Source organism: Coloeus monedula (genome assembly GCF_965178545.1).
Source record: "Coloeus monedula genome assembly, chromosome: 2".
Lineage (NCBI taxonomy): Eukaryota > Metazoa > Chordata > Aves > Passeriformes > Corvidae > Coloeus > Coloeus monedula.
The window spans coordinates 6,033,327-6,177,505 of NC_138782.1; the positions used below are offsets into that span (position 1 = coordinate 6,033,327).

At 40.7% G+C, this 144,179-nt stretch overlaps 3 protein-coding genes across 12 annotated transcripts; 1 reads left to right on the top strand and 2 right to left on the bottom strand.

Moving 5' to 3' along the window:
* Positions 1–17,448: 17,448 nt before the first annotated feature.
* MKKS (MKKS centrosomal shuttling protein) lies at positions 17,449–26,077 on the bottom strand. Of its 8 annotated transcripts, XM_082303368.1 has the most exons (7): positions 25,522–25,550; positions 24,355–24,584; positions 21,845–22,740; positions 21,313–21,730; positions 20,654–20,829; positions 19,896–20,006; positions 17,449–19,449 (listed from the first exon to the last, which is right to left on the bottom strand). In XM_082303368.1, the coding sequence occupies exons 3-7, from the start codon at positions 22,301–22,303 to the stop codon at positions 19,009–19,011; spliced, it is 1,605 nt and encodes a 534-aa protein (XP_082159494.1). In that variant the 5' UTR covers positions 22,304–22,740; positions 24,355–24,584; positions 25,522–25,550; the 3' UTR covers positions 17,449–19,008. The 8 variants fall into 8 exon arrangements, with proteins under 8 accessions (XP_082159494.1, XP_082159490.1, XP_082159489.1 ...); XM_082303364.1 differs by lacking the exon at positions 25,522–25,550 and adding an exon at positions 26,015–26,077 and having other exon boundaries at positions 21,313–22,740; positions 24,355–24,580; XM_082303363.1 differs by lacking the exon at positions 25,522–25,550 and adding an exon at positions 26,015–26,067 and having other exon boundaries at positions 21,313–22,740.
* On the top strand, positions 26,033–97,724 carry SLX4IP (SLX4 interacting protein). 3 transcript variants are annotated; one of them, XM_082303371.1, is made up of 9 exons: positions 26,033–26,182; positions 26,968–27,121; positions 30,009–30,057; positions 61,557–61,646; positions 64,695–64,818; positions 80,379–80,456; positions 82,355–82,443; positions 94,906–95,018; positions 96,490–97,724. In XM_082303371.1, the coding sequence occupies exons 3-9, from the start codon at positions 30,031–30,033 to the stop codon at positions 97,361–97,363; spliced, it is 1,395 nt and encodes a 464-aa protein (XP_082159497.1). In that variant the 5' UTR covers positions 26,033–26,182; positions 26,968–27,121; positions 30,009–30,030; the 3' UTR covers positions 97,364–97,724. The 3 variants fall into 3 exon arrangements, with proteins under 3 accessions (XP_082159497.1, XP_082159499.1, XP_082159498.1); XM_082303372.1 differs by having other exon boundaries at positions 26,034–26,182; positions 94,909–95,018; XM_082303373.1 differs by lacking the exon at positions 30,009–30,057.
* Positions 97,725–105,742: 8,018 nt separating this feature from the next.
* JAG1 (jagged canonical Notch ligand 1) lies at positions 105,743–141,992 on the bottom strand. The gene is made up of 26 exons (XM_082276665.1): positions 141,463–141,992; positions 140,322–140,627; positions 129,512–129,563; positions 123,823–124,077; positions 122,762–122,822; positions 118,860–118,990; positions 118,435–118,554; positions 117,885–117,998; positions 117,218–117,331; positions 116,354–116,467; positions 115,903–115,949; positions 115,224–115,397; positions 114,587–114,737; positions 113,899–114,063; positions 113,276–113,389; positions 112,537–112,650; positions 112,318–112,431; positions 112,077–112,193; positions 111,542–111,569; positions 111,347–111,432; positions 110,449–110,562; positions 110,115–110,224; positions 109,797–110,033; positions 109,333–109,464; positions 108,728–108,878; positions 105,743–108,356 (listed from the first exon to the last, which is right to left on the bottom strand). The coding sequence occupies exons 1-26, from the start codon at positions 141,532–141,534 to the stop codon at positions 107,899–107,901; spliced, it is 3,651 nt and encodes a 1,216-aa protein (XP_082132791.1). The 5' UTR covers positions 141,535–141,992; the 3' UTR covers positions 105,743–107,898.
* Between the last annotated feature and the right edge of the window lie 2,187 nt (positions 141,993–144,179).

Below are 144,179 nucleotides of genomic sequence, written 5' to 3' on the forward strand. Positions count from 1 at the left end.
TATACCCATTACTTTCCACCATACTATGTTAGAAGTGTAACATGGCAGCAATAAACTAATGGCCAACCAGCAGGGAAAAGAATGCTAGCATCAACACAGCAGCTGCTTAACAGCCTCCTGGTTAACAGCAATAATCCAATAATCCTACACTGCTATCACACATCTTTGACAATTTTGACACAAGCACTGCAAAAAAAGAAAACAAGATCCAAAGGAAAATGCTCAACAGCCTGAGCAAGACAAAGACTTCATAGCTGTCTGTATCAATAAATTGTGACAAAGTTTTTCTACTCCTTCTAAACGTTAGGTTTTGGATTTGGTTTTTGCCTTTCAAATTCACTGCTTTCAGAAAAATGCATTTTATATTTTCAAAGAAACCAACATCCCCTGTATGAGCATGGAAGACGAAATAGAGTATTATGAATGCTGCTTAGTTCAGAATCTAGATATTTGTCTGCAAAAAATAATAGTACTTTGATTGAGAAAAGATTTATGAACAAGCAAATCAAATGGCACGGAAGTTGCCGGGAAATGTGTGCTGCAGCATTTTCTATTACAGCATTTGGAGCTGCCTATGAGCTCTGTACATTTGGGTGATTTTCATTGAAATTCAGCACACTACATTGCAGGCGGGGAAGTCTGCCAAAGATTTTATTTTTAAGATGCAGCAGCTACATGACCCATTTTTGCCTTAAACAACTAGCAACTTCTCCCTCAAAAGAAAGAGGAGACTTAAAATCCTGTGCAGATTTGAGTACTTGTGTTTTGCTTTCTCCCTTGCCACAGAGATGATGTGGAAAAGCAGCAAGGATTGACATTGGACAGCTACTGAGATCTGCGTGTTTTTCTTCCTTGTTCTGTTTTTAATCTCCTCATGTCCAGAAGAAAACGTGAAAGACTACATGCCTGTTATTTGCTGAGGCCCTAAGAAAAACAGAGCTCTTGTCTGAGAGCATCAGGGTAACAACGGCATTTGCCATCCCCTCCAGAACAGCAGGGTCCTCAGCCACCCCCCCACACAATCCAGTTCCTGCTTTGGCTGTGTGTCAGTCAGCTGGTCCTCTCACTGCAGAGATGGCAGAGGTCTCAGGAGCCCGGTATTTATGTAACACTACAGCAGAGGAGAACAGCCTGTTCCTCAGGCTTCCTATGGCTCACACTTCCAGGAAGAATTGGACTCACTGCCCATGTAGAGGAAAAAAGTGGTTTGTCCAATTCCTCAAGCTGGGATGGACATGGCAAGTTTGGAAAGTGTGAAGTGGAAAAAATAAAAAGAATTAAAAACCCCAGAGCAGCTACAGCGCAAATAGATGTGGCAGTGCTGTGTCTCACTACACATCAGTGGGGAAAGAGGACGTGCTCCTTATGCCTCACTAGGACAAAACTCATCATGACTCCCCACTTGAGTCCCCCAGCACACACACAAAATCTACCCACAGCTTTAAAACCAATGTTAGTCATGCCAAACCTTTAAGCTCCCTCCAGTGCCCATTTCATAATAAGGTAGAACAAAAACTGTTTTTGTAGTTACAATGTTTTGCTTGCTTGGAAACTGTCAGATTCATATTTTCAAGCTTCTCTGCACTGCAATCACTACACTTGGTTTTTGTTTTTTTTTTTTTTTTATTTTATTTTTAAACCGAAAACTGGGACTCCAAGTATGTGTAACTGAAGGAAGAAGCCAAGCTCACTGAATTTTTTGCAGGAAGTATAGGTATGCCTATTTCTACTGCTTCAAAACAGAAATCTTAAATGCTGTGTATCCCAAGTTAAATCATTCTATCTGATTATCTAACACTGCATTAGATCTATATTCCAGAATTCCTAGACAAAAAGAATGGAAACCCGCACCATGGTTTACAAGCCATTAACAAGATACAGAATAAAACTGCCATCAGAAGGTGCAACTGCTTGTGGCTCTTCATGCATGCTCTAACAACCCAGAGGACACTCAAGATCAGGAAACAGGCATGACTATATGTGTATTTTAGTAACTAAGGTTACAGAATATCCAAAAGATAGGAATTTGGGAAAGATTTCTTGCTGTATGATAGCTGCATTTACCTTCTGTTGCACATACAATATCCTTACTATAATTCTATTAGTTGCACAACCACACATGTAAAGGAATACCTTGTTTATGATCTAAATATGTCAAAAATATCAGATTTTTTTTAGCAGATTAATAAAGGAGTACTCACTTGAATCTCTGCTGTAGAGATGATTTGTACTCGCGATCAACATTTCCTGATCACTGCTTCTCTTAACTAGAGCTCCAAGCAAAAATCCAAAAAACATTCATGTACATTTTTATACATGCATATATATAAAAACACAATAAAACAAAAATTAGGAAGGCCACTGCAGTGGTTGACTTCCCAGAATGCATTTGGCTGATGTTGTGAGGACTGACAGGACAAGACGAAACACAGCTAAAGTAAAGCAGTCCAACTGAAAAGGAGGGAATCCTCCTAACTGAGAAGAAAGAATCCAAATTAATTCACTTGTTACTTCTTTGAGGTTGATTTGGATCTTTACTATTAGTTTCTATCATTTAAGCAATCAGGCTTTTTAAAAGTTTACCTCCGAGTACAGCAGCTATGACTTTTTATTGCGGCTTGATTCCAAAGTGGAATTTTCATAAAGAATAGAGAAGCATCTCACCCAAACTCACAGATTTCCCAATTTTCTGATACAGATCTCAGAGGCTCAGTGTTCATTCTTTATCCTAACTCTCAAAGCAGTCTAATGTTCGGAGGCCTTCTGGTGGTTCATACTGTACAGTCACAGCCAAAGAGGGTCGTTTACTGCCTCAGATGTTGTTGTGTATAAAATAAAAGTTGCCTGCACACTACTGCCCTTTTCATCAGACTTTTTCAGGACCTTTCTGCTGTGTTTGTCACCACAATGGTTCAGAGGCCTCCCTAGGAACAACAATGTACGTGCACAACGGGCATCTGAGAATCCAGAGAGACTGAACATCACTAGAAGCTGTTCCCTAAAAACATCAAGGGACAAAGATGAGTACAACAGGGCTTGGACTAATAATAGCAAGCCACTACTGGGATGAAGTGAATCAGATCTTCATAGAGATCTAAGAATGTTTTCAGGCTTTCTATACTTCTGAATATCTTTCACAAAGTCAGAACAATGTAAGGAGGGAAAAAAAGAAGGGCGCTGACTTTGGATTCAAGATGGGAACTACCAAAGCCTCAAAATACAGACAAAACACTTTAGTTATTTCAGAGAAGAAACTACAGGATTTAAAAATATGTCTAAATTCACAGGATCACTGACAAAGAGTAGTTTTGAAATTTTTACTTCAAAAGGTTGGATTAATCTGGATAGAAAGCAGAAGCAACATTGGTAACCATTTGTAAGCAATAAAGACTGAAGAATGCTCAACAGCCATTTCTCCAACAAATCACTGGGCCAGAAATCCTGGTAATTTATTCTGTGACTGCCTGTTTTTGTATTCCTGAGGATGCAAGCCAAGGAATTTTGTGTCTTTGTGCACAGCAGTCTGAACAGAGAATTCCCCCTGTGTTTGTAAAATATCTGTATTGAAATGTTTAATATTTTAAGATAAAATAACACAATAAAAGTCAATAGCATAGACTGTGGCAGAGGTTACTTTGGTGTTTTTGGTCTCCAGCAAACAAACCCACCCTTGTTTAGTCTGGCTAAGCCTAGAACTCTTTTGATCAATTCCTTGACCAAGCACATTAGGGAGTCCTGTGAAAGGTAAAAAAATGAAACCAAATCTGTATCCTGCAGTTTTTGATATTCCTTCTAGTTCTGGTCTCCACAAGTTTCTTACTTGAATTTTAAACAGAATTATACCAACACTTTCCATTAGCTTCAAATACACCTATAGAATATATTTCTTAAAAATCCTTGTAACTGGTATATATTAATTTAGGCAGCCACTTAATGCTCTCTATCATATTAAGCAACCTTTAATTTAATGAGCCCATTCACAAATCTAAACACACAAATTACAGAACACCAGATCTTTTCCTCAAAGCCCCCGCAGTAATCCTATTTTCTTCATATCCTTGGGTGATCAAGTAGTGTTTCACTGTATTTTAACCCAGAACACAGTCTGAAGAGGCAGATATCACAAAGCAGTAGTCTCAAATGGATCCAATCAAGTTCTGCAGTGAAGCTGGTTTAATTAACGATTAATTTAATCTTATCTATATTTTCTTTCATGTTGAACATTCATTTGCTCTGTGCTACTAAAACAGCAGCAACAAAAAGGATTTTGGTATTTTGTTTTACTTTTTCTTTTCTTCTCTGTGCAAAACTCCCTTGTTTTCATTAAAAGAACACTTCAGTAGCAAAAATACATCTTTTCCCCAGAATTTTTTCTTTTAGCAAGCAGATTATTGACTATAGCATTGACTTCTGAGAGCTGATTGAATAGCTGACTTTTGTCAATTCTGCCCTCAAGATTCCTATATTCAATTAACAAAGCTGGTTGAACAAGATATTGAGGGAAAACATAAAGACACTTCTTCTTATTCCAATGAAATTCTGCTGACACAATGCACTGAGACAGAAAACACTAAAGACACCCAAGCACTGGATCAGCTACAGTGATAAGACACCCTGGCACCACTGGCAAAGGAGAAGCGCACAAAGAAAACATGCAAGAAATCGGAGAGCCAGAGTGCTTATTTTTTCCAGAGGAAACTATGTGTTTCTGGCTCTGCCAGCTATAAGAGAACTGAGAAAAATCAGTAGGGACAGCCTGTCAGCCAGCAGAGAGGCTGGAGCACACAGGAACCTCAGCAAGGACAAAACAGCCAATACCTTCCCTTTCACAGAAGGCTCAGGATGAGCAGGGGCCTTTGCAGAGCTTCCCTGGCTTGCCCTGCTCAGAGCTCACACCAAGTAACCAAACTCTGTCAGAACCAAGAGCGCTGCCTGGATGTGGATTGACAACAGCACAGTGACACGTGTAGCTCTAGGCCAGGCACAGAATCATTCCTGCAGTTGAGTCACAGCACCAGAGAGCTGTGAGTGGGTGTGAAGCAGTTAGAAAACCACAAGCCTACCACGGGATGACTGTCAGAGATGACTGGTGATTTTTGCTTTGAACCAGTTTGTGACTAGCGCAGATGCCTGAATGCTTTCTTTTAGAAAGATAATGGTTGGAGCCTTTTGGAGATTGTGTCCCTTTGGCTGTGGCAGGTGGCTGTAAAGTCACAGTCACTTTACCTGTGAAATACAGGAGGTCAAAATGACTCAATATGAGATGAGTTCTGATGTGACTTAGAGTCCATGGCCAGCTACTGCCTTTGTGATCAACATGCAAATATAAAAGTGTTGAACCACAGTAACAAGTACCTATATTGAAGTGACCCCAGACATTTTTATTATGGAAACATGCACATGAAAACAGGAAAAATGATGGGTTCCATGAGGTGGGTTGTTGTCCAGACTGGAGAAGGTTCCAAGCAGACCTTATACCAGCATGTCAGTACCTAAAGGGGAACTACAAGAGAGCTGGAGAGGGACTTTTGACAAGGACATAGAGTGATAGGACAGAGGAATGGCTTCAAACTGACAGAGAATAGGTTTAGACTAGATATTAGGAGGAAATTCTTTACTGTGAGGGTGGTGAGACACTGGAACATGTTGCCTAGAATAAGTTGTGGAGGCCCCATCCCTGAAAACATTCAAGACCAGTTGGAAGGGGCCCTGAGCAATCTGATCTAGTGGGTGGCATCTGTGCCTGGCCACAGCAGGGGCTTGGAACTAGATGAGCTTTAAGGCCCCTCCAACCCAAACCATTCCATGATTCTCTTTACTGATTTGCTTGAGCCAGGAGTAGTGAGAGGCTGCATATTATATGGCACTGCTCCAAGGCTGAATTATTATCCTGCATATGACAGAAGCATTGAACACTCACGGAATCACAGAATGGTTTGGGTTGGAAGGGACCTCAAAAATCACCTGATTCCATCCCCCCTGCCATGGGTAGTGACATCTTCCACTAAACCAGGGTGCTCAGAGCCCCATCCAACCTGTCCTTGAACAGTCCCAGGGATGTGGCATGTAACTGTCTTCCGAATGTCATGACATTCTTGATTGTGCAATTCAAATAAGTATCAACAGCAAGCATTAAAGAATAAAGTTTTTCAATTTCTCCAAGTACACAAAGCACACCCCTGGATACTGCTGCTGGAGATCACTCCTGTTAATTTAATGGAATAGCAAGTAATTCCTCACACACTCTACCCCCTGCAAAGGCTAGGACAGATAAAGAGGTGAACCAAGAAAATACATTAGAAAATAATTGCATGAAAACACTTTCAGACATAGTCCTGGACACAGCTGCTTCTATAAGCAAGGTCACTTTAAAATTTTGCCTTTAAAACAGAAGACTTGAGACACGGTCATGGCCAGATATGGAGGGAAAACAGATGCTTTTGGTGGAAGATGCTTTATACACTGCATTTAAAATAAGTTAAACTTGTTAGATACTCATTTTAGATACAAAACTTAAGGTGAAAGAAATAGTGCCTGTCATCCAAAAGCAGTAGGACCTTTGGAAAAAAAGATGGAACTCATACCACACTGTCATTAGGAAAAGAGCTATTTGCATTCATACTGGACAGACCAATGAAGTGGGTTTCTATCTTCTCTGCTTTTAAAACCATGGAAAATACATGCTTTTTGAGTAGATCTTGGAAGAACATCTGGATACACTGTGCATGACTTCATATAGTACTTTCACCCTTTTCAGGCAAAAAACCCTAGACATTTCACAAAATGTTTTTCATCCATCAGGACTTGCTTGAGATGTGATTTGTTGAAACATATGGCATAACAGTACCTCCTAAACAGAGGTATTTATTAAAGAAAACAGTTATAAATATAGAGCCAAATAAACAGCTTTCAGTAAGAAAAGCTGTCCAGCTTTACCTCCTTTGTTTATCCAGGCTAGATCTTCCTTCAAGCACAGCGCACCACACAGATAGCCAACAGCTGAATATTAGTGCAAAATATTAGTGTCATTATGGTTTGCTTAAAACTGACTTCATACTGCTCTGGCTCCTCTTTTTCAAAAACAGTCCTTGGCCAAAACAAACCAGCAAAGCCAAAAAAACCCCACCAAACCAAACCAAAAAACCCCACAACCACTGAGAACACAATTGTTTATTCCAAAGGGGAAAGATGAAGGACAGACTGACTGCTGGCATGGACAATGGCTCAAAGACATCTGTTCAACACCTGACTCACACCCACTACACAATGGACTGAAACATCTACAAATTAGCTACTGAAATCCCCAGTTTATAGCTCAGTATTGTTTTAGTGCATTAAAAGGCTGTGGGTTAAACTGTTGGAGCTCAGCAGTGAAAGCACAGGGACAGACCAGAGCACCAGGGGTTCTGACCTCTTTGGTCTCACTATTCCCACCCACCAGCCAAAACTAAAATATTTAGAGAACTCAAGTTCAACAGCCGTGTTCTGTGCATTTAATATTACCAATATAAGCAATACAGAAGTGTTTCACTGGTGTATTGGGACTGAGGGAGGAACACTGCTAAGGCCTAAGCTGCTCTGAAATGTCCAGTACCAAGAGGACTGTAAAATGCACATTTGCAACCCAACTTTACCAGCATTCCAAATTTTACAAGCACTTCATGCAAATTAAACCAAAGGATTGGGGCTGAGGTCCCAATACAATGAGAGCTGAGGTTCCTTACCACAGCAGCCTGCCTGCAGTTCCGTGACAGCATTGCAGCAAGCCAGAGTAATTGATGACTTGGCTTTATCATAGCAACCAAACTCTTCAAATTCTTTTTTTTTTTTTTACTAAAACGAGATAGGGTTTGGAAGGATTGAACACCTGCCACTTTCTCTGTCCTTCACTTACTGCCCATCTGCAGCTGACAAAAGTGTTAAAGGATACAAATAGAAGAAGGAAGAAAAGCAGAGCAGCAAATCTTTTCTTTGATTTGCATAGTTTCTCCAGGCATAAATTCAGCAAAAGGCACAGATTTCCTCTCTAATGGTTTCCCTAGTCAAGCAATTTGCAAAAGAAGCTAAGTCTAGAAGAATGGAATCTCTCATCCTCGATATCACGGGCATCTCAAAGGTTTCAACCTGGACTTCAGTATTAACTTCACACACAGGTATAGGAGAACTGTGATATAAAGCTGCCAAATCCCAAATGCCCAGATCAAATGAACACTTACTCTTTAATTCATAAGGACGTGGATGTAAAGTAGAAAATTTCAGGCCCTCTGTAGGCAAGACATGAGTTTAGGACTCCTGAGACAACAGATCAAATACCACCTCTTCCCACGTAAGGTGTGACCTAGAGCATCCTAAATTAGGCTTCCTCTTCCAACCCATCAGGAAGCCACATCTCCCTACACTTGCTCTGTTGTGGGGATTATCTGAGGGTCACTGTGCCCCTTTTCTTTTATATGCAGACAGTTCTGACTGAAGAGTATTTTTTGTTTCCTTTTTCTTAATAAAACCCAGAAATAAACATGTATGTCTTCCTCTCATAAGGCTCAGGTTGGAAATTAGGGTGCTCCCATGGGCTGTGGGATGCTGCCACGGAGCACAAGGATTTTATGCATTATCAACCATACTCACTTCCTTCATGCCCATTAAAAAAACCAAACAAATAGGGCTTATTTTACTGTATTACCATGACAGAAAACAAGTCCAAAGTTATGTCTCCAGTGTGGGTTAAAAGATGTTTTAAATTCAGGTTGTGGTCTTTTACTCCTGACACTCCCATTATGAATGATTGAAGGCTGCTCCTGCCACAGAGGTCACTACTCCATCACAGGTGGTTTGTCCAGCCTACGCTGCACTTGGCAGTCGTATTTTTTAATCTGTGTTTTGCATGCTTGTAACAACTCACTGCGTTGGTTTACTCAGAGCAATGGGACCATTTAGACATCAGGAACATAAACCACTTCAAATATTTGCTATTACAGAATAACCCCAGTCTGGAGTGCCTGCACTATGAAGAAAGTGCCCTGGGTAGCTTCACCTGTAAATCTCTTTTTTATTTTTAAGTAATTTGTATTATGACTTACCATTTGATTCTGGGAGCTCTAGAAGAGATGGCATTGAGCCTGGGTGGGCAGAACAGGGACACTGAGAGACCTCAAGAACAGGACATGCACATCTTTCATCTTTCTTTCCCAGCTTTCATACAATAAATCTCTCTGGCTCTCCAGCTCAGCCCTCCGCTCTGTCCCTGACGCAGATAAAAGTGACCTCCATGAGCTCATATTCTTCTGACCAAAACAGAGCCTGAAACTCTCTCACTAAAGTGTGATCCAGGGCCTCAGAGACAGTCCATGTAAACACTTCTGGATCTCATCCTGCCACATCTGTATTTCACGGTGTCTTTTAGTCACTGCTCTTAAAACTCACACAAAAAGGCTCAGCCCTAGATATACTCCTTCACAGATCTGAAATACCAGTTCGGGACTTGTTTGCTTTGTCCCCTTCTTTTTTTCTGAGCCAGATTTTAGTTGCTCCAAATAAAGACAAACCTAAAGAAATTCACATTTAGGCATTACTGAGAAATTGTCCTACGAGTGCCTATTAAAACTGACAATCCAGATGTAGCCTGACACAGAAGTCCTTAAATTGCTGATTGCTAGAAGATAAAGCAGCAGTCCAGGAGAGTTCTTGCTGTTCTTCCCTCAGCACTTAAAAGGTCCACTATAGAGAATGACAATAATTCTATCTTATAAGTGTCCTTACTTTGTGTCTCATCATCACTTATATCTTTTGAGGGCAGAGAAAATGGTCTTTTTGGTCTGTATCTTATTTTGTGCTTCCTGTATTCAAACACTGTCAAGAAACAGACCAAATTTTCAACATGGTGGTGGGGAAATGACACCTTTTCATATCCTGGAGCAAAAAAGAAACAGACATTCCCAGGATCTGGCCCAAATTTTGAATATTCCAATTTTTAAAAAATGCAATAAAATCAGACTCTCAGGTTTTCTTGCCTTACAAGTCACTGTAATCCCACCATTTAATGAAGAGGAGACAAAAAAAAGCTTAACGCAGACAATCACAGTAAAAATAAGCACACTATTTGAAAAGGATGGAATTTCATCAACTCCAGCTCCTCCAAGCTAAGCTAAGTACTCAGCGCTATGACAACAACCTCCTGGCACACTGTTCAAGGCCAAAAGAAACCAGTGAGTGTTTGTGCGGTCTCTGGGAAGGCAGCAGATCCCACACTCACCATCTGGCTGGAGCTCTTTGGAAGCCAGGCACTTCCAGTAGAAAATCTCCAGGTTCTCCATTCGAGGTCGACAGGCAGAGCACAGCCTGCCTCACTCTGACAATAACCAGACCCACACAGACCTTCAAATTCATCACACCAAGAACCTTCTGTTGAGATAATTTCGTCAACTCTATTCATTACCAACATGTCCCTGAGGATTCTGCCAGGAAGAGGCTGAAGCACAGCATTTCTGCTTCTGGGTGTTTCATTATGGCACAAGTTCTCATCTAAGTGATTTGCCCCTAACAGAGATAAACATTGTGTTCAGCTGGACTTCTGCTGATAGCCAGAGCCCTGGGTAGGGCCAATCTTTTGTTCCTGTGACAACTATAGAGAGCATGTCTGGGTAGGAATTCAAATGAATTCTTGATTAAACATTACTGAACACAAGGGACAAGCATATGGGACAGAGTTTGCCCATCTTTACCCAATAAAGTTCAAGCTTGTATATGCAATACACTGCTTTTTTTTTTTTTCCAGGTATTCTTTCTACTACACACACAGTTAAGACCGTAGTATCCTTGCCAAACTACTCTGTGTTTTTTACTACCTGGAAACATCAACCTAATTCTCCATTCAGGGAGCCTTACTACACAATTATGACAAAATTGAGTGTTTTCTTTCCACCCTGTAGAGAAATAATCTCTTGGCCCGTGGCTCCAAATCCACTCTCCTCTGTGTTTCATAGCTGTTCTTTAAACCATATTTGTTACAGCTATGGAATTGATTTTGTGCCTTACAATTACTGCTGCCTTTGCCAGTCACGATGCCCAGTCATCACTTAGGCTGGCAAATATTCTCTATCTGAAGCTATAAATATAGATAAGTATTTTATTTTGAGTCCTTTAATATCACCTGCCTGGCACCTTGCAGCAACTGCTAGGTATGACCAAAGAATCGTGGCAAATAAATCTCTATTTCCCAATATTGCAAGTCATCCTTGTAAGACTGGTATGCACATTCAAGAGACATTCATATTAACTTGTTACAAAGATAACTATCTGCAATGCTTTTCACTATGCAAAGCTTCAAGCAAAATGTCTGTCAGCAAAATGTAAATTCACCTCTGCTTTTTTTCAGAGGTAGAACTATTCCTTTTTCCCCTAAAATGCATTTTGATATCATAAAACATTTTTTTCTTTTCTTCCTCCAATGTAAAAATAACTTTATCTTTGTTTCTCTACAGGCACTAGATTCAGACAGATGTAGCTCTGGATGACTTTATGCCAGTAAGTCATTAGTTTCAAGCAGCTAGAAGTAACCTATAATACAGAAATAATCTTGCTTTCTACTCTAGTGTCTTTAGGGCCAATAGCAAGGTAGGTTTTAGATCCCCTACCAGTGTGCAAATCAAACCAAAACCACATTCTTAAGATTGCACTGAGTACTCACAGAACCTACTATGGCATTTGTGGATGCTTATGTTTCTTTTTGTGTTCAGGAAACTAATTTTGCTACCTTGCCATGAGATTTTTGGCCCACATTTTGCAACACAATACATATAAAGTCATATAAAATGTGCCTGCTTCAATCAGCACTACTTCATAAAAATTAAAACTTTCATTCCGGGCTCCTACATGAATTTAGTATAAATTTAGCAATTGTTATGACCAAAGTATGAACACTGAAACAAACTGCTCCTTCAGACTATTTGCTGTAGTTTGCTTAAAATGAACTTAATTATAATATAACCTTAAAACACTTAGATCAGTTCAGGCATGCAGCTGTATATTTTTCTCAGTTAACAGAGAACCACACTGTTTTAACCATACTCCATGCATAAGGCATGTGTTGTTACTCCTTGCCCACAGCTCTTCACAAACTGGTTCCACCCCAAGCCAGCATACACAGCTCCAAATGGAGACATTCCAGAAACAGTGTTTCTCTGGTATTTACTCCAGCAATCCACAGTTAATCTCAAAAATTCTGTGATGTATTCCATCTATTCCTTAACACACTATATTAAACATAAGCGATAATGCCATGCATGAGTTATTCTTGCAGTGAAGCAAATTCTTCTCTGGCCCCAGCATAAAAACTGGAGTGACATCTGCTGTTTCACAGGCAGCTTTAGTAAGATTTTTCTTTTAGCAGCCATTTTGATTAAACAGATCCTGTTAACACCTAAAACCAGGACACGTGCACTCACACTCCCCTCAGAATTTTTCCCTTCTGTGGAACACTCATAAAGAACTCCTAGAAGGGATTTTACATTCACAAAGACATCACGTGCATACAGCTTTTTAAAAATTTTATTTGATGCTATAATATTTTCAGTACCCAAAGGAAGATTTTGCACAGCAATTTATGTTATTAGAAATCTAAACTAATTTCTCTGCTGCTTTGCTTTGGAGATCAGTTCTTTATTTGGAAAAGCTCACACTATACCAATAAAAAAAAGAGGAGACCAGATTATTCAATACAGGGTTCAAGTATTCCACTTTCTTAGCATTTTGTATTATATTCTTCTAATTAGTTCATTTCAAAGATAAACAGCAAGGCCATCTTCAGCTGTCTTAGCTACTACCCAAATAACCATGTTTCAGCGGAGAACAACTTTCAATTAGGAACGTTCCCAGCTGTAGAACATCAACACATCTGACTGGCCAGACCAAACAATTTATGGAACAAAAAAGAATAATTTATGCACAAATTCATGTTTGCAAGTAAAGTATCATGACAGGACAGTTCAAAACCTGATTCAGCAAAGATATCTGGGTCAAACACAAAGCACGGAAGTCAGTGCAATGCTGATCACAACTACATGACACTTGAGTGATACAGGGACAGGCAGTTTCAGGTCATGCTTTCTAGGATCATGATTTTAAATACCCAAAAAGAACTCAAGTGAAAATTAAAAATCTAATTTTCCTTTCTTCGCCTCTGCTAGTGATCCCAAAGAAGAAATACAGCATACCAGGGTTAAGGCATGTAAAACCAAGTGAAGAATTTGTCCTGCCTTTGTTAGTTACAGGAGAAATATGTCCTTGCTTGCTTAAAAATGAAAGGCAAAAAAACCAGAAAAAAGGTTGGCATAGACAGCCAGCCATGTCACACAACTCCCTGCTTAGCAGGCACAGCGCTGGTGCAAAGAAAATGTAGAAAAACTCACTTTTTGGAGTCATCTCATGGACTGCAGCACACACGATGATGGAGGGGCCGCGGGTCAATCCTCTGTCTCTATCCCACACACATTTGTATCCTCAGACCACTCCTGAGAAGGCCTTTATGGGTGTGGGTAGGTGGTCTTCCCGTCTGAACTCGCTCATGAAGTGTTGCTGGGCCATTTCCCTTCCCAAAGATACTGGGAAGTGATCTCAGAAATGCCCACGTTCTGGAAGCTCCCCAGTCCTTAGGCACACCATCGACCCTTGTTTCTCCACAGGTAGTTCCCTGGGGTCTGTCTCTGAGGGGAGCAGGGCAGCTTGTCACAGGAGGCCTGGATAAGAAGCATCAGCAACCACAGCTTTATATCACCCTCGTCAAAGAGAAGCCGGGTTTTTCTTTGCCCCTGCCCATTATCTGAGGTCAGCTCTCTGGCTAGCTGATCTCTAGGGGTGCCTATCCCTCCTCAAGTACTCATTGAACAAGGAAAAACCCCATTTTCTCAGCATCTCCCCCAGGACTAGGCTTTGCTGACAGCTCTAGTGCTCTTCCTGGGCTCCAGGTTTTTAAACGCAGCCATTTTACCACACCCTTCAGCAGCCTTCGTGAGGGCTCACAAAATGGCTCCCTGTGAGGTACTTCAGGAGCTCTGAGGGGAGCAGGGGCCTCCCGCCCAGCTCCAGCAGCTGCACCACCGGGCACAGCCCAGCCCTCAGCCCCAGGACTGTGGCAGCTCTGCTTAAACACATCTAAAAAAGGGCAAAATGCCACTTGGCAGCGAGGAATTTAGAGGAAAAGTGTGGGAAAAATGGCAGGAGAGGTTTATCTTGACCCAGGAGGTTTTTCATCCTGTTTTCTCCCTCTGTTGAGGTGAGGGGTGAGCAAGCGGCTGGGCAGGCACATAGCAGGAAAAATATTGTTACAAAGATTAATAAATGAGGGGGAAATAGTTTTGCTTATGGCTCTTAAAGTCACAAAGTCTTCCAAGAACTGAAAGTACCACCATCCCTACAATTCCCTGAAAAAACCACTCAGCCATTGCCCAAGTGTACCATCCATCAGCAAAGCCTGCACAGCCCACATGCAAATGGTGACTCAGGATCCTTCCGAGTCATCACCACAGATTAGGGAACTAATTTTTCCCAAAACTCACATTTTTTTTACCAGGGATAACATAACAGTCTACCAATATCATAAAGCCTTAAAGAAAAACTCTAGACTTGATGGTTTATAAAAAGGTTACCATGAGGAATAGCTGTTGACATCACAGTGCTGCCACAACAAATGCTTAGCAGACAGCACGTAATAGTATTAAAATAATAAGCAGCTAGTATTTAATGTGTATTTAATGTGTACCTGAAGAGAGCTGATGTTGTCAGGACAGAAAATAACAAGGACACCAGTAATCAGTTTGCACAAGGCAGACACACACAGCTGGGGCCTTCCAGGCACATGATGAAAGCTTGAATAAAAGCTTTCCATGTGCAAGCAGATTTAAAAGCTCAAGTTTATAGAGATGTTTGCAGTAAGGTATGAAAATAAAATGTGTTTAATGGTTAGGTCAAGAATAATGGAAGTCAGCAGAGTTAAACTACAAAGTTCCCAGCCCAATCCTGGAACCTATTCTGCAATTAATTTTATTGGTGACTGGAATAATGACATGGTGGCTCTACTTACATACACTGCAACTACATTTCTGCTTCTGCATAAAGAATACATTTGTATATGCTTTTGAGCTTACGATGTGCAAGACTAATTTAAACCAGGCTATGCATACAGACAAAAAGTAAACGTATTTCTTAAATGAGAATTTAAGATCACAGTGTTACCAGTCAAACAGTTATTAGTACTGTGCATCTTGTCTCTGCTGGCAAACATAGAAATAACCCATATTTACAAAAATGAATAAAAGCTACTAATATTCTAGAACTAACCATTGTAATATGGCTTCTCGAAAAGCCTGGCTGGCAGATTGTGAGCATGCAGGAGGCAGTCCCTTTGCAATGAAGTCCAACTGGTTCTGCATCTTCAGAACAGCAGTTAATGCAGATCCAGTTAAAGTTCTTCCTACGACATTGACTGACTCAAAGATATTGATTTTCCTGAGATTGAAGAGTGTAATACTTACATGACTCAGTTCACATGGCACTGCTGAAAATGTGAGAAATACCACATTTTGCTAACCAGCACAGCAACATAAGGGCACAAGTAAAATTCAAGAATTGAGGTTTCAGGTAAGGTGAATTATTTTGTACATGCTCTACTGTGCTTGTGATATTCTGGGCACTATTTTCCTTACAAGATTTGACAGCAATCAATATTCTCTTTCCTTACTGGGACAGATTAACACTGTAAACGGCTGGTCAGCCTAAAAAGCCCAAACACTTGAATTAAAAAACAATTCAAGATTATAAACCAACAAACCAGTGTTACACTAACAATATAGTAAGGTTAGGTTTCCCAAACTCACAAATCTAGCCTGTCTGAAAGGATTAGCATCATTTGAACATCTACTCTGAAACACAGAGCACAGACTCTGAAGACACGACACAGTAAGGATTGCTGACATGTCTGACATTGCTCATCTTGAATTCCAACCATATCTGCACAGAGCTTTAAGGTCACATTTCTGTGTGTGTTTGTACTGAAGATGCAAAGCAATAAATCATAATACTGGGTAGCAACAGTGATATACTGCTGCTGGAACTTCAGAGAACAAGAAAATGCATCCAGGTTCAATATAAAAAAACGTGGTGTTTTACCCAGCAAAATAATTTAAGGAGTCTACATGAAATCCTGATCAAAGCTCCCTTAATGAAATTACTCTAATATTTTATCAAGGATTTGAGTTATTTTAAAATATCTTTTTCTTTGTTCCTATGCAGCAAGTAGTTTTTCACTTTACATCTGGATCTTAGAACTCTTCACCCACAAATCTTTGTTCCCATTTTATAGATAGAACAGACAGGAAAAGACTTTAGATACGGCTCAGAGTGACTCTACAAAGTCACAGAAAAGAAGCAGAATCAATGAAAAACAGGTATGCATTCTTAACCAATGCCAAAATAATATTATTTAATGGTGCATCTGCTTGAAACAGGTCACAATAGTAGGAAAAAAGATCCCTTAATTAATCAGCATTTTCAAGTCTTTACTTTGAAGTTTTAAGTATCAAATGGGAACTGAAATAGCAAACAAATACTGAACTGAGGAGCAGCTGTATTACACTGGCATCTTACTTAAGTATGTTGACCTGAGTGATTATAATATCGGCACTCCTTTATTTCTCCTTCTAGGCCTGGAGCACGAACACAGCTGAGAAGGCTGGAAATGAACGTTCATACTTCTTGTGCATTATCAGTAGAATTACTGAAGTTTAAATTAACAGCCTCTGAGCAATCTGTGGAAATCAGACATGACTGAGGTCATGATCAGAAAACACTTGTCTCTTAATACTTATGTAATGCTAATATTTCCCACTGAACAAACTTCAAATATCAAGAGGAACAGGAATAAAACCATAGTGGCCTCTCAGAGGCATTATACTTCGTTTTGTCAACTTTAACACACAGGGAGAAACCCAACCATTTTTGTACCCAAATTTTATCAGAAAACATGAAAGTTCAAAATAGTTACTTTATGTTGCTGTATATGAGAGACAGAATTCTTTTTACTTGGATTTTAAAAAGTATCCGAAGTTGTACTCCTCCTATGTTACCCCTCAAAGATGAGGCAACACTAACCACTAAAGGTTCAAGCATACTGAGTATAACTAAGAACTGTCCACAAACAGCAGAGCAAGCTGCTTATTTATCCTTTTTAATCACAGTAGGAGAAAAAAATTCATCGTTATTAAAATTATCTATATATGAAACAATCTTTTAGTTCAGGTATAAATGAAATTTTAGCTACTTACCAAAAACTAAATTTATTTTTTTCAGTTTTCTAATCTGCAAATTTCTTTGGGGGAGAATTAAAAACCATTGTCAGCTCTAATTCAAGAGCTGTGATCCGACCTTCAGATACCAAGACAAAAGAACGCTCACGACTACTTCTACTTGAATATTGTTTTAATTTTCACTTCACAGCTGTAGTCACTAAACTCAACATTTTTCACACTGCGTAACAAGCTGCTATTATAGGAAGTAAAATAGTATAATTCAGCACTCTGAGCTGGAGAATCACAATTAGATGAAGTATTACCAAGATTCTTCTGTGCCTTAAGATACACACCATCATTTGGCTTCATTATTCCTGATGTTTTCATATAGTTCATGGCATACGGGAGGATCAAGATATAAAAGCAGCCTTTTCAGTAACCAACTTTGAAGAGCCTCCATTCTCAACCCTTGTAACATTCTCCCACAAGTCCCCAAAGGATGCCTTATAGCACTGAAGCAATCATTTCAGGTCATAAAAAGATAAAGAACTTTAAATAACTCTTCATTTTTTCCCAGTGAGAAAATGATTACTTATACTCTTAAAATTAAAAGGACTTTGTACAAAAGGTCTGGAAAGATCTGTTTTTAATTACATATCTCAAAACTGAGTTATACATAACAATTCTACTGCTTATATTAAATAAATATATTAAAACTTAAGAGACCAGGAAAAACATAAGCAGACTAGACTACAACTGACTCGGATGTTTTCTGGAAACACACCATGAACAATTTGTCCCTTGTGACTGAAAACAAAAAGGGAGAAGAAAAGTGGTAGAGAAAATGAGCTTAAGTAAGAAACTCTAACACCCTTTTTGATCTTGCATGCAAGCTGAGAATGAGAAAAAGTTTTGATCATTCGGTCTACAGTCTTATTTAAAGATCAAAACAAGCCTGAGCAGCTTAAAGCCTTACTTCATTAAAAGAAGCCATGCATAGTCAGTTACTTGAATGGTAAGTGGGACATTCTTTCTTGCAGCTTTGCTTAAATGATAGAAACTTCATTATAGACTGTCCTGTATCCCACAGAAGACAATCAAGGTCCATTTGACTTTTTTTTTTTTCCACCTAGACTGTCATTTCTTTTCAAATCTTCTATTAGCTACCTGCTACCTTAAGAGCTCCAGGTTAAAGTTTTTATAACTTGTTAAATAAATTACATATATGAATTAAAATCTTTCAGCCATTTAGAAACAGAAACCGCATGCAGTGTATGGTGACGAAAAATTCAGAACAAAATTAAAAACAAGGGGCTCAAGGCATCTGCCAAGCCGAGCCTTTTTTACCTACAAAATTAAAAGTTTCAGTGACAAAATTCTGCTGCAATACGTCTCTTTGAATGTGTAAAGTTTTTGCTGAGACTATATAAATTCTAATACATAACATGTTTTCTCAGCTAGTGAATTCATTTTTCCCTTTTCTTTGAAGATGCCACAGAGCTAACAAACATCCAAAACTTTCCTTAATGCAGAGGTAACAGGCTGAACATTTGAAAATGCTTGAGAGCACAGTAGATAAACAATGAGAATAGTACTCAATGGCCAACTGTTGAATTTAAAATTTCTGTGTGTTATCCACATTCTAACCAATTCAAGTGTTTTAACACATTATACATTATCCTGCTTTCAACTCAGTGTCTTGCTATACAACACAAATCACGTTAGATCAGAGCTAATTTTGATCTTCAATTATGTATGAAAGATCCAAAATCAGGTTGGCTGTCTCCAGAGCTACCTGCAGGCCGCTGCACTTGGCAGCAAAGCAATCCAGAGTCAGGAGGTCAGCAACCTTTACTGAGGGCTCTTGAGGGCAGCCCTGCACAACAGGAGACCCAGACTGGCCTTGCAAAAACCTCCAGCTGAGGTCCTCTGTGTTACCATTCATCCCACAGCCGCATTTTGAAACTAAATCTGACCACTTTGAGACACAGGGAGAACCTGATGGAACAAACCAACAGTGTCCATAAACCATGTCCGTAAGAATTTCTCCATCATCATGACTCAGAGAGTGAGCTACAGACTCCAGGGAACGGCAAAACCCATCAGCAACCAATTGGTATTGTGTCTGAGAACAATCTAGGTCTTTGAAAGTGCTGTCAGGCAGAGTGGAACTCTAAAAAAGAAACCAGAACCAGGAAAGCAAAGTTAGAACACTGTTTTACAGAAATAATTTTAAGTTTTATGTATCATGCTGCTGCATCTTTCCCTGAAACAGATGGTTCAGTTCTAACTAAAAATGTTTAGGTCATGATTATTCCACAATAGGAGTCAAAGATGTATTATCATCTTTCAATATAAAAACTCTACATATTTTTAACACTTAAAAACATGCAATTACTATAATAGATACCTAAAGATTAACGAGTACAAATATAGTGTTAAAAAGACATAATGAAAATGGAGTGCCTCAAACAGACGCCTTTATTTCATATTAGTAGTTAGCAAAAATGCAACATTAATCTAGAAAGAGACAAGTGTTTTAACTGCTGCAGTGATTCTACATAAATTCTTGTTTCTCAAGTATATTAAGCATCTTTAAAACCCTGATGTCTTACATACCTTATGTCTTATGTATGAAGCCAGGTGAGTCTCTGTACAGCCCCCTCCTAATAATGCCAAAGGTTCCTTCATTGTTAACTGTAACACGTGTTCTGCAGTTTCACAGACACGCTGAAAATCATATGAAATTCTTGTCAGACATACCATGATTAATAGGAATTTTCCCCATTGAAAATTTCCCCAAATTTTCAGTAGTTTCTGGTACAGATTCCATAAACTTGAATTACACGTAGATATAAAGCTGCTGAGTGATTTCCAAAACCATGTTCACTTAATGAGAAATTTTCTTTATTTGTCCACACTATGGAAAAGCAGAAATAAAAAGCTGCATTTTATTCATTTTTTTTCAAAACAGGGCTATATATAAAAAGTCAATCAGTATCAATGACATTTCCAGGCCAACTATTCAATGCAAAACAATGCTTGACTATCATTGTATGCGTTGCTGCTGGCTTTTTGCTAGGCAGTTTTTATTTTTATGTTCTCATAGACCAAGTAATGAGAATGAAAATATTTATCCAGCACTGGCATCAAGAACAGGTAAAAGATGTGTCTGTCCCTAAACAACTTCCTGTATTAAAACAGACACATTAAACGAACATGACCACTTCAAGGATTTTGAAATCCTAGAAATAAATTTCATTTATGTACCAAAAAAATTATGTTTCTAAACTCAATGTATTTAATATTTCTCAGTATTTTATTTTTCCATTAAAAATGTGACTTTCCAAGGAAAGATTTGAAGAAAACTTGCCTACCTTCAGCTCATCCCATGCTGTTTCACTTCTGTTACAGAGTATCAGGCTGCAGATAACTGTGTCCTCCGGAATTAGATGCAGAAAATGCTTTGAAGCAAAACTCTCAAGGCACAAATCTTTCAAGCTGCCATAACAGCCAGGAGACAATGAATGTATGGAAGCTATAGGCTGCGAACCTGTCAATTAAAAAAAACCAAAAAACAGTATGCTGTACCATCATAACAGCTAGCAGATACATTTCATAAAGTATAAACTTTATTCCTCTTGCCTTTTAAAACTATATACATTGTCCAATAGCTATGATTTCACAGAAAATCACAAACAGAAACCAACACATTCAAAGTACAGGACGTGGTGGTAGTTTGAGATAAAATAAAGTAATTGTTTCATTTGCCTTGAATCAGTTTGAAAATAAAGTTACTGGCATTGGATATCCCTCATGCAGCAAGCAGTAATAACACCTATGGCCTGCAGAAGACCAGTCTCACCTCAAAAAATGGTTTTCAGACTAGACAAGAACAACTCCTGCTCAGCTGCTAAGGTAGGATACAGAGTGAAATAAGAGACTCCTTCCTCTGCAATGACACCACCCCAGGTAATGTTCACCTTACAATGAAAGCTCCAGGACAAGGGTTCAGAGCAGAGAACTGGCTTGTTACCTGTCATGCGGCCCAGCGGCTCCATCAGAGACAGCCCAGCCCTGTCCACAGCAATGACACCGTTCTCCTTCAGGTACTGCTTCAAGGATGGATGCATCACTTTCTGGCACATTACAAGGCCCACCTCATCCTTAACCAGCTGCTTCCCCACATTAAGCAACTGATTCAGCTCTGACATTTCCAGAGAAACTCCGTGATGGACTGCTATAGTTCCTTCCTCAACGTTAAAGCCATCTCCTGACATGGACACACTGAAAAGTGCAGTCTTGATCGTGTTTGAACCAGTCCTTTTGACAGCAAGTGGTTTTCCCAATTGAAATTCTGGCGTTTCTATCAGCAGTCCAGGAAGAACTGTAGAATCCACAACTCTTCTACCTTTCACAGGTACTATCATACACTTCCCTAAAACAGCATTAGTCTGAACATGACATGGAATAGTAAATATAAAAGCCTTTAAAACCAATGTGGTGAGATGATCAACTTCTGTTTTATTAAGCATGCAAGCAGGTTTGCTTGTTAAAATGCTACGTACCAAACAAACAAGAGTCTCAACACTGCCAAAATCCACGGACACCCGGCAGCCACAAGCCTCAGATTTCAGATGGTCCATGCACAAACTCAAAAGATGCTTGCTTATTTTAATGACAGTAAAAGGTGCAACATTCAGGCTCCTGAAATTTTCAATGAAGCCACAGCACAGAATGGCAGTGAATAAGCCACAGTCACTGAAACGTGACACATGGTTCTGTACAGAGGCTGTCAGGACACGCAGCACAGGCTGGCTGGTGGAAAGGTGCCCCAGGAGGGCTGAGGATTGGGAAGTGGTACAAACACAACCCCCCACACCATTGTGGAGCTGTTTGAGTCGGCCAGCAGGACCATAGGAAGATTTTAATATTCCACTCAGCAAAGACAGCGACTGACTCACTGCATCTCTAGTTAAAGGTTCACTAATAAATAACGGAGGCTTTTTAGCTTCAAGGCGAGACATTGTCAAGGTAAGATTTTAATTCTAGTCAACAAAACAATTCGTTTTTACTTGGATCTATAATTCACAGCAATTTTAAATTTTAAAAGTAGTGCTTTTAATTCTTTGCAGGTAGGAATTATTATTTTCAGTGTGAAACAGTACATACAGTAACATAACATTCCTTAAATTACTCATCACAGCTCTCTTAAAATGAGGCTTAAATCATGTTGCAAAACATGAGAGTGACAGCGGGAAGCCATTTCATTCATGACGATCTCTTTTAGCTTCTGAATGAGATTGAGCAGACTTTTTTGCAACAAAGTTTACAAGCATGCTTCCTAAATGAACACCTATAAGTGACAGTCCTGCTACAAGCAGAAAGTTCTTTCTACTCCAGGTAGTTTTCTTCATCTTTTCTGGCAACAGTCACAGATGAAAACCTTCAAGGTTAGTTATACCTACAATAAAAACCAGAAAGCTATTAGAATAATCTTATGAAGATATTGTATAGCTTGACCTATTTTAGTTTTCACCAAAAGAAGTCACAGAAGGACAAACACTGCATCACAAAATCATTGCGGCTGGAAAAGACCTTTAAGATCGAGTTCTGTTGTTACCCCAGCACTGCCAAGCCACCACTGAACCATGTCCCCAAGTGCCACATCTAGGCATCCATTAAACACCTCCAGGGATGGTGACTCAGCCACCTCCCTGGGCAGCCTGTGCCAGTGCTTGCCACCCCTTTCTGTAAAGACAGTTTTCCTAATATCCAATCTAACCCTCCCCTGGTGCAATCTGAGGCCACTTCCTCTTGTCCTATCACTTGTTACTTCGGAGGAGAGACCGACCCCCATCTGCCTGCAGGCTCCTTCCAGGTGCTTGTAGAGAGCAATGGGGCTGCCCTGAGCCTTCTTTTCTCCAGGCTGAAGACCCCCAGCTCCCTCAGCCACTCCTCACAGGACCATTGCCTTTCTCTGGACTCATTCAGCACCTCAGTGTCCTCTTTAAAAGGAGATGCCCCTCACCAGTGCCAAGCAGAGGGGACAATCACTGCCCTGGTCCTGCTGGCCACACCATTGCTGACCCAGGTCAGGATCCCCTTGGCCGCCTGGGCACAGCTGGCTCACGTTCAGCTGCTGTCCCCAGCATTCCCAGGAATCTCTCCAGCCACTCTTCTCTGTAGCTTAGCACAGGGTTGTGACCCAAGTGCACGACATGGCACTGGGCCTCGCTGGACCTCGTACAACTGGCCTACATATGCTAAAATGCTTTTTAACTGAGAAAAATCTACTAATATGATTTTACTACAAACACAGTGCACCAATTATACCTGTTTGCTAATAACTTCAATTCTGACCCACTGGTCTATACTGTAACCAGCAGGTCTATAAGTAACAGGCTACCATAAACTTCACTGAATTGCACTGAAGTATCAAAACAACAGCGATATTCACCTGATTTTACTCAAGAACAAAAGAACTCAACTAGTCAGCAGTGCTTGCTAGGCAACAGAAACAACAGCTTTTGATGTCCAAACAACTTTAAGAAATCTGGCTCAAACAAAGGTTTCTCACTTCAAGATGCCAACCAAGAAAGTTTTTCACTTCTTAAAACAGTAAAACTTAAATCAATGTTTATTTACATTTCTATGCAAACTCTACAGTATTTACACTTGTACTTCATTTTGTTTCATTCTCTATTGTAATCACCATCCCTATGAACACAGAATATGTTACAAGTCACAATTATTTCTAGGCAGTTTTGAGCCTGAAGGGATACTGTTATAGAGTCCGATTACTCTCTTGAAGTTACTGGAGTTTGTTTTTAGATATCTTTAAGACATGTAATACCCTCACTTAATTGAGCCCATCAAGTGGGATTTAGCAGTAGTTTCTGAGATTTTATGATGCGCTTTTTGGGTCCACGTAGGTACAAAAAATTAACTCAGTTGCAAAGAAGAACAAAACTCTGAAAGACTAAAGTTAGAATACCAAGGCTGTACCTGTTTGAAAATTCTCAATAAATTCATCTTCTCCCTCAAAGACACAGATACAACTAATTAGGCAACTTACCCAAAAAACAAAGTACTAATGCTACTTTTCTTTATTTTTGCGATCACTTTGCATCATGAATGTCACAATCCCAGGTTCTGGAACAAAATCCTCTGTCTTCACTTGGAAGATAGGACTGGACTTCATGTGTAACCAGCCCCCGTGCACCAGCCCAAGGCCAGCTCCCACAACAATCAGAACTTTGTAGTCCTTCCAGAAGGTTTTAAGACCCATTGCAAACTGGCATCTACCTAGGTAAAGATAATTTATTATTTTGAATATATTCTAGAAATCCTTTTTTTCTTACTCTATAATAATAACACTGAACAGATGAAGCTGAATGTTAATACTTTTAATTGCATTGCAGCAGATGACTAAAACACTAAACAAAAAAGCCTTACTTTGTGAACCTAAAAAAAATTACAAAAATAACCTCAATTCAGACATTTTGAAATGTTAATTGCAGCATTCGCTTCGAGCTTTGGCATGCTAAATCTTAAACACAACAAAGCTTTATCTAATTACAAGCGCTACTGCTCAGATGGTAAATATTTGAAGCCCAAAAGTAGATGCAAAATACACCTTCCCCTCCCCCCCCCCCCAATTAATTAATAAAATTCAATGACAAACTGAACTCCTAAGGGAATATAAAACTTTCAAACTGCAGGCAAAACAAGGTGTGATGCTTCTGACACCACTTTATCTTCGTGCAGCTTTGCCTGAGCACCTTACGGTATTCAGAAGCGGCACCATTACAAAGACAATAAATTAATCCTTATATAATAAGAAACGGGAAAGCACTACTTTCTATGGGATTTCGTCAAGAAGTACCTACTTCAAATAGAAAATGCACGTATACTCAAGCTTTCTAGCAAAATACCTCACTGGTTTGAGCGGCTACGAAGCTACAAGTCGGAGAGGAAATGCTCCTACACCCGCCCAACGCCATGCCCCTGACAGGTGGAACACGCCCCAACAACCACCCCTGCAACGCGCTCCGGAGCCCTCACAACCCGCTCCTTCTCCTCCTTCCCCGGGTCCCAGCGACCTTGAACCGCGGGCGGCTGAGGGGGCAGCGGCTCCCTCGGGCACAGGCCGCGGGCACGGCGCACCTGAGGCTTCTCCCCGCTCTAGGGGGGCCCGAGGAAGCAGCTGCCCAAGAGCCCTCCCGAGGGGACGAAAACTCACCCGCCCACCACGCGTTCAAACGCGGCCCGGCAGGAAGAAGAGGAAGTGAAAGCAGCACGACCCCGGACGTGCCGCCCCTCCCCGCTCGCCATTAGCCGAGCGTCGCGTCACTCGCGGCCCGGTCCCGCCTCGGCCGCTGGCGGCCATTTTGCGTGCGGGCAGCGCGGGGCGGGCGGTGGCGACAGGCGCGGCCATTTTGGGTAGGGCAGAGGAGCGGCGGGAGGCGGGCGCGGCGTGGGAAGAGGTACGGCCGCCTTGTGCCGCCCGGCTCTTGCGGCCGCCCCTCGGGCTCCAGCCCCTCTTTTCTCCTCAGTTAAACCTGTGAGGGGATGCTCGGGGAGAACCGGTGCTCTGGCGGCGGGGCCGGTCGACTCCCACCGAGCCTCCCTCAGGTGCCGCCTCAGCCTCTGTGTCCCGTTCCTCACCCCTGCCTGGCCCGCTTAAAAATATGTATACGCGTATATAATATCTCTGATTCTTCTTCCTTGCTTACCTGCCATTGCAGTCACTCTGCCTTACACTTGCGCCCAGCTCTCTGAGGCTTCCTGTGGGCGGGCAGAAGTGCCCTGGCCAAAACAAGTTCAAATAACTTTGTTCCCTGACCTCCGCTTTTCCTTAGCTGTTCTGCTTTCCTGTATTCGCTTTTCCTGTATTCATTCCTGTAAGTACAAGAAATACTCCTGTGAATACATTAATACTTTAAACGTGTTCACTCTTCTCTCTATTCCTGCAGTCACTGTCAGGAATATCCCGTTTTATATTAATGTGTTAATGAATGGGTTTGTTTTCATTTATAGGTGCAGAGTTTATAACTAGCCAAAAGAGAAGTATTTAATACCTGATCTCCATGCAGAAAGGAGTATAATTATTTTTCATTGTACAGTAATTTTTCATTGTTAATTGCATTCAGCTGTTCCACAAAAGTTTAAAAAGGCACTTACCAGTGCAAAAAGATAATAGTACCTGTCTGTGACAGCCCTCTCATGCTCCTCAGAACATCTCGTTCCTCTAGTTCTAGGCAGTTCTGTGGTAAGTGGGTCATGTTTTTGAAACGGAGTTGTTGAACCTTAAAGGTGAATGGGCAGTTTATGAATGAAGCAGTGTGAATAACAACGAGGAGAATAGGTACTGACTAGGTGGAAGAGTACTTTTCAAGGGTTAAGTGGAGTACTTGGCAACAGTGAGCATAAAAATCCTGAATGGCAAACATGGGAAGATTCTGGTGTGTCTTTTCAGAACCAGAGATGCTTTACTGGATTGAGAGTAGCTGAGCATTGCCCTGCTCATGCCAAGTTTAGGATCCGGTCCCAGAAACTGACAAGTGCTGGACTGGGAAGTTCAGAAAACTCCTCTTTTATGTTGTGATAGCTCATTTTGAACTACAAAAATAGTTAACCTACAGGGTTCCTTAATTAGCATTTGTTTGTTTGTTTCTGCCGTTTTCAGGTGCCCCCCCTGTCCCCAGGTGTGGCAAAGGCATCCAGCAATGAGCAAGTGTGTGAAGTTTGCTGCTGTGTCTCCAAGTGTGTGGCAGGAGTTTTCAGTTCCTCGTTCCTCCTGAGTTCTAAGTTTCCTCACCGCGGGAAGCTACTTTGCTAAGGTAAGATGCTGTTCATAGCTGGTAGAGGACACTTGAGCTTGCTCTCTGGGTGACCATGTTTTCTGGCTTCTCCTGAGTATCCACTGCTCCACTGGGCTCAAATTTAGGAAAGGAAGATATTTTGCCACATTATTTTTCAAGTGCATCTCACTCTACTTACACGCAACGTATGTGTTTAGTTCTAAATCATGTCTTCTTGTACAGGTTGTGTCAACATTTTAGGTCTTGAAATACTACACATCCCATATCAGGACTTTTTTTTTTTTTTAATTATATATATATATGTATAGTCTTGTGAGAGGAGTTTTTCTGCTGTATTTGCTTATCTTTGTATATCCTTATATAGAATTTACTTTAGATGTTTGCAACAGAAAAAGCACTGAAAAAGAACATGAAACAGAATCTTGCTGTCAGACAGTAGCAATTGTAATAGATCTGTGTTTATGGTGGGGTTTTTTGCTGCTTTTTTTTTTTTTTAAACACAGGAAATGGCAAAGTATTTTGGGGCTAGTATTTTTTTTTTTTTTTTTTTTCTTGGACAATTGATGAGTGGTTTTCCTCATCTTCTGATGTCTGAGTAATGAGTATTTTTTCACCTGTGTCACTTCAGTGATTTTCCTGATGGTTCACACACAAAATATTTTCCTTTTTGTTTTCTGAGGATTTGCTTACATTTTGTCTGTCTGCTGTATTTCCTTTGTCTTATCTGTGAGGTCAGTGCAAAGAATGGGGTAGTTGGCAAACTCACAAAGTCAGCTTACTCCCAGGAAGAGCAAACTGAACCAAAGCTAACTTTTCTTGTGCATCTTTCTCCTTTTTATGTTTTTTCTTGTATTATTTTTGTAAATTGTATTTGGAGGGTATTTCTGCCTGCCAGTGGTTCACACGAGTAGTAGCAGATGTGTTGCATAAGTAGTATTCTGGAAGATAAATTGTTACCAGAAAGAGATCAGTGATGCTGGGATAAGTTCAGATTCATCCACCTGCTTTGTTTGTTCTCAAGAGAACATGAGAACATTTGGAGAAGAGGTGATGCTCTGCCATGTTTTGTTGCAATTCTTTTTTATATTATTGCTACTGTAAGGATTAATGAGAAAACATTAGCAGTTCAAGTATTGTTTCTTGGAAGCAATGTTTTGAGGAACCGAGAAGCTCTTGGTTTTGATTTGGTGGCTGCAATTTCTCTTCGGCATCTCTTCTGAACTAGTTCTAGCAGCTGCTCTTTCAACAATGTGTGGGTTTTATATCCTAGTGAGAGTTCTCATGTAGTTTCTCTACTATGTTTACTTCTCTAGAGTAGCACTTACTACATGACTGAACTGAAATAGGATGTCTCAAATGGTCGAGAGCACTGTTCCTTGCATTGTGTTTCTCAAAATTGCTGTCAGTAAAGTTGACAGGGTTTAATCTGATAAAATGGAGAAGTTTCCAGGGCTGTTTGGTGCAAGGGAGAATGACAGTGGCATGGTGCAAGGCATGATGGTATTCCAGTTTCTGTGTGCAGGACTGTTAAGTATTTTAGGATTAAAATCATCTGTGCTATGCTGTGTTGTTGTAAAGTGGGTGTTCATCTTGTTTTGCACTTTTTTGAAGTTAAGTAATGATAACAAGTGCATTTTGAAATATGTAAGTGTAGTGCCTGACAGAGACACATATCCCCAACCTGATTTGTGTCCTGAAATTTTGACAGCTCTGTCGTAGTACTTAACGTGAAGTATGCAATGACAAATGTGTACATATTCCTCAGTTTTTAGTATTTTCCTATACCATCTCCTACAAAATTGACCAGATTTTTCCACTTTAAGAGACTAATCCTTTAGGAAAATTTAGATTACAAAAGGCAGCTCTGTTCTTAGTGTGGTTTCTGTTGCTGTTCATTTATTGCAGACAGCAGCTACTGATGCTCATTTTCCTTCTTCATTTTGAAGCTCAAGCTGTATGGTTTGGGTACTCTACCTCCTGCCACTTTACTGAGACTCTGCTTCACCTGGTTTTCTGACCAGTCCAAATCTCTTTGTTGTCTGTTGGCTCTCTTCCTACCCTGTGTGAAAATAGAATGTATCATAGTTTTTGTATTCCTGTTTCTTGTAGCTATTAATTGGTACCATAGGGCCCATTGCATGTCTTTCCTGAATCCCAGCATTGTGGAGTTAGCTGGAAAGACTTTCATGAGTTTAACCTGATTTTCTCCTTTTTTGACAAGTCAGTTTTGGGCTCCTATTTATGTGGAGGATGATGGGCTTCCCAAGTAGCTTCAGTGCTGTGACTGTAAATGTCAGTTTGGAAAAAAATCTTAGCAATTAATTGAGGGTTTTTTCTTGAGCCCAAGGGAGTGTTTAACTTCTAGCACAAGTTAACACTTTCTGAGCTACTTGGAATGGTCTGAGGCAGGGTCAGAGTCTGTACAGCTCAATGTACTTCACTCAGGATCCCAAAGTAAGCAATTTAGGTCCTGTTTGGGATAAGAAAGAGAAGAGGATGTCCAAAGCTCACTTTACTTTTGTGCAACCACCGTAAAACTGAGGTTATGTTGCTTTATGTGTGTAGTAGTCTCAAATTTTAAATGTGCATAATGTGTGTATGTATGAATGGATACCAGGTGAGCCAAAAACTATAGTTTCTTACTTTAAAGAGTTCTAACTTTGTATTTCCTGTGTTGAATGGAAAGTGCCTGGGCAGTTATGAGGCTCACTAAAAGAAACCAACACAGGTAGCTAAGAAATTCTCCTTTAAATAAGAGTTTTCCTTGTTTTTTTTAAAGCAGAGTGTAGGTTTGAAGAATAGCAGTAATGAAAAAATGAACCACGGATGTAAAAATCCTTCTCGATTGGTGTTGAGATCTGAGTGTTTCTCCAGTGCTGATCACTTTTAATTGGTATTTTTATAGGACCAGCTCACATTGACTTAGCATGGCATCCAACAAATTTGTCATTAAGGTAAGTGGAATGTCATAGCTTAAAAAAAAAAAAAAATCTGTAATACTGCTTAGAATGTGTCTGTTGATACTAAAAGTGCATCCTTCAGCCTTCTGGTCATAGTAGCAGGCTTTATATGAGCTTTTCTCTCCCTCTGGAAGCAAACTTGGGATTGCTGCTGTATCATGGCAGAGTGCATCTGGGGTCAGCTGAGGATTAAAATGCTGTAACTCAAAGTGATTCGTTGTGCAGTTAGAAGTAGAAACATGAATTCTCAGTAAAACACTATTTGCTGCCTGAAGTAAAATTTTGGGTGGATTCTTTTCTTATGGTAATCTTGTAATATTGTTTATGTACCTCCCAGGTCTAAGGGTTCCTGGTTTAAGGTGTAGCAATGTTCTTAAACTATTTATCACTCTTGACATTAAATTTGTCTCTTTTTTAGCCTCTTTTTCCATTTTCAGCAATTAGTTGTTTCATGTCCAATAAAATACCGTTGAAGTACATTTTGCAAACAGTCCCAGACTTTTGGTTATGTGCTGAAGAGCAAAGCTTTTCAAAACATTCTATAATCAACATAGCACTTCATAATTCTTCTACTGTAACTATACCAGCTAATCAATAAATATACCTACTTGTGATTAGCACAAAATATTATTTTCTTGGAAATGATTTTTTCCTAACAGAAGAGATTTTTCCTCTGTGGGTATGCTTGGGGTTTTTTTGGAGGGCAGCTACAAAACCCTTCCTGAGTGATCAGACTGTGGAAGCTGTTGAAGCTTGGTTTTGTTTTTTTGAGAAGACCAAGCACTTAATTTTTGTGTGCTACGTGTTCTTTTCCAAGGAAAACTGCTGTCATTTAGTGGGATGTTTGCTTTAAATTCTTTCTGTTTAACAGGATTGTAAACCTTCAGTTAACAGTATGATGTTTGTATTATTCAGTGCTGCTGAGTTGATAGAGGACTTAAGGAGAAATATCTTTGAGCACATTTTAGCTGATACTGTGAGTCCGTGCACCACTGATGTGGGTAACAACAGGAGCTGAGGCCGAAGGCATTGCTTTTCTCAGCTGAGAACTCTTGATATCATCAATATTCATGTAAGCGCCCAAGAAAACAAGTGGTGTGAGTTGGAATGTCTTTACTCCGTAAAAAGCCTGAAGACACTTGGTTTCTGACCTGCATCATTACAGCTTCATTGTTCAGTATAGATGTGTTACTGGTATTCAGCATGGGCCTTGCACTCACCAAGTTTAGCATCCTTTACTGCCTGAGCAAGGGCTGGGTTCTCATTGAGGATGTGTTTGGTAAGCAGTATCACAGATAAAGCTTTTGAGAATGGCAATAAAATACAACTTTTTCGTTCTTATAGTATATGAGAAATGAGAGTAAGTTTTGCATGTACCAAATGCTGAAAATTAACTTCACCTTGACCTGATTGAAATTCACTTTGTGCACAGATGTGTAACATTTTCTTGTTACATCAGGTAAAGTTTTGTTTCTTTACATTCACTGGATTTGTATTTCATGTAAATATTTTCTAAGACTGTTCAGCTTTCACATAAGTTTTGCAAGGAAGGTCCCTGTGCAGAAGATTCTCCATTAAAAACTATTCTTGCTTGTCTCTGCAGAGGGAGTACAGAAAATACTATATTCTTGATTTTAGATTCCTTGTGTTTAAATTGAAGGGGGCATTTTACCGAGTCTGAAAACGTTCAGGACAGATGTGTTAGAACAAGTCTACAGGAGGGACATGGAGATGGTAGATGGAGCTGCTCTCCTTGAGGAAAGTCTGAGAGAATTGGGATTGTTCAGTCTGGAGAAGAAAAGGCTTCAGGGTGACTGAATTGTGGCCTTCTAGTACCCGAAAGGAGCCTACAAGAAAGATGGAGAGAGACTATTTACAAGGGTATATACCCCTACAGGAGAAGGGGGATGGGTCTAGACTGAAAGAGAGTAGGTTCAGATTAGGTCTTAGGAAGAAATTCTTCCCTCTGAGGGTGGTGACACACTGGAACAGGCAGCCAAGAGAAGTTGTGGATGCCCCATCCCTGGAAGTGTTCAAGTCTGCTCGGAGCCCCATCCAGTCCCTCCTGGTCTACTGGAAGGTGTCCCTGCCCCTGGCAGGGCGTTAGAACTGGAGGAGGGATGGTCTCTAAGGTCCCTTTCAACCCAAACCACTCTGTGGTGCCATGATTCCGTGTTTCAGGTGCCTCGCCTCATCTTACACATTCTCTACTTTTAAGATTTTTTACTTTTTAGATTTTGCAAACTTGTGTTTGTGAATCTTTTCAGTAAAAGAGTGAAAAGTGCAGGTTATCAGTCCATCAAATCTTAGCTGACTGTCAAGTAATTAAGTGGAAACCCCCTCTAATTTGTTTAACTTCCCTTATCAATGTGTGTTTTATCTGCTGGTCTCTGCACGCCAGGTAATGGTCTGTTACTTCCAGTGGAGGGAGCAATTGGTCTGTTTTTGAGAGGCGATCTTAAGCTTAGCTTTATGGGCAGTTAAGAGGGATTGAAATAAACTACTTGATGCAGTAAAATAGCTTTAAACCTTAATACAAAAACTACACTTAGGTCCGAAACACACTTTCTTCACCTACCAAGCAGCTGGACGATACAGTGTTGTGATTTGCAATAGATAATATTTTATGCAAGTTAATTTGATCATCAATTTTCAATTTTATTTTATATTGATACTTCATAAAGCATTGCATGGTAAAATACCCCCAGCATATGAATTTAATTAATCTTTCTCTGTGTGTTGCTAAAATATTTTACTGCTGTTCTGAGAAATAAATCTTAAATTTAATTGGTGAGGCTTAAAGCAAAATCATGAACTCTATATGGATTTCAAAAATAATATCACTAGGGCCTTGTTTAAAACTTTGGACAAAGTAGAAAGAATTTCTCTTCCAGAATTGTGTAAATTGACTTTATTCATGCCAAGCTGCAGAACTAAATATAGTAATTTTTATGGCTGCAATAGAAAAATTTCATTTACTGTTTTCTGCAATTCATTCATTTGCCAAAGACGGAAGAGTAACTTGTTACTACATTTCAATAGCTCAGCTCAAAGGGAAGCTTTTTTTACTTTGTTTCCTACTTTGAGCACTGTTCTGTCTCAGATTTGTAGGCCTTAGATTAAGATAATTGTAGTTTCAGTGTTCCCTCTGGTCATCCAGCTCACTCTATAATTGATTTTTCAGCATTGTTGCTCCTTGTTACCAATTTAAATTATTGCATGCTGGACATATATGTACCTTTTTTTATCCTTCCTACTCATTTTTTGCTTGCTTGAAGTGGCAAGTTCATTTGAAATAGCAAGCACAGCTTTTTGTTTTATATTGGGAACAAAGATGGAAATACTGGATATAATTGGCCAGGAAAATGATGGTGGGATTTTAATATGATCAGTTTGTGTACTTAGGTTTTTTATATTGATGTACCTTAATGTAATCATTAAAATACTGACGTATAACCAAAGGCATCCTAACATCTGTCTTTGGAATCTTAGGAGTGTGCCATGAAAGAAGGTGTGTGTAGCAAGAGCATTGGCTACAGGCTCTAGCAGTAGGTAGAAGGAAATGGAAAGCCATCTTCCTGTCAGACAGTGTCCCAGTATGGACTGGCAGCCCTGGCTGGGTCAGTTTAGGGTCTGCTCACACACCTGTGGATTGTCTTGGGTCTGCAATAACAAGATGAGCATTTATTTTGAAGTTTATTTTGGTATTTCTGATGGGGTTTTTTTTAGCTACCAGTTGAAATGTAATACAGTGACAGTACATCAGCACAGATTTCTCCACCGGTTGTGCCTGTCTGGATGATTTTTAGGTGACATCTCAGTGGGCTTGACAGATTAAAGTTCACATTTCTGTGAAGTGTGTCCATTGAGTTAGCTGATCAGTATTTCTGTAAATATTTGTGGTTAAGTCATAATATTTTTGTGAGAAAGTGATGTGTTTCCTCTTTCTTGGGAATTGTTTGGAGAGAAAAAAACTATGGCGTTGAGTGGATTTTCTTACCTGACTTTTTATTTATCTGATCCCATATAGTGAGTGATAAAGGATAACAGATGTGTTTACTTCTATATTAAGTCCACAGATACATGAGTGCAGTGCTCTCAAGGGGAGAGCAAGGATAAGGAATTCTGTTTGTATTTAGAGTAAATTTTTATATATTGTGAGTGCTCAGAGCTGTAAGACTGAGTCTGCAGCTGCTTTTTTATGTACATAGTTGTGAGCTTGTTAGCATTCTGATTTCTGGTTTGAGAGTTAGGTTTTTTTTAGAGAGTACTTAGTTAAATTAACTAATAAATACAGTCTTTTCTGATGTTCTTTTCCCCTTCACTGTAAAATGAAGACATTTGTATGTGAAATTCCTGTGGTTGGAGTACTCACAAATGTTTCAATAGAAACATGCTAAGATTAGGTTTCTGTGATTTAAATAGAATTTTCTAAAGTATTGTAAATCTAAAACTAAGGTACTGGTGTTCTCCAAACAGATTCAGGGTTGTTGAGTTTTACATGTATTGTGTGTTCTTGTATTTGCTTTTTGGGTCTTTAAAAATTAAGAAATAGTTATGTTAACCATCAAATAGTGGTTTTCTAGAGATGGAGCTTTCCTGAAGTGGTATTGCTTAGAACAACTGGAAATACAGGTGGCTGAAATTGTTATTATCAAGTACCATCACACTTCACTCAGCTGTCATGTTTGTTTCTGTATAAATGGATAAAATAGAATACTTGTCTAAAAGGGCTTAGAAGTCTTAAAGAAGATGATGAAAAAGGGGCAGGAGGGAATGTGATTTAAAGTAGGAAGTGCAAACAATAATAATGGCTGGAGGGACATCTATTTAGTTCTCTTTCTTAATGCTGCATTTAATTCCCAATTTCATGGGACCAGATATGGAATGGCTAAAGTGATGAGTAAATAAGTTCCAGAAGAAACAAAAGAGGAAGTTGGGAGGTAGAAGGGGGAGGAAAATTAAGTGTATAATATAATTCTAAATCCTGGAGTCAGTGGAAGTTTCCTCACTGACCTCAGAGGATTAATTTTCAAGCCCAGGGAAATGATGAGTGGATGAAGAGTTGAGAGATTAAAGTGTTAGCAGAAGGAGAAAGGAATAGGAAGCCAGAGGGATAAACAACAATAGTGGAAACACTGCTTTCACAGGGATCACTTCAAATAAAGAATAAAAGGATGGTTCAACTTGCATTACTTCTTTTGGTAATTCAAATCTGATTAGTTTTTAAAGTACCACTTGTGCCTGAAAAGTAGGTTTTTTGCTAACTGTGAGCACTATATTACTGTGGCAGTGATATGGGATTCTAAATACCCACCATACTAAGTAACATGGTATTTTTTAAATCTAATTAATTCAAAGACTGTAGGTTCCATGATCCTTGCCGTGTGCTTTATTTCTGACCAGCACTACCAGATTTTACACCTCCACTGTTCTGCTTCGTGGAGATCCTGGTGGTGCTGCCTGCTTGACCTCGGAGTCCAGCCCTGAAGGAGGAAAGGATGGGAAACTTAGGAGCAGACTTGAATCTCTCTGAGTCCAGCAAAACATGAGGGCTTAGCAGCGATGCTGCGTGGGGTCACAGAGTGTCTTTAGGTCCTGGGAGAGGCTTCAGCTTAGACTGTAGGTGAAATTCTTCAATTCTTTCCAGTGGGTTCAGATGGAGGTTAGTAGGCTGGGAGGTAAAGGCATCCATGTTTTATGCAGTACCTGGTAAAAACAGTTTCATGATGCAGTGATGCAGTTTTTGCTCTTGATGTTATGATAATGAAAATGTAGTATAATGTTTTTTGGTAATTTTTTATGTGGCCTCTCCTTACTCAGGACAATGTAGATGGATTCTAGTATGTGGGAGCTATCTGAGTAGTTGGTATAAGAGTGTGTTCTGACAGGCCTATGGAGTAAAGGGGAGAAGAGTGACTGACAACATGTTTTTATTCTTTCCCGATGTTTCATCCATGTAGTTCACAACTTCCTTAAAAGGCATCTATTTTTAATAGCAAAATTATTGCTTACTTTCAATTCTCAAATAAAAGCTTCGTTTCTGGACATTTTGTGTTCCAGTTTGGGGACATTTTGTGTTCCCTGCAGCACTTATTCCACCGTGACTTTGCAGTATTTTTCTTGAGTCAGTAGCCAGACTTTTCCTTAAATAATGGTACCACAGCACATGGCCCCGTTTCATTATTGTGCTGCAGTCACTGCTGTGCATGGGCACCGATGACGCTCAACTATTGTGAAAATCCTTTAAACTGCTGATAAAATGATGACTCATGGTCACCTGATGAAAACAGATTCATTACCATGACTCCAGAAAGTTTAGCTCCCATGAAAGTGTTTCACTTCCCACACTAGTTCTTCTAAAAGAGATGATACTGCAGTTATTTTCTAAGAGTTGTCAGCTGCCCAATTAAGCTGCAACAGTGTGGTTGGCAAAAACTTGGAATTCCAGACTTCTTTTAATAATAGTTCAAGGAACTAAAATCTGTATGAGCTGTGAAGCAGTCACCAACATTCTTCACAGTGTTACTTGGAGTGATTTCTAATCAAATTATATATTTTGGATATCATTTACCACTACCGAATTAAGTTCTTTTTACAGTAGATCTGACCCAAACCTCACTGGAGTCAATGGGCTTTGGATCAGAGCCTGTAGGAGTATATTGGTAGCATGCTGTAGCTTAAGTAGGGACACACTTCCTCAGTCCAGTTTATCTTTGTTTTTAATATATTTTGTTCATCTATAATGTCAGTGTGTAAGGAAGTTAGGTTGGAAAAATATGGAAATGTGATACAGCCCAAATAATAAAACATAAATTGATTTTAATTCCAGTATGAAATGAGTAAAATTAAATCTTCTGCATTGCTGACTTGCGATTCCCCAGGGACTGTGAAAGGATGCGTGAATTAAAATAGAATTATGAAAAGACCTGTTACATTACACTTAGATGTATATGATTTTATGTTGTAAGGCAGAAAAAGGTTCTCAACCAGTATTTGAATGTAGGGTAGTGTGGGATGGCTCATTCACTCTAATGTGATTAGGGGTTCAACTGGTGATTTTTGTCTTAATCTAGTTTCCCTCTTTTGACCGGAAGTATTTCTGACACACAATGCTTAAGAAAGTCAACATATTAAATTACTTCAAATGTGTGTGATTGAAACTTGCTACAATAATGACTAATATAAAATAAACAAATGTTGACTAAGTAATTCATGCTTTAAAATTTAACATGCAAACTCCTACATTTTTTTAGTTACGTCTTCACTTCTGCTTTGGTTTTTTTCCTATTTATTTTCCAGCTGACTCATTTTAAATTTAGATTATGAACATCATGTATTTATTTTGTGCCAAAAACTTGTCTAGTTTGAAAAAGAATGGTCTCATCAGAATTGAAAATTAACTTCAGATATTTAAAAAAATGTAGAAATAAGAGAGATTTCTTGAATGTTTTAATATCAGTCATACAAACTTTGTCAACAAATTACATATGGAAACGTCATGGCTTGTTTGTGTTGTGGTGTTTGTTTTTTCTCTGAATACCTCTCCACCATTTTCATTGCCACAAGCAATGTTGTAATGGAGAGGCAAAGTGTTGCAGATATAATAAAGACATTAAGTAATAACGTTAAAAACCCCTTTGAAATACAAGCCCCAATATGGAGGGAAGATTGACAGAACTCTTACTGCAGAAGGCAACTTCTGCACAGTGTGTCTGTATTGGGGCCCTTCTGCTGTTGTGTGGTGGTGTTTTTTGCAGGATCTGTCAACTTCTGCCTTCGTGTGATGTTGCTTGGCAAAATGAAAGAAGGAATAAACACCTTTCTATATCGAATAGGAGTCAGATCGGCTGTGGATGTTCATTTAGTCATACAGAAGTGTGCTGAGTGAAGCTGGGTCTTGCCAAGCCATGGTGTCTGGTCCTTCACATGTGAAGCTCACCCATTGTTTATTTCCCTGCTTCAAGGAATGCGGTACTTTGAATGAGGCCAGCACAAGAGACAACTCGGCCTTCTTACTACCAAACAGTGTTTGTAACTAACTGAAAGCTTTTCACTCGGGAAAGTGGGAAAAAATAGTTTGTGGTCTAGATCATGTGCAGATGTTTTCAACCAAAATCTTCACTTCTGTGATTTGAGTATTTTCCTGTTGGCTGTGTACACTTTGCTAGGGAAGTAGGGTGCATTTATGAAGCCTTAAGGGCAAGTACCATCTTTCTTGGGTTTGTACTTTTTTTGTCTTTGACCTTCATGGAGGGTTCTTTGCTGTTTTTGCTATAGGTGTGTTTTGCAGACAGATCCTTGTGCAGGAAATCCTTAGTATCCACGCTTCAGCAAAATGGAGATTTTTTTCCTTTTTCTGTGTAACTTGCCATGTACTATGAGATAGGATTCAAGTGGAGAATCACTGTAAAAATGTTGCATCAAAGCTGGTTGGAGAACAGTCAGTTGTTGGTCTTGAGGGAGAGTGAGAACAGAGATAAGGAAGAATGACACAGTGGTTTCCACCCAAGAAAATGTGTCATAGCCACAGAACATTTTCTCAGCATTTTCATGTTGTTGATGACTGAGGCTTGTAAAGTTTCTTCAATAATTCTATCCTCATTTTACTCAAAAAAGTTATGCAATAAGTGAGCTAAACTAAGCTCTGTTCTGTGTGCAAGGTCCTCTTTGCAAGTCCTTGCTTAGTTTCCAGGAATTAGTACGATGCCTGGCATATCTGACACCACTGTGCTGGTGAAACAATAGTTTATATAAGGTATAGTTAAATACAGCCTTTCAAGCTTGAGCCAATATTCTCCTGTTGTAAACTCTGAGGATTGTCTTTGTTCATTGAATATCCCAGTGATTTAATAGCACTCATAATGGACCAAATATACACGGCTGTGATTTATCCTGCTTTGTATCATACAGATAAAGGCTGAGAGAATAGCAACGTCTAGATCTGAACAGAAAATATTTGCTGAACTAAAGAGTTGGGAAAGAGCTAACTCTTGGGCCATTAAAGAGGATCTGTTCAATGCCAAGATCCTAGGATGTGACAGTTAGTAGGCTCATGCAGAATATAACTTTCCCTTCTTTATTTTGACATTCCTGTAGCATAAAAATAGGAAGGAGAATCATTTGAGCTGTACCAGAGTGTGCTGCCCTGCCATAATAAGGTAATCTTCAGCAGTGGAAAACAAGCCTCCAAAGAGTTACTCATTCCCTTTGTGGTATTGTCTGCAAGTCTCTGGTTCTCATTTGCCTGGGTGTTAAACTGACACAGTCACAATCCATGGCTCAGGGAATTTACAAACAACTTGGATGATAGGATTAAGCCTGACACATCAAAAGTTGAAAATGAAGCCCATAATTTAAAAAAGCAATCAAACAACAACATATTCTCATCTCAAAGAGTGAGTACTGAATGTTTGTAGCATAACATAAAATAGCTGAATAGCAGAGAGCAGTGATTAAATCATCATTGGCTGCCATGGCTGGAATAAAAGAGCAACATCGGTTTACAGATTTCTTTAGAAAACTGATAGAATTTGTCACTAGTTTTAAATGTTTTAATGTCAATTTATGCGTGTTTCAGTAAATTGAATTGAATATTTAATTTTGCTTCTATTGTTTGGTGGAAATAGGATGGTGTTTAGAGATGACCTCGAAGGACAAAAAACTGTTAAGGAAAATGTGTCTTTGTCTCTATCCCTTCACCCTGATAATTGGCAGGAATTTTGATTTGTAGAATATGTGGAGGATACAACTAGGGGTACTTTTTGATTATGAACTGGAAAGAGATTTAATTACAGATGCTCAGCATATTCTACATAGTTCAGAAAACTTTTTGCTAATTTGAAGCCATTTTCCGTAGGGTTATTAGAGATGGTTCATTTGTTGTTGCTGTTTTGGAGAAGCCTTCATTATTAAGCATGTAGTAACTGTTGGGATGTAATCTGGTTTTGTAAATTCCTATTTGAACTATGATACAGGTTTTGGGAAGGAAAATCCAGTGATGAAGAATGCAATAAAAAAATATTGTAAGTTCAGAAGTGAAATTACCTGGATATTGTTAGAACCTGTCTTTTTTATCTTTTCCAAGCATCAAGGAATCTCACAGTATTTCAAGCTGTACACCTAGAAAGTCACTTAAAGCTCTCTTCTTGGTAACCAGTGCTGTGACAAGGTGAGGTAACTGTTTTTCATGTACCATTATGAGGCAGCATTCACACTCCAAGCCGAGAAAATGAAGATGGCAAAATATAATTTCCAGATTTGTAAGTAGGCCAGGGTATTCGAGCTGTTACAAAGTGTTAGGAATACCAGTGATGATCACAGACTCCTAAAACCCAGTAGAAAGCTTGGTCTTCACTATGGACTACAAGTCTAAAACTAGTTTAGAAGTAGAGAATACTTCAAAAATTTTGTCTACAGAGATACTGGTGGCTTTAAATTGACACAAGTGGTAGTTTCAGAATAGGCGATGTAATGGTACTTAAGAAGGTAAGCTCATTCGCCAGGAGCATCTACTCTGTAGTAATGGCCAAATCCAAATCATCTCTGCTGCTGCTGGCTGTCATCATGTTGGTACTTGGTTTTGAAATACCCTGTCTTTCTCTTTGGATTGCCACACAGATTTGGTGGCTAGGCCCTGATCAACAAGTGGCTTGCTCGTTTCTCTCATTTGACCATCTGCAAGTCAGTTCAGTGACCCTTAAGATGTTTAGATTTGTTCCCTTGTGTTTTCAGTAATGCTTTGGATCTCCTCAAAATGTCCATATGCTATTTGTTTAAATGTTAAAATAGTTAATCAGTTAAAATATAATTCAGTTTAAATGCTGTTTTATCTATTACCTTACTAGTGTGGTGAAAAACGGCAAGGTTTTGTAGTTCTCCTGTGGGCTGTGTGATGGAGGTTCCTGTGTATTCAGGGTGAGGATTCCAGGCTTTTCCACAAAGTGAAAACACTATGAAAATTCCGTTCTGTGAGAGCTCATTCTCACAGCAGCAAAGATCTCCCTTGCTATTATTTTCATGTTTACAGCAGCACTGTATAGAGGCTTAAAAATCGGACAGAACTAGGGAAAGGAGTAAAGTGAAAAGTGGCAGGGTCGTGGAACAGGCTGTGGAAGGTCTGTCCTATGGGGTGGGAGCAACTGTGGCATAAGCTGTCACCTGTACAACTGCTGTTGAATAGCAGGGGAGCCTGTTTAACTGTTAAATTCCAGATAAATGCAGATAATAAGCATAAAAATGCAAAAATTTGCCATTAGCTTCCTAAGGAAGAGACTGCACATGAACAGGTGATGGGATTGGAATGAGTACTCTGCTACCTGAAGAGAAAGGCAATCTGCCACCGAATGCTTGTGTATTCTGGAGTTTCCCTCTGTGACTTCCACAGGAAGGTTTTGCAGTCCGGCATTACACAAAATAAATTCTCAGGCCTTCCTTTGTTGTTTGCAGCTGTCTTCAACCAATCCATTAATGTTTCTGCACTAGAGCAAAAGCTGAATGTTTACAAATAATTCCACACTGAAGAAATGTGTAGTGTAATGCTTTATTTACCAAAAAATACAGATTCCAGCAGCCAGGCTCCAATAGCCGGGCTGACAGGCCAGTAGAGCCATGGAAATCCCGTAAGGCTGCTTGGATCTCCCTCCCTAGGACACTTCAGCCAACAAGGCCCCCTCCTGTGAGACCAGAGTGGAAAGTGGGGATACTGCGCTGCAGTTCTGCCTGGTTACAGAGCCATGCTGCTTCTTCCAGGAAACTCAGAAGGACCCCTTTCAAGGGTCATTTACTGTTTGTTTTTGCAGTGAATTACCCTTCATACATATTTCTTTTCTATTGGCTCCCTGTTCGTTTCTCTAATTTGGGAAGTGTACTTTTAAAGACTTTCGGTGACATGTTTATTTTTCTTAAATGCTTATGGAACAGAAACGCAACCTCATGGGGCGTGTGTGTCCCAAATGGAATTAGAATGATCCCGCAGTGTTAATTCTGTTCATCCATTATGTTCCTGATTTTTTCTCTTCTAACTTTAATCCTGTAATTTTAGAGAAGAAACTGTTTTGAAGAACTTTGCTTCATGTGCACACATTAAATTATCAATAGGGTATAAACGTGTGGGAAACTTAATAGGTTATTCCTCCTTCCCCGTTCAGCTTCCCACATATGCAAATGAACAATAGGACCAGAAATCTGTCTCAAACCTTTGGACAGATGCATTCTTGATACAACCTTGTACTTTCAATCCTTCATTTTTTTTCCCACTGAAATCTTAGGAATTTCAGCCATGGGTAGTGGGGTTCACAGATAGATGCTGGAAGGATGAGGGCCTCTGTTTTCTGTTGCTGGCTGTGGCAGGAAGTCTCAATTAGTGTGAAAAATATTGTGAGTTCTTGCATTAAGTGATTGAAGTAAGTATTTCTATTTATTCTGCATACTTGCCTTTTAAAATTACATGTTTGATTGCTAGACATAGGGAGTGGGAAGGTGGGACAGTTTGATACACTTTACCTACCCACTGGCAGTCCTTAGCTGTGTGTGAATGGTAAAGCTGCTAATTGGTCTCCCTGCAGTACAGGGAGCTTGCATCTTCTTTTCCTTAATGATTTCACAGTGTTCTCTTTCCTCAGTAAGGCTTTGCTTTTTATTAAAAGGAAAAAAAAATTGTTGCAGGAGATTTTTCCAGTGATTCCCAAGTAAATTAGTAACAGCAATTTGTAGCAAAAATCAGCTAAGAATCAGCAGATTAGAGGTTTAAGACATTGATGAGCTAGAGCTGTTATATATGTTATATTTATATAAAAATTAGGGCAATTTAATACATTTTATGTGCTAAAACAATACAAGTGAAATTACCATAGTTACAGAATGTCTCAGCTTTTAGCAATAATGATGTTTATTTTTTTTAATTTCTTGATTTTTTTCCTTTGTAAGCAATGTAAAGGGAAGAAAACTTAATTTTGTGAAATATGAGTCCTCTTTACTTTTAGAAAAGCTTTGTTTCAATTTATTAATTCCTTTTAGAAAAGGAAATAAAAGCTTTGTATGTAGGTATATGTGTGTTGTAATGCTCATTTTCAGAAATGTAAATCTCAGTGCTTCTAATATGTGCAGTCTGGCATTGATTGTAAGTATAATAGGTTATTTCATGCTGCTTCTCTTTATATTCATGGTTATGATACTGAAATGTTAAGACCACACACAGACAACAAGATCTCCAGCCACTTACGCGTGTAAACAGTCTGGCTTTTTACAAAGTGGAAAAATATTTCTTGTGCAGCATTTTAACATGATCAGCATGTTAAGGCTCAATCTGCAACTGTGTCAACATTTCTTTGGCTGTAACCATTAATTCTGTAGCCTCTTGATAATATGTAAAATGTGAGACTGGTTTGTTTACTACTGGGATTTGTCAGCAATTACTGTCTGCATTTTGCTTAGTGCTTTCAAATATATAATAGATCAAACAGTTATTTTGCATCATCACTGTGGTTTTAGTAAAACAGAGGACTTTTTTATTCTTCCCGGCTGGCTTTGGGACCTTCAAAGGGCTATTGGAGCAATAATTTTCATAAATATTGTACTTACGCCTTTTTGATATTGGTAGGCACAGGTACAATACATTAAATAACCTTCTGTAGCTATTGTTTGACACGAATTTAGCTATAGGGACAGGAATGCACATCTCCTTCAGCCTCAGTTATTGTGAGACTTGGCATGGCTTCAAAATAGCTGGGAATTTTTGTTTTCCTTATTTTTGTGTAATTAATGCATGTTTTCAGCATTCTTCTTACTGTCAGGAACTGCAAGTGCAGTGGTCATGTGCAATATTACCTAAGTGCCATATCATTTTCATCACAAAGAACTGAGGATTACAAGTTCTGATAGACAAGTTGTTCATATGGATATGTGTGTATGGAGCTAATAAGAGTAAGATGGCATAAAAGCATTTTAATGGGCAATGTATCTGTTCAAATATTAACTGTTTGGGTTTATATAGTGTCTTTTATCTCTGTTCTCAAAGATAATTTATTAGCATATTTATGAATTTAGTTTCAACGTATTTTTGAGGTTTTGCAAGTAACAAAAAGAACGGTCCCCCAAACTTATCAGACAAATGTGCAGAACTTTGGTAAAGTTTTTTTTGTTTAATTAGAAGTAGGCTGTAAAATCAGTTAGACTTGCCACTGCTCCTAAGAAGGTTGCCATTAATTAATTCTGTGATCTCAGGGGCACTTGATTAAAATACTTCGCTTGAGCTTTGCTTATGACTTTGTACAATTCTGAAGTGCTTGTTTTTTCTATGAGTATTTTATTTATAAGATAAAAATAATGGCACACCAATACATAAGACCGATTAAAGATCTCAAAATGCAGATACTGCAGCAAGGATAAGGGAAATTATTAGGGGAGTTCAGTTTTAGGGATAGTCAGCTGACAGAATGAGTTTTTATGTGAAACTCTTAAAAGGCAAACCTGCATTTTTGAAGTCAGTATTATAAAGTATTTAATAAATGTGTCAGTATTACTTGTGGAGATTAATAAAGCTTTCAGTTTGTAGATCACTATCTTTTTATTTTTAAGACTTAAATGCTCTTTGCTGCTTAAATTCAATTGCCATTTCTTAGCACCACTCAAACCAGATGTTTTGTTAAAATTGGAATGAGTCTTTTGCCCAGTAAAGCCCTAAAATACTGTTCTCCTAAACAGCATATGAACAAAGAGAATCGATGTTTCATCATTCCTGTTCTGCTGTCTGGCCCAGTTTCATTTCCTTTGATGAAAAAATGATAAATACAAATTACAAAGTGAGGCAGCAAATGATCTCTATCAGTTAGTTAAAACTAAATTCTTGATATTTGTTTTGTTTTCCAAGATTTTAAGTATTTAATTTAAATTACAAATTTCATGCAGATAAGTTGGTTTAGTAAAATAATTGGAACAGAACTTTTAACTCATTTACTCCCTGCAAAGGTGTTACTTTGGATATATCTACCAGCTATGTATCCAAGTCTTTTGCATGGTAACAAATCCCAGGCTTTAAGAAGCAGCAGTTTTGTGATGGAGCTTTGTGATGAGCCCTTTGCCCTTGGTTTGGAAATCTCCCCACCAAATTATACAGCTTTGGGAAAATCAGTTTTTAGATTCACTTTTCATTTAGGAAAACCCTCTACTGAGAGTGAATCTCCTGTGATCTTGGTGGCCTCTGCTGCACTGGAGATGAGAAAGGGGGGAGATGGAGCCTGTCCAGTTTGAAAGTAAAGAGAAAGGGTTGGATGATTTATTTAAACAAAATTTAAAAAATAATAATAAAACAAAACAAGAAAAAGAAAACAGCCCTGCAAACAGCAAAAAACTGTTTGAAGATTCTTGTTATTTATGGAGCAGAGCCTGGGAGTAGCTGGCACGGGAATGGGCTACAGGGATATTCAGTAGTTTGTGTGAGGAATAAAGACTGATGGTAGGAGAGCAGTGGAGCAGGAATGAGGAAAAAATGAACGATGGATGTCAGTGCTGGAGCAGGGATGTGCAGGCTGTGTCAAGCTGGGAACTGAGCTAAAAGGTGGAGAGCAGGTTAGGAACAAGACAAGGTATGGAGCAGCAGGAGTAAAACAGGAGTTAATAGCTGCTTGATAATGAGATGAGGATTAGGAGTGGTGATACTCAAACTGATGAAAAATCTCGACTGGCAAGATTAATTGCTTGAAAAACTGTTTTCAGTGGCTTGAAACAGGGAAGAGATCAGGAATATCTAGATGCTGGAAAGCGTAAATTTTGAGGGATGATGGGCACAATTGTCTGTTTTAGGTTTCATGTACCCCTTTGCACCCCAGAAGGAGAACCTAAGGCCCCTGAGGGGACACAGAGTGGCAAAACGTTTTATCCTTCCCCAGTGCTAATCCAAAGAAAGGCTGATGGTTTACTGCAGGTTAATTGTATTGATCCAGTCGGGGGAGAGGTCTGTGGGGCCTCCAGTCCTGCCCATTTCCCTGTGGGAGTCAATGTCACCAGATGGCAGATTTTCCTTAATCACTTTTCCACCTGCCCTTACCAAGGTCATATTCAGAGACTGTTTAACTTCATAAATGTACTTGCTGTCATCAAGGAGCATGTGTGGTGTCCTTGGCCTTTTTGGAAGCCTTTCTGTAGGATATTGTGATTGTGTTTTATTATAGCATTGCTTCACTCTGTTTTTATACAGTTATATAAAATATTTCATGCAAAAAGGGTGTATTTCTCATGACGACTTTTAAACACTTCTCTATTTACCTGAAGTTTTTGAGAAATATTTGGTTGAAAAAATTGAAGTATTTTTGTGGGCTGTTGTTCTTCAGTGTTTCTCTGAAAACCTAATGAAGGGAGGTTGAAGGCCATATTGAAAAACCTTAAAGCCAGCAAGATTTGGAACATCTAGCCCTCCTACCATGTTATAATCATTAATATTAATGAATTAAAATGTTTACACACCCTGATCACTATTCTTCTCTTTGATGTTAATTACATTACAGTAGATCATGAGTTCATTCTTCATATCAGGCAAGTAAGGAAATATTTCCTCTTCATTTGCCTGTGTCCCTTAGCAACACAGTAGGTCTTAGTCATTGTTGAATAACGTGTGGTTTTGCTGCCTTTGCTATATACAAATGCTTGTCTTTCCATCTTTTTAAAAAGCCCTGAGTGGAGCTTTGTTACTAAATTCAAGCAAAAAAAATATAAAGATATAAATACATGGCCATAGGTGAGTATAATGAAGCTTAATAGTGTTCTTGGACATGTTAAAACCAAGTCATCTTTTTTTTTTCTTTTTTGTCTTGCTCTTATTAATGTGAATCAGATGAAATGGATGGTGTGTTCACTTGTCTGTGAACTGTCTGTGTGGTTCTTGATATCCAGGAGCTGTAATCTGTCATGTGCTGTCATCTCTGTTCCTTCATTGCTTTTACCAAAGACAGTTGTGCAGCTAGCATACTATCAATTTTTTAAATTAAAAAATGAGCTGCTGCTTTCCAAAGGGTAATTCCCTCTCAATCTGTAAAGTAGGTATGGTTTTTTGTTGTTTTTTTTTTTTCTTTTTCCCATGTTGAAATTAGTAGAAAAAAAGGTAGGTTTTTAAACTTAATTTATCCAGGTTACTCTTTCCTGTGTGGCTCTTAAAAAAGATGCAGACTTGTAGGAAGTGAAATCTCAGCCACAGCTGTTCTAGCTCTGCAGATATTGTTAAAGTTCCTCACTTGGCATAGCCCTGTCTTTGGTAGGTGATTTTTGCAGCATGTGAGGGTTCATCCTTTGGTTTTGCTCCTGTGGTTTTCACACTTACAATTGTATGACAGGGGTGGGTTTTGTAACCAGTGAAATCACATTATATTAGTAGCATCTGCTGTCATGTATTTTAATATAAAATTCGTGACTTCTGGTAGGCATTGCTTAGGTTCCATCAGCAACGTTACTGCTGCATACAAAGAGGCCTTTCCTCCTGTCAGCCTGGTCTCTTGAACACAGTGGATTTCCAGTGCAGTGGGTACGGGTGAGTATTGTACCTGGAAGGAAAGAAACTTTCTGCCCTGTAATATGATCTGTCAGTTGGAGAAATGCTTCACAGATCTGTTTATCTGCTGCCCGCCAGGGTAAATACCACTGCTGCATTGCCTAGAAGAAAGGGGAAGTCTATTTCCTACAAGTGATCTTGAAATTCATCTCTGAAAGTCTTCAGCAGAATGCACGTGGATTTTTGCTGTTGAAGCTGATTGCAAAGTTTTTAAATGTTAAGAGTTGCATGTCTTCTGGGATTACTGTTAATTTTATTTGACTATTTGAAAAATTTAATCGGGAATGTAAAACTTCTGCTGGATCTACAACCTTTAAAGATACTGATGGATAAGTTTTGTCCTCAAGTACAACAATTTGAGTCTCTAAGTGTGTCTGTAAACTTGTTCTGCATCTGTGCAGAGGTGTTACAATGGCAGAATCTGACTATGTCTTTTAAAAATCTATGCTTTTCCATTGCTTCTACTATCGGTGATATCCTTTGGTTTTATAAGATGGATAATTAATAACGTTTTTTTGAAAATATTTTTTTCTTAAGCATCTGTATCCAGAAGTACATACAGGAATCTTTATTATCTTAAAAGGGACTGTGAAAGCAAGGTAATTAAACATAATGCAGCATTAGAAAGACTGTAGTCTTAAAATCTGGTTCCGTATTATGCCAAATGGATCTTTACTTCTGCTGTTTCCATATGAGTGAAAGTGCTGTTGGCAGATAAGGTTTACAGCCATAGATTCATGCAGAATTTTCTTCTAAAATTCCAACACTTTCTTGTAATATTGAACCATAAGGATATTTAAAGCAGTTACTACTCAATTTCCCATGAATATTGAGTGAGAGCACTTTTTTAAAAGCCCCTGGAAAGCAGACCTTAATACAAATCTTGTAACATCAAAACTTCAGTGGACTCTGGCAGGTTACATTTCTTTCATACTTCTGTGTTTCCTTTGAAAGAAAAGCTTTCCCAGATGGTCATTGCAGGGTACTGAATGAAACCAGTAATTTTATGTAAGCATGTAAGTTCATAGCTATGTCAGAATTCCTTATTTGGCTGCTGGATTCTTTGCAGAGGTTTTTTTCATTTTTATCTTTACACTGTTAAATGAAGGCAAGTTGAGGGTAAGATTATCTGCAGGGTCAGAGAGAAACTTCAAGCATGATGGGCAAAGTATCCTTACTGAGTTGGAACTAGAAATAAACACACAAAGCGAAGGATAGGGCCATACTGATAGTTATAAATTAAGTGTCAAGGTTTCAAATCTGGGAAAGGATCATCAGAATTTATAAAGTTCTATTTAAATAGTCCATTCTCCTCACTTCAGACATCTGTTACTGGTTATTGTTTGAGTGACCACCATGTACATTATACAAAAAGGAATGTGTTTTTTGTAAGATCTCTGCTAATGTGGCAGATAAAATCCCAGTGTTTGATAGCAGTGCCAAAGGGCAAAGAGGTGCTGAACAATATTCCTCATCTTTACCATAACTTTCCTTCCTGGAAAAACAGGCTTTGACAGTGGGAAAATGAAGACTGAGATAAGGAGAGGTGGAAAGAGGCTTGGGAACTGAGAGTGATATAGACCAGAACTTGAGCAAGCTGGGGAAAAAGTCTTCTCTTAGGCTGATGCACCAATAATTTTTTTTGTTGATTACAAATAGGAGTTATATCTCCGTGCTATGGCAATAAATTAAAAGGACTAGCAAGCTAAGGAGCAGTTGTTTTTGTTGGCATGGAGTGTAATCTGGGCCTAGTTTTTACATCTCTAGCAACTGATTATTGCCTCGTGTAAAGTAAAATGCACTGGTTTTATTAATGTGAAATGCTGCATCAGTCTCCAAATTTCATTTTTTCAGAGAAGCAGTATTAGAACTGATGAAAATTATTTGCTTACTCCTCAGGAGAGATGAAGCAGTTGACAATGATGGTTCTCTTGTTTTTATTGATCATGGGCATTAAGTTTCAGTACAGCAAACAGGGAAGTTTTTTACCTTTAAACTGTATTTCTTTCACCCTTGGAGAGCTAAGCAGGTGGATACAGGTTATGGAAAATTAGATGTGCTGCAGACATATTAAGTAATTCCATTTTAATTTTCCGTTTTAACATCTTGCTGGGTAGACATAAACACTGCAATTAAGCAGGATTTAATTCAGCCAGGTGACATCTTAGATGCTCGATAATAGATGGCATAGCTGAATTTATTGAGCTGCTTTCTCCTGTCAGTTTTACTGTAGCCCTTGCCTGTTTAGAAAATGCATTAAGGAGGAATTTTGACCTTGGCAGGTGTGGAGAAAGTCTTGTATTTAAATTCAGGAAAAATGTCATGGAAGAATTAGGAGACCTTTGACAGTTTTTTTGCAATAGGGTTACAGATGGAGCAGGGAGAAAAAGAATCTAGTGAATGTACGAATATGTGTATTTTTGGATAGAAAATGATAAAAATAAGAATTTTGAGGGACTGTTTTACAGAAGGTGGGGCTTTTTTTCCAGCAGTTTGGTTCATTATAGGGGAAATATGGAAGACAAGTGAAGCAGAATTAGCCATTAGCTTACGCATGATTCTCTATATTTGCACACAACAGGACAGGGTGCTAAGATGCATTTGTAGAGTTTTGCTATTTACTAATATGTTAAAGAGCTGACCTTTTTGAAACATGCATTAACGTTGGAATCATAATGTTCTCAGCTGCAAAAGAAACAATAGGTATTAATACACTTTACTAATTTTATTTTGTTGTAGTTAATTTGTACTCTGCACTGGAATAAGTACACAGAAAGCTACCTTTTAGAGTATGTGTGAAGAATGAACTTTGGCAGATGTTGCTCTTGTTAAACTGTCCTAGCTCCATGTATGTGAGAGTGCCTTGTATGATGGGACTAGAAAATTGTCAGTTCAATATCTGACATCTATGTTGGGTGAATTAGCACAAACTCCAGTGGGGCAGAATGAATGGATATCAGGATTAGTGTAATACATTGGGAAAAAGTCAAAACACCCGTTATAAACAGGAGTCAAGCATCACAGCCTTCTGGCATCTTTACAGGAGTGAGTCTAAGAACAGGGAAATCTGGTTGCCATAACCCATTCAGGTTCTCCAGAAGGGATTGACAAGGTGCTTCACCAAAGGCTCTTGAAGTGAGCTGGAAAAGAAGGTCCATGCACAGATTCCCTGGCTGAAGGATGAAGGTGGGTGAAGGCGGTAGTGGCATTGAACAGGGAACTCTGGAGCAGATGCTGTATTTGTAAAGGACCTGAGAAGGGAGCTGAGTTACAAAAGGTTAAAATGCAGTTGTGCAAAAAATCTCAAAGTATTGAGTGACATGATGATTTGAAATGAACTAGAACATGTGATTCCTAATGGCACGTGTGATTGGATTTGCCACAGGATGTTGTAGATGCAAATGTTCAAGCAGTTTTATGAACCAGTTAACAAATTGTGGGAGAACACAATCACGGATGACTTCCAAATACAGATGCAGCTTATGAGATATAAAACCCAGGGTCTCATGTTGACAAAAGTCTAATATATCTGCTGAGGAAAGTATCATTATTTGCTTATGTTTTTAACCTTTTCCTGTAGACTTCTTGTTTCTGTCAGAGCATACGGGTCAGTATATAACCCAATATAACATTTTATATATTTAATGTCTACATTTTGTTGCATAAAATCAACACTATTTATCATTTTCAGTGATTTTAATGTTTTCCACGTGTATTAGGATTGGTGCTAATTATCACTGGAATTTTTCTAAACATAATTGTGGGAAATATTTCCCACATATTCCCAATTAGTAACATAATCCACGGGAAACTTGGAAAAAAAAATAATACAAAGGCTTTGAAATGTAAAACTTTTTAAAAAGGCATTCCCAAATAGCAGTTGAAATCCTAGGTACTGGTAGTGTTTTTTGACTGTACTAAAATTATGTCCTTGTTTCTTTAAGGCAACAGCCTTTTTGATCCCAGTGAAACAGAGAAATGGTTTTTTGAGAATAAATCAATGCTTCTTGCCATTCCACCCCTCTCCATCTGTAAAATAGAGCTTCTCTGAAATCTTGAGAGCATGTTGTTTCTATTATTCTTCATAATAGGTGAAAATGAACAATGTGTTACCCATAATGTCTGTACATTGTGTTTTTCACAAGTGTTTTTCCTTGGGTTTTCATGATGTGATTGACCACATGTGAATATCATACCTATCAGTGCATGTAGTATGAAAAAGAATTATAAAAACTGGCAAAGCCAGCTAGAGATTAGGCTCTACTTATGCAAAGTACTGAATTTGTTTCTTTAAATGTTTGTTTTCATGTTAGAAACAATCACACTTTGTTGGGATTTTCCTTTCCCCTATTGGAAGAGACTGGAGTCAATTAACTGATTTTTATAAATTTTTAGAAGAAAAATGGTCAACACTTCCCAACCTCAGAAACTGAGTTGCAGGAAGGGGAATATTTGCAGAAGGATTCACTTTTACGAATTAGAACTGTTTGGTGAGCCTGCTGTGGGGGCATGTAAATAAATACTGATTAACCTGTGCAACCTAATGCTGTACTCACCTGCCTTCCTGATAGGTCAGGGATGGGTTACTGGGGCCTCCTGAAGGCCTGAGGTTGGAGCAGAGTCAGGTGCACTTTTTCAGCTGCATCTGATTTAAGTTAAGGTCTTGTCATCCACCACCTGCTTTTCATTGCCCTGTCCTCCTCCCAGCAGTTACCACTTAAGTTTGTTAGGAGAGATATATGAATAGTCACTTCCTATTTATTTCTGTCAAACTCAGTAGATTTTAGGATGCATTTTCAAAAATATGTTGAATCAAAAGTGGTTCAGGTAGGGGACAGTTATACCTGTTCAGCTCTGGTTGGTGGTAACCTATGTGAGATGGAGGCAGTCTGGGGCAAGGATGGACAAATGGGGAAAGTGCTTCCTTAGCAGGTTGTGTTTTAGTCCCAGGAGCCTTTCTGGTGACAAACACTCCACCAGGTACTTTTCACAGTTCATTCTTGCTTTTCACCAGCTCCTCAGTGTTCAACTATGTTAATATTTTAGATATTTTTATTAATTACTTGTTGCTCCTATTCTTTTTGTATCCATTTTTCTTTTTTATTTAAGCATGAAGTCTATTTATTACATACTCTGTTCAATGCCAGATGAAATGATTTTTTTTTTTTGGATATTAAAAAAAAATTATATTCCTTTGCTTGCCAGCTGGTAATTCCTTGAGGTTTTTGCTGATCTGTTTCCATTTTGAAATATGAGGTATTCTCCATCATCTGATTCTGCTTTTTCAGCAGTAAAATTTAGAGCATCACTTGTTCATTTGGAAGACTCATCTGTTTCTTCCCTTGTACCTTTGTAGATAAAGCATTGAATATTTTGTTGAACTTTCCTCTTCTTCTGCCCTGTGTTGACTTAATATGCTCCCACTTAATAGAAGGATTTTGTCCAAAGGGTGTCACTTTTGTAATATGCCTTCTTCAGCAGTGAGTCACTTTTTTCTTACGCTCTTTCTGAAAAAGCCTTGTTGCTGTTCGGAAACTTTCCTGGCTGGGTTCAGACAACTCAGTTAAAACACAGAGTTAAAAAGAACTTCTTTTACATACTTGAAAAATGCAACATTTCAACCATTTCAGTAAATTTAACAATATTAAGAAGTTTGGCTCGGTATACCTTTTTAGCCAGTAAAAATACTTTTGCTTTATGTATTTGTCTTAAAGTCTGATCATGTGCAATTGATGTATCTTTAATCTGTTAAATTATTTTGGCATAAAGATTTAGCATCTGCAAATATTTTATATTGAAACATGGGCTGCAGATGTTGGGTTTGGTTTTGTGTTGCCTCCTGCTTCCCTGTTCAGTAGCTGCGTGCTGCGGTAGGTAACGTTTTCAGGAGAGGCAGGGAAGGAAGGGAGTTCCACAGCAGGTAAGACCTTGTCTCTTAGAATAAAAAAGGAATCTGAAACAATTGCAAAGTTGGACACGTGGAACAATTTCCTGCGTGGGACCTGCCCTCACATCCCCGTTCTGTTTCTGTGAGAGGGAAGTCAGCCCATCCCTGCAGCTGTTGGACAAATAACTCAAAAGATAGCCATGGGTGCATTATGTGCTGGAAAACCTCTGCTCCTTCACCCTAGCAATGTGCACGTTACCTTGTGAAACAAACACTGTGGTTTGCCTCTGCTTCACCTTAGGGGAACCTTGTAAATTGTGTTTTCATGCTATCTGGTGGCTGGATGTATTTCCTCTGACAGAGTTAACATCAGAAGATACTGAGGGTGGTGTCTTCACCTAATATTTATTGCACTTCGTTTTCTGATATATGCAGAAATACATAAAATCAGGTGGTACATTGCTAATTTCCTCAGCCCTTCTCTATGGTGGTTCTTTTCATGCTGAACAAATCCATCCATAACTGGCCAATACATACTTGCTGATCTTTTGTTGATGCTTTAAAGTCTGGCAGATTAATATTCAAATACAGCATGTAAAGCATGTATGGGAAAACCTGTGAAAATCATTTAACAAGTTGAATGTCTGAAAAAGGCCCTCAAACCTTTTTATTACTGGCTGTAATTTCTTCAAAAAATTATATTGTCATGTTACAGTTGGCAATCCTTAGGAGTTCTGGAAGCTTTAGTAATCATGGCAGTTGTTTTGATACCTATTGCTGTAGTATCTGATGACTACGAACCGAGTAATTCAGCCTTGCAGGGTGTTTTGTACAAGGTGTGTATGAGTGCCTTTGTCTCTCCACCTGGGGAAGAAATGAAATCCCTGTACTGATTTTGTAGAACCCCAAAGAATGTCCCCCATTCCAGTTTAGTACAGCAGTGGCAATGCAATTCTTCTCATGAATTGCTTTCATAATACCAAACTTTTATTATTGATAGCTCAGGGTAAGAACTCGGTAAGATAATAATCTTTATCTGCATCCACTTACCAATGACGAGATGATACACAATGTTATCCTGTGGCACTCCATTGGTGTGGCTAAGCCCTAGGAAGTGTCCTTAAAATTAAGAATTAATTGCATTTGGGTAGATTGTGAATATGTTCACTTCTCCAGTTAATACGGCCGCTCACCTTCCCCAGCCTGAAGTGGCATGAAAACAGGTTGTTGCAGACATGGATATTTCATCATCGCTTGCTTGCAATGATTTAAAAAATACCATAGTTTTTAGAATAATACTTCACAACAAGAGGGTGAAAGCAGCTTGTTGGAATCTCAAATTATCTTTTTATTATCTTGAACAAATACTGTGCTGCTATTTCTGTTTTTCTGGATGAGTCCTGACACAGGCAGGGACATGGTGTATATCCTTTCAAAACAATGGTGAGATTGCACTGTTACTTGGAGATTTTGCCCTAAGGAAAAACTTGCTTTTTGCAATTGTTTGAGCTCCAGCTACACGACTCGTTTCAATATGTGGGCTACAAAACCTCCTACGGAATTGGGATCAGACCAGCACAGATTGACAACCTAAATTATGCTTAATTCTCTCATGCAATTTAGGCCTCTTTTTCAACATTGTTCCTGATAGAGCAGTTCTCTGAGACCAGTTCAGATGTTTAGATTAAGTAATTACTGCTTAGCCTGACTGTGGGTGATGAACTGAAGGCGCTGTTTGCACTGCAGCGTTCCTACATTGCTGAAAACATGCAGCTCTTTTACCTCGGCAGGTGCTTGGCTCTCTGAAGGAGGTGTCTTCATTAATTTATTTTAATCTGTTGATTTGGGTGGATCGCTCACAATTACGTGCTTTAACAACAGTGTGTTAGTCCTTAATTTGAAAGTCTCCAGTGTCATACACAGCTCCATCAGATCTGAAACTCCTTAGGTTTTTCTATGTTCTCCTCAGGGTTGAATAATTCACAAGTATTTCTTGTTTTCTTTTTCCTGTAATTTCTTAAGTTTAATATCCTGTCCATCTGCATCTGTTAAGAGTCTAAAATGCTGCCTTGATGTTGCATCCTAGTTTCATGTGTTGTCAGGCCACATTTATCAAAGGTGTGTTCTAAAGGCTTGTTCTCTGCTTACACCTCTTTGCTTGGCATGGGAACCTCTCCGTGTGATCTTAGTGTGCCTATAACTTATTGATTGACTTTTCAGATAACTGCTTCTTCTCTTCCACTAAAACACCAGAAAATTAAATACTCCTCCCTTCAGGAATTTTTCATACATAAACTATACTTCTAAAAAAAGCAAGCCAACCAGTTGTGAAAGATTACTTAGATATAACTCTTATGCAGGTTATAAAACGGGGAATTTCCTCCCTGCTTTTGGAAAGTCTGAATGCACTTTAGATTGTCCAACTCCTGCTGAATCTGTGTATAATTGAGTACAGCTATCTTTGAGGATAGATTTTCAAGTTAGACCCCGTTCTAACTTGACCTTGATCTGCTTCTCCCTTTTTACTGTTGCAGTGACCCCACAGATCTTTGAAAGCCGGGAATTTAAAAGATCTAGGTGATGTTAGCTGATGGCTATAATCCTTCTTCAGTAAGAAGGATTTATTTATTGAAACTGTTCTCAACTTTAGTATATAAATTTATAACAAAGTACAAGCTTTGTACAATTTCCAGAACCAAGCAGCTCCTATTCAGAAAAAAAGGTCAAAAGTGGAATGTAACTTTTTTATCCCCACTCCGACATTTGCATCGTATTTCTTGAGCATTTTGAAAAGTGGACTTATGTCATGATTTTCTAGAGGGATCCTGCTTTTGGCTTCTTCTGGAGGCTTCTCTCATTTGTTCTGCTCTGTTTCTGAATCAGCTGTTTAGAAATCTTTCTATAATTGCAAGTTCCTCTTGTTAGGTGAGCTCCTGATTAATCTCATGACAGTAAAACCATTCACTGGTGACCTTTTGATTCCTAAAAACCCCTGAAATAGAGAGTTGGAAAACCACCTTGCTCTGAGCATTAACCAGTGAAACACTATTTCTGTGCAACTTCGCTGCCTGTGAAAAAAAATTCTATTATTCCCCCCCCTCCCCCCCTGTACTTTTTTTGGTTTGTTTTTTGTTTGTTTGGGGTTTTTGTTTGTTTGTTTTGGGGGTTTGTTTGTTTTTTTGTTTTGTTTGGGGTTTTTTTGTTTCCCTTGGACTCCCCCCCCCACCTCCCAAAAAAAAAAAAAAAAAAAAGGAAAAGAAACAAAAAATGAACAAACCCCTGGAGATTCTGGAGAAAAATATGTGGAAAAGTCATACACATATCAAATTGTAACTTCATCTACTTAAAAGAATGAGAAATGTACGGTGTTAGCTGTCACCAAAGTTCCTCTGTCCCCTGTTAGCCGTCAGCAGTGGTGGTGGCATAAATAACTATCCTGACTCCTGTGTTTATACAGGTTGAGGCATTTAAGTACTGGAACAGTGTCCTCTATGGTTTGGGAAACTCTGCATTACCTCCAATCATTGTGCTCCTAGACATGCTTGTAAATGAAAGTTAAATTAATGTTGTATAATGACAGATAAATCTCTTGTACTTTATGCTCACTTGCTTAAGTGATTTTTGCCTCTTGCTATTTAAGAGAAAAAGTCAAGATACTATAAATCATTGGTGCTAGAAGTATGAACAAAAGAAAACAAGTCATTTTCTTTGGGATCAGAAAGATAAAGGAGGAGAATAAACTTCTAATAAGCCCAGAAACGTGAATTTTGTCATAATACAGTTGGCATAGTGTATAGACCAATGACAGTACATAATTATACTTAATGCTGCAGATGTTAGAACTTGCTTGATTCAACGCAGAACACTTACTGATTTTCAGAAAGAACTTAGGATGGAAAATATTTCAATTCTCCTGTTTATTTTAAGACAAGATATTTCACATAAGCTTTTTATGTGTGTTTTATTTTTATTTTTTCCCACAAAATCTCTTGGCTGTGCTTTTGCCAGCTGGAGACTGGAGATGATAACGTCCTATCAATTTTGTCACAATGCCACAAAGGGCTTCCAGTGGCATTTTTGAGTGGTCATTGGGATCAAGTCTATTTTTTTTTTTTTTTTTTTTTAAATTTTAGATATAATCTAAGACTGGAATAAAATTCTCTCTGTAACTAACAAAGTAGCGCAGTGCTCAGGGAAGAGGGAACAGTAAGTAAACAGTTCCTATATGTTCATCATGGAGCAGTTTTGGAGTTTTGAATGTGTAAAGGTTGCAGCTCGGCTCCTTCCCACCCATTCCAAAAATCAGCCAAACTATCAGATGTTTCTGTTCCAACTCAGCTTCAATTAATTCTGACCCTCCAGCCCACATCCGTAATCTCAGAAATGGGAAACCCTAATATGTGTCTTGGGAGGCTGGTTCTCCAGTGCTGTCTGCTTTAATGATACAGCACATTTGGAGTGGTGTAACTGAATACAAACCCACCATGCTCGTCTCCAGCATCCAAGGACTTTCTGTTTTTGAGGACCAGTTTTATGCTGTTCAAGTGATGCAGTTTAAGGAAACAAGAGTACCCATGTAGGAACCCACTGATTGTAAATTGAGTATAGCAATAAAAAGTATTTATTTGGGTTTATTTATTCATTGGGGATTTGCAATAATAGTTCACTGTCTAATATGTGCTTATTTCAAGGTTTCAGCAGGTTCTGAGCAGATGAATTTGGTTGACTGACCACTTTGTGTTGGGTTTCGTTCTATTTACGTTACGTGTCTGGTTATATTTTAAATTTGCAGAGGCTATGAAGTGTTTGATGTAGTCGTATAAACAATTTGATTTCTGAAAAGATGTTCTGAATTAGATGCCATTGCTGTACAACAATATACTAACAACATTCTGAGATCATTTTAAGCCCTTTGTTTAGTAACACAATGAATGTCATTAGACTGTTAGAGTAAGAATGTGAACATTAAAAACAGCTTGTAAAAATGAAGAGTTTCTGAAATCTAGAACTATGGGGGATATCAAATTGGAGCATCTGCTTCTGTCTTTAATTTTTGAGTGAAATGTTTTCCTATTGATTCTTGACAAATGTGTTTCCCATCAAATCAGGCATTCACATTGTGTTTTGACAATCACACCTCAAAAAACAATTTTCAGTGCAAATTTTGAGATGGATGTTGAAAGCATGAAATTAAAAGTTGCCGTTCTTTTTGTTTGCCTTTCATTTGTGGTACTTAGGAGTCACGAGTTGTATCTGGCAGCCACGCTGACTGGAAACACTTCATTTCCACTAAAATAAAAGCTAGTATTTTCATGGAATTGCATGTCATCAGAGTAAAAATAAAAATAGAAACTTCTATAAGAGCATCGTATCTGCTAATATAAACTGTGTTCATTTTTCTTCCACTTGCCTCTGTTCCCTGCAATTATTTGTATTGGCATTTAGTCTGTACTTGTCTTTTGCTGCTGGAGCAGCCAAAGTTGTATTGAGCTGCTCAGTATAAATATCATCCCTACAGCTGTACCGTGTGAAGGCACATAAAGCATAAGTACAGGTGTAGCTCTAGCAGGTATTGTGCAGCTCAAGAATGCAGGGGAGCCTGCGTGGGAGCTGTCGCTCATATCACGCCCAGGACTTATGAAAAATAGGATGTAGTGAGGCTCATGAAGGTTTGTGCTTGTATTCTCTGACTTCCCATCTTCCTCTTTGCCTGTGCCAGTTGTGCATCCCTGTGTCCTGTCCCAAAGCTGTTTTGGTTGTGTGGCAAAACTGTTGGCTTGTGGTTATTGAAATGTATTCAGGTGTGCTGTCTACAAGAAGAGTGCTCCAAAGCTTAGAGGGATAAAAATCTTCCATGGGGAAACCTTGTCTCTTATAAGGATTTACGCACTATTTATATGTATTTGTTTTTTCTTTGAAGTACTACAAATGTTAGGTGTGTTTGTAAAATTTTAAAGATAATTCTAACTGTACCATTATGTAGTTTTGAATGTGGTTTGTTATTTTCTTTTTTCCCAGTTGTTTTGAGATTGGCAACTGAGACAAATAGTGCCATTCAGAAGAAAATAATTACAAGCATTCTCTCTCCTTGAAAAACAGGTCTATACTTTGCATCTGTATCTATATATAAAGTTTTGTAGTCATTAGAAAATGATGCCAATTAACATGGAGCATTTGATAATTTGAATTTTCTTGATGTATCAACTACTTGTTTGTTGTTATTAGTGCTGAACCATGAATAATTTACTGGCTTTCACTTTAATCTGCAGCGTCTGCTAACTTTGAAGTTCAGTAGTCAATTTAAAGTTTGCTGGAGCTGACTAATGATTCACCAGAGATTTTTGTGAGATATTTTGTCATCCATTTAAAGCTTGGAAAGGTTTGCTGTTGCAGCCATCTGGCAATTCTTGGTTCTCTGGAGAAAAGAGAAGCCTTTTGATACAATAGATCAAAGCATTCTGCTCTTTCAGTGACTGATACCTATAAGTAACTTAGAAGTTTCTCAAAATGATTTCACAACGCCTGTCTCATTTGCCAAACTTTTGCATTCTAGCTACAATACAACACTGGCCATGAATTACATTTTAATTATATTTGCATCATTATTTAGAAACTTCTGTTTGCAGTTGATTTACAGATCCAAGTGTTCTATAAACCAAGAGGTTTTTAATTTACCAAATACGCTGTTATGATTAATAAAATCAGTGCTGAATCTTGTGGCTCTTAGTGCTAATGGCATAGGTAAGGGTACTCTCAGCAACTGTACTTGTGCTATACCATAAGCCTGAGATATTGATGTATCCCTTAGACTGTAGGTGATGTAAAACTAGAGTCTAAAACCATATATCCCACTATTTGTAGAACTAACTCTGTTAGCAGTTGGAATTCTGAGATTGGGCTTTGCAGATGTTTGGCAGTGAAGAGCAGAGATGGAGAGAGTGAGTGAGGACAGGAGGTGAGCACTGCAACATCCCTTGAAAGGAGCCCAATCTCACGCCGGATGGTCCGTGCACATGGGAGGTTTGTCTGGGATCAGGATGTTGTTTCTATTCCGTCAGACATTCCGGATGTGCAGTTGCCATGACCGCACATGTCCAGTCTTCTCACAGAGTGACTTCATTGCATCACAAGTGTGCCACAAGCAGCCAAGCCAGAATGATGAAATTGGCTTTTACCTTGCATGTTATTTAGTTAAAGGGTGTCTGAGTGAGATTTGGTGCTGGGTTTAAAAGGGAACCCATTAGCTTGTAATGCCCCATATCTCTGTGCAGGACAGGAGGCAGCAGTGAATAAATGCCCAGTGGAACTGGGATGTGTTCATGCCATTCACTCTTCCTGGTGTTAGTTCATTGTAATGATTGATGTACCAATGAAAGAAAATAATCCTTGTCTGTCACACTGTCCTCAATCAAAACTTATCAAGGAATTTCAGAAATAGCTGATGTGTCTTGGGATGTAGCCTATATCACCCTACTATCTCTATGTAGTCTTTGGTAATAGGTAAGCCTTATTATTTAACCATTCAAAGTACAGTAATGACTAAATGGCAGATGTGGTATATACCAAATATCCACTGACAAGTCCTTCAAACTTGCTGTTCTTTACATTAGGCAGCTTGGAGAGAGGAAAAGACTTCTAAGATGCTGAATTTTTAAGTACTGAATAAACTTTAAACACCAGCTGGATAATTAATGTGGTACCAAATTTTCAGAAAATAGAATGATGTGAGTTTGGTGAAGGAAGAGCTAATTTTTCACACATTAAAATTTGCTTGAACTCAGATTTAAAAGTGGCATTTAAATAGCAGAAGAAAATTCCACATACTTCTGCTTGTTATATTTCAGTGAGCTATCCAAGATAGGTCTGGTGCTCTTGTTTCTTGTCCACAAACAATGATAAATTTGTAATTCCGTACTTCATAAACTTCCACAATTTAGTGTTCTGCCTGCTGTAACTCTGAATCAGATGCATGTGCTTACCTGATTGTTTATCTCCCCGTCTGCTCAACATATGCTTCCTAGCAGCTACAGTTCAACATGTTTTTTCTTCTTTTTTTTTTTTTTCCAGTGTGGGAACTTTGCTGTCTTGGTGGATGTTCATATTTTGCCTCAAGGCTCCAGTAAAGACACCAGCTGGTTTTCAGATCATGAGAAAGAGGTACAACAAATATCAATTCTACTTCAAAAGCATGTGGCTGCAGGGAAAATGTTGGATTGCCTTGAACTGTTCAGAATTTTTCAGTGTTATGAGAATATTGTTAGTTATACCTAAGCATCAGTGGTTGCTGTGGGACCCCTAAGTCAACCATATGTGCTTTTTGGGTCACTAATGACCACTTTAAATTTGCTTTTTAATTTTTAAACTCTGTGTGTGTGCACATATATGCATGCATGCAATGTGGATTCTTCTGACTTAGCTTTTAATTTAAAAAATATGTTTCTCATGAACATTTGTAAATTATCTTCTGTGATATAAACCAGATTGTGCCAGGTATCGTTTCCTTGGTGAAATATCTTTCTATTAATTTTCTTTTTTCATTCTGAGAAGTGTAAATGATATTGCATTTAGAGGGTGCAAGAAAACATAAATACGCATGATAAACCATAGTAGAACTGTTGCATCTTATGAAAAGAAACTTCCATGATTTTTAAGTGTATCATGTGCATAACCTGATGAAACTGGGGAAAATCAGTGCATCAGTGAGCTGCAAAATTCTGCCTGTAACTTTCATCAGAATATAGAGAAATCACACATGATCTTGTGATGAGTTCCTGGCTGGAGCTTTCTCCTCTGTGTGGGAACTTGAGAAGTTCCCTATTGAAAACGAAGGCAGGACATGTTTGGGATGCCTGTGGACTTTCCCGCAAGTCTCCGTTACGGTAATTTTCAGCAGATAGCTTCCCTAATAGTGCCATCATTAACTTGTCACTGCACAGCGTCCCCAGACATCTCAGAGTAATACATTTAAGTGAAATTAAAAGAAACAATAAATTAATATCCTGAGGGAGCAAAAGCCGAATATTTAGCAGTTTGTGGTTCATCTGATTTGTGGTTTATTAAGCAGAGAAATAAGAAAATAGGGAAAATATTTTAGATTTCTTTTTTATGACTAAATGAATGCTCATTCCCTTTTCTATTTATAACCAGCTTTACTCTCCTGGTTATCTGAGTTTTAAACGTTTTCAAAATGTATTTTGTAAGACAGCCAAAACAAAAGAGATTAATTTCAGGAAATTAGATCATGATTGATTTAATAAAGAGGCATGACAGGACAGCATTCAGTGCATTTCTGTGACTGCACGTTTCGAGAGAAGTACAAAGGTTGCATATTTTCAACAACTGAGAAGTGTGAGTCCAATAGCTTTGCAATTCACTTCCTGAAAGTCCTATGCAGAATCTTTGTGTAAGTGAGGGGAAGAAGGGTCCCAAAGAAAGATTATTCTGACACATTTTTTATGAGGGCTTTAACATGTTCATCTCAAGTGGTTTCTGGAAAATACTAGTGGTGGTGCAGCCCTCTCTGCCTGTCTGTGGGAAATGTGGATGCCTCTGTAACAAATGCAATTCCTGCTGATCCCCTGCTTACCCTGGATGAAATGCACTGGCTTGAGCTCATGGACCCTGGTGATGCTGTCCCAGTGGCCTTTTGGCTGCCAGCTCCTCCTTGGAGCATGTGCCATGGAGGGCAGGATGGGAACTTCACCAGTGCCCAAAGCATGGGATTGGTGTAAGGAAATACAGCTGGGTGTTGGAATGACCACCAGCACTGTGACACATTGCTGTGACCAGTTGGATGTAGTGTATTCTTGGGATTGCTGTGAGATGCTGCAGTTTTTGCCCTCCTTCTGCCCTTCCAGTTTCCCTGCCCTTTCTTCCAAATCCCTTTTCCCCTGGAATAGCAAAGTCAAAGTTTTATCTTTGCACTCTGAGGTCTGTAGGGTACTTTGTGGAGAGCTATTTAAATAATATTTCCATAAGCCTAACAAGTAAAACATGTTCCATGTAAATGAAAGAAGTGCATGGTAATGTTTATTGCTGCAGAAGGAACCAAAGACAAACCATGTTTCTGCTGCTTTCTAGACCTTTTCATTCTAACCTGAGCACAGGCCCATGAAGGAATGTGTAATGGGAGCACTTTAATGAGTTAAACAGAAGAAAAAGCAAATACAGTAATTTATAATTGTACTCTACAAGCAGAAAGGAAAATACATTTCTTACTGTAAAGAGAAAATACTGGTTGTGATTGACTAATGTATGTGCCCTGCTTTTATTTAGAGCAATGCACTAAAAATTTGTTGTTCTGAGTCCTTTCTACATTAATCAAAAGGAAATTTCAAGCCAAGATAGCTTAGAAACTACTTATATAATTTTATGTATTACCCAAACACATTACAGAGGTAAAGTTATATTTTTGTGAACCACAAAGTATTGCTTCTGTGAGCACATAGTTATGAACAATGGAAAACGAGAACACTGAGGAAAAGGCTCAAATATGTATGTGTGTATTAAGCTTAAAACTTATTCTGGTATTCAGGAGATGAATTTTTTGTTTTTACTCCAAGTATTTTTTTTCCTGGGTAATTCTGGCTGAAGGCTTTGTTCTTCCGGAGTTGTATGTGGTTTTATTGTGCTTTGTTGAAGAAAGTATGAAAGATATGAACATTTATGTTTAGGAGCAGAACAATCTAAATTAGAGCAATTAAGTCTCTGTGACCTAATTTGTTCAGAGTCTTCTCTCTTTCCACCCCCCTCCCCCCCCCGAAATTACACTGAAGCAGAATATCTGTTGTGGTTTATAAGGATTCTTGTAGAGAAATAGTGTGTTGACAATTCCTGAGAGGATTTATACTAAAATTTTGCTTAAATAACTCATGCTGTGATACATTTTTAACATGTATCCTACATTTTAACATTTTCCTGCTTTGAATGCATATGAAACTAATTTCTGATAAAAAAAATTAGCATTGTAATATAATGTATTTCATCTGCCAAGTAAGAATTTCATAATGTACTTTCCTCTCTTGTTCTACAGAAAAATGGTTTGATTCCCCTCCTTTTTCCCATTCATTTCCTAACTGATGTGCTTCTGCTCTCAATGTTTTTCCTTTTAATGTGAGAGGGGGTAATTTTGTATTGATTTCTGCTGTGTGCCTGTGGGCATTTCTGTAAATTTAGATCAAACCAGGCTGGTGGTTTCTCTTTCAGGAGGTCTGCAAGCTGCTAGAAGAAGTTGTTGCTTCAAGGGTCAAACACTACTTGGAGGCACATAAACAACGTGGTCAGCGGAAAGCCATGGAATATGGATCATCTGGGCCTTTGTTTCTTACTGGTAAAAGAAATTATTTACCTTAGTGTGAAATAAAGTCATGGGGAAAATACTGTTCTTGGTTTTTTCTGTGAAAAACTTGCCATCAGGAAGGCCTGAAATAGCTGATGTTTGGGTATGGAATTACTTCAGTTAGTGAACAAATTAAGTGGATTTTAATTTTCTTTGTTACTTAAAAGTGAATGTAGTGCTGGTACTATTAGTCCAAGAGCCTATTATTAGAATTTAAAAAAAGAACTTATATAACCCTTGGTCCTGCAAAATTGATTGAAATCTTGCTGGTTAGTTAAGTCTCCTTTTTACTCAAACATTTAGTTTAGAATTTTTAAATACAGAAATAATATCTTTACTTCTCCTGCTTTTGGCAATCTGTTCAGTCTTAAAAAGTTGGTGTGGTGTGATAAATGACATTTGTCATTCCACCAGTGCTGCTGCAGGCTTGGCAGCAGCACCCATCACCTTGGGAGTGCAGAAGAGAACAGCATTAAGAGCCTTCACCCCGTCTGAGCTCTTTTTTTGTGTGTGTGTAAGGGTTGAGACCAACGGGTGCCATTTCAGTACATCCACATTTGAAACTAAAGATCACGGTCACTTGTAGCTTGTACCTTGCTGTTAGATCAGCTTTGGGGCTAATTGGCTGCCAGTTTTTGTTTGATACCATTGCACCAATAGCATAATGGTGGGGTTTACAGTTGATAGACTTATCTGTTGGTCTTTTATCATACCAGAAATTTATTTTTAAATAGTTCTTGGGCAAAAAATTACAGGTTTTTGTTACTAGCCTGGAGCAGGTCATAAACTTGTCACAGAAAAGAAGGGCTGCAGTAGTAAAGCTCTGTGTTGGCCATGGTTTGTCACATTTCCTTAAATACATTGAGGAATCTCTGCTGAAGTGTGACTTCTGCAATGCATGTAATTACATACTTACAATATATGATCACTGTACTCATAAATTTTAGAATTCAACATACGTTATGGTAACAATTTTAATAGTGCACAAATTCTTTGCCTCTTGAAATGCTTTCCATTATGGAAAAGGTATATTCCTATAGAATTCTATTAGATGGTTGCAGCTTTAAACACTATTGTCAATAACAATGAGTGGCTTTATTCAGAAAACACAGGTTACATGCTGTATGGTTGGCTTATTATTGCAAAATTTTAGGCATATATGGGAGCCAGGTTCTTCTGGCATGACATGGCCTTTTTCTCACCCCCAAGAACACAATACCACATAAGCAAGGGGTGCTTCAGGCCACTAAAGTATTTTCAACCTCTTTTTTTTCCTTTCAAGTAGTAACTACATTTTATCCCTTTAAAATATTACTAATGTCAAGCACATGAACTTTCAGACCTCTGTACTTTTCTGATTGTGAGTGAGCAAAAAGAATTTTCTTCAGTGAAAGCAGAGGGACATTACAGATAGTGGGATCAGAATTTCTAAGATTTGTTGAGATTCTTCGGTGTTTTCTTTTATCAAGGGATGTTTTTTATCATTTATTTTTTTAAAGTTTCCTGCCTCAGTAAAAAGTAGGTTTTGAAAAATGATGATTTTATAAGGTAAAACTGCCAGACATAATAATCGGTTTTCTGTATGTGGGCAGATGCAACACTGATCTGAGGGTGTTTGTGAGAATTTAGGGTCTTCTATTTTCTTTTGTATCATGAACATTTCAGTAAAAATACTGGTATGCTGTCCCAGGGTTGTGAACTGATCTTCTGCTTGACTCTTCCCCTTGTTTCCTGAAAATGAAAATCTTAGGGATATGCATTTGAGGAGGTCATCAGTAAGATCAGTGACAGTTTTAGATTAAAGGATATTTACTTTGGATGAGGCAGAATGACTGTTCCATCAGTTTTCTGCAGTTAATCTCACCGTCATTAATTAACAATAAAGAATTAAAGGAAGAAAACAGGCTGTGATAACGAACATTCATGTTAAGCTTCATTTCCAAAGCCAGCTCTTTCTTCTTCTCTCAGCCTGCTTTGCTCAAGGCTGTAATTTGTAAGAAAGGAGTGCTTTGTTCAGGTCCAAGAATCAAGTTTCTTCAAGTTCTATTCAAGTCTGTTCTTACCTGGGGAGGAAATAACAGAATAGGTGGGTGTTCACTGGGGCAACCGGGCCCTGCCTCTAAGGACTGACCCTTTGAGGTGAGCCACAGGGCCGGGAGTCTTCACCAGTTACCTCTTGTGTTCTGCCTTCCTCTCTAGGATCACAGGTTCTGTTTGTAGGCTGCAGGGAGATGGTTTTGTGTTTTTCACACCAGTGAAGTGCCGAATTCCAGGCCAGTGCTTGGCTGGCAGTGTTGTGTAGCACACAAAGGAATGCACGAGCCTGGTACTTGCTCCACAGAGGTGCTGCTGGGAAAAGGCTTCAGCTGCAGCTGTTGTTGCATTTGGAGGCTCTGAAGAGTTTGAGTTCTTCAAACTCTTGAGTGGTTTCTTTTGCTCCAAGTTATTCAATCTGTATTCAAACCCCTGCTATTGTAAGGAAGTGTGTATCTATAGAAGGAACCTCCACACGCTTACTAACTGGCTACTTACTATTTCCAGTGTCCCAGGTCAGCATTCCATCCCTGTCTGAAGATGCATCTTTTCAAGTCAATTTTAGCTAGTTTGCTGTGCACACTGCGGGATGTATTCAAAATTTCTTGAAAAGAGAATTATTAGACCAGTATTAATAAGATTTTAGGCTACCTTTAATGTGAAGGTATGTTGTATTAGGTTTCATTTCAGAACTAGAAGCCAAGCTACTTTACTTCAATGAGCAGATCTAATCCTGCAAGATCTGTTGAGCAGGGAAGACTTGTTAAGTCTTCTACTTCCTTGCTACTATAACTATTTTGAAAAGAAAATTTTCACCTATCACAGCTTCTTTTTTGTATTAATGTTATATTCTGTTTAATATTAATACTATTTGACACTACCTTTCATTTTTGTGGCATTTAATGTAAATATCCATGCAAGTTACTCGTTAATTTACGTTTCTTTTTTTCTTTTGCATTTGAGTTCCACCCACTCTACAGTGTGTGGTGGGTCGCATACCAGCTCATTAGGAAATCTGTGGGTGTTAGACACAGGAGAAGAAAGAAAGAAGGAAAGAATGGAAAAATGAGAAAAAGTGGCCAAGACAAGCAAGTTCTTCCTATTCTTCCTTCTGTCTGAACAATTTCCACACCCCTCCCAAATGGCCAGTATGAACAATTTGCCAAAGTAAGCTTTAATTTAGTCTTTGGACATAGGCTTTGGTATAAACTCTCTGTTTCCTGTGTTTAATTGATGTCCAAACGTGTTTGACTTTGGTTTATTTTATTTTTTTAAAGAGAAATTTAAAATGGGGTGGATTTTCAAAGGTTGAATTTTGCCTGTATCACATCTGCATGGCCAAAATCATGCAAGAAGGATATTGGCCAGGTATGGCTTGTGACTGCATTATTTGAAGTTTCATGTTCCACAGAAAGTGGCTGGTTTTGATCAAGAGCAGTGAGAATTAAGAGGAGACTACAGAGGACTGAGTAGAGATATTAAATACAGGAGAAATGACAAAGGAGGAACTGAAAACAATAAGGAAGAAGGTAAGGTTTACATGGGCACAGAGGAAACAATAAGGAGAAGTGAAAAAAAAAATATGGCTGATAGAAATGTCAGTGTTAGAAATGGAAGGAAGGAAGAGGGTATATTGTAAACTGACCTTCTTCCCCCTCTTGAGGGAGGAAAAAGTTAACTATGTTTTTCCTACAAGTAATTTTCAGATCTATTCTCATTCCTTCCCTAGCATCCTTGCTGTTTTTCTTGGCTTGAGGGTGGGACATTTTTGCTCTGATTTCAGATCTTTTTATTGTACAGTCTCTTCTACAGTGAAAATAATTAGAGATCATGCTGTCACATGGCACAGTGAGCTCCCAGCTTGATTTTATCTGCTTTCCCTGGGATTCTGTATATTTTTTTACATATTTTTAACTTTTCTTCTCTAATGAAATGGGGCTTACTGTGATCATGTTTTCTGTGTTCATCTGGTCATCCAGGTGTTTTTGCAAATGTGACTGTAGTTTATTAACAGGTAGAAGTCTCAGACTTGAAATTCTCTGACATTAACTTCTGAGAAGCTTACTAAAATGAGAAACTGGAAGAGATACAAGAGCTGTTATGAGTAGTTCAGCCTTACAAAGGCTGAGTCAAAGTTCATGTCTCATTTAGTGTAAAGAAAAATGCATAAGATGCAATTTCATAAGAAAATACTTTTCTCTTGCTTATGAAACGATTTTTTTGGCTCCTGCAAGCACACAAAAAATATACAATAAATCATGATGGTAAATATTCCAAACTCTTTTGGCCTTGCATTTTAATTTGAACATTATGATGTTTTTAAGGGAAACACCCTTTTCAGACTGCCCCAGTTTGCTTTAGGAGTGTTCACTATTGCTGTAGGACATGAATTGTGTGAAATGCTTGTAGGGTATGTCCCACATTATAATCCTGTAACAGCAAAACTGATTTATTCCCACCCTCCCAGCTGTTAACTCACACTCCTCTGCTGTGAAACTGTTGGTTTGGTTTGAACTAGAATCTTTTCACTTGCCTTGCTCAAACAGCAACTCTACAACGCTTTGATGGATGCAGCTACAGGGGAGAATAAGCTGCCATAGGGGACTGAGAAAGAGTCTTTCAAATGAACTTTGATAGTTGCAGTTGCACATTGTAATATCTGTCTCTCCAAAGAATTACATTGCAGCTTCTCTACAATGGGCTCATTTATGATTTGTGGCCAAGTCCTGCAAATCTGTGTGAACTTTAAACTTACATTCATCTGTCTGTGACAACAGAGCTCCCTGAAGTATGCAGTAACTTATGCAATAACTTATGAAAAATGTTTTGATTAGTATCATGTACTTAATATTTCCTGTATTTGCTTTAGGTTACTTCCCCCCCCCCCCCCCCCCCCCCCCCCATTTTTACAGCCAGATAATGGGGGAATAAGGGCATTTTTTTTTTCACCAAAGCATTTTTCTTCTAGAAGATCGATGTTGTATATCTGAACTTTTTGTTGTTGTTGTTTGGTTTTGTTCTTTTCTCAGGGTAACTGATACTTGACAAGAACAAAAGAAATGTCCATACTTACACACTCTTTGGGTGTTTTCTTTTTCTGTGATTTTTTTTTTTTTTCTATCTTACCTTAGATTGTAATACAGTAGAATTGGGAAAAATGCCAAGAAGGGCAACAGAGATGATCTAAGATGAGGAAATGCAATACAGGGAACAGTTGAGTGTTCCTGGACTCTTCAGCCTGGGAAGTATATAAATTATGGGGAATACAACCAAGATCTATGAAATCATTTCTTGTCTCATTCTTTTCCAGTTTGAGAGCAAGGGTGTATCAAATGAAGGTATTGGAAATGCTGTGGTAGTTAGGGGAACTGTGGAACTCTTTGCCAAAGGATAATGGGCATGATAAAGGCTTGTGCTGCATCCACAGCAGCAAGAGAGAGTATTCCAGCGAGGGGACAGAATCTCCTTTGGTGCACTAAAGGCCTGAGTTGAGAGGGCTTGGAGCCTGGCAGTTACCAGGGGAATAACCACGTGCACTTGGCTCTTGTATTTAGTGTCTCCTTGTAGGCATTTTACAGCCAAGGTGTTTGGCTTTAGGGACCTTTGGTGTTCCCCTGTGTGGCCTTTCTTACCACCGTGCTCCTCTGTAAAACAAGACCTCATTCAGTCAGAGTCAGTGGGAGTTAGAGACTGGCAGAGGAAGTTCTGCACTGTCTGGACTGAAGCATCTACCTTTGGAAGGATCTTCTGTCGTGGCACTGATACTGGCAGAGGCTTCAGCAATGGTTGTCTCTGTCTTACATGGGATATTTGCAGCTGCAGCACCAGGTGGGTTGAATGTGATCTTCCTATTTTACTTCTTCCCTGGTGGCAGCTCCCCATGAAATTATTTATGGTCTTGGGTAAGAAATGAAATGTTGTACTTATTTTAAAGATTCCTTAATAAAGTGTTTTATGTAGATAGTATTGGATTGAAAAGAAATATAATTTATTTAAAACAACAGGAGAGTTGTTTAATTTGGTGTATTTTTGTGAAAAGGAAGAATTTGCTGTTGGTTTTGAAAACAGTCTTGACCTCTAGCCTTAAAATAATCTCTGCCTTAACGCATTGTATTGCTTTCTTTTGCTTTCATCGTTTCCATTTTTTGTCTCTTGTTTCCATATGATTTTCTTCATTTTATGAGAAGAAAAAATAGTATGAAAATGACCCCTAGTTGTGTGTGTGCAAAAAAAATAGTGTTTGTATGCACAAACAGCTACTCTTACACATCTGTGTGAACTATAAAGGTCTTCCTTCATCATCCAAGTATTTCTGCAGTGATTTTGCTGTTAGTATTTCAGTTTATGCAAAGACACATATATTTATTAATTTATGCAAATTTGGAGTTCGTCTTTGGTGTTTTCATTCTATAGTTAGGCAAAAAAGTCAGCATCCATTAATCATGTGTCTTTACAAAGTGGAGTTATGTGTCTCAGTCTCTCAAAGTTGGCTGGAAGTTGATAGGTAATTTATCTCCATCAGTTAAAAATGAAGTTTAGGGTACTAGTTTGATGCAGGTGTTTCAAGTTAGGCAAGATGAACCCCGCCTTTAATTTCTGATTTGATACTCACCTGAGAATATCAAAGTGACTCTCATCTAGGCCAGGGAACATACCTTTGGAAAGAGCCCTTGGCATGCTTGTTCCGAGTGGGAATTCAGCATTTTTGGAGGGCACATGAGGTGAATTTGAAAATCTGTTCCTAAGCACTATTTCTTACTTGACTGCCTTACTCTTCTTTGCAACGTATTTTCCTCTTGAAGGTGCTCTTTCATGTGTGCTCGCCATAGGCTTTACAGCTTCTCTAGTCCCTTGAAATCAGGAATACAGAGGATGGATTCTCAGTGTACAGCCCGTGGACCTGTTTTAGCACTAGGCACAGCTGGAAGAGGTGGCAGATAGGTTTGGGGTTTTTTTGAGTGCTCACTGTTTTGGTTGAAATGTTTTGATCCTAAAAATTAACTAGGTTTACAGTGTCTTTTGTGTTTAGTTCAACTGTGCATTAAATGAGATGGAAAAAACCCCAAGGATTGATTCTTATTTTGAAATTAACTGTTGGGTTCCTTTTAAAAATGTTCTTTATTAAGTGTATCTAAAGAGAGCAATATTGTTTTGGTTAAAATGTAAGCAAGAAAGAATAGGGATTTGAAATAATACCTGAAAGAAATGTGATTTCCCTAGAAATGTTCAGAGGAATTCACTTAATTGCAACCAGAAGTTTGACCTGGAAGTGTAATGTTTTGACCTTTTAGCTGTCTGGCTTCCTAAATGTGTTGTTTTGCTCTCTTTAAACTGTGAGAAAATCTCTTTTATACGTCTTTAACCCTTGCCTTCCCTAAAAGTCTCAATAAAAGTCTCAGTAAAAGTCTGCAAACAATCACCAGCAAAAGAAAAATCATCATGATATTTTAAGGAAAAAAAAAAAAATCATTGCATCTATGTGTTGAGCACTGAAGTCCTTTCTATTTTCATTTTAACTGGAAGTAATTGGGGGTATAATTTCACTGTTAAATGTGAATAGGAATTTCTTTTAAACTTTCCATGCTACCGTATTATACAATAATACTCTCCTTTGTTCTTTTGTTCTTAAGTTTCATTATCATATGACCAAGGTAGAAATTACAGCTTTTAAAATTGCAAACATTTTTGTGGGTTTATTCATATTTGGAAAATTTTTATTAGCCGTTATAGGAATCTGTCCAGGTAGAAATGGAGGGCCAATTCCTGAAAAAAACTGTGCCTCTTTTCCCCGTGTAAGTAGTTCAGTGGGAGCAGTTCTGGGTGTTTGATTCATCACTGAAGTACCAGGTATGTTGTGGTTGTTGCACACTAAGTATTTCTGTGGACTACAAAAGGCACAGTGGCAGACCACAAACAAAAGCAACGCAGCAAAGCTTTGCAGGGCCTGTTCCTTAATATGTAAAAAAAGAGATAATTAAATAAAAATTGAGTAGTGTAGCAAATAATAAAGACTTTTACTTGAAAACAGGAGAAAAAAAGTTCAGTGTAATCTTGACTGTGTTGTGGACTTTGAACTTCATGTATTCCATCAACTTCAGACAGATCAGAGATTTTGTAATGCACAGCAAATTACACATATTCAGGGAGAAACATTCAATAGTCACTGTACAAATCCAAGTTTAAATGTCAAAACTTGCTTTAGAAAGAATAGAGGATGGCAGTTTTGTATTTGTTTACTAAGCATCTTTTTCTTAATTCCTTTAATTAAGATATTTTGTTTGGTGGGGTTTTTTTTATGTGTACGCGTGTGGGCAACCAGAAGTTTGCCCATAGAATATGGGTGCTGCCTGTCTTTTGTCTGCTGTTTACTTGCCATGGCACAAGACAGGGTTGTGGAGTTTGGTCTTTTGCATAAAGGACCTTACCTTTGATATTTAGTTTTGAGGAAGAGGATGTCCTGTTTACTTTTTTTTTTGCACTTGGCACTGTTGGAAATGGAGGCTGCTGAGCTGTGCCATTCAAGGTGGTCCCTTACAACACAGTATTCTTGAGTGAGCTAAAATGAGTGGTTTTATACAAACCAGTTTGCACTCAGTCTCCAGCTCTTTGCACCAGAACCAGAGCTGAGCTGGTGGCAGTGAGCAGATGATCACAATCATAGTTGTTCTTGGTCTCTTTTGGTGGTATCCTCTTTGCATCAGAGCTTATAAGAGCAGACGGAGATTGAGACTTATTTGGAAATAGAGCCTTTCAGCAGCTGACGTAATTATGGTCTGCTTGCCAGCATTTAAAAAGAGAAGATACAGAAGGCTCTATTGTGGTACTTTCCACCTATTTTCTATGCCCCAGAATTTCCTTCTGTTCTGAGTTTTTACAAATCTAACAAGAGTCTGTTGTGTGAAAAGACAAAACCTGTGAACCTCTGGCACAACTTGCTTTATTCAGACAACAGGATGAAACTGCAGGTTCAAGTCCACACACGTCTCTTAGAACTCAGGTTCTTTTGAAGTGTCCTCTAGATGTTAGCATAGAGGAGGAGTCATGGCCATCACCATCTACCTCCTAGCTCCACTGGGATATCCTAACAGGAATCCTCAAAAAAAAAAAAAAAAAAATTAAGTATAAGAATATTTTTTGCTATATATCAAGATCACCTTTGAAGAAACCGTTTCATGTTCACGCCACTTTTTTTAAGTTCTGCTGAATATACCTGCTCCTGGTTGTTCTCTCCCTCTCTCCCATCACATCTCCAGTGGCAGTGTTGGGCTTTTTCACCAAACCCAGAGCTTTTGTAGCCCTGTGATACAATATATTCCTGACATTTTTAGTGACCCTTGCCTAGAGACCTTGTTAATGGTCGAAGATGAAAGTCTTGGCAGCTGTGGGAGCTTTAGGGTTAAAACCCTTTCCTCTTGGGGGTAAAAGTTTTGCAGAAGTTATTTCCTATTGCCAGGGAAAAAAAAAATGGGGCCTGGAGACCTGTGAAAGGTTTGATTGACTTTATTTGAAAATCTTTCAGCATCATAGTATTTACACCAGTGATTTTGTTGTTCTAATTAACAGTAAGGGGAACCAGTCTAGGCTGATGAATTCCAAGAGGTTAATTTCCACGTGTTGGTTGAATTTTTGTGCTTGAAAAAACTTAGCTTTGTAGAGATTCATCACACTTAAAATACAAAATCCTCCATTTCAAGTACTTCATGGCATCAGAGATTTCCTGCAGCTCATGGATTTCTTCACGGAAAAACCACAGAGACAGGCTGAAAAGACATATTTTATAAAAGAGGCATGTGCTGTGTTAGGCATTCCCTAGTGCCCTGTGAGTCAAACTTGGGTCCATCAGAGTGTCTGTGTCTCATCTGAGCCAGAATCTACCTTTCTTTTATCGCTGTGAGGAGTTCAGTGCTATGAGTGATTGGTCCATTTGGGTAGAGCTGTGTTTGTCCAGTTTGTGGGATGTACTCAGCCTGATGTGCAAAAGTGGCACTGGCCAGTTTAACTGAACTCCATCGCAGTACAGACACTTCGAAAATCCTTCGGCTTCTCCTGGGCTGCTGACTTGTCAGACAGTGTTTACCACAGGGTTTGTTTTCCAGCTCTCTCTGCCTTTTGGCTGGTAGCAACAGATGCCTTTTTCAGCCTTTCTCTTGGTTGTTGTGCTCATTCCAGTGGTTAAAGAAGTCCAGGCATGTGGCTTTCTCTGGAATATGGTTTAGATGTTCAAAACAGGGAGCGTTCCTAAATAGCTTTCAGTTCGTGCTCGTCACATGCAATTAATAATGTGGTTATTGAGTCTGAGACCAACAAAAGGGTGAAATCAAATCTTGTCTCCTGTTAGAAAACGGTTGTCTGTGGTAAAGGTGCACGGACCATCAAATCTGTTGCTCTACATTTACCTGCTTGAATGCATTGGCAGGTGCTGCTGGATGTTACTGCTCATACATTATGGATGGGTATGGATTTTCCAGGAATGGATCAGCCTTCCTCTCCGTTCTTAAGTATTAGTGAGGAGAAGATGGTCTTTTTCCTTCAGAGCTGCTGTGTTCCCAGGACCTCCATCAGGGGCATTAATCATCTTGCAGCCAGATGGTCTCAGATGTGCTTTTCTTCATTCTTTCCTCCAGAACAGAACTAACAGCGAGGCTAAGAAATGCCTTATCTTGGACCTGGTTTTGCAGGATAGTTCTGATTTTGCAGTGAATTCTCCACCTCTCCTGCTAGAGGAGAGCCCTACAAACCTACTCTAGGATTTCACAAAATGGGTCAGTCCAGTTTTGCACTTTGTGGCTCATATTCTGAATGGTTTAGACAGTGTGCTGTGTCCAGCTATCCAGGTTCTGGTAGCAGAAAGGGTTTGTCTAGGCCCATCCCTTCTTCTCTTGATCACACTCTCTGAAAGGTTAATTTCTTTCTTCCAGTCAGAGACCCTGTTCCCAGATGGCAGCTAAATCTCGTCCCCAGGTCCTTGGTGGGAAGGATTTCTTACCTATTTGTGTTGGCAACTGGCCTGTGTTCAGAAGATTTAGCAGATAGAACAGAAGCATTAATGCTAAAAAACTACTGAAAGAGTAAGGTGAAAAAAATCAGCAATCTGGTTTTGTCTGTACTTGGTTTCAGCTGCTGCGAGGCACCCTGGAAAAAGACACAGGCAAATTCTATCCCTGAATTTATTTGCAGGTATAAGAGTTGGCAAGGACAGACCCTGCAGCAATACTCACTCAATACTGCACCCAAGTATTTTTTGTCCATTCTTCAAGTGTATTGATTTAATGGCCTGAATGCTTTTCCTTAGCTATTAAACTTCTTTTTAAAAAGCTTATGGGCTTGATGCTACGTTTTTCAGTACTCATTTTCCTGTGTACTTGCTTACAGTAATCACTTTCTTTGAGCTGAGGGCAGACTGTATGGAAAGAATGGATGCCATCTGACCTGTTGCAGTTGTTCTGAAGCCCACTCTTTGCTGTATAAAACTTTGAACTGGGCGAAGATGCGTCTTGTTTAAAAAATATCAAGTGGATTCCAGAAAAGGCTTTGGAATTTTCAGCAGCTTTTTGTATATGATGACTTGCATCTGCTGTCCCTATCTTAGACTTGGCTTTAAACTTAAATGCCAATATTTTATTTGAATCTCTTCTAAATTAGAAATGGCAGCCTACTCTGCAGCACATGGTATTTGTTTTGGGAAGGAAAACTGCACAATTAACGGTAGGTTCAGAATAAAATGTTCCTTTTTTTTGTGTTGTTTACAAATGATCAGGACTTTTGATTCCATGGTGAATAATTTTAAGTGGAGAAATATGAGTGCTAAAAAGCAGTGTAATAATAAGTCTGTGGAGCACTTTGAAGATGAAAGCTCTATATACTGTAAACATCATTATTGGTATAGCCTAATCTGTGTGGAAAAATTAATCTAGCATGAGCTAAGTGTAGATTTTTTTTATTTTAATGTACAGTTTAGTGTTTCAGAAAGTTCAATGCACCTGTGTATTTACTTTCACATTGTAACATTAGGAATTTATCCTCTTATATTTTTAATGTGTGTTGCAATGATTTACTTTGTTGTTACTTTTCAAAAGTAGAGTCAGTCCTAATCCACAATAACCTTTCAGAAACGTGAAGTGTCTAATCTGGGAGGGAAAATGGTATGATATAAAAATATTGTGTGATGAGAAATAGGTGCCTGTCAGATATGGAAATGTTTTTGGGGCAGTCAGCCTTAGGCTTGTGCTGTGGCTTTGGACAAGTCTGGAGTGAAGTAGGGAGCCGGGCAGGTGCCAGATCGTGCTGGGGAGTGAACACCTGCCAGGCTGCTCCAGATAACTCAGCAGCTCAGAGGCATTTTCCCAGGCTCCCAACTCAATGGTCCATAATAGCCGTGGGAGACGGCTTCCCACTGCTCCACGCTGCACCACAGCCGCCTCTTGGCAGCCTTCTGGAAGCTCAAGTCAGCTTGGCTGTGTCTCCTTTGGAAAACAAGTGTTGCTGGATAGTCTTACAGGAGAGTTGGTGTCTAATACTTCCTCTCGGTGTCGTGGGACTCTGAAATACAACAAGCAGGGCAAATTACTGTTCCCTTAAAAGGCAGTGCTCACTGGTGCCTATTTCAGCTGAAACTGAGCTGTGGCTTTTCTAGAACCACTTTTATGCAGTCTCCTTTTGGGTTCCAGGGTCTGTTTATTTCCTTGGGGTTGGTTTGTTTGTTTGGTTTTGTTTTTCTTGTTTGTTTTTGGACCCTGAATCTGATGATTTAAGTGCCCAGTTTTGAAACAAGAAAAACAAAACTTCAAGTCACTAAACACAATTTTATTTCTGCCTGTGTACTGGTAATCCACAAATGGAGCTTTGTCTGTATTGCATGGTGAAGAGGAAATTGAAGATGGGATCAACTGGGTTTGCAGAGCCCAGGATGTGTGAATTTTCTACATTACTGGAAGCAAAATTGTCTGTATCTTGAGGTTCTCTGTAGTACCTCTGTGTTGTGCTCAGAAGGAGTTAGGGATGGAGCATTTGGTACATATCAGTTGATCTGTTCTTCCATGAGATCATGAACAAATTTAAACTCATGCTGAGTAACTGTGTAGAAAGTTTAAAAAGCTGCAAGTCGCATGGGGTTCTTGGATAAGAAGGTTTTCTTGTGGGTCTTATTTTTAAGTTTCTTTTTTTCATGAAGCGGAATAGTTTATTGGAAAATATATTTCCCCAGAAGGAAGCTGAAAGAGGCTATCACCATTTTTTATAGTTCTACAGTAACTTTGACAACTTTAAAACTGACTACAGAGTAGATCATATGTCCTGTACAAGAGGGTTTCAAAGCATTTGATGAGTGTAGCTGTGTGACACTTTAAAAATGCAGGTATCTTAAATGCAGTGCATCTTAATATTTTCTCATATTAGAGGGTTAGCAACAAGTAACAGCAAATATCTGTTAAGGCCTTTTCAGCAAAGTAGTAAATAATAATGGAAACAAAAATGATTTTCTGGTGTTAGTCCCTCTGGGCTAAGCTTATTAGCTCAGGTGCAATTCTCTGTGAAGGCTTTATAAGACTTTCAGACTTAAGCTGGTGCTGCAAAAATAGTTTGTAGAGGTGTCTCGATCTCTTACATAATTATTTCTTTTGTCAGATCTGAGGCAGGTGTTCTCTTCCACAGAACAGTAGCTGGCTGAATCAAGGGTTTCTAAGGAGAATTTGAAACTTTGTTCAGTCAATCACATGCAATTAAACACTTAAGATCTCAGAGAATACCAGGATAGCAAGAAAAACAAACAGATATGGATGCCACTGATTTATAAAAGAATTTCAGGAACGAAGTATCCTGCTTTTCCTGTGAAACACAAAGATTCGCGCATTTTCATTTTAGATTCCTTTCAAAAAAAACCCAAAACGTGGAATATCACCAACAGATGAAGGTAGAAAGAAAAACTTCCAATATTTACTGTCTGAAGTTTTGTTTTCCAAGTTGTACTTTTAGGAATGCTACTTTTTCAGCTTTCCAAGGTCACAGTGGAGGATGTTGTTATCACACTAATAACTTATTTATATACAGGGCAAATTCTTTGATTGGACTAAGCCTACTAGCAGTGATAAAGAATTGTAGATGCCAAACTGGAAATAGCTAAAAGTAATTTTCCTTAATTGTTCTTTTAAGTAAACAGTTAATAAAGCTGGTGGATTACATCCAAATTTTTCTCTAGCGCTCATCATTTTTAAGGGATGGTTCAACTTGTCACATCTTGACTCGATCTCTAAAAGGAAGTCAAATTTTGGGTATCTTCCTGAGGGGAAGGGAAAAAGATGGCTGATAAATTTCAAAGGGATTGGTTATGATTGATAACTGTAGTTCTTAATGAGAGCTGAGGCTCAACAGTGCTCGATGGTGAGCTCCAGAAGATCTTGTAGAAATAGGAGAGTGGTGGACCCCACAGGAGAGGATGTGCATTTATACTTGAAAATAAGGCATGCCTTGACACTTGCTCAGTAGGGGTTGAGACTGCAACAAGCAAGCTTTCCTTTTTAAATGGTTAGATTATAAAAACAACAGGAGCACTTAATACTCTAACTTACCTGTGCTAACTGCACCTAGGGTAGCTGACTGTCTTAAAAGCATCAATAATTTAAGTCTTGCAAACCCCATCCAAGTTAGGGGAAATAACACCCAACCTTCTTACACACTTTCATTTCAGTGAGGTGCACAGGGAGACTGGGGGGATGAGTCACAGATGTCAGGTTTTTTTACACTTTCTGTGGGAGTCAATTGCTAAATACCTTCATGAATGAAGTGCTAACTGATTTACCAGGGTCATTTGGGAATTTAAGTAGAACAAAAGTAAAAGCTGATTTCCTTGGTCTAATACTCTCTCAGTCATAATATAATCCTTTCTGCCCTTTTCTTATGCTTCTGGTGCACAAGGATTTCTGTCATTCTTGGAAATAGAAACTGAAAAAGCCTCTGGAGGTTGCAGGTACCTGCTTAGTCAGCCAGGCCAGCTCTGGCTGTTGAACATACTGAGGAGTTCAAATGTGGGCATTTCTCACTTCATTCAATGGAATTGTAGGTAATTAAGCCCTCTCATGGTTGGTTTTCTTTGTAGTTATCTTTTATTTTCCTACCCCGTCTGTCCCCTTCCTCTAGAAAATAGTTAAGATAATGGACATCTGTAGTGTTCTTGTAGAATATGTATGAAAACCCTGTGAGTAGCCCTAGTGACCACGACACCACGCTATTAAGCAAACGGCACCTCTGATCAATTAATTTAATTTCTGTGGTTGGATTCCAGAACTTAGTGGTTATTAATTTGTGTAGATTTTTGTCCCGTTTCAGACTTTAATTTCTTGAGACTTCAGTATGAGAATTCAGCAGTTTCTTTTGGAAAATATTCCATTGAAGTTACGTTTTCCTTTGTAGTGTTGAGCTGCTGCTACTTTCTCTCAATCCTGTCTTAGCAGATGTGCAACACTGAGACCAGAATGCCCAAGAAACCCTTATACTTAATATTATCCCTTTGTTTTATGTTGCAGCCAACAGTTTGCACATTACTGCCTACTTTATGAAGAGATGGGTTAATCTCCGTTGTGCTCTAGGGAAACGTTATCGTGGTAAGAAATCAGTTTCTTACAGAGTTACTTACAAGAGGAGGAAAGGGAACATAACTAAGATTTTGTCAAATTTTGGTCTACTTAATCAAAATTTCTTTCAGAACTTGGGCTTTTTTCAAAGAAGGTTCCCTGAAAACAAAAAAAAAACCCCAACAACAACAACAAAACCCACAAAACCCCCAAAAACGACAAAAAAGGAGAAGTGTTTCTTGAGATAAGATGGATTTTTTTTTTAAACTTAATTTTAAATTTGTGTATGCCTTGCCCCCAGGGTTATCATCTAAGCCACACCAAAATCTGTAAGTATGACAAGACTCAGCATTTTCCTGAGTCTCTGCAGGGTGAATCAAGCAGAGGTTGCAGCATGAATCACTTCATTATTGCTCGAGTGTCTTGTGACATCAACATACAGTACAAGTGTATGCAGGAAAGGCTTTCATTCACCTCACAGCTATAAAATCTTGACGTAGGTGATGTCATTGGGACCAGGTCTTCTCTTCATGTTTTCTCAAGCCAAGATGCTCTGGAAGGAAGTGATATCAATCCTGTCCTGGCAACAGCAATGCAAAGGAGCTATAATGATCACTGCCCTTTGCGCTGACCTTTTGGCATTAAAAAAAGAGCAAAATCCTTAAAAATACTGAATACTTGAATAGATATTTTAAAATAATTTCTTGTTTTTATAGGAATTCATGATATTCATAAATGTTTAAATCTGTCTTCAAATGCTAACTGGTTGTTTTCTAAGTCCATATTGGCTGAAGATATCAGTGTTGACTTTAAATATTTCATCAAAGTAGTCTACTTGTTAGACTAGAATAGCAGTGTCTGCATTGCTATCTCAACATTATTTGCTGTCTATTAAATTTGAACTGTTGTGAAGCATCAGTGAATACCTAAAGACACCTGCATTTTGCTAGCCAGCAGATGAGATTGTTATAAAATGTAACAATAAAAACATGTTCCTGGAAGCAACTTGTCCTACGCTTCAATTCTACAATAAAACATCTATGAGATCAACCTCATAGGTTTTTTCCTGCAAGCCTTGTCTCTTTCTTGTCCCACAAAAATAGTGTTGTGGCTTCGTTCTGAAATATAACTAACTTTAAAAATTATTAACTATCTTTTTATAAAAACAAAACAAAAAAAAACAACAACAAAAAAGCAGGGCTGAAAATATGAAGATACTGATCTGGAAATAATTCCATAATGTAAAACAAGAAACTATCCAGCTGTGTTCTTCCCATAGCATTGCCAGGTACTGAATAAAGCTTTGTCTCATCTGTTCTAATCTGAGAACTTTTCATTTTTTAATCCTTTGTAAATAGAAACTTTGTTGTGCTCATAACAAACCATTTGATCTTGAGTAAAATGTGTAATTCAGTGGGAGTTAACCAATTTGTTTAATGACTTCAAAAATCTCTGTAGTCAGAATGTGAAGCACTCTGCCCTGGCCTTACACTGAGGTTTGATGCCAAGCCCCGACTGAATGTTGTTCTGGGCTACAAACCTAATTTACAGCTTTTGTGATGAAAAGACTCATCACCAGAATAGCACAAAAGAAATCCTTGTTAAGTGGTTTGTCTGTTGGTTCTGTCTGGTCTTTCTGTCCAGGGGTGCAGGTGGACTAATTTGCAGCCCTGACTGTCCTTTTGGGAACTCAATTTATTCTACTTATTGATTTTTTGGAATGCTTTATAAAAACAAAACAAAAGGAGGCAGTGGCATGTTGAAGAGAGTAGGTGAAAAGCTAGAGGGATGCATGAAATGAGTTAGTGTGCAATTAAAAAAATAAATAATTTTGCTTACTAAAATAACATGTATGTATGTTGTTGTTACGAGTGGTTTTGAAAGTGGTTATGATTTTTGTAATCTTCTTGTCAATTCTTTTTGTGTAGAGCTCCGTGTGTTTCCAGAGAAATTTATTGTTTGTGTCAGTAAACTTGACTTTGATCCAAGTGCTTGGACATGTGACAATGGTATATTGGTAAGTACAAAACTGTTCTATAAATTTTGGGGGTTTTTTAATAGCAATGAGATGAATGTTTATATATATAGATGTAGTTATTCAAGTATTTGTTACTGTCCTCTTGGAAGCAGAAAGTCACATTAACAGTTGGGCCAAAGTATTCAAAAGGACATCCTGAAATGAGCCTAAGGCAGGCAAAAATGGCAATTTTGAAAGCTCAGCATTTTCTGAGCTTTGTAAAACTTGGAGGAAAAAAAAAACGTATTTAGAAAGCTGGGTGTGATTTTAGCACCCTGATTTAAGGATCCTTTTTTTTTCCTTTATATTTTGTCCTTGTAGCTGTTTGTAATGTCCACGGGTTTCTTGTATGTTTTCTTAGCACTTGTCCTGCGCAGCAACTCAAGCGGATCAGTGCTGGCCCAGCTGGGAAAAAAAATCCCCAAACATTTATGGAGGAAAAGGCACTGGTGTGTGGTTAAATACTATAAGCAATTCTCCTTAAATATTTCATCCTGAAGGCTTCATCAGGGTCAAAGGCTTCTGAATTTTATGCTGCAGTTAAGTGCTGATTGTCTCAGGAGTGCTCACATGGGCCCAGGTGCTGCTCTGTGGCTCACACCAAGGGTCACAATTACACCCTGAGGTCTGGGTGGATTTTAGGAGTTGATCTTACATGTATTAAAGCGTATTTGACCCTTAAAAAAAAGGGCTTTCTTTTACTCATTCGACTCTTTTTTTTTTTTTTTTTTTTTAATACCAGGCAGGGTGTTCATATTTATAATGCTAAATGCAGATTTTCTTGTTTCAATTCCTAGTTTGGTACATACCCTTAAATGTCAAAGAATCAAGCAAATGTTTTTTGCACTCTCAGAAAATATTATCTCTCTGCTCTAGACGTACTTTGCTATTTTGAAAAGTATTACTTCTTCAGTTTTGTCTTGAAAACTACTTAACGCTTTAAGTAGAAAAGTCTATCTCTGCATTTTGACTGAGAAATAATAATGGGTTTTTCTTCTTGCTTAAGTAACTCTTATGAAATATCCAATTCCCTCATCTGGTATTTTTAATCTTTCCATAAAATGAGAGCTGAGAAGTTTTCTTCAGTTTTTCACGTGATTCTGTGTCGGAAGGAGAAGGCAAATTTAAAAATTTGATGTTAGGGACTTTGGCTTTACTGTTTCAAAATTAGATCTTGATCTGTGGAAACTTCTTGTTGTTTAAAAGGCAAGTTAAAACACTTTTATATTTAAAAAGAAAATATCTCTTAGTAGGCTGATAACCTAATCAGAAATAAAGTCTTGAGAGTTTGCTTTGCTTACAGATGTAATGCGTGTGCACAGATCTGGCTGGGATGGCCAGTGTAATGTGTTGGAGAAAGAGTAAGAGAAAGTTATCCCTAAGCATCTTCCCTGATTTGAAGAACTTGGCAAGATGAGAGCAGACCCTCAGCAAATGTTTTGGAGCATCTGTTTAATTCTCTCTCTCTTAAAGGGTCCACTCCAGACTGTTTTGTTGTTCTGGTATTCCTACAGCATGTTAGTACCAGATTTGTCATACACTCCAGTTGAGTACTTTGCCAAACTGGGGGAGTGTTTGATTGCCACTGAGAGTTTCTCAAGTTTTTGGCACTCCAGAAGAAAGGCAAAGGATCTGCACTTTGTGTGTGTCTGCTTTTCTCCATGCAGTTGAGCCGTGAGTAGGCTGGAATTCTAAACTCTGCCCTACAAAAGACCACCCAGAAGACCTTTCTGTTGATACACTCAGCAGATTCTGTCAAGGGCTGGAAATGAGGCTGTGTTTTATTTTCTTCTGTATGTTGTTTGGGTTTGAATAGTGCCACAGTGTTGGATGCAAGTTCTGTTAAACCTTTAATCAGCTCACACCCTTGGATTTGAGGGCATATTTGTGTTTTGCAAAAGCAGTTGACTATACATTAATGGAGACTTTGTCACTTTCCTGTGTTGCTGTGACTGTGATTGACTTAGTCAAGACTTGGTGATTATTTATTTTTTTTTTAAACTGTTCTTATGCTGGTTTATGGTCTGGGTCAAGCTTTCATTCCTGAGCTCTGTCAAGACAAATCAGGCTCAGTGCTCCCCTTTCCCATGACTTGGAACCAGTTCTATGTCAGCCTGGTGCACGTTGCCGCCACTCACCACAACTCTCTTCCTTCACCTGTCTTCAGCCCTTTAGTCTTTGCCTTTTCACTGCTTTTTAGGCTGTTCTGTGTGTCTCTGAAATAGGCTGTGCTTAAACCATGAGTTTCAGGGGATGTAGCCAGCTATGAAATGAAATTTTCATGTCCTGCACCTTAGGAAAGAGTATAATTAGATTGCTTCTGAGATATTCACAAGCACAAACCTCAGCATCAGTTACTGGGAGAACCAATTCGAATCCTTCAATGATGCCTCATGTAAGACTAAGGTTAGAGTGGATTAGACAGTCTCTGTCAAATTAGCTCTAAGCATAAACTAATAAAATATTTGAGAGTGCCTCTAAGGAGCAGAGATGAAATAAAATACAAGAAAATCTATCGACCCTTAAGTTTCTATGATGTATTTATAAATGGGTGTGTCTGTGGTTATGTTTAAAACTCAGGCTGCAGGCAGTAATAAGCATTTTGGAAGAAGGGAAATCTCTGTTAAAGAAACCATATAGCAAGTTATTGGAATTACATAAGCAAATTGAAAGTCTTAAGGAAAAGATGGAAGAATAGGCTGGCTGATTAATGCTAAGTTTAAACATGAAACTATTGTTTCCTGTTTTACCAAACTATGTTTGTAATCTTGAATAGTTTTATCTTGAAAAAGAAGACAGTTTTGGGAACATGGCAGAAGAGGAAACCCAGGGAAATATATAAGAGCTCTGGAGAGATTAGTCATCTTTGTCAGTGACGACATTTTCTCGATTATTATTATGTAGAGAGCTGAAATGGAAAATTGGAAATGGGTTATCTGGAGAAACAGATAAAAGTGGAAATGGAAATGGGTGGAAGGCTTATGAGCATTTGAAAATGTGCAAACAATGGAGTATTCATTGATAACCACATCGGCTTTATACCAGAATCTATGAGAGGAAGCACTTCTAGGGAAAGCATGAAGGAAGTTAAGCTAAAGATGGTATTAAAGTGGAAATTTGAAATTACTCTTTGAAATCAGAAAAGAAAGTGGGGTGTAAGAGATCCTGGCTTGATTAAAAGGGTCTCAGGGTTTCCACTGAGCCTTGTTAAGTTACAGAGACTGTCGTACAAAAATAAAGAACTTTTTCCATCAGAATATTGCTCTTTAAAAACCAAACCAAATAAAAAAACCCCTCATAGGTGCACACAGAGAAGAAAAGTGCTAAAGATGTGCCCAGTGCTTTTTAAATCCCCAGCAGGGAAATAAAACTATTTCATCTTCATACATGTGCGATTTGTAAATTGTGTCATTGTAATATACTTCAGGAGCATTAGAGAATTCTCATTCTTAGAACTCTTAAGAGCATTAGTGGCAGGGTTTGCTTGGGTTTTGATTATGCTGGCAAGAGGCTTCTGGTTCTTTCATGCAAACATGAAACTTAGCTGTAATTAACAGGAGACTTGTCCCACTGGGGTGTGTGCTGCTGGAATGGTGTGTCTATTGGAATGTAGAATGAAAACTTCAGATAGCAGCAATTTGTAAAGATTAGTACAAGACTTTATGTGGAATTTAGTTATCCTAAATGCTTTAAAGACTTATTGTTAAGTGATATCAGATTGGGTAGGGGAAGAAGGAAATGCTGTGAAATAGAATTGCACAAATCACACTGTAAGTACTTGGCATGTGTGTGTTTATCTATATATGTGTATAAAATATTATAGTGAAACTGCTCTGCTGGTGGGCTACTACTGAGAAGGTCAGTCCACGTCCCCTCTACATCCAGCCACATACTCCTTTCCTTTCTGGTTACAATGGACCAAGTGATTCTTCAGTTGAGAATGAATTAGCTCATTGACTTCATCTAGCAGAAAATTATTTATTTGTGAAGTTTCTGTTTTTCATTGGAGGATTAGTTTTCCATCATGTCAGTTCATTGAACCAACTCATCCTGTACCCACAAGCTTGCCAATTGTGATGTAAAAAAAAAATGTTGCAGGAGCAAGCAGCTAGGATTTGGATGAATGGAGCAGAAGCACCCTTTAGGTAGCGGCTGAGAGGGTTTGGAAGTAACATCCACAACACCTTAATGTTACATTTGTTGTAATATTTGTCTTGTTGCTGGTTTTTTTATGTCACTATCCTTTTTAAATTTTTATAAAATCTAGTTTTCTGGGATTTTAGATAATGTGCTGAATTCTTTGCAGTCATTACAGGAAACAGGATAAAAATATTACGCTGTAGTTGGTAGATATGAGCAGGGTTCACTACTTCTTTCAAAAAGGTAGAGAGGGGAAACTGCAGACTAATGAACTTTATCCTAATACCACATTAGTGAAACAGGCAAAGAACTGCTTTGGTGAGCTTTCACTTTCACCACTTCAAGCTTCTGTCACTTTTTTTCATTCATCCTTCATGTTCTCTTCTCCTCCTGCCTTTGCTTCCCTGGGCATTCTTGTCTTCAGTGCCTGTCAGTGCTGGCATGTGTGGGGAGCTGGGCTCATTCAGTGATCCCTCTGAAGCCAAGAGGTGGTTTTGTTTTGGTTTTTTGTTGCCGTTTGTGTGGTTCACTTTCAGCCAGATCCCTTCAGTGTTGAACCTTGGCAGGACCACGTGTTGGGTAAGGCTGAGACTTTCCTTTCATTGTTGGTCTAGCTTTAAATTAGCTTGAATCATTAGGTTGCTGTCCCTGAGAAACTACATCTCAGAGTAATGATCCTGAAGGCTTTGACTCGGTTATAAAAAGAAAGCTACAGCAGCTTTACAATATTCCCTTTTGTTCCAGCTGTCTGCCTCTTCTCCTTGGAGATTACCACTCCTGCAGCAGCGTTGCCAAAAGGGCTGTGTGCCTGCATCTCATCTTGCTGTGTATCACAGTCCTGCAGATTCATGCACACCAAACTTCCCTGGATTTTCGGCTAGCGCACTGAATTGCGGGTGGGAGCAGCTGGGGCATGTGTGTGCTCCCTCCTGCCAGCTCTGCGTGGGGCAGAAACCTCCTGCAAAAGGAGAGGGAGGAGACCTGAGAGCAGTGATGCTGTGAATTGCCTCAGTGAGATTTGTCTGAACTTGTCGGAGTTTCTTCTTATAGCTTCCAAACTGATTTATTTTCTGCATGGCAAAAGTCTCACAGCTGTCTGCTGCGTTAACTATCCAGAAAAGTGAACAAATGATGAAATGAAAACTGACACAATTATTTCAATTAGTCAAGACTAGAGAAGGCTTTGGAGCATTTCAGAGAAACCTCCCAGAGCTGGGTAGAGGGGCACTAGGGCTGTAAATGAAAATAATCTGTTGATAAATGCACAGTATTTTTAGTGAAAAGAGCAGTTGCAGTGCTCATGCAAGCTGCTGAGTGAATTAACTGTGGGATTGCTGGAAAAAGGCCAAGATATTGCTGCAAGGAACTTTGTAGCATCGTAGCATTATTTATCTGAAAAGCAGACAGAATATTAGAGTATATATGGAATGAAATAAAAAGTCTATTTATTGCCTTAAAGCCAACAAGTAAGTGGAATACATCCTCAATAAAAGTGTACCTCATTATACAAAATCAGGTGAAGCAGAGCAGAAATACAGATGGTCCTGTAGTTGCAGTATAAATGATTAAGCTCATAAAATGATTTCCATATGAACCAATCTTCAAAAAGTAGGGACAAATTGAGCAATCTTTTACTCATTTTGGTAGTTGCTTCTTATATGAGTGCTCCAGTTGATTTAAATCTAACTACTTAGCAGCATTCACAAGTTCCCATTTGTCAAAGCCTTGTGGTTATTTAAGATATTATCATCTGTCATCATCCTTTCACCTCCCTCATTTTCCTCTCCCCTCTCACTCTTGCTGTCACAGCTTATGCTGGTGTTTCATGTGGATTTGAGCTGATCCTCTGCTCCTTCCTCTCTGCAGACTTGGAGAGGATGGGCACCCCTGGCAGAGGGGCAGGGGGAGGGCTGGCAGAGATCATGTTAAAGCGTCAGGGAGCTAAAAGTTCTATTTAGCTGTGGTGCATCTGTGAGATTTTGATGGCTCTAGGACTTGAAAAGGTTTAACTTACTTCAGATTTTCACAATAATTCTTGAAATTCCTGTTGGGCAAAGACTATTTGACAGGATTTTAAAAAATTGTTTTAAAGACCAATCAGCCTTCAGCAGAAATCTCTTAGAACTAATAGGAAGTTCATAACTTGACTGAACAGGAAACTGAAATATATGGTGGTGTAAAGTTCATGGCAGGATTTTTGAACAATTTGTAATGATTTGAAATTATTTGGAGGGACAGATCCCCAGTGTGAGCTCAGAAATCTTGGGAGCTTTTGGGGTGGTGGTACTGGTGTTTGTTTTGGAAACCAAGCTAAAACATTAAATTGTTGCACAGTAATTATTTCCTGAGCTGTGCAGTTCTTGTTTTACATTTTTTGCTTCTGTATAACCAGCAAGATCAAGAGTATTAGTTATTCTTTACAAGATCTCCTCCAGTTGTTACTGCGTATTGTAATTGCATAAAAAGAACAAAAGAGCATAAAATTGATGTATTTTTTTCCAGATTATTTTCCTGTAAGTATTAAAAGTGTTGAGCATCTGAATCACATAGTATACATCATGTACTCTAAGGAGTATTCTCTAATGTCATATAACCCATGCTTTGTCTGGAAGGGCAAATGCAAAGTTCGCTTCAGTGTTGCTGGTGGGTGATGCTGATGGGCATCTGCACTGGTTGGCCCTGATGCCCAGTGAGATTTGGTAGGCACATAGAGGATCCTCATGCCAGGCCTGTCTCAGATATTGGCTCATGGTTTGTAAGTTGGAGAAAGGGGTCGAGCACCACATAAAATTGCTATTCCTTTATTTTATAAAAATCTCTTTCAAGTATGAAATGTGTGTCTTGCATGCATGTCCTCTTTCATAACTACTGGAGTCAAGAACATAAAATTGATGGGAATTGATGGCTGAAGATGCATGCTTATAAGGCATTGGTTTCCTTTAAAAAGGTAAAAATTGACTGTTAATATGCTTTAAATTTTTCTTCAGTGTTACTGAGAGAAGTTATTTTGGTTGAAAAGCTGTTGTCTACTCCTGCATTTCTTATCAGTGGATACTTTCTCTGAAGATAGAATCTGAGTCTTGTAGCATCAGTGTATAAAATCAGAATGATTAATAGCTCAATTACTTAACATTAATTTTAGCACTTCTTGCCTTCAAGCAAATGCACACAGCCTGTGTCACGTGCTGCTCAGTATGTAAATAAATCGGTTGTTTCAGGAGCACTTCTCTGCCTCTAGAAAGTGTGATGGGAGTATTTGCTCTGTGTTACACATAGGTTGAACTTATAAAAACACTCCATTGCAGCTTTAGGTTTTAGGAAGAATCACATTTCATTTGTTCTATGTCATTTACAGCAGGAATTCTTCTATTTTATCTTCTTTAGCAAGTGTTGAAATGCAAATCTAGAGAGCTCTGAATTTCTTACACTCAGAACCATTTGGGCTTCCTCCTATACGTGAAATACAGTTAAAATCTGAACCAAACACTTCAAAAGGAAGAAGGCTTTTTCCTCAGAGAAGTCATATGCTTTAAGCTAATCTGGTGATGCCTGGGGGACCTTTGGAATGTTTGTAATTGCCAGGACTTATGTATTGAGTGAGAAACTTGGGTTCACACGCTGTGTTTTGAGAAAGTGAAATGTGTATCACGGGGGCTTGTAATAGACTGGGCCAGTGCTTGGACTAAATAGTACAGACCATAGGGTCTCCTGACCAGCAAAACTTAAGATCCATGGTGTCAAATTCTAAGGAATTTTGGTGGTAGATAATGAAGACTGTACTGATCCAGGAGTTTGATTTTACTTTCTGTGCTAGGTCATGGGTGGGTTGAACAGTTCTGCTCCTGCTGGAGAGTTGCAGTTTGCTCTGGCTGTGACATTCTTTTCAGGATTGAAATTGGAGTATTTTTGAAAACCACCAGTACTCCTTAAAAATACCTATTTCAAAGGCAACACCAGTATTCCAATGTAACGTGGAATGATCCTAATGGTTTTTACTGGAATTTACTGACTTTTAGAGCAGGGCAGTCAACTTTAAAATGTAGAGAGCAATATTCCAGAAATCTGATCAAGGAACTGTATTTCAGGTTGAGAATAATATCCATTTCTGTACTTGGAAAACTTCTGCAAGTGTTTTATGATGTGGTTGGAGTTCCTAAGTAGAACTGCCAGGACTGATGCATCACTACATTGGAAATGCAAAAAAATTTGCATCTTGAAACTGTGGGAAGTTTTTCCTTCATGTGGGTTGGGAGAGGGCAAGAGACCAGACCCAAAGTCCTGTCTCTGTCACTTTTTTATCAGTTAGATTGTAATATCTGATTTATCCTTCCCTCACAAGCCTCCTCACTTGCTTTAAGGAGCCCTTTTTGTTTATCAGATTGGAAGGAGTCCTGTCTGACCTCTGTGATCTGTCAGTCATCTATTAGGACACCTCTGAAACCTAAAGGTTATCTTTGATGGTTGAGCTAATGATACAGCTTACAATGACACTAAGAGAAATCATGCAATTGCAAGCTTCTATAAAGCTCCCCTAAATAAGTATTTCTGTCTTAATCATTTCAATAATTTTAGTTTTATTGTGTGTGCCTGGGATAATAGTTTAGTTCATAGCTTTGCCTATATTATTATCTTTATAGTCCCTTCCCATTTGCCACTGTGATATAAAAATTGATTTCTTGAACCTGTTGATATATTCTATTAAGTATTTTTGATGAGCCACATTGATAAATGCATTTTAAAAACGGTGTGTTTTTATTATGAGGTTGGTTTATTTTTGTTAACCAGACATAAAATTTAATTATCCCTTAGTCTTATTTTATTGGTACATAAGCTTGTGGCACTGAGAAGAGTAAGACACAACTAGAAAGCATGACACTGGAGAGGTAGGAAAGGGGTGCAGCAGTGTTCACTTTGAAAGTTTTCTTTCAACCCAGTATTAGACTGGAAAAAAAATGGGTATTTGTATGAGCATATTGTCATGCTGAAAAGGCCAAAGCTTTCACTCTGCTTCAGGGTAATGAGTTGTAAGGGTTCCTCACAAGTGCCCATCCATGGGTAGTTCTTTAATAGATATTTAATGCTGTACTGCTGAGTTCAGCTGTCCGGGAGAGAGCTGGAGATGGCAGTGACCACTTTTACAGTTTTGAGGGTTTCTTTTTCAGCTTGAGTGAGTAGTAAGTTGAGTAAGATGGCAAAAAAAAAAAAGAAAAATCAATTTGATAAACCTTAAAGGAATTATGTTCAGTGCCTAACAGTCGTATTTCTCTGTAAGTTTTGATAGAGGATTTTATTCCCCCAGACATCTCTTTGGATAAGTATTTTGGATCTTAAAATCAGGTTTGGGGAGGCCATTGTCATGAGCAGGTAGGCTGGTAAGACTTTGTAAGCTTCACTTCTGCAGGACATTCTCTGCAGTTTTAGTGACAAAAAGGACTGAGCTTACCCTGGGATTTTAAGAGCACATATTTCTAATAGAACTTGGCAGTTCAAGGGCTAGAGAAGCATTTTAATCTTTTGTGCCCACCCAGTCTCTATACAAATGTAAATATGTCTGTCTTTAACAATTTGCCAAGAAATGTGGTTTTAATTTGTTAGCAGCAATCCCACTCCCTGCAGCTCTTTCAGAGTCGAGTCGCAAGTCTGGCGGTGCTTTGACGTTTTTCTCTGTCATGGTGTCATTGTTTATATGATGTCTGCTTCTGCTGTCCTCCCTTTTATGCCTGGAATATTTTTCTTTAATTATTTCACTGCCTAAAAGGAATTTGGGATTACTAGACAGGATGAGAGCAGATTAGCTTTTTTTCTTTCTTTAACAAGTCCTGAAGTTCCCATAGGAAATAAATAGTATTCCCAAAACAGACAGTGTGTTTTATTTTTTTTTAATTAACTAAAATTATTAAGTCTAATAAAGAAAATAAAGGAAGTATCACCAATAATGGCTGTGTGTCTTAGTAGTATATGGAGTGCCCATTGTTGTTATTTATGACTCTCTTTGCTTCTATTGTGGACTTATTCCAGCCTTAGGGAGTTTACATCACTCCTAATAGCAAAAGGCTCTCTGGTTCCCACAGAGTCTTTCAAAGACTGACTCATATGCCTTATGTTAATTGTTCAGCTCTCAAAATACAGCACTTACAGGGTGTGGTTCCGAGGGGAAAATCTACTGTACTTAGAGGGCATGTTCAGAAGTGTTTCACATATAAATCATTTTGATTTTTACTTTTTTTGATGCCTTAACCCTTTCTGTCACAGCTTTGTGTGATAAGTTATTTGAAAGCAAAACAAGGGGTTGATGACAGCGCAGTGAGGGAATGTGTTAGCCCTGCAACTTGGGGCCATTAACTCCAGCCTGACTCAACTCACAAGTGCCATGACTTCGTCATCCTTGCCTCTCTGCAGGGTTTGCTCCTCACACCGTGGCAGGACCATCCCAGTCCTGCAGGGTTCGGAATCGGATGCAAGTTAGAACTGGGGTTTATTGCTTATCTGCAGTAGGGTGTACGTGTGGACAGGATTTATCCCCAGTCTTCCCCTGGATTTTGTACTAAGGGCTACTTTCCACGCATTGCAACAAGAGTTGCCTTAGTGGGCTGCTGATCCTGTCCTGGTCGGTGTGCTGGGGACTGAAGAAGATTAACAGAATTAACCTTACCCGGTTCCACCCAGCAGGAACTCAGATGGGCTCTCTGGCCAAGTGTGAGTGCTCTCCAGCTGCTTTGATGCAGGATGATTGTGCAAGATCCTTCAGCCTCCAAATTGTGTGACTGTTACTGGAAATCAAAACAGTTTCTACAGACTTTACAGTCTCTGCCTTCTCTTAAAATTAGCAGAATGCTCAAGTATCTTAATAGTATTCCTGTCTTTAATAGCTTACAAAGTATGATAATATATTTAGTCAAATTAGGGGAATCTACCTCCAATAAGAACAGAAGCAGCAATTAATCCCTGAGATTAAACTAGTTAAGCTTGATTTCTGAGGTTGGGATCACATTGCATGTACGCTCCATGTGTTTTCTGCCTGCTGTAAGCACACTCGTTGCACCATGAGTGGACAGAGCTTCATGCATCGCTCAGTGCGCACACTTGTGTAACTTGTTTCTGAAAGGAAGGCTCAGAACAGCTGTAGTTTTTTAAGTGCCAAAATGGCTTTGCTTCTTTGCCTGACTATGCTCCTTCTGCTTGCAAAACAGGAAGCTGTTTTCACTGGCTATTTCTTCTGGAAAGAGCATGGAGGTCCCCCCACCCTCTCCTTTAAAACAGAAATAAAAATGGACAGGGCTTAATCTCCCCTAAGTGGCAGGTTCCCGAGGGGTGTTCCAGGCAGGGGTCATGTACAGGCTTTGGCCTTGTGCCTCTGCTGGCTTCCTCTGTGTCCCTCAGTTCTTCCATATCACCTGGTTCCAGTTCCCTTGCTTCACCAAGGAATGGGCTAAAGCAGCACTCTGTGTTTGGGGAGCCCCTGTCAGAGGCTGCATCGTGGAGGCTGAGGGAGAAAAGTGCTGTCAAAGACAAAGAGATGCACAAAGCCTCTTGTCTTCTTCACCACTTCTTTTTCCTCTCCTCCATAGCCTCGGAGATAATACTTTTTTGGAGTGTGTGGTAGTTAATAGTGAAATCAGCAAATGGCCCCTCTCTGATTGAGATTGTTTCCTTGTGAAAGGAAGTGCTCACAGCTTGATGAAAAAGAGCATTTTCCTTCCCTCCTGCTCGCCCCAACCTCGTATTATATAAAAGGATGGTGCTGCTGTTAGCTGAGACCAGAAAGAATTCCCCTGTTGTCCTGTAGTAGCCAACCACTACAAGCTGCGAGCGTTTAAATGTTAGAATTAAAAGTTTTAACCCTTGCCTTGTTCAATGAGCAAATAATGCTGTGTATGTTTTTTTGTAAGTATGGAAAATTATGGGAATTCCTCTGAGAATAAGTGTATAGACCACTGCGCCAGTCAGTCTCTTTAGAAAAAAAACTGACAAGCATGCTCCTGTCTGCAAGAGAGATTCCTGGCATTTGTCACAGTTTGAGCCACAAAGATGTCAAATATTTGCCAACAGTTTCCTCAGATGGTTTGGAAAGCTACATCCTTTACATTGCAGTCTTGTTTGTTTGCGGTGTATTTTAGCATACAAAATATGTTGGTTGGGAGTCAAGGGGAGGGAACTGACTAGACTCCCAAATATTAAAAGATTAAAAATAATTGTTTCTCTTAGACTGCTCAGATCAAAATAATAAAGAACAGCTGTAAATCTTAGTATTAGAAATGAAGCTTTCTGTTGAATAATCGTAGCTTGATGTGCCATGTTTTAAACCTGTATTTTTTTCTGGAGCAGAAAGAAGAACTTTCCAATGGGACGTCTGAATATTTTACTGAATCTGCTGAGAACAAGAAGCTTGAGATTAGACTGAGTGAACAAATAAAGCAAGACATCCTGAAAAAAATGTATGCCACTGTTCTTTCTAAGCTTTTGAATTTATAATTGGTAAAATTTGGTTTGGTAGAATCTAGCTTATGTAATAAAATTTTGAATAATATAAACTACTTTACAAAAGATTGTTTTAAATTACTGAAAGATTACTGCTGTGGTGTGGATAAGCACATAAAATGATTGTTGTTGTTTTTTACAGCATAGAGAAAGCTATTACAACCCACACAGATATCACACGTAGCACTAGGCAGAGTCAAAACAGGCTGTTTTTCCTTGAATTAAGCTCTCAGCCAAAATAAATATGTGATGCTTCAATTGGGTGAAAAACACTTTACAAATATTTTTTTTTGTTAATTTTGAGCATCTGGATCATTGATCACAATTAAAGAATGTCCGTGATGGAATGGATGGGGAGGGTGAGCTGATCAACTGAACATGTTACTGCTCCTTGTGGTACCAGGACACCATCCGGTCTTGCGTGAGCTGCCAGCAGCTCCAAATCACCTGTGAAATCAGGGATTTGTTGTGAGCCCTGGCAACTTTTCTTTTTACCTGTGTTGTCTTTAGAAGTTAGATTAGCTTTGGAGCTGTGCCAGCTCTACCTGTTTTGGGTGAGCCCTCTTTGAGAAGAGTTAGATACACTGACCTGGGAGCTACTCGGCAGCAGCTGGGCAGCAGAAAGTGGTTTCAGCTTGGGGCCATCTCTAGTAACATGTTTGGACTTAAAATGCAGCTTCAGTACTTGGGCATAATGTTCATCTTATGGGCTGTGTGAAATCCAGATCCATAGGTACCACACTGCTGAGGAGTGTTTATGTACTGACACTCCATCAGCTCCCTTGTGATCCCATTTTCCTGTATAATTCCTTTTAGAATATCATCTACTTGCATTACCTAAGTCCTTGCCAGATGAATGGGCTTGATACTAGATGAGTGGTGGTTAACTTTAAAGTAATGCTTTGAAATGTCCTGGGAAAAATTCCAGAGGAACATTCTAAAATAGAGATTAGGAACTCTCACACAGAGGCGCACTTGCTGCCTCTCCCCACCTGCCCCCTCTGTCCTGTAGATATGCATTATGCATGTGGATGGATATATGGGAATGGTTTGCAATCATTTAGGCACTTAGGAAATGCTATTTTATCTAGCCGGTTCAGAAAGGAATTCAATATACTTCTGCTCTGTTGACCTTTAACATCTGTAATGAATCCAGTTCTGCCTCTTGGAAAAGAGTGTGAACTCACTCCTTCATGACTTAGTCATTAATAAATAGGGTTCTCCCCTAGTGCAGTGGAAAATCAGATGGATAACGCTTGATAGTATCCACACTAGACAAACATTGCTGCTTGTCAAGATGATATGCAGGGATTTTTTCCATGTTCAGAAAGAGGGTGGCCCAAGTGGTGTTTCAGAGTTGGAAAAACGGTAGGTGGAGGCAGTAAAGGTTCTTTTTTCTTTAAAAAACAAAATTCCTTTTTATTGCAGTGTGAGGAGGACAAAACCAAGGAGAAGTAGTGCAAGCAAACCTCAAATCAGCAAGGACTCCAAGAAAGTGTATCTTGGCTTGGGGGACTCGGAGACAGAGAACAGAAAGAACGACTGTCAGACTTCCCTCAGTGCTTGGTCTGATGTCAAACGTAGGAGTCCAGGCCTGCTGAAAGACTGCACAAACACAGCTGAGAGCACCTTGGAGCTTCCTGCATTAGAGCAGAGAAATTGTGTTAATCAGAGACAGCCAGATGATGTTCGCAGCCAGCAAAAACCTCACTCTCTGGAGTGGTTGGAGACGAGTCTTCTACTCGAGAACCCTCCTCGCAGCTCTGAGTCAGCGCTGCCGGCTCCAAAACAAAGTCAGAGAGTGACCAAAACACAGGCTCAGCTAAAGACCTGTGGTTCAGAGGAAGAGTTGGAGCGTTTCACAAAAGTGTCCTCCGAAGGGACTCCTTTAACTTCTATCAATACAGAAATTAGTAAATGTGATGATAATTGTTTGGGTCCATTCCTGGAGGAGAAGGCACCCCTTAATTCCAGGCTGTTTTCAAAGCAAGACATGACAAAGACTGTGGCTGACAAGAAATCATTGACTTTGAGAAAAAACCCCTCCTGGTCTCTGTTGGCAATCAGCAGTGGAGTGCAGACAAGCCAAAATGAGCCAAGCACAGCCACTGAAGAGTCGCCTGCAGTGCCAACATCGTGTCTAGAACTGCACCCTGTGTCTTCAGAGAAGCTTTCCCAAAAAAGAAAAAAAGAAGTGGAAAATGGTCTCAGGAAGTTAAAACTGCGAAGGCTTAAAAAGTCACAATCTGAAATATTACTTGATGGCACAGGTGGTCAGCCAAGTTTCTGCATAAGCAAATAGTAGATAGCGATTCAAAATGATGGAAAATAATATAAATACAAAATCAAAATTAGAGAACGTTAAGTCTTTAGGAATTAGACATTATTATTGCACAAATCAGCGTCATTTATAGAAAGAAATACCTCTTATAAAATAATATTTACTAAGCAAAATTTTAGATTTATGCATATTCACTGCTATTAAAAAGTCCTATCAGCTGGTGACAGCAAAAGGTAAAACCCCTTGTGTGATCTGTTAGCAGCTGCAGTTATTTGGTATCTTGCTTGTTTCTGAACGTGTAGTTTATTTTAGTAAAAATTAACCCTTTCTCTATATTAGAAAGTTTGTGGTTACTCACTTGATCTTTACAACAATAAAGCAAATTGAGGTTATTTAAAATAAATCTTGAACCGGGATTAATAGCTGATGATTTGAGGCCCACTTTTTCAGAGAAGTTTCAAAATAACTATAGTTTCTGCTTGTGTAGTTTTGATATGAACATTTCTTTCTAGCCCATGTTGTGGATACAAGTCATCATGCATTTCATTTTGGGGAAAAATGAAGATTGTTTTTATATATTTAGATTTATATATTTCCACCTGGATGTGCAGACATTGCTCTTGGGTGAAGTTCATATAGAAATGTGTACACATCTTCATGCATACATGTTTCAAAATCAGGCCTTGCTTGTGTGCAAGGGCAACACACTGGTGTTATGTGTTAGTGATACCCAAGTTAATTCTTATTTTAAGATAATTTTTAATTTCATAGTGCTTGTTCATACTGCTTTTTAAATTTAAATTATCATGAGCTAAAGAAACATACCTTTTTTATTTAATGCTTATCTTTTCTAGATGTGTAAAATAAATTTATAAGCCATTTTCTTTCATCATTCTTAAGATCAGTGTGAGCACAGACACTGAGTCAGCAGTGCCCTGGCAGCCAGGAGGGCCAGCCATGTCCTTGAGATGCACCAGGCACAGTATTGCCAGCCAGGCACAGGAGGGGATTGTTCTGCTCTGCTCTGACCTGGGCCAGCCCCTCCTCAGGTGCTGGGGACAGTTTTGGGCACTGCAATATAAAAAAGATATAAAGGTGTTAGAGAATATCCAGAGGGGAGTCCATGAGGATGGTGAAGGGCTTTGAGGGGAAGCTGTACGAGGAGCGGCTGAGGGCACTGGGTCTATCCAGCCTGGAAAAGAGGAGACTGAGGGGAGACCTCACTGCAGCTACAACTTCCTTGTGAGTGGAACAGGAGGGGCAGGCACTGATCTCTTCTCCCTGGGGGCCAGTGACAGGACTGTGGGAATGGCCTGAAGTTGTGGCAGGGAGGGTTTAGGTTGGGTATCAGGAATAGGTTTTTCACCCAGAGGGTGCTTGGGCACTGGAACAGGCTCCTCAGGGAAGTGGTCACTACACCCAAGCCTGGCAGAGCTCAAGAAGCATTTGAACAATGTTCCCACGTGCAGGGTGGGATTGTTGGGGTGTCCTGTGCAGGGCCAGGAGCTGGACTTTGATGATCCTTGTGAGTCCCTTCCAACTCAGCATATTCTGTGGTCTATGATTTTATGTGAAGTAATTTAGAAAAATCTCAGTGACATTTACTTATGACTGTGGATATCCTCATTGAGGTTAAGGAGATGATTCACATCCAGGAGCATTAGAGTTGGTGGTGTAACCCAGGTCCTGATGAGAGTTTGCAGCTGACACCAAGACACTGCTGATTGTACAGCTTCCTCCTGCTGGAAATAATTTCTGCTCTTGCTGCAAATGAAAGAGATTCTGCAGTTGTCTGGAAGACATGTTCTCTTTTTTTTTTTCTGCTATTTGGGTGATGTTTCTCAGTGCTTTGCAGTCAGGTTGCTAATCCTTACCCAGCTCCAGGTTCTGCTAAAAGGTCTTTCCCAGTACCAGCAAAACCAAGGCTGCAAAGAACCTGGTTTGGAGGAAGAAGTGCCTGAGGTATGTTCACTGTTGTCTTTTTTATGTGCTGGAGATACTGGGCCGGGAAGGGAGTGAAAAACCCCTTTTTGATGGACTTGAAAGAGATAAAGGGATATTTAATTGAGTATTTATCAGAAAAATGAGAGTAGTTGGAATAATTTGATAATTTATATTAAAGTCTTAACATAGATAACTCAAGTGTCAGAAACCAGAAGGCAACCACATACGGTTTTTATCATCCCATACTGTTATTCTATATACATATATATGTATATTTTAACCTTATAATTACATTTTAGTTTTAATCTTAACTGAAAAACATACCTGCCTGCACCCTTTCAAATTAATGTCATACATTTATAGGGGGCTTGGGTAGATTAAACCATTGTTTGTGTAGCTAAGAACACTTGATTTTTCCTTTAGGATGTTGTGTTAGGTTACTTAAAATGCTGTTTTCATCTCCTCTCTGATGCCTGCGAACATCTCGCTTTCAAAGCAGTGATCCTGCAACAGTGAGAGATGTAGGGTGATTGAGGGTGTTAGAGCCTGGAGAGTCAGAACAAAGGCCGGTGGACTTTCTCACAAGTTCACAGTGGCATCATTCCTTCTGTCCTTGGTAAGTTCTAGGCTCTTTGGAGCTGTGTATTTTTGAGCTTCATTACTATGAAAAGTTGTGTCCTGGATCCTCTCAGAAATGCAACTATTCAGGGAAAAAGCTTTGAATTCATGGTCCTTTCTGGATTTTAGATGGTGTTGCAGCTCAAAACGGCTTTCTTTTGTCTGTGCGGCAGGACTTCTATACCAGCTTCCCTTTTGCAAACCTGGTGGTGCTTTGGGGTTGCTGGGACACCCAGGCTGTGTCCGTGTCTCTCTCCTCTCTCTACTTCTAGCCCAGGGTCACCTCACACTTAGCATTTTTCTTTATCAGCCATCCACCTGCACCCAGAGGGCTGTCAGAGGTGTGGTCTGACATGCTCTTGAACCACAAACCTGATTTCCTAAGTCAGGTTTAGGGGGAAAAAAGGAACTGGAAACTGAACTGGAGTAAAATCAGCAGTTTGCAAGTCTTGGCTTTCTATTACCAAATTGCTTCTGCACAGTATTAGCATACCTTTCTGTAAAAGTAATGAATATTTAAGCCTCTGTTCTCTTCTGAAACAGCCACTGGAGCACAGAAACAATGCCTTTGGTTCGTTTTTGTATCCTAAACCAGCCAGCTTTGATGGGTTATTATTTTTAATGAATCATCTGGTTCATTTGGTCTGTGCTGCTTGCTGATAATGAACAGTCCTTTCCTAGTGAAACACTTTCTGCTGCATGCAGATGATCATTGCCATTATTCTTTACATCAAAGCAGTTAAAAATATTTGTTAGTGGACTTTTATGGTTAAACATATATCAAAAGCTAGGCCAGCCTTTTACATAATCATTTATAAAGAGGAAGCAGCTCATGTGAATTCTCCCTTGCCCAGTGTTTGTCGGTAGGAAAGTTTTAAGTATCATACCCAAGATCTTGTGGGTACTAAGCTTTGTGCTGGTTCTGGTGGTACCTGCCAGGTAGGCACCCAAACTTCCTTTCCTACAGAAAGTTTTGCCCAAGTAAGGTGTTAAGTAGCTTCCAAAGACATTTATTTGGTCAGCGTGAACTTCCTTCCCTCTCACTGCTCAGCATGTGGATTGCATTGGCTGTTTTAATTGGCATTTTGTATCATCATCTCATTGGCTTTGACTGGAAAATGGTTTCTTTCTAAAGAAAAAAAAAAGGAAATATTTTTGTGTTTGCAATTGGAATAAGAAAGATGTGAAATATAGGCTCTCCCAGATTGCATGCTATGAATAGTTATCTCCTTGGCTTTATCAGTACCCAGGGAAAGGTTTTGTTCCCTATTCAAACAGCTGCAGCAAACAGAGGCAATAGCACTGAGCCTCTTTGCCAGCAATGGGAAGTGCAGGTTGGCCTCAGAAATTAGCTTTAATAAAAGGGACTCCTCACTTCTTTGCGTTGTGCTTTTTCTCCTTTAATAAACATTAACTCACTTCCAGTAACCCAAGTGAAGGAGAAGATGTGGGCTGAGGGGAACGGCCACGCACAGAGCCTTTCATCAGAGGGATATCAAAGCGCTCAGCAGCTGAACCTCAGGGAGCTGGAAGTGCTTATTCTGACAGCTGGGGCAGCACTGAGGGAAGCAGTGCTTCCAAGGTAAAGCAAGCTGGTTAAGGAACAGCAAATTCTTTCATCAACTCACACAACTCCTTCTGTCCACATGTTTTCCCCAGATAATTAAAATTGAACCTGGTAGTGTGTGACCTTGTCCTTTCCACAGTGGCAATAAGGTGACATTTTCAGGTGGGGACTTTTTGTTTATTTGGTGTTGTCTTATGCTGAGAAATCCTGAAAGTTGTGGAAATGATGGAGTGTCGCAAGGCATTTCAGATGTAACCTGGAAATTGTCCAGGAAATTAGCCACAACTGTCCTACCTTCTTTACTATCCACTTAAATTAGTCCAGAGCTGGGACTCTGTTCCTGTGAGAGCTGACAGTGCACCTTTAAGTGATTTGCTCCCATTCTGTCCAGGTTAAATCCTTTAGTACAGTAGTAGGAATTGGTACTCTAGCTCCATAACTGCCTTGCTTGCTGGCATAGTAATTCTCTTTTTTATTTATGCATCAGATCTTTAAAGAAAAGTGTCTCAAGCTCTAATTCTAGAGCTGGGCATGCCCCTTTTTAATATTAACATGATCTCATAGTGCTAGAATGAAAGGAATAGAGATTTATTTCTCCACCCTGTAGAGAAACTGGTTGAAACAATTTGCACATCACAGAAGGCGCTCGCTGGCAGATCTGGGCTGGGACTCCGGTCTGACGCCGTCTGATCCCGCATGGCTCTGCTGCTGCCCCAGTGCCAGGGAGGCAGCTGCTGAACCATACAGAGCCTGCACCCCTCTTCTCCTCCTCCGCCCCAGAAACTGGAGTTAATCCTTGCACAGCTATTTTACTGCGTTTTCCCTCTCTGGGAGCAATCACTGACCTTTGCAAGCAAACTCAGTGGCACTGGCAAACAGTTACCACGATGGCCACTGCTGTCAATGCTGAAAAAAGAGGAAGCCAAAAACTTCTTAAATATACTCAAATATTCTTACTTCCGTTTGAAGGGGAGGGGGAGGTTACGCAATCACTTCCATCTTCTGGGGAGGAAAAGGCTGAATTTGGTACTTCCCTTGTCAGAACTTCTTGTCTTTGCAAGAACTCCTAAAAACCATGAAGGCTCTGCCTTGTGACTCCACAGATGGCAGGCCAGCACCCTGAACCTGGGATAGCTGGGAGGCAGGGCTGGATTCCAGCCCGAGGGCTAGAAGATAAGGAGCAGAATCAGGCAGTCTTCAAGGAGCAGCAGGGAGCATAACCTTGTACATTTTAGCTTGGCAGGGAGCTGATTAATAACATTAACTCGTGCTGTGCAGGTGTCAGCTGGTGTGAGAACAGGAGGTGTGTCTGTGCAGGGGAAAATGGTTTCACCAGGACATGACTGGAGATGCAGTCGCACGTTTGGGCCCCAACCCGGTTCACGTTCCTGGCCTGAAGGGCTTCAGGTCTCAGTGCTCACCAGCTGCCCTTGGCTCCTGTCAGCAATGGTGAGGGAGCCGTTCCCAAGGCTGGCATTCCCGGTGACATGAATATGATGGTGTGAAGGTTGATGTAACCTGCACCATCAGCACCTTTCCCAGGTACCTCTACGTAAGATGGGCCTTTTCCATGCGGAGGTGCAGAGCTTTGATGTGGCCGTGTTCAGCTCAGGCTGAACCAAACCCAGATTTGGCAGGTTCAATTACCTGTAGGTAGAGCAAAGCTCAGAGTGCTAAGGGGAGCTATTTTATTTTATTTTGTTTTGTTTTGTTTTGTTTTATTTTATCTTTAAAGCTCCTGTGCTTAACTGGCAGCTCAGGAAGCACACATTATTTATTTCTTAGATGAAGAAGGATCCAAAGAACAGACACATATTAGCAGCAGGAAACTTCTCCTGACTAAACAGAATGTATCTGCCCTGAGTAGTAAAGTGTGAACTGGCAAAGTATGTTTTCCACAAAAATAAATGTGCCTTGGTATCTTAAGGGGGAAGCCCTAAACTTCATGTTTCTATTTATTTTCATGGCAACAAAAACCACTTCATAGACCAGCCCCCATCCTGGTGGTGGATCTGGGCTTTGGGGGACTGTTCTTGTGTTACAGTGTACCATTGAGATAGGAGGATTAATTAAAAATACCATTATGGCAATTGCGCAGAATTTTCTGACTGCCCCCTGTACAAATTGCATTATTCTAATTTTCTAACACCATGAGGTAGCAACAAAAGGAGGAAAATCCATGGGGAAATGGGGAAAAGCAGGGGTGTGTGTGGAGCAGCTCTGCAGTAACAAAACCTCTGTATGGAGCACAGGAAAGGCTGGAAATAAATAAATGAACTCTGGGCTCAGGGCTTTGACATTTTGAAGCTTGAGGAACCCAGGTTTTGCTTTCACTGAGTCTTCAGATACGTAAACAGCTTTGTCACTAAATTTACATTGTTAAATGATTAAGTCTGTAAATAGAAATGGCCTCAGTAGGTTCTGGAGAAGCCTGACAAATACATGTTCCCAGAAATAGCAAATGCCCTATTTTCATTTAATTACTTTTTGCTTAAGAGAAGGCAGACTCTTAAAAATTCCTAAAAGTTCATGTTTGAGCTCTTTGGAAGAGGTAGTTGGTTTCTGTATCATTGAATTTGAGACCCATGTTAACAGTAGACAGCAGGAAGATGGTTAATTCAACATGGGAAAGCAGTCAGGGAATAGCCTGGCTTTGCCCTTTGGAGGCAGGTGGAAGATTCTATTATCTTTAAGTGGCTTTTTTGGACAGGACGTGTTTGCTTTATTGCAGATTTAGAAGTCAGGGAACAAAGGGAAATAAATACTCATAGGATTTGTTTGATGAGGAATTATTGAAGTGGTCAGCTGAAGCTAATCTTGTTGACTTCCCCTTCAGGAGGCAGTAAACTAAACAGGCTCCGGTACTTGCCCTGTGTGGCGTGTGAGTGTGAAGAGTAAAAGCAGCAGCCAGCCAAAGTAGAGTAGCCACGATGGAAACCTTCTAAAGCGAGTTTAAAATGAAAAAATTAACACTAATAAGATTTCATCAATTTTTTTGACAGCTGTAAAAAAAGTACAGAAGAAAGTATTTCTCACTCCCAGGTTTTGTTGGTATTCAGTGTATTGTCTTGGTTTGAAAGACAGGAAAGCAGGAGCCTCCCTTGGAATGGAAAATGTAACCCCCTTCCTTCCAAATTATTATAATTTTGAAATTAAGGGGCTTTCAGGCAAAGGCATGAGGAACTGCAATAACAGTTCTTTACTAAAACATATATATATATAACAAGGCACACAAACACCACCAACTATGGCACCGGCAGCAGCAGCAGCAAACAGAGCAGAAGCCCAGCACCAGCCTCTCTCGGCCGCAGGCGGTTTCCCCTCGGGTGCAGTTCCGCTCACAGCCGGCAGGGGCGCTGGGGGCTCCCGGCCGGGCAGGGCGGCTGCGATGGTTCCCCGCGCCTGCAGGGGGCGCTGTGGCGCGAGCTCGGGGAGCACACAGTGATGGCAGACTAGATGGAGCCGGGAAGGGATGGAAGAAAGGCTTCACAAACCCCCAGGGGCAGCCGATCCCGGTGCCCCAGCAGGACCCTTGGGAGCAGCAAGCTGGAAGGGCAGGAATGAGCAGAAAATTCCGGGTGGTAGAAGGGATGTATCAAACTCCACAGCTGTAGCGGGAATCTGGGGATGTCTTGGCAGGCCCGGAGTGAGGAGCTACAGTGTAGCAAAGACTCAGAGCAGTGGCAAAGGAATGGTGGGGGTGGGGCAGCTGTGGCCCTGATCCCAGCAGGTTAGGAAAAAGCAGGCTTGGGATCCCAGGGTTTTTCCCCTGAGGCACCCAAGCAGACAGTGAAAAGTCCCTCTTTTAGTGAGGTGGTGTTAAATAGGGTCCCAATGAAATGGCCACTCCAGAGAGCAAGCTCCACTCATGGTAGAAGAAAGGCAGCAGAAGGCAGAACCCTGCAGTGGTGATGAATTCTCCCCACAGTGACCACAGCTTCTCTCCCCTCCGAACGCTGAGAGAACAAGTGGAGCTAGGGCCTCCACCCAACTCCTTTTCCCCAGTCCAAATCTCATGGCAACTCTGCCCTCCACGAGGAACCCCAGGTAAAAGAGAGTAGCCATCTGGACCCGTCCCCGAGCTGTGGCCAGATCTTTTGTCTCTCTTAAGTATGCAGTTATTGTCTCCTAGCACCACGGATGGGGGAAAATTCCTCAAGAGGAAAAAACCAAAAGGAGAATTCCTAAAACCCCAACATTATTCATATCGCAGCACTCTGTATATAAAATATCTGTTTATTTACTACAAACAAATACAGATGGGAAGGCCTAACCTTGCAGCAGGCTGGTTTAACTATTTTTCAATGAACTTGTTACACATTTAATTGTTCCTTCAGCTTTGCAGTAGCCCTTTACCAGAACAACTTTGCAGCTTCATCAGAACATGGTAAAACCAGAGCAGCCCCTGAGCCAGCAACCCCCTGCACACAGGTGAGAGGGGCAGCATTAGTTCAGCATTCGAAGCCATTGTGTTGAATACTTTCAGAGTTTATTTTCTGCTTTACAAAGCGCTTTTTGCCCACTAGAAATCAGCATCATCTATGGATCCCTTCCCATCCAGGTCAGCACTTTGGATCTTGCCTAGCTACTTAGATTTGGTTCCTATCTGGGGGCAGCTCATTGGCCCGTGCAGGGTAAACTCATTGCACAAGTGCAGCCACACCATCCTCTCTCAGGAGAACACTGAGGGACATTGGCCAAGAGGCAGTGAGAACAAGGGACATGCTGCTTTCCAACCTCCTCAACGCCATTTGGAGCCAGAGGGGAACATGTAATCATCTAACAAAAAAACTGACTCCACCAAAGGCAGGGGCAGGTCCTGGAAACATCCAGCAGCACCTGCCCCTGCTTTTGCACAACTGACTGGCCGGGAGCGCCTCCAAGCTCAATAATCTCCACGCTCTTTTATGTTTTCATACAAAAAATTTAATAAATATTACTTTTCAAGATTTATTGCCAGGAACAACACATCAAAGATGCATTTTCATATAACACTAATATCACAATACAAGGTATCTTCATGATCTCAATGGTTAACCACCGAGATGACTATGTTTATAAGCCTTTTGATCTTAAACATCGTAATAGCACTTTGATTTCCTCACTTGTTAAGGCGGGCAGTGTAATCTATGGCAAACCTACACAGTGATCTTACTGGACATTCTACTGTTCAAGTATTCAACAACTAGCTTATTAGAATACTCCCTAAATGCAGTAGATTACAAAAAAAGTCAAATCTACAAGTGGTTCAGTATTACATATTCATGGTGAGAAGAAAATAATTAGAATTTACAAAATAAGATTGCTGTGTTTCCAACTTCACACGCTAATTTGATATTTTGAATTACATGCAACCACTCACATTTCATCTACATAAAGTAATAGCTCAGTTTTGTTCCCTTAAACTGCTTCTTAGCAGATTATCTGCCTTTCACTCGGTTTTCAAGTCTAAAGCAGCAAAAAAATTTTCTAGTCTAATTCTCTAAACTGCCTCAGTCAGTACTTACAAATAGTCTTAAAGTGATACTATGGAAGGTGTTTCAAACGTTTGACATTGTACAAAAACCAGCATCAAGGCATGAAAGCCCATCCTATTAAAAATAAACTATTTTAGAACACCTTAGTTTTGGCATATAGGCAACATGTAACAAGAAAATAAATTCAAAATAGAGAAGCCACGAGCTTACAATGCTATCAAAAACCTTCAACTCTAAACACATACATATAAATAAAAAGGAATGATATTTTAAGGCTTATGATTATTAAGTTAATAAATCAAATATACACAGTGATTAATAAAAAAAGAATTATTTACATATCTATACAAACTTCTATTTTTGACACATTTTCCTCTTTAAATTCTTCATTTACCAGCAACTGCTGACAAGTTCCCCCCACCCACCCCCAACAAAAATACAATAAAAAAATAAATAATAAACTTATTTTTGATAGTTGCTGTGGTTCCGAGCTGCAAAGGCACTTTCAAATACAGAACTAGTTGTACGTCACCATAAAACCAATATACAAAAAACTCAAATTCAATAAATATAAATAAAATGTATTATTCTAAAGAAACTGTATAAATCGGAACATCTGGCAGAAAAAAAATGAACACTAAGGAAGAGTAATAAGGCTATGTAATACCTTATGGAACGTCTCCGTGATGGATCAGCTGCAGCTGAATTTACAGGAGGGCACTTTTGACTAGTTTTGCATAGATGTGAAATGCAGCACTTGGTATTCCAGCCAACCACAGCAACTATCATTGCCAGTGTAAGCCAGCTTGTCCAAACTTAAATTAACACAGGGATTCTAAGTAAATAATAGCCTTAGACTCAAATATTACACAACAGTTTAAGAACTACAAGCTCTTGAGTGCCTTTATAATGATACTCAAAGGCCCTGCATGGCAGCACCCCACCGTCTGCTATACGATGTACTCCATCCGATTTAGGCTTTGTGCACTTTCCAAGTCTCTGTTGTCCTGTTTATTTGTCCAGTTTGGGTGTTTTGTAGGGGTGCTGTTGGGGGGCTTTTCATCTCTGTCTACCAAAGTGTAGGCTGGCTGCTTGGCAAATCGGGCCTTCTGCTGGTGCTTGTCCATGTCGTCCTCCTCCACCTCGGAGTTGTGTGTCCTTATTTTAGCGATTTTAGAGTTTTTGTTTTCATAGTCTTTAATGGGGACAGTATTTGCTCCGTGTTTCTCAATGGGGTTTTTGATCTGATTCAGCTGCTCCCTTACGTTGTTGGTGGTGTTGTCGTCAGAGGCTGTGTGGGTGTGGCTGCTCTGCTTTCGGCGCTTTTGGATGCACCAGTAAAACACAGTGACCAGGCAACAGATCCAGGCTACTGTTAGGACTGAGCTCAGCAAGGGCACAAGGAAATCTGGAAGAGAGAGGAGAGAGTTAGTCCTGCTGCAAACCACAGGGGACACTTCAGGATGTCTACAGAGAAAACAAACCTCAGTTTTTACACTTTGTTTCTTCACTTATTTCTCCATGAGGAGCACGGAAAGGTAGCAGCCCTTTTGCCAGGTCAGGCCATGGGTTTAGAGAACTTTTGGAAAGTTTTTTTAGGGTTTTTAGAAATAAAAAGACCTTGGTGCAAAGCCTCCCCATTGTTCCTGATGAACAGGGCCAAGAAGTAGAGATTCCAAACTTGCTACAAGTCTCTGAAGAGAGGAAAGCCCCTGCCCCTTGGAAGGGGTGTTCCAGTCAGGGCAAGGTACAAGAGTCTGGAGCCAAGGAGCAGCTCACCTGTTTTGTTCTTGGTCGGCCGCCGCTGCACCCTGACTTCGGCAACGGCAGCGATGAGGGTGTTGTTCCCATCGCGCTTACTGACGAGGTCGATGATCTTATCCGTGATGTCTTTAATCGGGTTTTCATCTTCCCCAGTATCTTCTGCAGACTGCAGGAGAAGGCACGCAATTAACACCAAGCACCACATCAGATGCATGGGGGAACCTGCTATTTATAAACCTTCACTGGCAGCGAAGGCTCTTGCTACTTTTAATAGATGACAAAACAGAAACAAAGCAAAAAGGCCTGCTATGGGCAGAAACTAAGAACTCAGAATTTTTGTCCTCATCCTTAAAAAGACCAAAACCTCCAAAAAAGCAGGAATGTAACAGAGGAATGTTTTACTCCCCCTATTACAGCTGCCCCCAGATGGCAGCTTTCAGGTATGCACGCACATGTAACCAGAATTCCTTTCCTTTTCTTAAAGGGAATCAGCATGGAAACTAAACCACAGGAAGTGCTGACAAGCCAGGAATTAAGATTTTGATGAAATCCACATGTTGCACACATATCCAAGCAATTAACTACTAAGACACATTTAAAAATATTCCAGGAATACTTACAATAGCAACATGGATTTCATTATTTGCCAAGTGGGAAGGTTCACAGGTAATATAGATGGAATATTCAACAGAAACATTCTTCAGAATATTCAGATTCCTCAATTCACTGCAAACATGTTCTGTGGTAAGGCCCTGGAGGATACAAAAAAGATGTTGGCTTTGTCAAATACATATGCACACGAACACACAGATATAAGATTTGTTTGGGATTTTTTTTTTCTTGCCCTGAAGTAAGAGTTCTCAAGGGAAAAGGAGGTGGAATTTCCTCCAACCTAGCTTTTGTTCTTCTCTAGTCACAAAAGGATTTAGGCTGCAAGGCTGTATTAATCCTCCTCTGCTTTTTGTTTTCTTTGATAATAAGGCAGTGTCAGCTTTTACTGCACTTTTCCCTACGTGAAACATCATTCTATGCTCTGGGAAGTGAGTCTATGTGTGCCACAGCCCAGTGAGCTGCTGCTACTTACTGGGGCCATCATCTCTTTGTTAAAGGTGAAGGTGATGTTGGCACAGTTGTCCTGGTAGTAGGAATCTGAGTTGCATTTGGTCCTCACAGGCTGCTGGTTGGGGGGCCAGCATTCCCCCACGGCAGCACACGGGTGGGTGAAGCAGTGGTCATCCCGCACAGGGACACAGGTGTGGCCAGCAGGGCACTCGCTGGGGCCTTTGCCATGCAGGACACAAGGCCGAGGGCCACACCAAACCTAGGAGAGAATAAATACTGGTAAGAACCCACTGGTTAGAGGACAGAAAATGGTGTAACCCACAGCACAGCACAGCTGTACCTTAGAACAGGTGACTTTTCCATTCAGACACTGACAGGTATTGCAGTCGTCATCCCACTTAGTCCCATCTGGCATTACCCGAACACTGGTAATGCAAGGCCTTCCTGTAACTGAAGAGAGATTGAACAGAATTATAAGCTTAAAATAGGAAAAAACCCCTTTTCTAAGTTCATCTAAACTTCCCACTAAGTTTGCTTCTTCAATAAAGACACTTGCTTTAAAAAACAACAGATAATACACCCCAAAACCAATCCCATACAACCACAAACCCATCAACATGCAATTATACAGCTCTTGCTGCAAGTGCTAGGAGCAGCTCTGGCATCTGGAATACCTTCTTGGCATCCTGGACCACTGCGACCCGGGGGGCAAATGCAACGGTACCCGTTAATTTCATCTACACAGGTGGCTCCAAAGGCACAGGGCGAGGACTGGCATTCGTTGATATCTATGATGGGAAGGAGAGGAAATAGAATAGTTACTCCATAGTATCCTTTTGTTTTGTCAGGAAAAAGGCAAACATAGGATAGAATTGCCTACTGGAGCTTTATGTTCATTTTCTAGTGTCTCCTGGGACATAGATTCCTGCTTGCAGCACCAGTATAACCTCAGAAAAGTCCTTTGACGTTTCTGCTGTGTGGCACTAACAAAGATCAAAACCTGACCCCTGTGGCTACTTGAGCTTTCCAGGGCAAGGACACATTCCTTCCTACACAGACACACTTCCTCTCCTCTGATGTGTTCCAGTTTTGTCCCCCACTAGATTCTTCAACTGATGTCAATGTTAAACCCTTCCCAGCTCTATTGCTGCTGTGAGACTTCTATGCCATGGCTGTTATTAAAAAAAGTGTCCTCCTACCTGTAATTATTACTAAATTACAGGGAAGCGCATACATCACCTCAGGGCTTGGAGGTGGCTTATTTTTGGCTGGCACACTTTCATCTCAAGCAGAAGCCTGGGCCACACAAACACATGGAAGACAGTCCCAAAGGGTATTTTGCCCACTCAGCTGAATCAAGAGGTTTCAGCTCCAGCTGAATGACTTTAAATTTCTTTCATTTGCACTGTGATTCCTGCCCTCTCCAAATCTGCTACGGATCCAGGTAAGGATAGAGATGACACAAGACATCTATCACTCATCTGATCTACCACTTAACTCAATTAAGATGATTGTCTTCCAACAAGATCCAAGCAAGACAAGAACTGAGGCAGAGAGCCATCAAACACTTACTGATCCTGCAGTCGGGCCCGGCGAAGCCTGGAGCACACTCACAGCGGTACCAGTTCTCTCCATCCACACAAGTGCCACTGTTGTAACTGCAGAGAAAAGGCATTATTACAGACATTAAAAACTGCTACAGATAAAAGGAACCCAGAATTCTAAAACAACAACAAAAAAATCAAAGGATAAACATAGCAAACTTACCAAGGATGAGGACTGCAGTCGTTTGTGTCTGCAAAGCAAAGACAGACAGCATTAAACATGCAGACTTTGGCTAATACAGCTCTACTGGCAGTAAAGAATGATCAAACTTCCCCGAATGCCCAAGATACACTTAGCTCAACTTTTACAAAAATATGCTGAAATTCTCTACTAAATTGATTCCAGGCTTGTACCACAAAATTTGTTAACTACATTGTGGAACACATGTACACAGGAAGAGATCCTTGTAAAGAATCTAACGGGGGGAAAAAGTGGAAGCAGACAGAGCTGCTTGTAGAAAAAGAATGCAGGAGAAAACAAGATAACATCTGTCTCCACTTAGCTCATTTGCAACTTTCTCATGCCCAGGTCAAGGCTCTATCACATAAAGTCATTAAAAACAAAGATTCAGGTGATGCTAAAGCCTACATCAAACAAGCTTTCCCTTCTGGTTTCAATCTTGACTCCAAGGGCGACAGGATGAGCTCATGTTCTCATCATGCAACACTCTGGAAGAGTTCAAGCAGAGCTGACTTACTCTGGGTACATGTGGGTCCTTCCCAGCCCTCCTTGCAGACACAAGTGAAAGAGTCCCCGCTGACTACACAGGTACCACCGTTGTGACAGGGGTTTGGCAGGCAGCTGCTGTTCCTCGCTGTAACACAAACAACGTTTGCCGCTCAGTGGTTAGAAAGCCCTCAAGTCTGAGCCAAGAGGAACAGCTGAGGTCAGAGCTGCAGCGCTGCATCTGCTTCCTGGCGATTATGCAGGGTATTTACCTATGTTACAAGTGGCTCCTTCCCATCCCGCAGGACACATGCACTTGAAAGTGTCCCCCTCGTCATAGCACGTCCCCCCGTTGTTGCACGTCGCCTCATCACACTGGCTGTCACCTGTGGAAAACCCAAACTATCCTTAATACTGGTGCTCTCTTATGGCAACAAGTTCAAGCAGCCTATCAGAGCATGCCTGTTATGTTTTGGAAATGCTGAACTTACGGGAGTGGCAAGTTTTTCCTTTCCACCCATTTTTACATTCACAGAAGAAGTCGTTGACCAAGTCTCGGCAAGTTCCTCCATTGTGGCAAGGGTTTTTACTGCAGTCATTAATATCTGGATATGTTAAGGAGAGAAAACAGGCTCAGTGGTGTTTACAGAATTGACAAACACAGTGCTTGAAAGGAGCATAACCCATCCCCAATTTTGGCCTGTGTTTCAATCGTGGATTAAATGCTTAAGTCAGTATTTTAAAGCTTTAGGCACTGTCGCAGAGATGAAGACTGTTTCACCACATTCCTCCAGTTTGTTTTCATTTTGTTTGTAATCTTGTTTCAGAAACAAGCAGTGAAAAGGCCTATTACATAAACTGCCCTGTTAGTCAGGGGAAGGGAGCAGAGTGCTCACTCCTCTTCTGCTCCCGAGACTGACAAAATACAAGTGTGACATGCAGACAGCCATTCCTAAAGTGGCATCTACTAATGCAAGGTGTTTCTTCCTGGAAGTTATCCAAAGGATAGAGCAGGAAACTGAACAGTGAGAGAGCCAGGTTCTAATTCCAGTCCAATTTTGTAATTTGGCTTTAGTTCCAATACAAAAGCTTGGGACTTGGTGGAAGTACCTGGTCCTCCATGGCCTTTGAAGCAGAGTTTGTTGACACTGGTCACTGTAATCTTAAAGACAGTGCCAGCCAGTGTTCTCCCAAGAGATCTTTCTGTGTGCTGAAGGATGAATAACTTACTTGTTTCACAATACGTTCCTTCCCATCCATCGCTACAAATACATTTGTAGGAGTTGATGCCATCAATGCAAGTGCCACCATTTTTACAGGGGTTGCTCTCACAGTCATTGATATCTGCAACAGTTGGGAAGAGAAAAGAGGATTAAAAAAAGAGGGGAAAAAATCAAACTAAAAGTACAGCTACTAGGAGTCATCATCTTATCACAGACTGTTTGGTGCTACTTCCATTTCTAATACCCTTTGGAGAGGAATGGTTATAAGCAAGATGAAAAAAGAGTAAAAAACTGTGTAAGGTGATGAACCTGTCACTATTAAAGCCAGAAAAAATATCAGGAGTCCTTAAGATCCACGTTAAAACCTACTATTAACTCCCTCAGACCTTGTATACATAAGGTTTTTAAAAACATACAATTCAAGGCCACAGGGTTCATTACTATGAACTTCCCCCAAGGCCTAGCAAATTCCACTCTGCCTCACCCATGAGGGATATGAAAACTTACAGCAGTTCCAAGGTTCACTGAGTTTCAATGAAGAAGCCTTAAAGGGGGTTTGGGAGGGAAGGATGGAACCTTTTTCCTGTAAGAGTGGGGGACAGTAAAATACATTCTGTTCTTTGCTCTTACTCTCATGACAGTAGGTGCCAGTGAATCCTTTGTTGCATTCACAGGTGAATTTCCCACCCGCTTGGCTCTTGCACTTCCCGTGAGGACCACAGACATTGGAAGAGATGTAGCGAACCCCCTCGGGTGTGCTGTTGGAAGCCACTGCCACGGTGCAACTGTCAATTACTGCAGAAAAGCAGAGACCAGCATGAGAATTGTCCATGTGACCTGATTCCTTAAGAACAACATTTTCACTTCCAGCCATGGATGTTTAGAAGACACTCGTGCCATAGAATCATTTTGGTTGGAAAAGACCTTTAAGATCATCGAGTGAAACCATGAACATATGACTGGAAATATGTTTGCTGCTTTAAAATAACAGGACTCTGCCAACTGTGCATAAATTAACCACAGCATCTTATCTGATGATTGCTGGACCACATCCATGGCCTGGAATAAATGCATCAGGCTGTTTGCTACCTGCGCTTTCTGTCCACATTGACATAAAACTGTATTTCAATAGCTGATACTTACAAATATCACTCATCTTTTCACATAAAGAGAGAACTAAGGCAGAGGGCAAATTTCAGCCTCTTTACATCAGAGCTACTCAAGTGACTCCCTTGCAGGAGCTGCATTAGGGCTCCAGCGAGGGGAGGGGCAGGAACCAGTGCCAGACATTCCCACTGACCCACAAGGCAACACAAACCTTCGCAAGGAGTGGTGCGGCAGTGATCCTTCAGGTGGGAGCAGTTCTTCCCTTCGTAATCCTCAGGGCAGTTACAGAAATAGTCCATGGCAAGATTGAAGCACTGGGCACCGTTCTGGCATGGATTTGGCTCACAATAATCTATGTCCAGCTGTAAGTAGTGCACAGAGAGGGAAGGGAAATAGGAAGGGGGAGGAAAGGGAGTGAGGGAAAGCTGAGTGAAAGAGGTTTATCACGGGCTTCCCTCACCATCCTGACATTGTGGAATCTGACCTTTTTATCTGCTGTCTCAAAGAATCATTCATAGCACACAGAGTTTAGTCGGACTTGCCACTATTTCAGCAGACAACTCCTGATATTAAATTGCCAGAGTAAATAGTTAGAGCTCCACAAAGCCTGACGTGCAAACCCTGCAGTCTGCTTAACAAAGAGAATCCTCCACAGCCTGTCAGGGGTTTGTTGGTTTCTTTCCCCCCCCCAATATATATTAATCAAGCACTTTCTTGGCAGACTGACAGCGATATCGAGTACAACTTTATACCATGCTTCAGTGGATGCAAGGCATTCCATGCTCAGATCCGGAGCGTCGGAACAAACGGCACTGGCTGAGGGCCTGCCTTTCACCCAGGCTTCTTACCTGACAGAGGTTTCCTGAGAAACCAGCAGGACACAGACATTGGAATCCATTGATTTCATCCTGGCAATGACCCCCATTCATGCAAGGGTTACTTGCACATTCATTGATGTCTTTCTCACAGTGATCTCCTGCATAGCCAGGTGGACAGATACACCGATAACCATTAACCAAGTCCTGGGAAAGAACAAAAAAAAGTTTAGAGTTAAGGGTTTTCCTCCCTCAATACATTCTTATTAAGTAAAAAGAGGTTAAAAAAGTTAAAAAAGAAAAATCATATTACTGTGTCCAAACAAGGCAAAAATATTTAGAGGGGAAAAAACACACACACAGAGACCCAGTCCCAGCTTACACTCCTAATTTCCAGGCAGGATACATCAATCCACAGGTTGAAGGCAAGTGCCTGCATTTCCAGTAAGTAGTTTGCACAACCACCAGCCCATTCACTAGTGACACTGACAGTGAAAATGAGTCATTTATTGAAGTTATATTCTTTTGCCCTTACTGTTCTACAGACATATCTCAACATGCTGTGGCATGACATAGGCCCTCCCCCCAACTTAAAGAAATGACAATTTATACCAGCTAATTGCTATTTTCCAAACTATTTGTGCTTAGACTCAAATGTTTCAGTTACTGCTGCAAGTCTTGGGGAAACCAAAGCAAAACAAGAATGGCTTACCCGACAGGATCCTCCATTCTGACATTGTCCACGACAGTCGTTAATATCTGCAACAAAATTAGCATGGTTAGAAGGCAAAAATGTATTTACACTAGATAGAGAGTTCAGTTCTCTCTACAACTGCAGCTAGATAAACCTTTTGTCAAGTTTCCTGCATGCCTTCCTTGAGATAAGGTTATTATAATGGGTGGGAAACCTTTCACGATTCTTCTAGGAGAGGCAGTAAAACTTCACATCATTGTTTTAGTCCCTTTATCAGAATACGGCTATGGTACAGGCTAATGACTTTGATAAAATTGTATATTTTCATTCCGTACTAACTACTCCCTTTCTAAAAACATCAGCTGCTGGGGCTCTGCCCAGTGTTTAAATCTGAGCTTAGAACTCAGTGGCACACACACACATGTGCATAGAACTGGCCTTTAACAAACCCAAGGGTATGGACACTTACTTATATCACAGTTGTGGCCAGACCAGCCAGTAATGCAGTCACAGTAGTAGCTGCCGATCAGGTTCCTGCAGGAGTTGGCATTGACACAGGGCTTGCCCTCACATTCATTCGCATCTGGAAAACCAAGAGGAACATTCAGCGGGGAGGGGAGAAGCCCACGCCCCCAGAAGTTCCTACAGAGCTAAGAGGAACTTGCAGTGGACAGCAGGGATTAGCGTGACTTGAAAGAATAGAAGTCAATCATACATCAGCCTCTCAAGCTCTTTCAGTTTCTCTGCAATTAGAAAGTACAGGCTACGCTAATTATTTCACAATTACCCAGCCACTCATTAGGAGCAACTTGCCCCCACACACACATCTCAGCTGAGCGTTCTGAGGGAGGAATGCTGCAGCCTGTTCATTGGGATGAGTGTGTTGTGTAAAGAATGCAGCCAGCTCATTCTCCCTGAGATCATCCACATTTTGGAACCCAGCTGTGAACTCCTGGGTCTGGAGGAGTTGACATGGTTGAAGAGATACAGCAACTTTCTCACAGGGTAAAGGGAGAAACACATGTGGGGGCGGGACTGGGAGGCACAACATGCACCCTTCCCCACTTCAGGGCAGTTCTGGTTTGAGAGATGTCTCTGGTTAACTATTTCCTTCAAGTGCCAGCTTGCAAAAGCAAGGTGATGGAAGCCACACTACTCTTAGTCACTGTCCTAGACCCCAGTTCTGCAAACAGACACTGAATGTCTTCAATGTGCCACAATACATCCACATGCTCCAGAAACATGACCATGACTAATGCAGGACCATGATCCCTTTTGCATTTATCTTTCCTGGCTCTGGAACAACACTGGGTGAAGAGAAAGCAGTTCTTACCTAGCTGGCACGTTTTGCCAGTCCACTGAGGTGGGCAAATACACTTAAATCCATCAACTAGATCTTGGCAAGTTCCCCCATGACCACAGGGATTTGGAGAACAATCATCAATATCTGTAATGCAGAGTAAGGAAAGACTTAGCTCCGCTCCCAGACTGGCAATGGCAGTAACTGACAAGTTTGATAATGGATTGTTGCTACCCAGGGTTTTCCCTGAGGAGCAGAAAGGCAACAGGACTTCTACTTGGAATTTCTAGGTCATCTCTGATTTCAGCAAAAGCCTCCTTTAAAAATTAGAGCAGTGTGACAAATGGGTTCAAAGCATAGGGGAAAATTTTACCGCTGTGGCCTTTTTGTAAGTGGAAGTCATATTTTGATCCAGCAAGTCCGTCTAAAAAGCATTTTAAATAACATGCCAGAATGCTACAAAAATTCAGCACTTTGCTTCTTTCAAGATGATTTTGGCTATTCCCTCCCCTGGTAGCTGACAAAAACCTTGGTAAAAGCAGAGGGGAAGAGAGTACACAGGGGTATAAATGGCTGCCAGAAACCAATGCTCAGGCTGGGAAAGGTTAAGTAGTCTGCCCTGTAAGTTTATGAGGGATTAGAAAGACTGATCAAAACCAGCAAACTGGCACATTTTTAATAAACACTGAAAAGGACTCACTGTCAGTGCAAGTTGGTCCAGCCCAGCCAGGAGCACACACACATTCAAATCCCGTGGATGTCTCAAGGCAGCTTCCCCCGTTGTGACAAGGGTCAGACAGGCAGGCGTGCTCCGCTGCACAGGGACAGAAGGACATCATGGCAGCAGCTACAGCAATGCCACCAGAGCCACCCCTGCTCCCTCCACATGCTTCTGCTCTGGACACACCATCTTGCTGCACTGTGCTCCTGCAAGAACCAGGAATTTCCTGGCTCGCAGGAGGTCTCCTTCCATGCTAACCTCATCAGCACACTGACTGGCACCTGCTGGAGCCACAGCCAGACAGGGGGGCTTGGAGTGACCTCCCCAGTGAGCAGAAGGCTGATTTCAGAGACACTAAATGTTCATGATGAAGCATGAACAGGAAAGGCTAGATCTTTGTACCCAGCCCTGACTGGATACACTAGAAACGGAGTTTTCCTCAATCTCATAAAGTGCATCCAAAACCAGCCACCAAAAGCTGGCACAAATGAACTGTCAGGTGGCAGCTCAGCAGCTGCATCCAACTTACCAATTTCACAGTTCTGTCCTGAGTAGCCCTCAGGGCAGGAACATTGGTATTTGTCAGGGCCAGTGTTGCTGCAGGTACCACCATTCAAACAGGGTGGGTGGGTTCCACAGTAGTTCAGATCTGCAAGAGGGGAGGAGTGTTAAAGCCATGGCTGGAAAGCAACAGGAACATCACCACGTGCTTTGTTCTGTTATCCCAGAGCCTTTACAGAACGCATCCCCACACAGGAGTGGGGCAGGACAGGGACAAACTAAGGACAGATGCTGACCATGCCAGAACAGCAGTGGGGACAAGGCCAAGCAGCTGAGGGCCAGCACGCTCCCAGCACGTTTCAGGAGCTCACTCAGCCCCACGTGCACTCCCTCAGTGCAAAGTCTGCCAGCGCTGACATTCAAGTGTTACATGGCCCTCTGGGATTAGCATACCTTTGTCACAGAGCTGACCACCCCAGTTGGTTTCACAGAGGCACTGCCATGGTTCAATGCAAGTGCCATGGACACATCCCGGGTGCGGAATGCACTGATCACAGTAGTGGCCTTGCCATCCATACTGACACCTTCAGTTAAAGGGTGAAAAAAAGGAAAAAAAAATCAGAACAGGGAAACAAACCAAACCCCATCGTAATTGCTGTGTGTAGATATGAGTGTGCAACTCCAAAGCTTGAAGAAAGGCTGGGGAAGTGGGGCAGAAGGGCAGGATGAGGGGAGGGGAGAGGCTATTCAAGGATTGTTTGATGGTTTCTTGTAAACAAACATTTTGGTAGTTTTGCCAAGGTCTCTGTAGCTGGCCTCCTGACAAAAGAATAACTGTTCTGAGAAAACCAGCATGAGGCCATTCAGCACAATAATACTCCTTTGGAGCCTCATATAAATGTGGCAGAGAGGGTGGGTGTGCACTACAAATCAATCTCTGGACTTTGACAGGGTGCTTTGTAAATTGAAGGGGGGACGAAAAAGTCTGTGGAAACAATAGTTATCCAGAGATCCTCATGAATACAAGGTTCCAGGCGTTTCAGCTATGCTGGGTTTGCAGGAAGACAAACAAAACCATAACCACCAACTCTGGGCCTTGGCAAGGCAGTAGCAAAACATGAGGAGTTCGCTGCTCTATCAAAAGCCAACCTTATTCTGGACAGAGACACACACTCACAGCCAGTATGGACTGGGCCACAGTCAGGGATGAAGAAAGCAGCACATCAGGATTTTGCACATGTTCAAAGATCAGCTGTCGGTGTGTTTCTGAATTTGATTGATGTTAATAGCCTCTTCTCAGGGAATAACTAAATCATATCCAATTCTGAGAAACACTGATGTCTGAAGAAGAATTTATCACTATTTGATTTCTTTACTGTCATTATCAATGAGCTACCTGAATTTTCTACTTAAAAGGAAGATGTTCTTTTAAAATAAAGCTCCCTTAAGGGAAAGCTTACTTTGGCTTTCATTTAGTTCTCACTAGCAAGACAGACCAAGGATCCTTCAAATTAAAGTGGATCTATAGATAAAAACAAGCAAAACAAGTTGAAAATGAAAAGCAACGCTTTGTTGAGGTACTGTATTTCATTAACAGGTCCTGAGAGTAATTGATCAGCAGCAATTATGCACTAAGCTGTCACTAAATTATGAAAACAAACCTCAGCTCTACAGAAGTCAGCTAAGCTTTCTATTTGTTAAACCCCCCACCATTCTTCTGCTGGCAATTTCTTCTCATGGGAAAAAGCCAGAAGGATCTATCCAATGGATAATCACACACAGCCAGTGGTAAGTCCAACTTCCCTTCTAAAAATCTCAGGTGACAAACTGCATCCTAATTAACTCTTTTCCTTTAACAGCTATTACAATAGCAGCCTTTTCAAAGTCAGTGGGAAATTCTTATTAGTTTGTGTATTAAAAAAAGCCAGTCAGTGCAAAGAACAGAAAAACACCCAGATAAGGCAAAACAACCTCCCTCAAGTGGCTCTTGGAAAATCCTTGGAAAATCCTTCTGTATAGGGCATATAATGAGAATGCACAAAGATCAAGATTTAGGACCGTATGCTTTTAATTTGTATTGCATTCAAAGCAACTTGCCTGGGAGCTTGCACACAAGCCCAACTAAGGGACCTCACCTGCAAAAGCAGGTATCCAAATTAAGGATTTTACTCCTTTCTGTCAAATCAAAGCAGTGGTGGGTTTTGTTTTCTTTAGAACAAGTGTGAAGAAAGCAAAATAATTTAAAAACCCCCACACCACACAGAAAAAAAATTAATGAGCTTTAGAGCCAAAGGTACTACTTCAAACATCAGCTTCAAAACATAACACACAAAATTGGATAAGGCTATGGGCATTTAGGAAAAAAAGAGTGAGATATCAGTTCCAGAAAAAGATTCACAGCAATAACTCATGTTTAATAATATGTATGCAGCAGTTTCTCATGAGAAATTTAAAGTTAACTTTCCTTGTATAGTGATTCATGAGTAAAAATGGTTTAGTTGGCTGGCCTGCATTGAAGAAAATGACTGGCAGTGAAAGGGAAAAGGATATTTTAAGAACATTTGCAAGTTGTCTGTTGTACCAGAACGCAGAGCAGTTTCTGCTCGGATGTTATTTTTAAACCCTGTTGCATTTGTAGCATACAGGCTATATGACTCATCAAAACTTAAAAGAAAATAAAATCTTGTTTCTGTGTTCACTTTAAAGATAGTGGTCTAACTTGGCAAGCAGAAGTTATCTGAAAGCACCAGAAGGACAGCATTGTTTCAAGACTATGCAAATCAAGTGTGGGAAAGTTGCACCTTAAGTAAATAAGAGCACTAGTGCATGTCTGGGCAGTGAGTGGGAGGCAAGAGACTTAGAAAGAGAAAGGGAAGAAAAAAATCTGGAAACAAAGCCTGTTGTTCTGACTAGGAGACAGCAACCCCTACAAGGCATGTTTATTCTGATGACAGAAGCACAAATCACTGGTAGTCCTGACTGATATGCTCCTTTCAGCATCTGGCCCCCCGATACTTCCTACTGCTTGTTAGGCTTTTTTTTAATTAAAACAAGATTTAGATTTGGTGTTCTGGGGGTTAACCAGCTTATATCAGTGCTGCTGAACATTAAAATCACAGGACAGCAGTCCATCCTGTGGCTGGACTTTCACTTTGCCATGGTTCTGTGAGGATGAGAGGTTACTTCCCACCTCACTTTCAGAAGGTTCCTTGGTAATTTTTTTTTGTTTTGAAGCATGAATTACAGAAGTAGAGAAAATGAGTGAGCCACTATGGCTATTTAGGCTGAATTCTTATAGAACAGTCTGTCAGACACTCCAGATTCAGTTCCTGTTGGAACTCTAGCTCATCAAGCAGTCCACTTCAGGCAAAGGTTTCCAGCAACAGAGAATCCACCAACACGCTCATCGGGCGGAAAAATTACTTTCTATTCCTTCAGACTTCTGAGTCTTATTCAGGAATACCCAAACTCCACTTTTAACCCTTCCCACACAGGATCAATATCAACATTTTGTAACCTCAGAAGCTCTCAGTCGTAAACAGAAATGATAAAGGGTTACATGCAGCAACTTGGAACCTGTCTGTTGATAAAGGAATATCCACACTTAATATCTACTGCCCCTCTAAGAGTAAGGGACAAAACTTCCCTGTGCTGTAAATATATGCTGCATATTTTAAGGCATTCCAAATATTTAATTGTTGGGTTATGGATAAAATCTGCTTTCCATTGTCTCCTTGCCAGGACAGAAGGGACTTCAAAGCACAGCAACAAAATTTGGCATTCATCAGAGCCCACTGACAAGATTTCATCCCAGCCATTAACCTCTCAGCACTTGGAGCCAGGCTCACAATGGGAAAGGAACCCAGAGATTTAACTAATCCCATTCTAAAGAATGCTTGACTTTTGCCTACTGATGGAAGAAACCAGGGGGTGGGAGGGAAGAAGGGGGAAACAGTGAAAGGGAGAAGAAGAGAGAAAAGCCACACTGTACTTCAAGCTTGGAATTGAAAAAGCCTATTAATCGGGCTGTTGGAAAAAACATACCCACCAAACATTTGCACTATTTATACAGAAACAATTAGTTAGTGCTCATTAGGCAGCATTCATACGATTTATCCCATACTCCCCTCTCCCTCAGTGCCACCATTTCACAAACCAAAAGCTTCTTAAAATTATCAGTGCATTAAAAGCCTGCTCCCCTCTTATTCTGGGCAAGTCAGCATGAAAAATGTGTCTTGGTCAAAACCACAACTTCCAAAACGCCCTCCCACCCCAGTCCTACTGTGTTTAGCATCACTCGTTTAATTAGTTGGGGAGGGGTGGGGGGAAAGCAAGGAGGGATAGGAAGCATTTACCTGCAGTCTCCTGGAATTGTGCAAGAACCATGCTTGGGGCTACATCCCTGACGACAAATAGCTGTTAAAACAACAAAAAAGCAGAGTATCAGCACGCTGCCCGCTTCCAGCACCTTCGCACTCATGAGAATGTTTTAATCTCCAACCAGCATTGTAATCCTGCCAAATCCTAGGTTTTAACAAGTGTCTCGCATCAAGTCTACCAGAAGGAAAACCAAGGTAGGTGACTCCCTGAGACAGAAAATCTATCAGCTTTTCTTTTCTATAGGAGATCTATTCCTCTGGCTTTGCAGAGGAATCGTCCCCTAGTGCTGTTCAAAGAGCTGTTTTTATGTGGGAGAAACAATCTTGCCTTGAAGTCTACAGATTTCCTTTCTCTGTCTTTTGCAGGTGATCTGGGCCACTGACCCTGGCTCTACACCTAATTCAAACCAACTTGTAACTACTCTGGATTTAGTTCTGGCTGTATCTCTGAACAGACAGGATATCAAGATGAGCAACAATTCAAATTGCAGGTAAACTCAGTCATTAAGACAGGCCGATATTCTGTTCTAGGTCCTGCTTTCTCCTTCCCCAATTACCTAGGTAGTAGCCATTCCCTAATAAACATGTTGAACATGATCTCGGGTAGAACAAACAAGCCTGGGACTTTTCAAACACCAAAGCTTTACACTTGCCAGGTCAGCTTTAAAACAAGTCTCTCCTTCCTGCTTGTCTTGAAGTTCTGCACCAAAGGGGAAATCCTTTTTGAAGTCAGCAGCAGAACTCCCATTGAAGTCAGTGGGCTGGGTTTTCTTCCCAAGGGCAAAGATGCGGATAATCAGAGCAAGAAAACATCTGCTAAGTGCCCAGCACTCGGCAGACCTCTCCAAGACTTTAACACAAGGCAGAAACCACTCTTCTCCTGCCCCCAGCTCCCTGTGTAAAGAGCTGGTCACTGTCCCATCAGTCCTCAGCCCCCCTATCTACACAATCTGACCACTGAATGCAATCTGGATACGATGCCTACAAGTCCCTCCCAATCCCACTGGTCCCTTGCAGGTTGAGCATCGGTCACAAACCTTTGTTGCACTCTGGTCCCATCCAGCCTTCCAAGCAGGTCTTGTTGCCATTCTGGTCACAGGTGTGGTGAGTGAAGAAGTCATCTCTCGGTCGACAGAACTTGTTGCAGCCAAAGCCGTAGTAATGTTCTGCACAGGTCACACGGATTTGGTACTCAAAGTGGGCAACCCCTGCACTGTGTTTCAGAGTCTGCCACTGGCGGCTGGGATTGATCATGCCGGAGTGGGAAGCCTTCTCAATAATGCGATCGGGGTCTGCAAGGCACAAGAGATGTCAGAGTTAAGAGTTCATTTAGGTCTCATCACTGACTGCCACATCACAGCTCTCCAGCTTCACAGGCAAGACTATCTGAGGCAGCCAGCTGGTTTTATTAATTTTCTGTTTTAGACAGTCAGATAAGGCTGCCCTGGAGCTACAAACCATTAACTGAAACACGCATGCAGCATTATCAAACAGAACAAAGCTTGAAATCAAAAGGGACTGTTCAGTTGCTGCCAATCACTTATCCCTTTTGCAGTGTAAGGGCATCCACTAAGAATTCATACAGTTCATGACTAAAGAAAATTAGCTGCTTTTACTTCCAGCTCCAACAGACTGGTACAAAATGTGTTTTCCCCTGCTTCTCCATTAATGGCACTAGTCTTGTTTTCAACTGGAGCATTTACAAAAACAACATACTACAACAGCCTAATAAAGCCATGTCTACAAACTGAACACAAGACACTGCAAAAGGTTTGCAGCCTTTTCCTTATGTGCAAACACTAAATTGAAAACTATCAACTCCAGCATTCAGATGACATCAGCAATCTCATCAGATTTTGGCCGAGAAATACCACGGAAGCTCCGTCTTCAGACGGCAGCTGAGAATACAAAGTCAAAACTACCAGAGCTCAAAGCAGAAGACCCAAACTACTGCATATATGTGCTATAGATCCCCTTCCTCTCTACAGAGCATTTCAAAGTTTAGGTTTGCACTTGACATTTAGCTCTAGCAAAAGTAAAGGCTTCTGGCTTCCAGAGCCATACAACTGTCTAAATTATGGCTTGAAATAATATTTCACATTTGCTTGGAACATTGTATATATCTGTGGTATTTCACTTTGTAGTCCAGGTCTTGTGACTCAAACGATCTGACACTGCCTTACGACCTGCTGCTACCCAGCACTTGACTGCTGAGTGAAAGTTTATCGTAAAACAGCCAAAATATCCTTGCAGACAGAGTTCAAAACCAACAGTGAGCACACGGGAGCATAATCCAGCAGCAGGAGAATTTTAGGTAGGAAGGCAGTTTGCCAATGGTGTGTTAGCAGCGTGTGAAGTACTGGCACCTCTGAGTGCTAAGAATTAAAATGTACTGATGTGCTGCTTGTTCTTCCAACAACTACAAAAGAACCTTCTGGGATTATACATGAGGCAGAGTTGAAGACTAATGAAGTCGCTACTAAAGCCTTTAAGATGACACATGGGCAATTTTTAATCTAAAATGCTTTTAAATGTATTGCTAAGGACCTTTGATTTGCAGCTTTCAAAAAAGAAATTTCCCAACAGGCTTCTCAAGCCTCGGATACCCATTATGGATCCACCACTAGGTCCTGCCTGCTTGTCTGCAGTTTGGAATGAAATCAAAGCTCTTACTGCACAACCACATAAGAGTGTCAATACTCAGACATTGTGAGCATTTGCCCATTTTTGGGGGTATTTGTGACTTGAGACTACAGCATTCATTACATGTTTACAGTGTGAAATTAAGGGGAACAATTTCTTATTCACCTTCTGGTATTTCTGGTTCTATAATATTTTCCATTTCAATCAGTTTTTATTATTCGTTGGCACTAAGCCCCCAACCATGTGTCAGACTTTCAAATGCATGCAGGCCTTTATTAATTTAAATCCCATTCACAGGTAATGTGGATGCCTAAGGACCTTTCCATACTGGTACATCCAGAGCAATATCATGCTCTGTGCTGTGCAGGTGTAAGGCTCTTAGATCTCATCAGCAAGGTTATTGACTAATTCTAAGAGGTACTTAAGCAGATGCATATCTGCTGGTCTTGAATGGGGCTAGTCTGGCAATTATAGTTCCACTCATGCGTGCTGGAGATGGCTCTGCTGCACTTGCCAAGATTACACTCCATCCACAGCACAGCTGGAAAGCAAAGGCACTTCCCCAAACACCGAGTGTGCATAAAGACATCCTGCTCCTCGTGAGTAAAACAACTTTTATCCTCTCCTGTAAGTGGCAGAAGAAAAGGAGAACGACACTCAATTTAGTATTGCAAACCAGCCCCCCACCTCCACCCCCACACTCATTCTTGCTTTTCCAGCCTTTTCCTGCTCCCCATTGGGAACATACCACTGACAGCTATTTCGGAGCTTGGCACCAGAAAGGGAGCTGCCTTGGAAAAGTGAGCTTTCCTTTTGCCTCTGCTCTATCATTTCTCCTATGTGCCAGCTCATTAGGAAGCTTGTCCTTGCTGTTTGTCTATGACCTCTCACTCAAGCCATCAGCTCTTTGGAGACCTTAACCACAGGCTGAACTCAAACAGAAACACCCTTTTAAATCCACTGCATTTCATTTCTTTCAGGGGCTCAGATGAAATCCAGCTGCAATTTCACTCTGGATCATGGATAAAACGTCTTCCATTGGATACACGTTATAAAGCTACCCCCATCCACCTAAATGCAAGCGTGGTCTCACAGGTTTAGGCTTCCTTTCCATTAGCCATCACCCAGAGTTTTCACAATGAAGCGCTGGCATGTTCCTTCTTGTACAAAAACTCCTCCACCCTTGCTTATTCCCACCTGTCAGTGTGCACTTACACAAGGGTGCTGACCCAGACTCCAGGGGAGGCATTGCAACAACTCTGCCCTTCTTAGCCTGCACCAACCACAGTTTCAGTTTTATAGGAAGCAATTCCAACACAGCAGAATGGTTAAGCAAATAAAAAAGCAGCAGTCGGCCAAGCTTGAGACAAAGGGATCTTCTGAACTCCCCTGCCTTCATCTGACTCGGAACCCCATGCTTTGATAGAAAGGTTAGAGGAAGCATTAACCCATTAGAAATTGATGAAGTGGAAGAGAGAGGCTTTCTGTACATCTCAAGCTTCCACTCGCACTTCGCTGTCAGAAACTCTGTTGGTTTCATTCACTTCTTGTGGCTACACTTCAAAGCTATAAATCTCTCTTTTTATTCAGTGGGCAACTGTATCAAAGGTTTTAGACACATGGAAATGAGCTATTTTGACTGCCCACCTTTGCCTTTCAGTGCTCCAATGTCTGGAAATTATAACTATGCAGCATCAGGAAGCAAAAATAACAACAGAAAAAGTCCAGACTTCTCTGAGCAGTTTGGGTGGCCAAGGACAGCACAGTTATTTTTGAAAGTCTTTGTTTCAGACAACTTCCAGTTATGGCTTGGTTTACATTGTGCTGAAGTCTTTTATGCCTGCCTAGAATTCACATGCAACTGATACCAGTAATTTACAATTGCTCTTTGACATAGTTTGAGATGCAATGTCAGCCCATTAGCTTTATGTATGAAGCAACAGTAGCAAGATGGCAACCAGACAAGAACCAGAGTAAGAAAACCATTTGAGTTGAATCTTGGCTCCAACAAAGCACGATTCTCATCAACTTCAACAGGGCCAGAACTTAACTGCAAGCCACTCTTGGAAGTGAGACAAGAGAGAGTATGTGGTAAAGGGAACGTAGGAGGAGTGGAATGTAGAGGGGGGAAGGAAGCATCCACTCCAGGATCTTCTAACAACTGCATTGATCAGAGGATGCTTTCAAAGCTATTCAAAAGTCACACAAGGCCTACTAAACCCACTTTTATTGTGGAGAGCTCTCACAGGGTCCTCACAATTCAGTGGCAATTAGGGCAAAAGAAAATCCTGGACATCAAAAACCCCCCACTCTTCACATTATATGACAACAATTGTGTAGTTCTAATTGTTTTCTTAACTAGTTCTTCAAGCCTTACTCTTCATCTCTGGGAAAGCTGACTAAGTCAAGCCATGCAGCACACAAAGGAAAAGTTTTGTGCAGTGCAGTGACTGAAGTGACCTACAGATGGATAAATGACAGCAAAGCTGGAGCAGGAATGCAGATCAGGAACATATGCAAGAACATGTCTGCACTTGGTCAAAAACACTGCTGAGAAATGAGGCAATTTTGTCTGAAGACAATTATACTTCCAGAACATGAAAGCAAAGAAAGGGTGCATTGTGTAGCTTTGGAAATGCAGTTGTTTCATGAAAAAAGATGAGCTCTAATAATAGAAGAAGTGGCAGAGACTCAGTCTGAAAAAACTCTCAGATCCTACTATAAAACAAGACCTTCATTTTGAATTCAGGCATCTTCCATTTTTAATACAACTCTGCTGCTGCAGCATCTACTTTCTTCTCCTCCATAGAACACTCTATATCCAAGAAATCCCCCTGCCACTGCTCCATGACTGTGCTGGAATAGGGCCTGAAATCACAGGTACTGCAACAATGCCGAATGAGGTTGGTTGTGACTACCCCTGACAGGCTACATGATTCACCTCAAGGGACAGCTGCTTTTCTGGAATGAAGAATTAATAGGATATCTCATGTATATTTTAAAAAATATAAGGAGCAGATCTGTGCAGAGAAGTTCCCAAGCCGTGCACTCTTCACCAATTAAAACATAAAAGCACAGCACTGTGCACACTCTACAAGGCCTTTCTCTTGTGAGGCATGAAGCCCATTTCATTCCTGCATGGCTGCTGCCTTGGCATTCCACAGCAGACTGCAAGGAGCTGCTGTAAGATTTCTGTAAGATGGACCACAGTGCTGCTGCTTCCTAGCTGAAGGAAAAGGCCTGTTGTGTCAACAAAAGCTTTATGAGTTCAGATTCACACTCTCTCCTGTGGCTTTTACCACACACACTGTTAAAGCCCTAGGTTGAAATAGAGCTAATTTTGCCCACCTCCTTCAGTAACAGTAGGCAAAAAGCAGAACAGTTCATGTGCCAGGAGACCCTGTACAGCTTCCTCTAGCCACAGGAAAAGCTTAGCAGAATGTTTCTGAAACCAAAGACAAGCCAGGAGAAAGATCCCCACCCTCGATTTCCAGCCAGCTCTACCAGCTGGTGTCTGGTAAATATTTTTTCAGCCCCTGCATATAAACCCCCCGACATCCAACTCCCAAGAGCTTCCAGTCACTCCTATTTCTCATCTACAGTCATTAGACAGATATTGATATCAAGTTTTATGCAGATTTTAAGGTTTTTTTTCTTTTTTTAAAGCAGTACATTCTGTTTTGAAAAGTAGTTTGTAGAGAGGTTTCAGGTGGACAAGACTTAGGCTTCTGAATATTGCTCCTAATTAAAAAGAACAAAACAAGACCAAAAAACCAAACAAAGACACCTGAAGAAATCCCTTGGCTTTTACTCTCCCAAAGGAGAAAGAAGGAATTAACAGCATCTATTTTTAGGCATCAAACTGCTGGTGCCTAGGTGAGCAAGCTACTCATCCTCTGCAGGCAATGTGAGTGAGACAGGCTGCTGCAGAGCCTGGAGGAATTGCTTCAAATTGTTTGGGGGAGAGCTTTTCTCTCTCCTCATGCTCTAACTCACAGCAAGCTGGTGAGGTTCCCAGAGGCCTTTCAACACCCAGGACACAGAGGTGTCAGAAGTAAATAAGCCAGCAGAAGGAATACTTACTCGTGGAGTTATCATTGTAATCCCACGCCTCAACAAGCAGTGTGTAGGATCTCTGCAAAAGAGAAACAGGAGTTAGTTTCAAAGCCACACATGTCTAAGGAAAAAAAAACCTGAAAACGATTTTAATTAGAAAGAAAAATTCTGGTCTCTGCCCCAAAGCAGAATACTTGAAAACAGAAATAGGTAAAAGATTATGGTTGAGACAAACAGGATCTTCTCGAAACCCCGTAAGCTACCTTATCCAGTCTGACTTAGAAGACCTTTCACCTTGGATAGCTCATCTTTGTCATCATTAAAGCATCTTATGTACTTAACCAGGAAGTACAGCCTTTGACACTGCACTGCAGCCGAAATAAAGCACGTGTGGAACAACTGCACATGGAAGACAGAAAGCACCAGGATAGCACAGCAGCATCAAAAAACCCAAAACCAAACCCCCGCTCTCAAAAACTGCTTCAAAAGAATTTTAGTTACAGAAAAATAGTCTTGATGTCCCTTCCCCCAGCCATCCTGAAAGCAAGAAGTGTTGCTAAGATTACTGTGCCCTGCCTTGACAGCGCAATCTCCAGGGACTTTGCTTTTCAGCACCCCCTTTGAAAGCTTTGTCTGCATGAGGGCCATCGCAGCTCCCACAAGTATCAGGTAACGGAGGGAAGAACTGATGGATATGGGAAGGGGGTGGGGTGAGAGAGAAGCATTGTAAAACAAAGGCTAAGATCAGCCTCTTTGGAAGAGCAGGGAAAGGGAAGCCGCGCTATCCACCCCGTGTCACTTTTACAGATGCTCGAAGCTGCCAATGAGCTCTGTAGCACTCCAGCAATAATAATCATAAGCATAAACTGACTGAAGTGACTCCATGGGTTGGAAAGATGCCAGCTATTACATCTAAGCCACCTTTATCTTCAATCCTAACTTGAGAACAAGATCCATTAAAACATCTCCTCCTCCAGCTCTACCCTGAGATAGTATTATCCAGGCTGTATCTTTCAAAATTGCCATTTAGCCAGCCATATCCAAACTTACACAATGATTAAAAACCAAAACAAAACACCTTCTCTCCAGAAGGAAAAAAAAAAAAAAAAAAAAGGCTGAGGAAAAATAAGCAAAAAATATGACTTGCAAAGTAAGATATATAGATAAGGCAACAAATGTAACATCTTTCTGGAGAGTAGAACAAATATAGTACAAATAAAAACTCTGTGAAGAGTTTTGATGCTTTGCCATAGCAGCTGTGCACTGCAAGGTTTATTTCTCCTAAATTATGTCCATGCTCAGTCACAGGCTGCTCATTTGTGGTCTCAGCGCTTCACACCCTCTCTGTAACAGAAACCAAAATGCAGTTCCGAGAGTGAGCTGCTACAAGGTGCAAGGGGGTAAAGGCAGACCTCAGATTCCTGAAGAGGAGAGGAAACAGAAAAGGAGGGGAAAAAAAAAAAAGGAGAACAAGAATTGGAGCAGACTGCTTTCTCACGACTGGACACAGCATGAGCCTCTGAATGAAAACCCAGTTTGTGATGGACACCGGCTTGCTGTATAGCCTAAATATGTTTCATATTCAAAGCAGACCAGGATTCCATTCTGTTCACTGATAACTGTGGGAAAATGCTTCCAAAAGTAAGCAAAGCTGGGCAAGCCAAGACATGCACCCAAACTTCTATGCAGAGACTCTATTGGCCCAAACCATTTTTGGTTAATATTTCATGAAAAGTTTTATGTTATTGGTTTTTATTCTAGACCAAGTGTGACAACTTGAAAGACACTCTGAAAATAAAATAAACCAAAGTGCAACTCAGACATCTAACACTGCTTAAAACGGATTCAAGAAGTCTTTGCACAAGTCAGTGGTAAAAAAAAAAAAAAGAATCAAAACAAACAAACAAAACCAGAATAGAACTCCTGAGCCACATTACAGATGCAGATTGCACTATCTTGGGTGCCTCCTCACTGGTTTAATTACCAACATTAAGCAGCACAAGCTCAACATGTTACTGCAAGCTTGAAAAAAAATATTATGATATAGAGAATGAATTATGGCAACTAGCACTACTTCCAATAAAGTTAAGGATGTTTTCCTTTCGGCCTTGCATAATTGTTTTGGAAGATATTTTGTCTAAACTCATAGCAACAGTTCCCTGCTGGTTCTCAGGACTGTTTACCAACACACCTAGCCCTTAAGGAAAGGAAAGGCTGAATCCTAGCTATGAGTGCTACTGTTGCTAGATACTTGTGTGACCACTTTACACTACCACACCAGAGTTTGCTTAGAAGAGAGGAGATGCTTCTGCATAACTGGATGGAAAAAAAAATGCAGGGGGAACAGACCTACCCTGGCAAGTCCCTTGTTTCTAAGTGTCCCCTCTCATCTCGTCTGAGTATTTTAAATGAAGAATCCCTTTCCTGAAAAGGCATGATACAAAGAATGCCATTTGAACGCTTGGCTCTGTCCCTCTCAGCATGGGGAAAAAAACCAAAAAAACCCAAGACTTTGTGTTCAAGATGGGACACTTTTAAACAAAAGCCACACAGACACCCAGAGCCTCACACCAGTAGCAAGCCCCCCTCAACAATCCAACTATCACATACCTCTAGCCAATTCCCTCAGCCCCCCCCAAAAAGCAGCTCTGTGCAAAGCTGCACTGTTGAGATTTTTTAGAAGTGTGTATCATCCCCACTCTATAGATCAAGGATTCAGATATCTCAGGAATGACTGCTTGCAGTGTGGAGGTTTAAGTTTTCCCATGCCCATAGATGACCTCTGCCCATCTTTGCATAAATATATATATCCAGACACAAGAATTCCACATCATGCACCTTATTCCATCAAAGCAATGTCCTAGGCAACAAGGCAGCAGTGAACTTTCCAGAGTCACACCCAATTAGCCACTGTAAACCTGAGCTTGACCAGAAGGCAGGGATTCTGGCTTGAGAGGAAAGGCAGCTTGAAAGGAACAGCAAGTCCTTACACTTTGCAGAACAGCCCAGAGGACTGAAAGGCAGCATGGCCAAATTTAAGCAAAACTTCTTTGAGTTAAGCTAGGACAGGATAGAAATAGTCAAGTCCACATTCCAAAAAACAAAGCCAGCACCAGAGTGCAAGAGCTGTTTCCCTCAATAACAAGACACCGTGTCTTGATCCATTTATTATACAGCTCAAGTGACTGTGAAGACCCAAAACCCATCAGAAACTGTCCCTTTTAAGGGTCTGAACGGGCAGTGCAACCTGCTTTCTGCTTATTTAAATGAATCCTGGCAGCTGCGGGTAAACAGGTGTTTAAAGCTCTCTGCTTGATTACCTTCTTCCCTCCCTTCATCCAGACATCCACCCAAAAGAGGTGCTTTTGTACTTTGGCTTCTAAAGGCACTCTGCAAGTCAGTGGGCCAGAGCAAGATTAAAACATCCGGCTCCTTAGCGAAAGCACTGCCTCCGTTTTCAAAGGGCTTGCAACTTGTCAAACTCCTTTCCCTCCTATCCTTGTGGTTAAAGCATGCAAGAGCTTTGCTGAGCATGTGAAACCATGACTAGACAAATGCAGTGGAAGTTTTGCATTCAGAGTGCTGCGCCCGCTCCTCCTCTGCCAAACAAGGAGAGCAGGTTGAGCCCAGCAACCTTCTCCTCACGCTCTGCACAGCTGTGAAGACCAGTTTGAGAACAGTGCTCACACCCTGTCTGCATCCAGGGAGGGTGGTGAGGACACTGGCACAGCAGGCCACAGCTCACTACCAAGGGGTCCAGCAACAACTGGGAATGGGGTGAGACACGGAAGAGGCAAACTGAGGCATGTTTCAGCATGCCCAAGGGCTAGGAGGAGGATATCTCTGAGCAGGGTTAATGCTAGTCACAAACCCACTTCCTCTGAACATCACCAGGACTGTCACTGGGGTACCCTGCCACTCCACGATGACACCATACAGGTGCCTCACAACATCGTGCCGTGGTCAGTCAGCTTTGACAACTAAATAGCCTTCAAAGGAGTTAAAGGCACTGGTTCCTCACCCAGAGGACACGTGAACGTACTCTGGAAAAGGAGGAAAACCACCTAACCCTCTTAACCTTTCTTGAAATGGAACATCATCAGGAAGCTCCTCTTTGGGACAGCCTATGTAAGGACAAGGCAACACCCTACAAAGCTGCTACTCCCTCCACCCCATGTACATAAACACAGCCCAAGCCATGACAATCTCACACCCATGGGCTCACACACAGCCCATGGCCAAGAGCTCAGCTGAACCCCAAGCAGGCAGCCCAGCCAAGAGCCTCATCAGAACATGCCCACACGAAAACATAGCACGCTGCTCCTTTAGGCTTCATTCTGAGTAGCTCCTTCGCTGCTGTTAGTGCCAGTAAACTCTGCACTGCCACAGAAAGGAGACATGAAAACAAATTTAACCATATTAGCAGCTTCCAGGAAAGACTTGCCCCCCATTTTGCCTTGGCACAGGGAAGGCAGCAGCCGAAGTCAAGACTTTCATTGCACTACAACGGCCACCCTCCTGCCAAATGATGAAGGACACAAAAGTACCGCTATCCAAACCATGCATACGCTTAAGCATCCAGTAAACCAGGCTGATCTCTGATCTGGCAAGCCTGCTGGAATAATGAGTATCCTGTGAATACATAATGTGCTGAAGTTGCCATTGTGTGAAGTAAGTCCATGGTTTGTCTGGGAGCCGAGCAATGCTGAGTCTACTGCTGCTTCCTGTTGCTTGTCCTGTATTAGCATTATTTTTGGATAGGCCCTATTATGTTCTGTAATCCTCACTGCAGTCAGTATGGCCACACTATTGTTCTTGGTTAATATTAGCAGTCAATGCCTCTGTCTGGGTGGCCGGACTACAATGTATTCCAATCATAAAACTAGCATGCATTAACGAGACAATGTACTGGGCACAGGGGGGAGACTTGGGGTCTTCCCTCCTCCCCTCCTTTAAAAAAAAAAAAAAATTTAAAAAGTATAGCAGCTTCTTTCCCCCACCCCCTTTTTTTTTTTTTCTCTCTTTTTAAACTAATGATTTTAAGTGATCTCAGCTACCAGGGTGCTTCACACAACAGCAGTATTTTAATCAGCAGCTTATCTAGTTACAGAGTTATTTTCTCACGGAGCCCCACTTGTCAAAGAGCAGCAGATAGGCCAAAATGTCAATGGTTGCTTTCAACCTTCCCCAACAAGCAGATTACCTGCCCTTATCAGTCCCCCTACCTGTTTAAAGCATCCCACTGATAATTAAATGCACCAGTTACAAAAGGGTGGCAAGGTTAATAGACAGAATACCTAGTAGCCAGCCAAGCAAAACAGTCAGGTTCACATAGAGCAAGCCTGAACAAGAAGCCTTTCTACTTATTTACCTAAGTGCCTAAGAACTGGGTTGAGCTGGTAAAGGACTCTGGATGTTTGACTATTTACAAACCACTTTAACCACTTCTATCCACTTTTTGCAGTTTCTTCTGAACACTACAAGAATAATGAGTGTAATTTATGCTGCAGAATAGTGACCACAGAACCATGAGCTCCAAAGACTAACAAGAAACAAATGCAACAGCTTCTAGTTTTGACATCTTTCCCTGTGTTAAGACACAGGGGTTACCAGTTAAATTATTAGAACTGAGTCAATTACCATATAAAACTTCTCTTCATCAAGAGAAATTCAAAGGCAAGCTTAGTTTAGTTTTCAAAACCAATCCTGTCATTTGTGTTATCTAGAGAGATACTTCTCCTTATCTACAGAGAAGTACTTTTAAGAATTGTAGCTTAAGGCTTTTGCTTTGCAGGGCATCACAACTCCATTAGGACTGAAGTTGGAATAAACAGTTTGAACCCAAGTTCACCAGCTTTAGAACCAGCTGACTTCTACTCCAGCCTCCAGCCCACAGTGGAGCGATGTTTCCTTGACTGAACTACAACTTTAAGCATAAAGCACCAATTTTATGTAACTCATTTTCAGCCATGCTGACTTCCAGCTGCATAAACAAGCTGACAGTACTGGATGTGTGTAGTCTGAGAAAGTTTAGGAATAAGCTTCAGTGCCAGGCCCAATCCAGCTGCCACTGAAGCTAAACTGGAGTAGGCTTTTATTATAACAAGAACAAAAATTCTGGGAGCAGGCAAGATGAGGATTTATTTTTAGACATGTTAATATAGTCAAATGGATTTACCAGGAAGATGAAGTTCTGAACTGGCTAGAACATAAAAAACTCTAATTTAAACATGTAAGAAATTCAAAATCTCTGAATGGCTGCATCACTTCTCTCCAGCCCTGGGAAAAAAACAGCCTTGTGATGCTAATTATGCTTCAGACGTCACTTAATACCTTCAGCTCCGTTTGAATAGTAATCCTAGGCCAAACATTGCACTTTGAGTGAAGATTTATTCTTATATTATTAATTCAACAATAAATGACAGAGTATGGATTTGATTAATATGCATTTTGTTATTATAAAAATTTCTTCTGATCTGCCCATGCTCCAAGATGACTTATCATGCATTGTTCAAGAAAATCTTGAACAATATCTAGCATTTGCTTCTACAAGTTTTCAAGAAGCTAACTGGAGGGAGAGAAGAAACAAAATCAAAAGATAAATTTTAGTCTTATGACTGTGACATACTGGGCTTAAGAGAAAAAAAAGCAGATGAATGAAGTGGTTTTTTTTTTCCTCAGATTCAAAAGGCTGTTACTTTAATATCAGCTGCAGATTAGTATTTTGGAAGCCTTTTGTGTTGAGAGAGAGAGAAAGTTCACAAAGTTTAAAAAACACTAAAGCTCTTTTACTATCCCTCTCTAGCCACAGAAAACAATGCCTACCTAGAAAACATATTTTACATCTTCAGGAATCAGCAGCACTAAGATTTGTTGTTAAACAGGGGCAAGGCTGACTATTTTTTAAGGTTGACTATTTTTATTTTAAGGTTGAAATAAGATGTTCAAAACTCTTTTTAATTGTATTTTATGTTAAATGCATTGAGATGCTGGAGGGTTTATTTCCACCTCAGTAGTTTCCTGGGGTGTTGGTGCAATTGGCCCCAATATTAAATAATTACAAGGGGCATAATATCAGGATAAACAAGCTGTTTGAAATTGGAGCTATGCATACCAAAGGAATTGCCAAGTTTGACCTTCTTACTCAGTCTCGCCAAACCCCCAAAAGATCTGTCTTTACATAAAAGCAAAGTTTAGTGTTAAGTTTTGCTTACTTAATTGATGCTCAGCTCCCTTAAGGTAGAGCACACATCACACTTGGGGTTCTTTAAGAAAGGCCAGAGATTTGATTCATGTGAGAGAAGAGCATGTGTCTGCCTTGAAACAAAACTTGTTCAGACAGACTTTGACAAGTGGAACATGGAAATGCTTTTGTTCCGTACTTTTTTATATGGCTTCATAAAGCTAAGCTTGCCTGTCAAGAAAGTCAATGAAGTCTCAAAATGAATGTAAGAAGCAAGCCTAGGTGCATTTTATTTTTTTAATCATCATCACTACTGTTTCGATTTACTGAAGAATTACCAGCTACTGCAGGGGCAGCTTTCTGATCCACTCCAGTTCCTTTATGCTGGTCTGCTGCCCCGTTTCCTAGCAACTTACTCAAACCTTCCATCACTTAAATTAATTTATGGCCCACCGTCTCCACACCCATTACTCACAGGGGTACGTATCAAAACTGACAAGAGCAAACCACATGAGTTATTAATAAGACTCTGACACTTCAAATCTACGTTACAACTGCAAGCTACCTCTAACAATACTTTTCAAGCACCTCATTCTCTCTCCTTCCTCTCCTGCATGATGAATAAAGGCCTCTAATGCAATCCAACTATTTTTCACAAATGGCATAAGGGGGCAGCTTGACATGGGAAGAGGCTTTTGCTTTTCAATTATTTTTTTTAAGTAGTCAAGGCAACAAGACTTCTTAATGTTACTGACTCAAGCTGGAGCATCCAAGAAAAGCCTCCCTCAGAGAGCAGAGCACAATTCAGAGAAGGGCATGAATTTTCAAGTGCAATATGATTAACATTTTAGTCTAGCTCTTATTACCTCTACTGTAATTTTCAGCTGAATGTATTCAAAGGTATCTCTCATGATTAGCCACGAGTAAATGCAATGCTAATCGCAAGCTCTTACTGAAGTCAACAGTATTCATCCACCTAAAGAGTTTTTCAAGTTCTGAAATTTCAGCATCAGATTTGAGCTGACTAAATTAAGTTTACTACTTTATCCACAGAGCTTTGAAAATGCCCGAAATGATTTGTGTACACAATTTTAGTACAAATAAGAGCTTTGCCACATTAGATATTCTTTTGTTCAAATGCCATTTTGAAGTCACAATAGCTAGCATAAAAGCTGTGTCCTGTGGAAGCTAAAGCTGGGAGGCAGGCTTGATAATTGCACACAGACTATCATCAGAATCTCAAAAAGTGCATTTTTGCCTGGGAAAACGCAAGAGATTACTCCAAAATTCCAGGGTTATGAACTGAGTGTCTCAAGTTGTCGAGTTTTACCCATTTCAAAGGCTGCACTGGAGTTTTGCTGCTGCTGCTCAAGGATTCCAGTACTGAATGAGATTCAGCAGGACAATAGAAGCATTTCTTTTACTAAGATGCAGGCAAGCTTAAGAGACTTCTCCCAGGGCCCCCCCCCCAACCACCCTCTACACACAGATTTCCCTTCCCAACCCTATGAAGAGAGAGGCTGTTAGAAGGAACACGTTTAGTTCTCACACCATTTTTATATGCACACATACAGATTCAAGGCACTCAAATTACTGGGAGCTAGTTTAAAAAAATCCTTGATGTACCTGACTTCTCTGACAAAAGTCAAAATCTGCAACACAAGCACTACAGCCATTGGCAGAGCTTCAAATACCTCAGATTTTTACAAAGCCCTTTATCCCTTTGATGGCATATTTGATAACAGTTTTATCTAATTTCATGTTAGGGAAAAAAAAAAAGAAAGAAAGAAAAGAGAAAGAAAGAAAGGACAGACTTGTACTTTCAACAGAGAATACTTTTGTTAACTCTGCTATTGTACTTTGTAATACTATCTCCTTAAAAATGGAGACTTAATTTCTCCCTTGTGCCTCTTCAGCCCTCGATATTCCAGAAGTCCCAAATGACAGAGGAGGCAGGTAGGAGGCAGCACAGGACATTTCAAGAACACATGGCCGCCTGCAGCGCTTGGCGGCAGGACTACAAAGTGGGTGTCTACACTAGAGAAGGAATGGTTTTGGGGCGGGCTTTCCTCCCCTCAGAAGAAGTCCAGGCTGTCCCAGTAACCGGTCCTTATCTGACTAGGAAGGGCCAAGCTTTGGAGGGTCTAGATATGCTTCCACCTCACCAGCATCGACAGTGGCAGAGGATAGGAAACAAGATTCACCCCTCCCCTGCATGCACATTCAGGGCCCTCCTCCCCTCCCAAAAATGACCTTAGGCATCTAGGTTAGCCTGACTGGATTTACAAAACTGCTGAGCATCAACATACCCCAAGGCAGTTGGTAGGAAATTGTCTGCTCAGCGCCTTTGGAGAAGGGGTGTGGGGGGGAACAGTTGTGTTTCCTAGGTGATCTCAAAATAAAAGTTTTAGGAGAAGAAATCTGGGACCTTTCAGCGCTCACACCACAGCATCCCAGAGACGCACCTTAAAAGCCAGACAGGAGTCCCCCAGATCAGTCACCCCCCGCTTCAGCTCGCCTGCACACAGCACTGCCAGGCACAAAAACCATGCACTTCCTGCCATCCGAGGCCACGGCACTCTTCCATCTCCACAGATCCTGTGGCCCTAGAGCCTGTCTCTGTGGGTCCGTCCTGCATGACAGCGATTATGGAAAGATGGTCCTCACTTTCTGTGCAGGGAGCTGAGGGTTCCCCTGCAGAGCTGCCAAAGCGTCAACCCTCCCAAGCAGCCCAGAAGAAACAAGCAGCAGTGATGTCTGAGTGTTTTTTCCAAGGCCAACAACAAAGCAGGATCACTGATGAAAGAAGGGATCACCCATCCTCCATCTCTCCGCTCTACAGGGCTGACCAGTATTTACTAGAGTGGACAACACTGGAAAAGTTCCTGGCAAAAAGCCCCACCTCCTTGAGCCACCGAGTTTTGCACACAACTAGAGGGAAGCCAGAATCTCTGGACCGCAGAGGCAGGTAGCCAGGAAAAGGTGTGCTGTGGGGAGGAGTGAGAGAAGTGCACCAAAAGCTAAAGCCAGACTTTTCCCAGTCTTTAGCTTCTTGAGCCCATAAGCACCCCCAAACACAGCCAGCTTCCCAGGGAAGCTGGCAACTACTTCACCAAGAACAACAACAGCAGCTCCCATCCACACCAAGCAGTGCAGTGAGATTTCCCCTTGGGAGAAGCAGGAAGCCTTCCCAAACACGCTCCAGGGAAGGAGGCCAGCTATGACACACACTTTTCACACGGGATCCCTCTACAGCCCCTAACCCACTGCTCTTTTGGCATAAGCCCAAGACTTCACTGGTTAAGAAAAAAAAGAAAAAAAATGAACTTCTGACCTTCTAAGTCTCAAGAGACTTATTCATGCTGTAAAGTGCAGAGATACTGGGTTTGCTTCCCTGACCCATTTAGATCCCCCTCACTGCACATCTGACTTTCAAATTTAACAGGCTGTGCATTGTGAGCCCCAGGGAACAAAAACAAAAACACCACTACATTTTACTCATTTCTGTGCTGCGGATTCCCGACGCTCTTGCCAAGATGCCTGCTCCCTCCCAAATCCTGATCCCTCTTCCCCTGGCACAAGAAGTTAGAGTTCAGCTCACTAAGGACATCTCAAGCAACATCCAACAGAGCCAGAGCAGCTCAAGCAACTCACCGGCCAGGCGAAGCTGAAAGGGATAACGATCCGGTTCTTTTCATTATTCCGGCTGTACTTTAAATTGAAGGTATTTCCACCGATGACAGGAGTGGATTTGGATCCGAAGCTGCAAGGACCGCCAGCAGTGACCCGCGATTGATACTCCTTCAGGCAAACTTTAAAATAGGTGTCACACTCGTCTTTGGTGCATTTTTTATCTCCTGGGTTTCGGGTGCCATCGCAGCAATTTCCATTTTGCAGTTCACCATTCACATTTTGCATGGATAAGATCTCCAACTCGAACTGTCCCGACGCTAAAGTCACCTGTTAATCCCAAAAAAGAACCGAAGGGAAAAAAAAACAAAACAAACAAGAAGGGGAAAAAAAAAAAAAAACAAAGAGACAGACAGTTACCTAACTTTTTTCCCCAAACACACATCTACAACTACTCTGAAGACAGGAAAAAGTCATTTTAAGTGTGCTTTCAAGAAGCACATGCATAATATTAAAACAAAGCCAACCACTCCAAGCTTTTCCCTATCAGACATCCATGAGAAGAGCTCATAAATCAGCCCAACTAAATAACGCCATTAATGCCAAAAAAGAACCTTAAGTGCCAGCTCCGAAAAAACAGCGTGAGGAAGGCTTCCAAATGGTTAGGAAATAAAACTAAACCAAACCAAGAGTGCACACGCGAGAGGCAAAGCCAGCAAAACGATGTAGCTAATAATGCACTGCCGGGAAAGGCACCCAATCACCCGTCTGCCTCCTCCGGGGTGCAGCTGCGCCGGGGAAGGCTGGAGCTGCCCAGCTGAGACTCAGACCCCGCTCATTAATCACCCCAGCAGTGCTGCAACTAAGTTTATTTAAAAAAAAAAAAAAGGGGGGGGAAAAAAAAGTAATTTCGGGGGGCGGTGGGGGCGAGATAAAAGCGGGTTGCAGTAATTAAGCCTTGCTGCAAAGAGCACTCCGGCGTTTGCCATCTCCGAGAAGTTAAGGGCAGCAGCTCCGCTCCGGCTGGAGAGGCTGTGCAGAAGCGCCCGTCCGGGATCTTCCAAACCCATCTCCCGCAAGCACTACAGAAAAGCGCCAAAACGCCCGCAGCGCGCTCCGGGCGGCCGGAGCCGCCGCGTCCCCCGTGCCGTGCCCAGGTACGTACCTCGGCCCGCAGCGCCAGGAGCAGGGTGAGGATGGAGCACGCCGCCGCGGCTGCCCGCCGGGGCGCACGCATGCCGCCGCCGCCGCCGCCGCGCTGCCCGCCCGCCCGCCTGCAGGGCCGCCGCCGCCGCTCGCTCCGGGTCGGGACGGGACGGGGAGGGCCAGGAGGGAGGAGGAGAAGAAGGAGGAGGAGGAGGAGGAGGTGGTGGTGGTGGTGGTGGTGGTGGAGGAGGAGGAGGAGGAGGAGGTGCCGCCGCCGCCGCTGCTGCTGCTGCTGCCGCCGCCGCCGCCCCGCTCTAATATACCGCGGCGCACCCGCGCCGGACAACGCCGCTTTTCAAGCGCTTTCAATAGCGCCCCGCTCTTCAATGCAAAGCAGCCCGGCCTCCTTTTATCCGCCTTATTCTCTCGCCTCCCCTCTTTTCTTTCCCTTTTCTTTTCTCTCTCTCCTTTTTTTTTTGTTTTATTATGGCGATTATTATCCCAATCCTTTTATTTCTTGCGGCGGAGCCCCTCGCCCCCCCCCGAGACACACACACGCGCACACACACTCACTCACTCACTCACTCACACACGCACGCACATGCAGCACACGCACCGCCCCGCAGCCGCCCGCCCGTCTGGGAGCGCCGCCGCCGCCGCTCCGCTTCATCTAGCCCAGGGCGGCAGGCGCATGCGCTCATCCATATGCATGAGGGGGACAGCAGGAGGAGGGAGCAGAGGAGGGGAATGGCACGGGCAGGGGAAGGCAGGTACCGGCAGGAGGAGGCGGCGGCAAGGATGGAGTGAGCTGCGGGTCGGCGGCTCCTCTGCCTGAGGGAGGTGGCGCGCCCCGGCCGTCCCGAGGGTCTGTCCCTCGGGAAGCGCCGCTCCGCAGGTGCTTCCAGCGCTACCTGGAGCAGGAGGAGCCGCGCTGAGGCGGCCCCGGTGCTCCCTCGGAGGCTCCCGCGCTCTCTCAGCGGCGCTCCCGGCTGAGAGTTTTTCCCGCGCCGCCGCTCGCTGAGGGGACGCGCGGGTCCTGCCTGCCCGGGAGCCGCAGCCTGTTCCTCCTCGCCGCTGGTGGAAGGAAGAACGAAGCCTTTTGGGGGACACTTTTTGCGGTGTGAAACCTTTCCCCTGCCACTGGCCGGCTACGGCCGCCCGCCCTTCCCGCTCCTCAGTACCAGAGGCGGGACGGAGTGGGAGTGCTGCCGGGAGCGGGTCGGCGCGCCCTGAGGGGACGGGGGCACTGCCGGCCCGGGACTCTGAGGGAGCCCCGGCCAGCGGCTGTCCTCAGGGAAGCGGAGGTGGCAGTCGCCACCGTGTGATTTCTTGTGCCCTCCTCAACACGAGGTCGTGCCGCCGAGGGCCTCCCGCGCTTCAAGTGGGAGGAAAGATCCCTCAGCTGATCAGTCCCGGTATCACAATCCTGGCGGAGTGCTGAGACCCATCAGGGACCCTGTCCCCCGGCTGGAGAGGCTCTTCCCAGCTTTCAAGTGGGTGCTGGGGTTGTTCTGCCGCACATCCTTTCAGGAGCAAGCTCCAGAGCCACACAGACAGGTGATTACTTAAGAGACTCCCTGTCACAGGCTACTGAGAAGCCCAAAAGTTTGCACTGTAGCAAAAAGAGTTCAGACCGGTTCCCAGAGGAAGACCCACACATCAAAGCGTATTGAACAAAAAAAAGAAAACCAAAACCACCCCACCCCTAACTTTGTGTCTGGTTTGGGAAGTCCCTGGGCTGTGGGTCTAGAAGTTGGGTAACTGTGCTGGGAACTTGCTGCATCACTGTCCCTTTCTTCCTGAGGCACTGGCGACAGGAACTTGGCCTACATGACGTTTGGTCTGACCCAGAACGGCTATTCTTATGTCCTGATCTATTCCACCCTGATCTAACACAGTAGATGTGTGAATGTCTATTTTATACACCAGAGTCAGTGGTACAGAGGAAAACAAGATTTCTGACCTAATTTTATATCCTTTGTTTTCATTTCCTATGGCAAAAGCAAAACACATGCCTGTTCTTGGCTGTGGTGAGGTCTGTCCCGTTCTGGAGTTCCCCAGGCTGGAAAGCTGGTGATATTTGTGCCCCTCACCTTGGAACTGTGCTCAGACTTCCACTAGACTCCTGCAGATCAGTTCCCATTTGTGAGTTCACGACTTGGACTGCACACTTTTGCATGCCTGTGAGGTGCGCAGTTGCCAAATGCTCCTTCCAGCCTTGCTCAGCCCCAGGTTCCAGCAGCATTGGTTGTACCTTATTGGAGTCATTAACTTTTCGAAGGCTGGTAAACCTTCACGGTGTTTAATCCACAACGTGGCTGCAGTTTGGTGATACCAGTGCCTCTCTTCTTTTTTTTCCAGTGGGTGTTGGTCAGCTTCCACAGCCTGGTTAAGCGTTACTCATTCCCAAGTGCTGCACATCTGCTCCTCTGGGCCTTTAAATACCCTGCTGCTTGCTGCTATGCTCCATACCTTTAGGGCAGGTCTAGAGTTGGCCTTTCTGTAGAAGGTTACTCCACCTGTTTGACTCCAGTGCTTAGGAAATCCAGAGTTCTGTTTCCCACAGTGCTTGTGACTCAGCATTGTAGCTGCCCTCAAACAGAATTACTTGTCCAACAACTTAAAATGCTTTGCAAGCATTAATGAATTAATCTCCCAGTGTCTTGAGATGGAGAGTATTAGTGATAGGTAAAGCAAGGCAGAGCATGAGTCATGTGCAGAAGTGCATTGCAAACC

What these genes read in the sequence shown, in the direction of transcription:
- MKKS (XM_082303364.1), bottom strand. Translation starts at nt 22,303, where the DNA reads ATGTCTCGCCTTGAAGCTAAAAAGCCTCCGTTATTTATTAGTGAACCT. An exon ending in GCCGCTGGGCCGCATGACAG is followed by an intron (nt 20,830 to 21,312) that starts GTAACAAGCCAG and finishes TTTAATTGACAG; the next exon opens with GTTCGCAGCCTATAGCTTCC. An exon ending in CAGCATGGGATGAGCTGAAG is followed by an intron (nt 20,007 to 20,653) that starts GTAGGCAAGTTT and finishes TATGATTTTCAG; the next exon opens with CGTGTCTGTGAAACTGCAGA.
- SLX4IP (XM_082303371.1), top strand. Translation starts at nt 30,031, where the DNA reads ATGGCATCCAACAAATTTGTCATTAAG. An exon ending in TCTAGGGAAACGTTATCGTG is followed by an intron (nt 80,457 to 82,354) that starts GTAAGAAATCAG and finishes CTTTTTGTGTAG; the next exon opens with AGCTCCGTGTGTTTCCAGAG. An exon ending in CAAGACATCCTGAAAAAAAT is followed by an intron (nt 95,019 to 96,489) that starts GTATGCCACTGT and finishes TTTTTATTGCAG; the next exon opens with TGTGAGGAGGACAAAACCAA.
- JAG1 (XM_082276665.1), bottom strand. Translation starts at nt 141,534, where the DNA reads ATGCGTGCGCCCCGGCGGGCAGCCGCGGCGGCGTGCTCCATCCTCACC. An exon ending in GGGACCAGAGTGCAACAAAG is followed by an intron (nt 122,823 to 123,822) that starts GTTTGTGACCGA and finishes TTGTTTTAACAG; the next exon opens with CTATTTGTCGTCAGGGATGT. An exon ending in AGGACAGAACTGTGAAATTG is followed by an intron (nt 117,999 to 118,434) that starts GTAAGTTGGATG and finishes GTCCCTGTGCAG; the next exon opens with CGGAGCACGCCTGCCTGTCT.